Consider the following 144179-nt stretch of genomic DNA (forward strand, 5'->3'; position numbering starts at 1 on the left):
CTCCCCCCGCCAGATAGATGACCTAGGTTTGCAGTCCACCAAACCATTGGAATTTTGGGGCCATCGTACTCAAGTCCCTCCATGGTGCAGTGCTGAGGGAGTGCTGCACTGTCAGAGGTGCCGTCTTTCGGATGAGATGTTAAACCAGAGCCTCGTCTGCTCTCTCAGGTGGACGTAAAAGATCCTATGGCATTATTTTGAAGAAGAGCAGGAGAGTTATCACTGATGCCCTCGATAATATTTATCCCTCAATCAACAGAACAAAAGCAGATTATCTGGTCATTATCACATTGCTGTTTGTGGCAGCTTGCTTGTGCGCAAATTGGCTGCCGTGTTTCCCACATTACAACAGTGACCACACTTCAAAGGTACTTCATTAGCTGCAAAGCACTTTGAGATGTCTGGTGGTTGTGAAAGGCGCTAAATAAATGCAAGTCTTTGTTTCATTTCTTATCCTGCCCCATCTCTTCAACCTTCAGTCCTCTTGATTCTGACCTTTAGAATGCCTCCCCAAGTCCACCCCCCCTCCCCCACACTCCCCACCATCATTGGTATAATTTCAGCCACCTCTGCCCTATTCTCTACATCCCTCCACCTCTCCATTTTTCTCTCTTTCACAACCTTGACCAAGATTTTGGTCTCCCTCCTTAATCTTTCCTCCCCACTCCCCCCCATAGTTTGGTGTCTGCTTCCCCAATCTACTTGTGAAGTGCCTCGGGTGGCAGTTTTACGTTAAAGACATTATATAAAGGATAAATTGTTGTACTGGAGAGCGGGCCCCACCTGTGGAAGTGTACGCAAGCATGAGTCAATGCCTCCAAGAGGAGGGCAGAGGTGGCGGATTAATATTTTACAATAGATGAGGTTGCCATGCGATTGGCATTACCTGCTTATGCTGTTGGCGGGACCTAGAGACCACACGCTCGGCCCACTGCTGTACAGGAACACAACAAGCTCCACGTGGCTGGGTCTGCTCTTGGGCCTGGCCAAGGTGACCAACCACAGGTCAAGGTTGGACGTGGCCCCTCGGGGGAGGGGTGGGGCAGGGTGGAGTGGACAATCTGGCTGCCTGTCTCTCTTCCACAGCTGGACGTGGCCCTGGAGAAGGAGCAATTTGCCAATACACTTGAGACCTTCCGCGACCGGTGAGCACCACAGGGACTGGACGGGTGATAATATTACTATTTAAATCATCGAACAATAGAAAATTACAGCACAGAAAGAGGCCAGTCGGCCCATCGTGTCTGTGCCGGCCAAAAAATAGCTATCCAGCCTAATCCCACATCACAGCTCTCGGTCCATAGCCCTGTAGGGTTACGGCACTTGAAGTGAACTTTTTAAATGCAGCGAGGGTGCCTGTCTCTACCACCCTTTCAGGGAGTGAGTTCCAGACACCCACCACCCCTCTGGGTGAAAAAAGTTCTCCTCAAATCCTCTCTAATCCAGTTACTTTAAATCTATGTCCCCCTGATTATTGAGCTCTCTGCTGAGAGAAATAGCTTTTCTTTTGTAAATTTTCTATGCTCTTTTGAAGCATTTATTTATTTTAGTTAAGGTTTCTTTGATGACACTGGGGGCCAACCCAGTGAATGGAAGAAGAGGCAGACATTGGAATGCAGGAGGTTTGGACTGGAGAGTCTCCTGGCTGGCTTTTCGTGCGATTGGTTGAGGGTGGCGCTGAGTCGTGCGTCACTATGGTAACGAATTGTTACCCGGCTCGCTGACAACCAGCACTCGGCGGGGAGGCTGGCCAAGTGGAACCAGTCTATGGGGACAGAATGCGAAGCCCGGCTCCGCGTCCCGCCCGTCCAGCTGCTGCTGCATGAGCCGGCCTCCGGCAGCACGGCAGTCCCCGGCATGGGCAGCGACTGGAAAAGGGCGTGTGGCAACCTGACCATCAACTACAACAAGCACTGGCCCGCCTCGCCCAGCCAGGATAAGCAGCAAGAACACAGGCACCCAGCGTAAGAGGACACGTGTACACACACATCTCAATAAAGGGAGGCCCAACTGTTGGGGGTTTGTTTTGGGGGGTGGGGGCATCTCTTAATGGCAATGCTTCTTAAATGTATGTCCACCTGTATGTATGTTCATCAACATAGGCAGCCCCTCGGAATCGAGGAAGACTTGCTTCCACTCTAAAAGTGAGTTCTTGAGTGGCTGTACGGTCCAACATGGGAATTACAGTCTCTGCCACAGGTTGAAGGAAAGGGTGGGTGGGGAGTCTGGTTTGCCACACGCTCCTTCTGCTGCCTGCGCTTGCTTTCCGCATGCTCTCGGCGACGAGACTCGAGATGCTCAGCGCCCTCCCCCGATGCTCTTCCTCCATTTAGGACAGCCTTGGGCCAGGGATTCCCAGGTGCCGGTGGGGATGTTGCACTTTGTCAAGGAGGCTTTGAGGGTGTCCTTGAAACCTTTCCTCTGCCCACCTGGGGCTCGCTTGCCGTGTAGGGGTTCCGAGTAGAGCGCTTGCTCAGGGAGTCTTGTGTCGGGCGTGCGAACAGTGTGGCCCGCCCAACCGAGCTGGTCGAGCGTGGTCAGTGCTTCGATGCTGGGGATGTTGGCCTGAGCGAGTACCTGATGATTATGTGTTGCTGTCTTGCAGAGGTGAAAAGAAAGGTTACTTCTCCACCATTGATGATGTGTGGAAAACACCAACTATCCGAAATAACTATGGACTGAACCATCTGTACTCAAACCCGTTTCAACAGGTGAGCTCTGTGGTTCAGGTGTGTGCTGGCCACCCTCAGGTCAGTTGGTTGCCGGTGATGCCCGTGGTTTATGCTGGCAGGCTCGCTATTGAGTTGGAAACACTCAGCCGGTCAGGCAGCTTCTGTGGAGAGAGAAACAGAGTTAGCGTTTCAGGTCGGCGACCTTTCGTCAGAACTGGGACACTGAGAGGTGTCAACGGGTTTTAAGCAAGTGCGGAGGGAGGGAAAAGGGGGAGGGGAGGAAGGAACGAAAGGGGAAGGTCTGTGATAAGGTAGAAGGCAGGAGAGATTAAATGACAAAAAGAGATAATGGCGCAAGGCAAAATGGGGTTGTAATGGGATAAGTAAAGAAACACAAGATGGATCTAGAGGAGGTGTAAATGGGAATAGCAGTGTTATGTATGTAAACATTGTAACTGTGTAAGACTTGCAACTAGAGGGTGCAACTGTTGGAGGCCCAAGGGTCACCTGCACACCTCGTGCAAGGGAATATAAAAGGTTGTCTGCCATGCTGCTTAGGCACTCTGGAGTTGTATTAAAGTGACTAAGGTCACATCAGTTTTAGCTCATAGTACTCAGTCTTGTGGAGTTCTTCCATACTTAACAATTGGCGACGAGTAACAGATTACGAACTTTCACACGGTCATGGCTGCCATTGGTATTTTAGAGAGATTTGTAGAGGGTGATGATTGGGACGCCTTCGTTGAGCGTCTCGACCAGTACTTCATGGCTAACGAGCTGGATGGGGACGATACAGCGATCAAGCGCAGGGCGATTCTCCTCACTGTGTGTGGGTCCACAATATACGGCCTCATCAAGAATCTGCTAGCACCGGGGAAACCAATGGAGAAGACAAATACAGAGTTGTGTACGCTGGTTCAGGAACACCTCAAGCCGAAGGAGAGCGTCTTAATGGCCAGGTATCGCTTTTACACGCACCACCGCTCCGAGGGCCAGGACGCGGCAAGTTATGTCGCCGACCTGAATCGCCTTGCGGGAACTTGCGAATTTGCTGGATTTTGGGGGGAAATGCTGCGGGACTTTTTTGTGCCTGGCATCGGCCACGAGGTCGTTCTTCGCAAGCTGCTGTTCGCCGAATCCCTAGACCTGAGCAAGGCCATCATGATAGCCCAGGCACTCATATCCACGAGCGATAATACCAGACAGATAACTTCCCAGCATCGAAGCTCACCGGCAAGTACTGAGCATAAAATAACTTCGCTAGCAGGCAGAACTGCAGATGGCAGGGCCTAAACATCTGCAGCTGCAAGACCTAGGATGACTCAGAGTCCGCCATCGGGCGTGAATGCAAATCCATTAGCACCATGTTGGCGCTGCGGGGGTAATCATCGAGCCCATCAATGTCGATTCAAGCACTACGTGTGCAAAGGCTGCGAAACAATGGGGCACCTCCAGCAAATGTGCAAGAATGCTGCGACTCACCACGTGGCAGAGTCGGCAGAGGATGATCGATCCGGTGCGGATCACGCAGAACAAACAAGAGAGGCAGCTCAACCAGAGGAAGAAGTGTATGGGGTACTCACCTTCACCACCAAGAGCCCTCCTATTATGCTGAAAGTCAAATTGAACGGTATTCCGGTATCAATGGAGTTGGACACGGAGACAAGTCAGTCAATTATGAGCCAGAAGGCTTTTGAGAAACTGTGGGGCAACAAGGCACAAAGACCCAAACTGAGCCCGATTCAGACAAAGCTGCACACCTACACCAAAGAGCTCATACCAGTCATTGGCAGTGCGGCAGTTAAGGTAGTACGATGGAGCTGTGCATGATTTATCACTGTGGATTGTACCAGGCGATGGCCCAACGCCATTCGGCAGAAGCTGGCTGGGAAAGATTCGATGGAACTGGGACGACATCAAAGCACTATCTTCAGTGGATGACACCTCGTGCGCCCAAGTGCTGAGCATGTTTCCGTCGCTATTTGAACCAGGCATCGGCAACTTCGCAGGCGCCAAGGTGCAGATCGATCTAGTCCCCGATGCGAGGCCCGTTCATCACAAGGCTCGAGCGGTTCCATAAATTATGAGGGAGAAAGTTGAGATCGAACAGGACGGACTTCAACGAGAGGGAATCATATCGCCAGTCGAGTTCAACGTGTGGGCCAGTCCAATTGTTCCAGTGTTGAAAAGCAATGGCACGGTCAGAATCTTTGGCGACTACAAGGATCAACAGAGTCTTTACAGGACCAGTACCCGCTACCCAAGGCGGATGACCTGTTCGCAACGTTAGCAGGGGGCAAGTTGTTCACCAAGTTGGACCTAACCTCCGCCTGCATGACACAGGAGCTGGCTGAATCGTCGAAAAGATTGACGAGCATCAACACGTCAAAGGACTGTTTATATCCCACAGGTGCCCTTTTGGGATTCGCTCGGCAGCTGCCATCTTCCAGAGGAACATGGAGAGTCTGCTGAAATCGGTTCCGCACACCATTGTGTTTCAAGACGACATCCTGATCACCGGTCGTGACACCACCGAACACCTGCACAACCTGGAAGAGGTTCTAAGTCGACTGGACAGAGTGGGACTCGGGCTGAAACACTCCAAGTGTGTTTTCCTGACACCAGAGGTTGAATATTTGGGGAGAAAGATTGCGGCAGATGGCATCAGACCCACGGATTCAAAGACACAGGCCATCAAGAATGTACCCAGACCACAGAATATAATGGAGCTGCGTTCGTTCCTGGGACTCCAACTATTTTGGTAACTTTCTACCCGAGTTAAGCAATTTGCAGGAACTGTTGCACATGTTGCTACGTAAGGGTGACGACTGGGTTTGGGGTAAATCTCAAGAGACAGCCTTTGAGAAGGCCAGAAACCTACTTTGTTCTAATAAGTTACTTGTACTGTATGACCCGTGTAAATGATTAATGCTAGCTTGTGATGCATCTTCGTACGGGGTCGGCTGTGTGTTACAGCAAACCAATGTATCGGGCAAACTTCAACCGGTTACATATGCGTCTAGAAGTCTGTCTAAGGCTGAAAGAGCATACAGTATGGTCGAGAAAGAGGCATTAGCATGTGTATATGGGGTTAAGAAAATGCACCAACACCTATTTGGACTTCGGTTTGAGCTTGAAACCGAACACAAACCGCTCATTTCGCTGTTTTCAGAAAGCAAAGGTATAAAAACACCAATGTTTCATCCTGCACCCAAAAATGGACATTAACATTATCCGCCTATCACTAACATTGTCCGCTTATGACTATGTTATCCACCACAGACCAGACACAGAGAACTGTGCTGATGCCCTCAGTCGGCTACCAATGCCCACTACCGGGGTGGAAATGGCGCAAGCCCGCAGACTTGCTTCTGGTCATTGATGCTTTTGAGAGCGAGGGGTCACCCGTCACTGCTCACCAGATCAGGACCTGGACCAGCCAGGATCCTGTGCTATCACTTGTAAAAAGTTGCATCCCCAATGGGAGCTGGTCAACCGTTCCCAGGGAAATGCAAGATGAAATTAAGCCGTTTCACCGATTCAAAGCTGAAATGTCCATCCAGTTGAATTGTCTCTTATGGGGTAATCGCATGGTTTTGCCAAAAAAAGGCAGGGAAACGTTTATGCGCGACCGACACAATACCCACCCAGGCATAGACATGATGAAGGCTATAGCCAGGTCGCATGTTTGGTGGCCCGGCATTGAATTAGTCATGCGTACACCAGTGCAACACGTGCTCACAACTGAGCAATGCACCAAGGGAGGCTCCATTGAGTCTGTGGTCATTATCCTCCAAACCGTGGTCCAGGATCCACATAAATTTTGCTGGCCCCTTTCTCGGAAAGATGTTTTTAGTTGTAGTGGACGCTTACTCTAAATGGATTGAATGCGTAATCAAATCATCCAACACATCCACTGCCATCATTGAAAGCCTCCGGGTTATGTTCACCACCCATGGCTTGCCCGACGTCCTTGTCAGTGACAATGGACCATGTTTCACCAGCTCAGAATTCAACGAGTTTATTACCCGCAATGGCATCAAGCATGTCAGGTCTGCCCCGTTTAAGCCCGCATCCAACGGTCAATCGGAACCGGCAGTCCAAACTATCATGCAGAGCTTATCTCGGGTTCTGCTCAGCTACCAGCCACGACCCCACTCGCTCACTGGGGTTCCCCCTGCAGAATCGTTAATGAAGAGTGCATTCAAAACCAGGCTCTCTTTAGTCTACCCGGATCTAAATGATCATATGGAAACCTGGCGTCACCGGCAAAACATGTACCACAATCGTGCGGCTGTATCGCGTGACATTGATGTTAATAACCCTGCATTTGTCCTGAATTACGGTCATGGTCCTAAATGGGTTGCTGGCACTGTCTTGGCCAAGGAGGGGAATAGTGTGTTTTTAGTCAAACTACTGAATGGACAAATGGATCAAGACCAAACTGCGGTTCACTGACAACCAGGAACAACTTGAAGAGGACATCACCATCATCGATCCACCAACACACACCCAACCAGCAATCAACCTCGCTGTCAATCAAAAGGATGAACCCACCATTCCCAACAGTCCTGTTAGACAAGCCGCACCGCAGTGCAGCAATGGTCCGACCAACTCACCCATGCCAGAGTTTGAACTCAGACAATCAACCAGGGAGTGTGGGGCTTTGGATCATCTCAACTTGTAAATAATTTGTATCAAAGACTTTAGGGGGGAGTGATGTTATGTATATAAACATTGTAACTGTGTAAGACTTGCCATCAGAGGGCGCAACTGTTGGAGGTCCAAGGGTCACCTGCACACCTCGTGCAAGGGAGTATAAAAGGTTGTCTGCCATGCTGCTTAGGCACTCTGGAGTTGTATTAAAGAGACTAAGGTCACATCATTTTTAGCTCACAGTACTCAGTCTTGTAGCGGTCTTCCACACTTAACAAGCAGAACCGTTACCAACAGCTGTCGTCTGAAAAAAATGGGAAAAGAGGTCAATGTTCCCGTTAAATTGTTTTTTGGGTGCTTGGCCCCTTTAAGGGGCATTGCGACCCATTCAAAATACCATGCATTCGGCCAGTCCAGATCCAGAGAGCTGAGCAGCCATGCAGCTTAAAGGGAACGTTGGAAAATGTTATGATCTGAAATTGTTGAACTCAGTGTTGAGTCCAGAAGGCTGTAAAGTGCTTAAACAAAAGGTGAGGTGCTGTTTCTCGAGCTTGCGTTGAGCTTCATTGGAACGGTGTAGGAGACCGAGGACTGAGAAGTCAGTGTGGGAGTGGAGTGGATAATTAAAGTGACAGGCGACCGGAAGTGCGGGGTCACACTTGTGGACTGAACGGAGGTGTTCCACAAAGCGGTCACCCAATCTGCATTTGGTCTCCCCAGTGTAAAGGAGACCACATCATGAGCAGCGAATACAGTATACTAAATTGAAAGAAGTACAAGTAAGTCGCTGTTTCATCTGGAAGGGCGTGTTTGGGGCCCTGGACGGTGGGAAGGGAGGAGGAAAAAGAGCAGGTGTTGCATCTCCTGCACTTGCACAGGAAGGTGCCGTGGGAAGTTATTGAATGATTGCAGCGACTTTTGGAAGTTGCTTCACTTGTGTGCAAACATGGCGGTATAATTGGACAAGCAGATTTTCTAAGTATTACAGGCAGGAATATTGACCATATTGATATTCTATAGAATTTGCAGCACAGAAGCAAGCCTTTTGGCCCAACAGGTCTATGCCGGTGTTTATACTCCACACAAGCCTCCACCCACCATCTAACACTATCAGCATATACTTCTCTTCCTTTCTCCCTCATGTACTCATCTAGTTTCCCCTTAAATGTATCGGCGCTATTCGCCTCAACCACTCCCTGTGGTAGCAAGTTCCACATTCTCGCCTCTCTGAGTAAAGAAGTTTCTTCTGAATTCCTTATTGGATTTATTAATGACATATTTAAGGCATCTAGTTTTGGACTCCCCCATACGTGGACACACCTTCTCTACGTCTACCCTATTGAATCCCTTCATATTTTTAAAGACCTCTATCAGGTTACCTCTCAGGCAATGTTCCCTTTAAGCTGTGTGGCCATTCAGCTCTTAGCAGATTCCACGCAGCCGGCAGATCAGCTTTTAAATAGGAAAAAATGCGCATGCGCAGTATTTTGAATGGGCCTTAAAGGGGCCATGCACCCAAAACAAAATTACAGGGAACATTGCTCTCAGTCCTCTCTTGTTGAGAGAAAAAAGCCCCAGCCTGTTCACTCTTTCCTGATAGTTGTACCCTCTCAGTTCTGATATCATCCTTGTAAATCTTTTTTTGCATTTTCACCAGTGCTTCTATATCCATGTTGCAATATGGAGACCAGAACTGTGCACAGTAAGTGTGGTCTAACCAAGGTTCTATATAAGCTTAACATAACTTCTCTACTTTTGAATTCTATTCCTCTAGAAATGAACCCCAGATAATGAGATGTTTTTTTTATTATTGACGGTTACTCTCTTCATACTTATTAAATCTTTACACAAACGTATTTATTTTTAGAATTAGATTATATGGGTACGGTAGCATAGTGGTTATGTTACTGGACTAGTAATCCAGAGACATGAGTACAAATCCCACCACGGCAGCTGGGGAATTGAAATTCTGTTAACTAAATAAATCTGTAATTAAAAAATCTAGTATCAGTAATGTTGACCGGATTGTAATTAAAAACCCATCTGGAGTGACAGCCTAGATTTATGTGCTAAAGTCCTTGGAATGGGACTTGAACCCACAACCTATTGACTCAAAGGCGAGTGTGCAACCCACTGAGCCACAGCTGACACTGGCTTTCACAGCTGCATTCATAATGTAGCAGAACGCAGTGAATGAATATTAAAAGTATTTTTACTTGTTGATCTAGCATTGTGGAAGGATGTGATGCACAGCAGTTGTATTGTGGGAATGTGTTCATTGCCAAGGTAGGGTTGGCTGAGGTGCACATTATGGAAAAAGTGGAGTAATTATAGAGGAGAACTGGAAAGGAGAGACTGAGAGCATTAACTAGACAAAGCCTTTTTAGAGTGAAGAACTGCCGTCTCTAGTTTATAGTTGGCATTTAAAACTTTTAAAATTGCTGCAGTAATCAGGAATACACACAGAATTGTGGCATCAATTTTTTAACAACGTGCCAGAAATATTTCAGATAAAATCCACAGCGAATAAACGTTTGGTTTTCAGTCCACATTCTTGGTACAACTGCTGGAATACGGAGAAGGTACAGAACTACTGCCCACATTTACTTTGGCCTTGATGGGAAGCTCACTGTGGGAGCCAATCCTCTAAAGTAAACAGACTATGCCAGTGCTGCTGGAAGCGCCAAGATTCGCTTTGAGAGGGAATTCTGCCTGGTGTACAATTTCTGGGTGTCGTCGTTGGCAAATATAAACAGTGACTGCTGCTCTCACATAGATATCATCTGCCATTCTGGTCTGCAAGTCAGCTTGCCCATAAAGGCCACTGTTATATATGTAAACTTGTATTTACTCTGTACAGCCACCAGAGGGTTCATCCCCTGGAGTCCCAAGGGATCCCATAATCCCTTGGGAGCACAGGTATTTAAGGAAGCTTCACAGGTTGGAGAGGCACTCTGGAGACCTACAATAAAAGACTACGGCCACACTTTACTTTGAGCTCACAGTGTTCAGTCAGACTCTTTCTCCATACACAACAGACACCATTGCACATTCCTGTAAGGACCTTCTCCTGGCAAAGTCACAATTGTAACGGTTGTAAATCATAAATATGCAGTGGTTTTAAAGTCATGCTTGTGATATCAGAGCAACTGTGCATGCATGAATCTCTACATGTGCAGTTATGCATTGTTCCTGAACCTGAATTACGAATGGGGTAGAAGAGGCAGTGAAGGAAATTGGTTTATATTACAGAATCATTTCCAATGGAAGCAGTTCTATAATAGAAAATAAAGTCCAATTGAGGCAGTAGTCAATAGCTGAGTGATTTAAGTTTATCACTGGGGAAACCTTGTTGCTCTTGTTCAGCGATGTTTTATGTTCATCCAAACTAGCAAACAGAGCTCTAGTTTTCTGTCTTGTCCAAAGAACGGCACCTTCGCCAATGCAGCACTCCCTCTCTGCAATGCTTCATCTCACGCTTAACAAGCTCCCTGCTGGAGTGGAGTTAATCTACAGGACAAGTGGAAAATTGTTCAACCTCCAGTCCAGATCCAAGGTTGCTCCAACCTTTGTCATTGAATTACAATATGCAGATGACGCTTGCGTTTGAGCACACTCGGAGTCCGAACTACAAACCATCGTTGACACCTTCACTGAAGCGTACAAGAGTCTGTAAGACAAAGGTTTTCTACCAACCCGGCGTCTGGCTACACACCACTGCTCCCCAGTTATCAAGATATACGATGAGACCTTGGACAACGTGGACCACTTCCCATTCCTTGGGAGCCTACTATCAGCATCGATGACGAAGTCCAACACCACCTTCAGTGCGCCAGTGCAGCCTTTGGCCGCCTGAGGAAAAGAGTAATCGAAGACCAGGATCTCAAACCCACACCAAGCTCATGGTCTACAGAGCAGTAGTGACACCCACCCTCCTATATGCTTCAGAGACATGGACTATGTACAGTAGGCACATCAAAGCACTGGAGAAGTACCACCAATGCTGCCTCCGCAAAATCCTGCAAATTCATTGGCAGGATAGGCGCACCAACGTCAGCGTTCTCCCTTAGGCCAACATCCCCAGCATCGAGGCATTGGCCACGCTCGACCAGCTCCGGTGGGCGGGCCACATTGTCCGCATGCCCGATGCTAGACTCCCGAAACAGGCACTCTACAAGCTCCATCATGGCAAGCGAGCCCCAGGACGGCAGAGAAAATGCTTCAAGGACACCCTCAAAGCCTCCTTGAAAAAATGCAACATCCCCATCGACTCTTGGGAATCCTTGGCCCAAGACCACTCAAAGTGGAGTAGGAGCATCCGAGAAGGGACCGAACACCTTGAGTCTCTTCGCCGGGAACACGCGGAAGCCAAGTACAAACAGTGGAAGGAGCGTACAACAAATCAAGCACCAACCCACCCGTCCCTCCAACCACCGTCTGTTCCACCTGTGACAGAGACTGTCGATCCCTTATTGGACTCATTAGTCATTTTAGTGAGGAAGCAAGTCATCCTCAACTCCGGGGATCTGCCTTGGAAGAAGAAGAGACTAACTCTGTGCTGCACTGAAGTCTCAGCCTAGATTATGTTTAGGGCTTGAACCCACCATCTTCTGACTTATTTCTTCTTTCATACGGTAGTAGCAAAGCAAATCAAACGTCAATATCCAAGTCAGATATCCAGGCCAAAGCTTCCGGTGTAGCAGCGTGGATATCTTGTAGGCTGCCAATGAATTTCCTTTGAGGGCAGTGCTCAATGATTTGGTCCAGGATCTGATTAGGAGCTCCACAGTTGCATGATGGGAATGCTTTAATCTTTCTTCTACGGAGAAGGTGGCAGCATCTACCATGATCGGTTCTGAGGCGGTTAATGGTTGTCCACTGTTTGCGAGGAAGGTTTGATCCTCTATAAGGAATTCATTCCGTATGTCAAAGTTCTTCCAAGCATTTTGCCATCGTTCATCAAGGCTGAGTGGAGATCGCTGAAGGGCTTCGGCGACGGCCCAAAATGGCCGTCTAGATTTGAGACGGGTTGGTGGTAGGTTGTGCAAGTCGGCCTGGATCGGCATGTCTTTGCTGGTGTAGCGGTTGTATTTTCTGGAGGCTGCATTTTCGCGGCCTAGGTGTAGTGGTGTGATGTTTGCAAGCACGGATAGCCAAGGTGTTGGTGTCGATAAAAGCGTACCGGTGATAATTCTCATAGTAGAATTCAGCTGGACATCAACCGATTTGACCTTCTGACTGAGAGATGAGAGTGCCGTCGCTAAGCCAAGGTACAATTAAACATTGATAGTTAAATAATAAACAAAGGAGGAGCATAGATTGTTGGTTCTCTAGCCCATGATTGACTCTTTTCCACCATGGATGCTTAATCTACATCTCCATCCCTCATCAGTATGATCTCTCGGTCCTCTGCTTTTTACTCAAACAATTCTCCAGCCAGTCTCCATTGACTCTTGCCCTCCTCCACTTAGCTGAACTGGCTCTCTGACTCCACAAGGCTTGTCCCTACAAACCAAGCATTGGGGTTCATTTCTAGAGGGATAGAATTGAAAAGCAGGGAAGTTAAGTTAAACTTGTATCGAACCTTGGTTAAACAACACAGTTCTGGTCTCCATATTATAAAAAGGATATAGAGGCACTGGAGGAGGTACAAAAAAGATTCACGAGGATATTACCAGAACTGAAAGGATATACCTGTTTTATCTGCCAACTTTTTGTGACACATTTTGGGTGTCACATCCTACCTGAAAATTTATTTCAACTGATACACTCAAATTTTTTATTCATACAACAGCAACAAATCAAAACTGACCAGATAGAAAACATACAAATTTGCAGTAAATTATGAAAAATTGTATTGATTAGGAGGCAGTAATCTAATTTTGAATGATGATTATAAACCATTTGAGCTTCCTTTTATAGTCCATGACATCGCAGAGCCTCTAAAACGATTGCTGCCTGATCATCGCTCTTGGATATCTATTAATAGCCAAGAATTTGCTGTCAAAGTAACAGTGAGGCTAATGCCACTTGCCATTATTTATGGGTAAATGGCACAGCAACCTCAGGCGAAGGGCAGATGCGCGGTTAAATGACAATATCCAAATGTTGTCTGAGTTGTGACGCTCTGTCATTAGCTTCACGAAAGTGGCCCTTCGCTGTTTGTCTCACCATTGCTGTGCATTAAATGTCATGAAGTTGCTGTATCAGCGCAGTAGATATGAACTAAACTTGCCACAGAAAGTCTTAGTCAAGCCTAATTACCCGCTTAACAATGTAATAATTGTTAATTACTGCCAATCAACCTTTCTGGCACTGCAAATTAACTCTTTCAAGTGTGGAGTCTCACTCCTTCAGGTATTAATTGTTGTTGAAGATTTTAAAAATGTCAAATCAAATGTTTTTTTTAATAATGTTACTGTTCCTTTCTGTCTCTTTCTCTCTCTCTTAATCGAATCTTTCTTTCCCTCCCTTTATTTCTCTTTCTGTACCTGATTTGACATTGAATTCACCCACTTTAATTTACACTTCCTTCTCTGTCCTTGCACTGTTTATTTCACAATCCTTCAATCTGATTAGTTAAGGAGATACCCTGTTGCTTTCCCTGTTCACTCGGGTTTCGGTTGCCCTGTTTCCCTCGCTGCGAAGTTATCAGCTTGCACTCTCAGCAGTTTAGTGGGCAAAAATATTTTGAGCTATGGGGTGCAGGGGCAGGTTGCCATTAGATGCCCCGTAACAGCAAAATCTGGCCAACAATCTTCAATTTAATCTGCATACATACAGATGCATCTCTTGCACATAACCAGTACTGTGCAAAGAGCATTTTTGAGCCTTAAAATATCCTAAGATATGATCGCAATGTTGCACAAAATATACCAGAACTATTGCTTGGTATAAAATTAATTACACGCCTTTGTGTTAATCCAGATTACACCTGACTGCAGTTTAGAATTTGAGCTATCTTCTATGCACAGAAATGGTGATAAGTCAGAAACTGATTTGACAAAAAATGGTGAGTGTTTAAGTTTTGTTAAGATATGCTACAACATATAGTTCAGTTTTTAATTCTTGCAATATAAGAAAACCTGCAATAAATGTAATTTTATTCCCACAGATGTGTCAATACCAGCAAGAAACAAGGTAATTTGTTTATTATACTCTGTCTGAGAAATATTATTAAACGGGTTGGGAGACTCCTTTACTTCAGGCTGAGGATTTTACTGCAGTAGTAAATCGTGACTGTTTTTAGGGTTTATTTTCATTTGTTTTGTCCTTCAGAGAATTCTTTTAAAATGTTGATATTTATGATGGGGCAGATTTTACAGTTATTGGGTGTAAAGGATTGTCTGGGTGCAGCACAGACGGTGGAGGTGGTGGGGGAAGGTGGGGGAGGGGGGTGGAGAAATCAAACTTCTTCTTTGTCATGTATCTTACATTATTATATATAACTGTATCCTAACATGCTATACATGACTGTAATAAGATATGACCTGTAACCACCAGCATACCTTACCACCAGGGGTGCACTTGCAAGAAACAGGTATATAAGGACAGGTCTCAGGCAAGTGCAGCATTCCAGAGCTGTGAAATAAAGGTACAGGTCCAGAGTGACCTTGACTTCACGACATGCCTCGTATGAATCTGTACTGAGGGGACAGGACTTTACAGTGGCGATGAGGATGGGATTACAGAATCCACAGAATGGCGAACAACGGATCAGATGAAAAGTACAATGCTGGAGACAATTGGAAGGACTTTATAGAAAGGCTCCAGCAAAGCTTTGTAACCAAAGACTGGTTAGGAGACGACAAGGCAGACAAGAGAAGAGCCCATCTCTTGACCAGCTGTGGCTCGAAAACATACGCTTTAATGAAGGATCTGCTGGCATCCGAGAAACCAGCAAGCAAGTCGTTTGAAGAATTGAGCACACTGGTAAGAGACCACCTGAAGCCAGCGAGCAGCCTACACATGGCCAGACACAGGGTCTACAACCACAGACGCTGTGTGGGCCAGAGCATACCCGACTTCGTGGCGGAACTTCGGAGGTTGGCTAGTTTATGTGAGTTCTCCGATGAACTGAGGAGAGAAATGCTGACAGACTTTTTCATTGAAGGACTAGGCCACGCAGGCATATTCTGAAAGCTCATAGAGACCAAGAACCTGACCTTAGAGGCAGCAGCACTGGTTGCACAGACATTCTTGGCAGGGGAAGAAGAAACGAGGTTGATTTACAATGCAGGTACGACAACTAACGAAATATCGGAACAAGGGGTTCACAGCACTAAACAAGCTGCTACCCCCACACACAGACAAAACCGGGAGAACAGGCTCTCAACAGCAGGCAGTGGTGCCAGAAGCCATCAAGGGCCACAGGAACGGCCGTTCACACCTCATCAACCCACAATGCGAGCAATCAACTACAAACTGAGAGAAGCTCAAGAGAGATCAGCCAGACGCAGCTCATTCTTTGGAACAATGGAAGCAGTCTGTGCTGGAGGTGTGGGAGTGGGCACTTGTCAAAGGGATGTCGATTTCAGCAGGTGTTTGCAGGAACTGTGAATATACAGGGCATTTGGCCTGCACGTGCAAAAAAACAGCAGCTTGGCTGGTATACGAATCGGATGGGTCGGAAAGCGGACCAGAAGACAGTGGGGACAGTACCCGGGACACCGATGTACAGCGGGTCAGCACGATCAATGGCCGCTGCTCCTACAACAGCATGCCTCCCATAATGATGAGGGTCCTACTCAACGGGATACCTGTCAACATAGAGCTGGATACGGGAGCGAGTCAATCTCTCATGGGCGCTCAACAATTTGAACAACTGTGGCCGCATAAAAGAGACAGATCAAAACTCACAAGGGTCGACACCAAACTAAGGACCTATACCAAAGAAATCGTATCAGTCCTCGGCAGCGCCATGCTCTCTGTCACACACAAAGGGACAGTGAACCGACTTCCCCTGTGGATTGTCCCTGGAGACCCCCCAGCACTGCTGGGGAGAAGCTGGCTGGCAAAACTAAACTGGAAATGGGATGATGTCCATGCCATGTCATTAGAGGAACGGACCTCCTGCTCAACAGTTATAAAGCAATTTGAACATCTCTTTCAGCCAGGTGTGGGCACCTTCAAAGGGGCCAAAGTCAAAATCTACATCACACAGGATGCTAGACCGGTCCATCACAAGGCCAGAGCTGTACCCTATGTGATGAGGGAAAAGATTGAACACAAACTAGACAGGCTTCTGCGGGAAGGCATTATATCACCTGTGGAATTTAGCGACTGGGCAAGTCCCATCGTCCTAGTCATGAAGCCTGATGGATCCGTACGAATCTGTGGGGACTACAAATCTACCATAAACAGAGTCTCCCTACAGGACCAGTACCCGCTGCCCAGAGCGGAGAACTTATTTGCCACATTGGCTGGAGGTAAACTTTTCTCAAAACTAGACCTCACATCTGCGTATATGACGCAAGAATTGACCGAGGAATCCACGCTACTCACCACCATCAACACACATCGAGGCCTTTTCATGTACAATTGATGCCCATTCGGCATCAGGTCGGCAGCTGCCATATTCCAGCGCAACATGGAGAGTCTGCTCAAGTCCATCCCGGGGACGGTTGTATTTCAAGACGACATACTTATCACGGGCAGGGACACCGACTCCCATCTCTGTAATTTGGAGGAAGTACTAAAGTGGTTGGATCGGGTAGGCCTACGAGTTAAGAAATCCAAGTGCCTGTTTCTCGCACCCGAGGTTGAATTTTTGGGCAGAAGGATTGCCGCTGATGGAATCCGCCCAACAGAGTCCAAAACAGAAGCAATTCGCCTGGCACCCAGGCCCCGGAATGTCTCAGAACTGCGCGCCTTTCTCGGGCTACTCAATTACTTTGGGAACTTTATGCAGAACTTAAGCACGCTGCTGGAGCCTCTCCACGTGCTACTCAGAAAGGGGTGCGATTGGTTTTGGGGGGACGCCCAGGAACGTGCCTTCAATAAGACACGCAACCTTCTGTGTTCCAACAGTGTTTTGACTTTCTTTGATCCAGGTAAAAAGCTAGTTCTCACATGCGATGCGTCAGCGTATGGGGTCGGGTACGTTTCACAACATGTCAATAGTGCGGGTAAATTACAACCCATAGCTTATGCCTCCAGGTCACTTTCGCGGGCGGAGCGCGGGTACAGAATGGTAGAGAAGGAGGCGCTCGCGTGCGTGTACGGTGTCAAAAAGATGCACCAATACCTTTTAGGGGCCAAGTTCGCGTTAGAAACCGACCACAAGCCCCTCACGTCCCTCCTATCCGAGAGCAAGGCAATAAACGCCAACGCCTTGGCGCGAATTCAACGGTGGGCACTCATGCTGGCGTCCTACGACTATACCATAAGGCACAGACAACTGTGCCGATGCGCTCAGCAGGCTACTCCTGGCGACCACGGAAGGGTCTGACGAACAGGACTGTGAGATAGTCATGGCAATCAATGCCTTTGAGTCCACAGGTTCGCCCATGACGACTCGCCAAATCAGAGCCTGGATGGCCAGCGACCCCATGTTATCCTTAGTAAAAAGATGTGTCCTAACCGGTGACTGGGCAGAGGCTCGTGATGCCTGCCCCGAGGAATTAAAACCTTTTCACAGGTGCATGCATGAGCTATCACTACCAGCGGACTGCCTGATGTGGTAAGCCGAGTAGTCATGCCTCTGCGAGGCAGAGAGGCATGTGTCCGGGAGCTCCACCACGAGCACCCGGGGATCGTTCTCATGAAGGCCATAGCCAGATCCCACGTCGAGTGGCCTGGTATTGAAGCGGACTTGGAGCTCTGCGTCCGACGGTGCACCATTTGTGCCCAACTCAGCAATGCACCCAGGGAGGCTCCCCTGAGCCCCTGGCCTACCAAACCATGGCTGCGGGTGCACGTAGACTATGCGGGCCCATTCATGGGCAAAATGTTCCTCGTAGTTGTGATGCATTTTCAAAGTGGATCAAATGCACCATTTTAAATTCGAGCACAACCTCCACCACTGGAGAGCCTTGCAACCATGTTTGCAACGCATGGAATCCCTGACATATTGGTCAGTGACAATGGTCCGTGCTTCACCAGTGCAGAATTCCAAGATTTTATAATTGACCATGGCATAAATCACGTCAAGACGGCACTGTTCAAGCCGGCCTCCAATGGCCAGGCGGAGAGAGCAGTGCAAATCATTAAACAAGGCATGCTTAAAATCCAAGGTCCCACGCTGCGGGGTCGCCTGTCGCGACTGCTGCTGGCATACAGATCTCGTCTGCACTCACTGACTGGGATTCCCCCCGCGCAACTGTTGATGAAAAGGACTTTAAAAACAAGGCTCTCATTAATCCTCCCAGACATGCACGAAATCGTTGAGGCAAAGCGCCGTAAGCTGACTGAGTACCATGACGGAAATTCGAGGGGGAGATGGAATGAGATGGGGGACAAAGTGTTTGTGCTAAACTATGGCAGGGGTCTCAAATGGCTTGCAGGGACAGTAACGGGCAAGGAAGGAAACAGGCTACTGGTAGTCTGGTTGTCTACAAATAGACAATGGCCAAACCTGCCGGAGGCATGTAGACCAAGTCAAAAGCAGATTTACCAACAACACTGCGGAACCAGAGGCAGACTACAATGTGGAACTCGCACCATATCTGGTGGACAGACAGAGGGAACAACCTGAGGAAAGGGCAATCCCAACAGACAGCCCAGGCGAGTCAACAACAATCGCACCAATCGAAACAGACAGCCCAGGCGAGATACCAGCAACCACACCCAAAGAAAAACAGACACTAAGGCAAACAACTGAACCACAACTCAGACACTCCACGCGAGAGCGTAGACCACCTGAGAGACTGAACCTATAAAGACAATAAGACCTTGGGGGAGGGTGATGTCATGTATCTTATATTATTATATATAACTGTATCCTAACATGCTATACATGACTGTAATGAGATATGACCTGCAACCACCAGCATACCTTACCATCAGGGGTGCACTTGCAAGAGACAGGTCTCAGGCAAGTGCAGCATTCCAGAGCTGTGAAATAAAGGTGCAGGTCCAGAATGACCTTGACTTCACTACATGCCTCGTGTGAATCTGTACTGAGGGGACAGAACTTTACATTCTTCTTAGACAGTCCCTCGTATCGAGGAGGACTTGCTTCCACACCAAAAAGACTGAGTTCACAGGTGTTTCAATGAAGGTCCTGACATTCCAGGTCCTGAACTACATATTGAAGGGTGGAAGATGCCTGTGCGTGGATTTTTTTAACGTGTGGTGACCGTTGCACACCAGCCACCACATGGGCTTGACAGAGCTAGGTCTTGGTCCAGTGGCAAGGGTTAATCAAGACGACTGGTGACCAGCTCTGATGCACGGACCTAATGAGCGCACATAAAACAAACAGCATTAAGGGAGCCCTCCTGATCTCTCATCTATTAGTTCAAGTAGGACTGTGATCCTCCCCATTCAGTGTTCCAGTATGATAATAATCTCTCCTGAAGGTGTTGATTACTTGCTGGGGGCCGAGCACTCTTCAGCAATGTTCGCTTTAAATTTTATGGGGGGTGTGTGGCCCCTTTAAGGTACTGAGCAGCCCATTCAAAATATCGTGCATCTTTCGTATTTAAAAAGCCGGTGAGCCAGTGAGCGGGAGCTACAGAGCAGCCGCACACCTTAAAGAGAATGGGGGGGAAATTGCAGTCGGAGGCTTCCTTCAGACAAACGCTTCCGACCCGAAAATGTTTTAACGAAAATTACATATTTTTATCCTGGAATCACGTGAGCCTAGACCACTGATCACTACATAGTATTCTCATTAATAATTACAAGCTCCCATTTCAATCAATGAGAATATCCCCCTAAAACAAGAAACACAACACCTCACATATTTAAAATTAATTGAAATGCTTTAGAAAAAAATATATTTTTTCAATTTTTTAAAAATGTGTTTTAATAGGCTTAAAAATAAACTTACTTTAATGGACAGGTTTTTAATCTAAAAATGAGTGATTCAATTTAATTTTTCTATGTTTTAAAACTCTTACGCTGGTAAAAGTAGGCTATACGCCTGCTTTTACCAGGCGTAAGCGTTTGAAGGACATTCGCAGGGCAAGAGTTGGGCAAATACTCAATCACTGCCCCGCGGATGCCCTTCCTGTGAGGATGTGTTGGATCTGTCAAAAGAAATTTTGACAGATCGGAAAAGCCGGTTTCTTGGCCCATGTTATACAGAGCAATATCTTCTTAAGGTATACCTGTTTAAGCAAATCATCTAATAACATATGTGGGACAATATTACAAACCAGGAGTTATACTGTCTTTGTTGGAAGAAAGGTTACTTTAAGAAAGTATCACGATATGCACAAATGATAGTAATATTGACAGATAATTATTTCCTATCCACTAACGTAATGATGCTTGACTTTTAAATGTACATTTTGTGCAGTCCAACTTCATTAATGGGAATGATTTAATATTTCTCAAGTAGTTAACGAGTTACTTAATTAGCGTTAATGTTCTAAAATTAATCCAGTTTTGAAGTGCGTAGTTTTTATGTGAAACAGTTAAACGAAAGTTGAGAACTTCCTGATTTAGTACCCAGGAAATACTATTTCCAAGCACACATGCGCTGTCTTGTAAAATGACTCCACTGCAAGTTTTCTCAGCTCCTCGTCAGTGAACAATGCCCTACTCCTATTCCCTCCAAACAGAATTATTGCATAAAGTATTTTTTTTAATTTAACAATGAATTTGGCACTAAATGTAGGACATGAAAGCTTTTTTTTAATAGTAAAGCTACATTATGCATTCCCATTCAACTACAGCAGGGCCTCACTAAACTGACCAAGTAGAGGACTAGTCAATAAAGGTTGATTTCGTGGACTGGTCAGGTTTGCTGGAATTGTACTAATTAGAATAGAGAGGGAGGCCATTAAGCCCACTGTGCTGGAAATATCCTAAACTCAATTCCCTGTCTTTTCTGCATATCACCTAATATTCTTCCTTACCAAACATCCGCTTCCCTTTTAACTCATCATCATAGGCAGTCCCTCGGAATCGATGAAGACTTGCTTCCACTCTTAACATGAGTTCTTAGGTGGCTGAAAAGTCCAAAATGAGAACCACAGTCTCTGTCACAGGTGGGACAGATAATCATTGAGGGAAGGGGAGGGTGGGACAGGTTTGCCACACGCTCCTTCCGCTGCCTGCGCTTGATTTCTACATGCTCTCGGCGACGAGGCTTGAGGTGCTCAGCGCCCTCCCGGATGCACATCCTCCACTTGGGACGGTCTTTGGCCAGAGACTCCCAGGTGTAGTGGGGATGTTTAACTTTATCAGCGAGGCATTGAGGGTGTTCTTGTAGCGTTTCCGCTGCCCACCTTTGGCTTGTTTGCCGTGAAGGAGCTCTGAGTAGTGCGCTTGCTTTGGGAGTCTTGTGACTGGCATGCGGACAATGTGGCCTGCCCAGCGGAGCTGATCAAGTGTGGTCAGTGCTTCAATGCTGAGGATGTTGGCCTGGTCGAGGATGCTAATGTTGGTGCGTCTGTCCTCCCAGGGGATTTGTAGGATCTTGCGGAGACATGTCTCCTTTTAACTAATGCTGTAGTCTCCATCTCAGTGGCCACTTGTGGTAAAACCTTCCACATTGTAGTAACTCTCGGTATGGAAAAAATTCTTCCAACTCTTTATTCTCCGAGTGATAATATTGGGTACGTGCCCCATTATTCACCCTCTCAAAACAGTTCATAATCTTGAAAACCTCTATTAGATGCGCCTTACATCTTTCTCTTCTTGTGGAAAAAAAGCCCTTATCTTTTGAGCCGCTCACGATGATTATAACCTCTCATTCTTGGCATTATTCGAGTGAATATTTATTGTACTCTTTCCAAGGAGTCATATCTTTGCTGTAATGGGCTGCCCAGTACTACATGCAATACCCTGACTCTGGCCTAATCAGTTAACTTTATAGCCAGCACTTTAAAGGAGCATTCACAAATGGTGCTGCTAGCTGTAGCATTATTAATACTATCTGCTTACTTAAAAAAGAATTATAAGCAGAATAACACTGCTGTTATGTTCTTATGACCTTATGTTATGCTGCCAAGATTGTCCTGTTTGATGTGGGTGGACTGTACAAATGATAGCCTTCACTTCCTGTCCCCCTGCTATCTGACCCCATTCCCCACTGACCACGGAGTGGCGTACATGACTGGCTCATTATTTTGTCAGTACTTTGCAGCTAAGCTGAAGGGAAGTAAAACCAGTTTTTTTGAGTGCAACGCACTGGATTCAGTTGTTTTTATAAAAGGACATTAAGCTTGCGGGTCTGGTCCAACTGTCAGTGCTGCCTGATTGACATTTGTGTTCGTATAACAGTTGAAAGACTTTCATTCTAACAGATGGAAATTGTAACACAACAATTTTTTTTATCCTCCACTTTCAAACCCAATTTGAAAATTGATATTGAATTAGTAGGACCGGTCCGAGTGTTCCTATCTGTCTCGCGGGTTACAGCCATGTGGTTTGCACTGAGGAGAATTACCAGATGAAATAGTCGAGCGCCCACTGATAGGAAGGGGAAGTGCTGTGGTACCAGGCACATGTTTGCTAATGAATGATGTTGGCACTGCGCGCTTCAGTTGTTCAGTTTAGACTGGAGAAAGGAATGTGCGGTGAAGAGGTGCAGTTTGGCCGACAGTTGAGCAGGATGGCGCTTGTCATGTCTACAGTGGTGTCAAGTCAAGCCGTTAGCACTGGGAGCATGCTGAGAAGGGGATCGGGATCTGTTTGGTGCATTGGTCACTGGACTTGGGAAGAGCAGGATTGGGAGGCACAGGGTAGCCTGGCTGTGCTCATTTTGGTCAATAGATACAATGAATGCACCCTGTAAACGGTGTCAGTGTAAAGTGCTGGTGGTTGGCACGTTTACTACTTTCTGTCATATGTCAGTGATATTAGTGCTTGTCCTTAACATTAGCTCATCGTCTGTCACTTCTAACCCTTGTCGACTTCTTCTAAGTGATTCTCAGTGCAAGAGAGCAATGTGCTAACTGGATGCAGCGTTTCAGTAGGAATTATTGGGTGACCCTGTAGCTCCCTGCGCTGCTCATGAGATGACTCTGCTAAATCAGTGGCTGTATGTCCATCTGGCCCTGCTGACTTTCCGGCTCATCCTAGCAGAGGCGGCTCGTTGGTCTAGACATCGAGTCAGCTTGAGAGACTCAATACTTCATCCATGCCTACTGCTGGGCACAGCCTCGGCTAGTCCAGAGCTGGGCTTGACAGAAGACATTTGGCCAAACCTGGCTTTCTCAAAGCCGATTTCCCCTGTTGTGTTGAAGCCAGACAAGATGACCTTTTGTAGATTGGAGCCGAATGACTCTATAGCATCAGTCTGAGCATTGACGAGAGATACTTCAGCTGGCTGCAGGAACTCTGCCCTTGGGGGCTCCACTCCAGAAGTCCCTGGAGTTACTCTGTGCTCCATGGTGGGCTGCAATGACTAACAACTTTTCTGCACCACTCCAAAGATCCATTTAGTAGACTCCTTATCTTTTTTCATTTTCTCTCCCTCCTGTTCTATTTTCATGGTCAGCATCACTAACACTAGCTTTTTATTCTAGATTTATTTAATTGCATTTAAATTCCCCAGCTGCCATGGTGGGATTTGAACTTGTGTTGCTGGATTATTAGTCCAGGTCTCTGGATTATTAGTCCAGTAACATTAGCTCTATGCTACCGAGCCCTTCAGCCTTTCTTCACCCCGCTCCCCCCCACCCCCTCAAACGCTTGATTGAACTATATCCTTTCAAATATTACCATTTGAAAGTGTTACTTGCCTTGGGAACTTCCTCTCAGGAGATAACATTATACTCCATCTGCCAAATTTTTTCCCACTCACTTAGCCTGTCTATGTCCTTTTGCAGATTTTTTGTGTCCTCCTCACTCATTGCTTTACCTCCCATTTTTGTATCATCAGCAAACTTGGCTACACTACATTTGGTCCCTTCTTCCAAGTCGTTAATATAGATTGTAAATAGTTGGGGTCCCAGCACTGATCCACTAGTTACTGATTGGGGGCTTCTACCCCTCCACTGCCATAACATTGGCAGAAATCCGCATACACGCATAAGCCAAACTCGTCAGCGGCAGAGTAGGAAAAGCCCCGATGAAATTCCTGCCGTTCGTGTCAGGCCCAAATGTCAGTGTACCCCATATCCAGAACAGACCAGTGTAGAACTCACTGCTTTTTCCACTGTTACAAAGCCAATTTCAATTCACCGACTTAATTTTATTATGCCAGTTAAGTTTTCTTGTCTGATTCTTAATAGGGATCGTATCAGATGCTAATTCAGCAGTTGGAGGAATTGAGCATGATGAGACGTGGCAGGAAGTTTAGGAAGGTATGAGTTTGATAATTGCAGTTTTGCAGCAATAGGTCTGTTACAACTGTGCCAAAGCAGATCATATATCACATGGAAGCATTATAATTATTACAGTATCCACATTGTGTAAGCATTATAAGAACATAAGAAATAGGAGCAGGAATAAGCATTTGGCCCCTCGAGCCCTGTTCTGCCATTCAATAAGATCATGGCTGATCTGATTGTCAAACTGGTTCTCTTCAAATACATATTTAAGTCAATAGATGAAGATGTATTGCAAATCAGGGAGATAAATTATTACTTGAGAAGACCAATGCCCAACAAGAGATTTATGGATTATTAACTCTGGATACTGGAGGTGGAAGTTTCCCGGCCCAGTGTCAACAGTGAAGCCTTGCATGCGGCAAACCAGTCCCACCCACCCTTTCCCTCAACGACTGTCTGTCCCACCTGTGACAGAGACTGTAATTCCCGTATTGGACTGTAGAGTCACCTAAGAACTCACTTTTAAAGTGGAAGCAAGTCTTCCTCGATTTCGAGGGACTGCCTATGATGATGATGCATGCAGCGGGCAGCTTGTAGGAAAATCGTCAGTGATTTACTTTGGCATTGACGGTCGGAAAACCGAGAGCGATTCACCTGCGATTTTTGGACAGGCCATTGCCGGTGACACCAAGCCTCGGAAAATCCCATCCTGAATCTCGGCAAGGAGTTGGCTGAGGAAACGGAAGTGTCGATTCCCTGATATAGCACTTGGTGGGGGGGGGGGGAGGGGAGGAGGGGAGCGTGCGCTGCCACAACCCTAGCGGAGGAGCAGTGGATTATCGGCTGTGCAGGCCCCAGGACGGCCGGCTCCACTCGCTGAATTTCCGGCGATTCCAAACATTTACAACTTTTTTGAGAGCGTGCCCTTTAGGAGCTACAGTGTTCCGGATTCCTTGCTCCCAACCTCCCCACCTCCAACACTGTTCACACAGTGGTCCCGCGTGGGAAAACCTACAGGGAATTTGTACAAATGACATGGCGGGGGGGGGGGGGGGGGGGGGAGGGGAGGGGAGGACCGGAACCAACCAGGGAGCAGGCTATCTTAAATTTAGTACTGTGTAAGGAGGCAGGATTAATAATTGATCTGGTAGTAAAAGATCCGCTAGGAATGAATGATCATAACATGGTTGAGTTTCAAATTGGTTCTCAAACCAGGGCCCTAAGCTTAAATAAAAGAGACTATGAGGGCAGAGTTGCTAAAGTGGACTGGGAAAATAGACTAAAGTATAGGACGGTTGATGAGCAGTGACAGACATTTAAGGAGATAACTCGCAACAAAAATATATCCCAATGAGAAGGAAAGACTGCAAGAGGAGGGATAACCATCCGTAGCTAACTAAGAAAATAAGGGATGGTATTAAATTGAAAACAAAGGCATACAATGTGGCCAAGACTAGTAGGAGGCCAGAGGACTGGGACATTTTTTTAAAGCCAGCAAAGAACAACCAAAAAAATGATAGAGAGGGAAGATAGATTATGAAAGTAAACTAGCACGAAATATAAAAACAGATAATACGAGTTTCTACAGGTACATAAAAAGGAAAAGAGTAACTAAAGTAAATGTTGGTCCCCTAGAGAATGAAACTGGGAAATTATAGAGACGTTGAACAAATATTTTGTATTGATCTTCACGGTAGAAGACACTAAAAACATTCCAATAGTGGATAATCAAGGGGCTATTCTTTCACTATCACGAAAGCAATAGTACTCGGTAAACTAATGGGACTAAAGGTGGACAAGTCCCCATGACCTGATGGCTTACATCCTAGAGTCTTAAAAGAGGTGGCTGCAGAGATAATGGATGCATTGATTGTAAACTACCAATATTCCCTGGATTCTGGGGAGGTCCCAGCAGGTTGGAAAACCGCAAATGTAACGCCCCTATTTAAAAAAGGAGACAGCCAAAAAGCAGGAAACTATAGACCAGTTAACCTTAACATCTGTCGTTGGGAAAATGCTGGAGTCCATTATTAAGGAAGCAGTAGCGGGACATTTGGAAAAGCATGATTCAATTAAGCAGAGTCAGCATGGTTTTATGAAAGGGAAATCATGTTTTACAAATTTGCTGGAGTTCTTTGAGGATGTAATGAGCAGGGTGGATAAGGGGGAACCATTGGATGTGGTGTATTTGGATTTCCAGAGGGCATTCAATAAGGTACCACATAACAGGTTACTACGCAAGATAAAAGTTCACGGAGTTGGGGGTAATATATTAGCATGGATAGAGGATTGGCTAACTAACAGAAAACAGAGAGCCGGGATAAATGGGTCATTTTCCGGTTGGCAAACAGTGACTAGTGGGGTGCCACAGGGGTTGGTGCTGGGGCCTCAACTATTTACAATCTATATTAATGACTTGGATCGAGTGTAATGTAGCAAAGTTTGCTGATGATACAAAGATGGGTGGGAAAGAAAATTGTGAGGACACAAAAAATCTGCAAAGGGATATAGACAGGCTGAGTGAATGGGAAAATATTTGGCAGATGGAGTATAATGTGGGAAAATCTGAGGTTATCCACTTTGGCAGAAATAATAGAAAAGCAAATTATAATTTAAATGGAGAAAAATTGCAAAGTGCTGCAGTACAGAGGTGGGTCCTTGTGTATGAAACACAAAAAGTTAGTATGCAGGTACAGCAATTAATCAGGAAGGCAAATGGAATGTTGGCCTTTATTGCAAGGGGGATAGAGTATAAAAGCAGAGAAGTCCTGCAACAACTGTGCAGGGTCTTGGTGAGGCCACACCTGGAGTACTGCATACAGTTTTAGTCTCTGTATTTAAGGAAGGATAGACATAGAAACATAGAAACATAGAAAATAGGTGCAGGAGTCGGCCATTCGACCCTTCGAGCCTGCACCGCCATTCAATGAGTTCATGGCTGAACATGCAACTTCAGTACCCCATTCCTGCTTTCTCGCCATACCCCTTGATCCCCCGAGTAGTAAGGACTTCATCTAACTCCTTCTTGAATATATTTAGTGAATTGGCCTCAACAACTTTCTATGGTAGAGAATTCCACAGGTTCACCACTCTCTGGGTGAAGAAGTTTCTCCTCATCTCGGTCCTAAATGGCTTACCCCTTATCCTTAGACTGTGACCCCTGGTTCTGGACTTCCCCAACATTAGGAACATTCTTCCTGCATCTAACCTGTCTGAACCCATCAGAATTTTAAACGTTTCTATGAGGTCCCGTCTCATTCTTCTGAGCTCCAGTGAATACAAGCCCAGTTGATCCAGTCTTTCTTGATAGGTCAGTCCCGCCATCCTGGGAATCAGTCTGGTGAACCTTCGCTGCACTCCCTCAATAGCAAGAATGTCCTTCCTCAAGTTAGGAGACTAAAACTGTACACAATACTCCAGGTGTGGCCTCACCAAGGCCCTGTAGCAACACCTCCCTGCCCCTGTACTCAAATCCCCTCGCTATGAAGGCCAACATGCCATTTGCTTTCTTAACCGCCTGCTGTACCTTTATGCCAACCTTCAATGACTGATGTACCATGACACCCAGGTCTCATTGCACCTCCCCTTTTCCTAATCTGTCAACATTCAGATAATAGTCTGTCTCTCTGTTTTTACCACCAAAGCGGATAACCTCACATTTATCCACATTATACTTCATCTGCCATGCATTTGCCCACTCACCTAACCTATCCAAGTCACTCTGCAGCCTCATAGCATCCTCCTCGCAGCTCACACTGTCACCCAACTTAGTGTCATCCGCAAATCTGGAGATACTACATTTAATCCCCTCGTGTAAACAGCTGAGGCCCCAGCACAGAACCTTGCGGTACCCCACTAGTCACTGCCTGCCATTCTGAAAAGTACCCATTTACTCCTACTCTTTGCTTCCTGTCTGACAACCAGTTCTCAATCCATGTCAGCACACTACCCCCAATCCCATGTGCTTTAACTTTGAACATTAATCTCTTGTGTGGGACCTTGTCGAAAGCCTTCTGAAAGTCCAAATATACCACATCAACTGGTTCCCCCTTGTCCACTCTACTGGAAACATCCTCAAAAAATTCCAGAAGATTTGTCAAGCATGATTTCCCTTTCACAAATCCATGCTGACTTGGACCTATCATGTCACCTCTTTCCAAATGCACTGCTATGACATCCTTAATAATTGATTCCATCATTTTACCCACTACTGAGGTCAGGCTGACCGGTCTATAATTCCCTGTTTTCTCTCTCCCTCCTTTTTTAAAAAGTGGGGTTACATTGGCTACCCTCCACTCCATAGGAACTGATCCAGAGTCAATGGAATGTTGGAAAATGACTGTCAATGCATCCGCTATTTCCAAGGCCACCTCCTTAAGTACTCTGGGATGCAGTCCATCAGGCCCTGGGGATTTATCGGCCTTCAATCCCATCAATTTCACCAACACAATTTCTAATAAGGATTTCCCTCAGTTCCTCCTCCTTACTAGACCCTCTGACCCCTTTTATATCCGAAAGGTTGTTTGTGTCCTCTTTAGTGAATACCGAACCAAAGTACTTGTTCAATTGGTCTGCCATTTCTTTGTTCCCTGTTATGACTTCCCCTGATTCTGACTGCAGAGGACCTACGTTTGTCTTTACTAACCTTTTTCTCTTTACATATCTATAGAAACTTTTGCAATCCGTCTTAATGTTCCCTGCAAGCTTCTTCTCGTACTCCATTTTCCCTGCCCTAATCAAACCCTTTGTCCTCCTCTGCTGAGTTCTAAATTTCTCCCAGTCCCCGGGTTCGCTGCTATTTCTGGCCAATTTGTATGCCACTTCCTTGGCTTTAATACTATCCCTGATTTCCCTTGATAGCCACGGTTGCATAGCCACGGATATACTTGCATTGGAGGCTGTTCAGAGAAGGTTCATCTGGTTGATTCCGGAGATGAAGGGGTTGATTTACTAGGATAGGTTGAGTAGGTTGGGCCTATAAACATTGGAGTTCAGAAGAATGAGAGGTGACCTTATTGAAACATAAGATAATGAGGGGGTTCAACAAGGTGGATGCAGAGAGGATATTTCCACTCATAGGGGAAACTAAAACTAAGGGACATAGTCTCAGAATAACGGGCCGCCCATTTAAAACTGAAATGAGGAGGAATTTCTTCTCTCGGAGGGTTTTAAATCTGTGGAATTCTCTGCCCCAGAGAGCTGTGGAGGCTGGTCATTGAATATATTTAAGGCGGAGATAGAGAGATTTTTGAGCGATGAGGGGATAAGAGGTTATGGGGAGTGGGCTGGGAAGTGGAGCTGAGTCCATGATCAGATCAGTCATGATCTTATTGAATGGCGGAGCAGGCTCGAGGGGCCAAGTGGCCGACTCCTGCTCCTATTTCTTATGTTCTTATGACTTAAAAATTAGCTGAACCCTGTGGAATCCAGCAAAGGCTGTCTGGCCACTCAAGTTGTGCGGGGAGGCTCACGGGTGCTGAGTGTGTGAACCAATTTTTGGCACAATCACAGAGTCAGCCCTAGTGTTCTTAGAGAAACGTTACAAGCATTGTTATTTTTGTAGCTCTACAGGCCTGATTCAGACTCTGAAGAAGTGACAAAAAAAAACTCAACAAACCACCACACTAAACAAGTCTCTGTCAGCAAAAGCAGGTGAATATTGTTCTCTCTAAATGGTCTTGCATCTGGAAGTTATATTTTAACTAAACACATATATCACCTATCATATATAAACACAATATTTGACAATCAGGATTGTATTTATCATTGATGCATAATAAGAAATTGATATATCTACTATATTTATTTAAAAGTCCTGAGTTCATTTAAAAATCCACCCAAGCTGTTGTATACGGCTCTATCTATCCAAAATCTATCATGAGTTTCAGTGTAGAGCTGCAGCAGTTGTTATGCCTGCATGTGATGCTGTGATTTAAACATTAAATGGCGCAACATTAGCTTCTCAAACAACAGATGTTGAATAGCAGTAATTCATCTAGTTCCCCTACACCGAACTGCAATTCAGTATCTGCACCCACCCACCGTTCCCCCGCCCCGCCCCCACACACCCACCGTTACCCCCCCCACACCCACCGTTACCCCCCCCACACCCACCGTCCACACCCCCCACACCCACCCACCGTTCCCCCCCCGCCCCCACACACCCACCGTTACCCCCCCCACACCCACCGTCCACACCCCCCACACCCACCCACCGTTACCCCCCCCCCCCGCCCCCACACACCCACCGTTACCCCCCCCACACCCACCGTTACCCCCCCCACACCCACCGTCCACACCCCCCACACCCACCCACCGTTACCCCCCCCCCCGCCCCCACACACCCACCGTTACCCCCCCCACACCCACCGTCCACACCCCCCACACCCACCCACCGTTTCCCCCCCCCACACCCACCGTTCCCCCCCCACACCCACCGTCCACACCCCCCACACCCACCCACCGTTACCCCCCCCCCACACCCACCCACCGTTACCCCCCCCCCACACCCACCCACCGTTACCCCCCACACCCACCGTCCACACCCCCCACACCCACCCACCGTTCCCCCCCCCGCCCCCACACACCCACCGTTACCCCCCCCACACCCCCCACACCCACCGTTTCCCCCCCCCCACACCCACCGTTCCCCCCACACGCACCGTTCCCCCCCCCACACACCGCCCCCCCCCCACACACCCACCATTCTCCCCCCCCACTCACCATTCCCCCCCCCCACACCCACCGTTCCCCCCCCCACACCCCCCCCGCCTCCACACACCCACCGTTCCCCCCACACACCCACCGTTCCCACCCCACACCCACCGTTCCCCCCCCACACCCACCGTCCCCCTCACACACCCACCGTTCCCCCCCCACACCCACCGCCCCCCCCACACCCACCGTTCCCCCCCCCACCCACCGTTCCCCCCCCCACACCCACCGTCCCCCTCACACACCCACCGTCCCCCCTCACACCCACCGTTCCCCCCCCCCACCCACCGCCCCCCCCACACCCACCGTTCCCCCCCCACACCCACCGCCCCCCCCACACCCACCGTTCCCCCCCCACCCACCGTTCCCCCCCCCACACCCACCGTCCCCCTCACACACCCACCGTCCCCCCTCACACCCACCGTTCCCCCCCCCCCACCCACCGCCCCCCCCACACCCACCGTCCCCCCCCCCACACCCACCGTCTCATCCCCCCACACCCACCATTCCCCCACCCCCCCACACCCACCGTTCCCCCCCCACACCCACCGTTCCCCCCCCCCACACCCACCGTTCCCCCCCCACACCCACCGTCCCCCCCTCATCACCCACCGCCCCCCCCCACACCCACCGTTCCCCCCCCCACACCCACCGCCCCCCCCCACACCCACCGTTCCCCCCCCACACCCACCGTTCCCCCCCTCCCCCCCCCCCACACCCACCGTTCCCCCCCCCCACACCCACCGCCCCCCCCCCCCACACCCACCGTTCCCCCCTCATCACCCACCGCCCCCCCCCACACCCACCGTTCCCCCCCCCACACCCACCGTTCCCCCCCTCCCCCCCCCACACCCACCGTTCCCCCCCCACACCCACCGTTCCCCCCCTCCCCCCCCCCACACCCACCGTCCCCCCCCCCACACCCACCGCCCCCCCCCACACCCACCGTTCCCCCCCACACCCACCGTCCCCCCCTCATCACCCACCGCCCCCCCCCACACCCACCGTTCCCCCCCCACACCCACCGTCCCCCCCCCACACCCACCGCCCCCCCCCACACCCACCGTTCCCCCCCTCCCCCCCCCCACACCCACCGCCCCCCCCACACCCACCGTTCCCCCCCTCCCCCCCCCACACCCACCGCCCCCCCCCCACACCCACCGTTCCCCCCCCACACCCACCGTTCCCCCCCGCCACCCCTTCATCACCAGGAAATTATCCCCTGCCCCACTTCCAATAACCAGCGTTGCACCCCCACTATACAGAATCATTTTGCCCATCCTCTTTCTCCATCTCTCCTTTCCCCTTCCTCCTTCCTTCCCATATTTTCCCCTCTCCTTTCTCGTCATCCCTCTTCCCTCCTCTTTCCCTCTTCCCTCCACCACTCCACCCTCCCCTCCCCTTTCCTCCTCACTGCTCCCTGCCCTTCTCCCCCTTTCCCATTTCTTCTTCCTACCTCTTTTTCCCCTTCCCCTTCCCAAGTGATCCTCCCTTTTTCTCCTCCCTTGCACCTCCTCCCTGGCACCTCCTCTCCTATATTTGCTCCCCCTCCAACCTCCCCTTTTCCCCTCCTCCTTTCCTCCCTCCACCATCAGTCCCGTCCCCTTTTAACTTCCCTTCCCCTCTGGTTGTCCAATTCTCTTCTCTTCCCCTCTCCACTCTACTTCCCTTTCCACCTCACCTTTCCTCCCTACCCTTGCTCCTCTCCTCAACTCTTTCCTAATGATCGCCCCTTTTCCTACCCCCTCTACTGCCCTTCCTTCTCTTTTCTCATTCCCCTTAATTCCCTCGCCCTTAAACTTCTTTCCTCTCCCCTCCTTTCCCTTCCTCTCTACTTCCCCTCATATCCTTTTTCCCTCATCTTTCTCTTGCCAATCTTTTCCCTTGTCCCTTTCTCCTTCCTCTCCTCCTCCCCCTGCCTTTCCCTATCCCCTCCCTGATTCCTTGATCGGCTGCTCTGGTTGAGCAGTGGTGTTCGCATTGTCTAGCAATTGCATGTCCACAGTCCCTGATTTTCCAATCATTCAAATGAATAGACAGAAGATCAGGGCCTACAAGCTTGTCATTTCCCTCCCTGCAGGTACTCTCCACTTGCCTGGATGGGTGCAGCAATGACAACACTCCAAAAACCTAACACCTTCCAGGACAAAGCAGTCCACTTAATCAGTAGCCAATCCACCATCATAAACATTCACTCCAACCACCAGTGGCGTGCCGTGGCTGCACTATGTACCATCTACAGGATGCACTGCAGCAACTCTCCGAGGCTTCTTCGATAGCACCCCCCACACCCGTGACCTCCACCACCTAGGGCACAAGCAGCAGGCGCTGTGGGATTACCTTCACCACACGCTTCGAGAAGAAAATTCACCACCACCTTCCCAAAGACAACTAGGGATTGGCAATAATCCATCATCATCATAGGCAGTCCCTTGTATCGAGGATGACTTGCTTCCACGCCAAAAAAGGATGAGTTCACAGGTGTTTCAATGAAGGACCTAATATTCCAGATCCCAAACTACATCTTGAAGATGCCTGTACGTGGATTTTTTTAACGTGTGGTGGCCATTGCACACCAGCCACCACACGGGTTTGACAGAGCGAGGTCTTGGTCCAGTGGCAAGGGTTATCCAAGACGACTGGAGACCTGCTCTGCTGCACGGACCTAGTGCACACACATATTGCAGTGTGGGCTGGGCCCGTGCTGCCCCTGGGCCCAAATTCATGCCTCTCCTGGGCCCCGATCACGTCCCTCGACAGTCACTCGCCGCTCCTTCGCCCCGAACTCGCCGCTCCTGCTGTGTCTGCCCACGCTCCAATCCAAGGCAATAATTACTGGCCTTGCAGTGCCCATATTCCAAGAATAATTTTTCTTTAAGTGCTGGCAGATCTGACAATCCTCTCCTGCCCTCCTTCAGCATTCACATACCCTGGGACCCACCTACCATTGTTGGCAGACCCTGGAATTTACCTCCCCAATTCTGTTTGATCCAATTGTTACCGGATCTAGGATCCATACAATCCAGCAATGCCAGACTCCACAACCCTGACCCAGTCAGCCCAGGAACTCTCCAGTGAACTAAACCCTCAGTTTTAGCTGATCTTTTTGCTTTGTATCCTGCACGCTAAAGTTAAGAGATAAAACCTGAACGCACAGCTAAAAGAACCAGTATATCAACGAGCAATATCATAGAAGAGCAACTAGTTTTATAACCGAAGTCATTTATCTCGCATGCACAAGTGTAAAATTTACTTCCGGCAACTTCCACACTTTTTTCTGCTCAGTCATATTACAGTGAGCCTCGATTTTACTGACTTCCAATTGGCTCATTCCAACCATGTGACCCTGGTTCTCCTGGCTTTCAATCCCAGGTTATCTGAACCACCAGCCCAGCTGAATCCATCAGAACAAGTTAGATATTTTTCCTTTTTTTTTAACATTTTTTTTATTGCTGTTGTGATATGAATTATCAATGTTAGCTTGGCTTGGTGGTAGCACTTTGACCTCTGTCAGATGATCATGTGTTCACGCCTCGTTCCAAGACAAGCACATTGGCACATAATTCCTGTTGGCACTTCAGGTAGTCGTCACGAGGGGGCGCTGCTCCCGCTGTTGGAGGTGCTCAAGCCAATATTGGACCTGAATCCATGATCTTCTAACTTTGAGGTGAGCGTGTTACTGCTAAGCCATCATTACATCAGATTTACCTGAAATAATTTGCAGTGTATTATTAATAAATAACATATTAATAGTGACTGAATAAATCGAATTCAGTTTTTTTACATGTACTTCGGGGATTTTTTTTACCAGTGTTCTAGGGGTTTTATTCCACAATTGCATCCAGTTACAATGAAGATGATTAGTAACTAAATAATTCTGATTTTGTTTTTGTTACATGTGATTTGGGGATTTTTATTAGTGTTTTGTGGATTGAATACCCTCCATTTTTCCATGAAAATCTTAAATCAATGGCCTTGTTTTTTGTGAAGACAGAAAAAATGGGTCTCTTGCTGGTTGGGGAATAAATGTTGCATGAGTAACTCAAAGTCAATGAGATGTGGCGTACACCTTTATAATTCATCCTTGACTAACTGAGGAAGGTGTCATACAATAATTCCGCTTTCAGAGGATGTTCAAGAGAGGGACCAGGAAAGCAAGAGAGAGAAATGGTAAACATTTCTGATCAGGAGAAACTCAAACACTTGTCCTACAGTCTTACGACCTCAGATCCACATAGAAGGGTGGATGATCTGTCAGAATTCCGTTCTAATGTGTCTACACCTAACCATGATCAAAGAGAAATATTGCTGGAAAATGATTGCCACAGAGTTGAAAGTAAGCCTATTGACTCTTTTCATTGCGGTACAGAGCCTATTAATATCAAGAGAAATAATCACCATTTCTTTTTTCCTCTTTGGATTTTGAAACCTGCTGAAAATAAGACAAATCAGTTGGACAGTGATCAGTCAGAAACTTTCCCAGCGAGCTGTTTTCAGCAATCATGTTTCGACTTTAGCCCAGAGGTTGTCGAAGCTGCCAACGTGCCTTCCAGCTGCAACCGCGAACAAGAAGGGAATCTGTACCCCTATCCCGACTTTCTCCCGCCTCCGTTTAATAGAATAGACTTCACCGAGTTGTCGATGTTGGAGAACTATAAATGGAAGGAGGCATTACCCGCGAAGCCAAACAGGTCTCTGGAGCAGCTAATCGATCGGATCGTGCAGATGGAGAAGAGCCAGTTCATGACCATACAAAAGGAGAAAGGCAGGATGACTGGGATATTGCCAAGCACTGCTGCAAACACTTCCAGCACCAGGAAAAGCACAAAGAGAAGCCGAAAATCTCGACAATGTGATCTTCTATGCGTTCAGCCACCGCGCGTTGAGGTTTGCTTTAAGAAGGCAAATCCTGCCAAGCACGACAAACACAAGTATTTGTACCAATTAACTTCCAGCCATTTGTGCACCGATCCCCAAGATTTCCAGCTATCGACCGACGACCTTAAATTCAAAAGGCGACTTCGAGCTAACTGCAATGCTTATAAACATTTCAAAAGATCCATGTACAGTTCTAACCAGATAATATTAAGTAGGATTGCCTCCAACTATACCAACATGCAAAGCTTTGCTGCAGTGAAATCTGTGAAACCGTTACCTGTACAAAAATCTTCAAATAGCGGCCCCTGTAAGTACAAAAAAAAACAGAAATAAATCCAAACAGCATTAGAGAAGTCTATGGAAGAGCCAAGAATTCATTAATTGAACCTTCTATCCTGAGAAACGCCATCAATCGCATTACCAAAAATAATTTCTCATTTTCTGAGGCAAATAGACCTAGCAAACCTAATTTGCTTCTGACAAACTTTTTGAACGACACTGTATAGTTTTTAAAGAAAACATATATAATGTACTTTTGATGCTGGAAATAAAGATGATTTTTAATACTTTAAAAGTTAAATCCTTGAAGCGTTCACACAATATGGTGCAAATCTTTCAAAATTCCTCAAAAAAAAGCGTGCAACAGACTGGATAATTTCTATATTAGCAAAAGTACACACTGGCTCAGTTGGTAGCCCACTTGCCTCTGAATCAGAAGATCATGGGTTCAAGTCCCACTCCAGAGACTTAGCACAGAATTTAGGCTGACACTCCAGTGCAGTATTGAGGGCGTGCTGCACTGTCGGAGGTGTTGTCAGTTGAAATGTTAAACCGAGGCCCCGCTTGTCCTTTCGGGTGGATGTAAAGAATCCCTTGGCGCTATTTGAAGAAGAACAGGGGATTTCTCCCCATGTTCCTCATTCAGTATCGTTAAAACAGATTATTTGGCTGTTTATCTCATTGTTGTGTGTGGGAACATAAGAACATAAGAAATAGGAGCAGGAGTAACATAGAAAATAGGACATTTTGGAGGGAGAGGGTGAACAGCCAGTTATCGTGGTGCATATAGGTACCAACGATATAGGTAAAAAACGGGATGAGGTCCTACAAGCTGAATTTAGGGAGATAGGAATTAAATTAAAAAGTAGGACCTGTAAGATAGTAATCTCAGGATTGCTACCAGTACCACATGCTAGTCAGAGTAGAAATAGCAGGATAGCTACGTGACTTGAGGACTGGTGCAGGAAGGAGGGATTCAAATTCCTGGGACATTGGAACCGGTTCTGGGGGAGGTAGACCAGACGGTCTGCACTTGGACAGGACTGGAACCAATATCCTAGGGGGAATGTTTGCTAGTGCTGTTGGGGAGGGGTTAAACTAATATGGCAGGGGGATGGGAACCTATGCAGGGAGTCAGAGGGAAGTAAAATGGGGACAGAAGCAAAAGATAGAAAGAAGAAAAGTAAAAGTGGAGGGCAGAGAAACCCAAGGCAAAAATCAAAAAGGGCCACATTACAGCAAAACTTTAAAGGGATAAAGTGTGTTAAAAAGACAAGCCTGAAGGCTCTGTGCCTCAATGCGAGGATTATTCGTACTAAGGTGGACTAATTAACTGCGCAGGCAGCTATTAACGATTATGATATAATTGGGATTACGGAGACATGGCTCCAAGGTGACCAAGGCTGGGAACTCAACATCCAGGGGTATTCAATATTCAGGAAGGATAGACAGAAAGGAAAAGGAGGTGGGGTAGAGTTTCTGGTTAAAGAGGAAATTAACGCAATAGTAAGGAAGGACATTAGCTTGGATGATGTGGAATCTGTATGGGTAGAGCTGTGGAATACCAAAGGGCAGAAAACGCTAGTGGGAGTTGTGTACAGAACACCAAACAGTAGTAGTGAGGTTGGGGACAGCATCAAACAAGAAATTAGGGATGCGTGCAATAAAGGTACAGCAGTTATCATTGGTGACTATAATCTACATATAGATTGGGCTAACTAAACTGGTAGCAATACGGTGGAGGAGGATTTCCTGGAGTGTATCAGGGATGGTTTTCTAGACCAATATGTCGAGGAACCAACTAGAGGGCTGGTCATCCTAGACTGGGTTATGTGTAATGAGAAAGGACTCATATTAGCAATCTTGTTGTGCGAGGCCCCTTGGGGAAGAGTGACCATAATATGGTAGAATTCTTCATTAAGATGGAGAGTGACACAATTAATTCAGAGACTATGGTCCTGAACTTAAGGAAAGGTAACTTCGATGGTATGAGACGTGAATTGGCTAGAATAGACTGGCGATTGATACTTAAAGGATTGATGGTGGATAGGCAATGGCAGACATTTAAATATCACATGGATGAACTTCAACAATTGTACATCCCAGGAGTAAAAATAAAACGGGGAAGATGGCTCAACCGTGGCTAACAAGGGAAATTAGGGATAGTGTTAAATCCAAAGAAGAGGCATATAAATTGGCCAGAAAAAGCAGCAAACCCGAGGACTGGGAGATATTTAGAATCCAGCAGAGGAGGACAAAGTGTTTAATTAGGAGGGGGAAAATAGAGTATGAGAGGAAGCTTGCTGGGAACATAAAAACTGCAAAAGCTTCTATAGATATGTGAAGAGAAAAAGATTAGTGAAGACAAATGTAGGTCCCTTGCAGTCAGAATCAGGTGAATTTATAATGGGGAACAAAGAAATGGCAGACCAATTGAACAAATACTTTGGTTCTGTCTTCACGAAGAAAGACACAAATAACCTTCTGGAAATACTAATGGACTGAGGGTCTAGTGAGAAGGAGAAACTGAAGGAAACTCTTATTAGTCCAGAAATTGTGTTAGGGAAATTGATGGGATTGAAGACTGATAAATCCCCAGAGCCTGATAGTCTGCATCCCAGAGTACTTAAGGAAGTGGCCATAGAAATAGTGGATACATTGGTGATAATTTTCCAACAGTCTATCAACTCTGGATCAGTTCCTATGGACTGGAGCGTAGCTAAAGTAACATCACTTTTTAAAAAAGGAGGGAGAGAGAAAATCGGGAATTATAGACTGGTTAGCCTGACATCGGTAGTGGGGAAAATGTTGGAATCAATTATTAAAGATGAAATAGCAGCGCATTTGGAAAGCAGTGACAGGATCGGTCCAAGTCAGCATGGATTTATGAAAGGGAAATCATGCTTGACAAATCTTCTAGAATTTTTTGAGGATGTAACTAGTAGCGTGGACAAGGCAGAACCAGTGGATGTGCTTTATTTGGACTTTCAAAAGCTTTTGACAAGGTCCCACACAAGAGATTGGTGTGCAAAATCAAAGCACATGGTATTGGGGGTAATGTATTGACGTGGATAGAGAACTGGTTGGCAGACAGGAAGCAGAGAGTCGGGATAAACTGGTCCTTTTCACAATGGCAGGCAGTGACTAGTGGGGTGCCACAGGGCTCAGCGCTGGGACCCCAGCTCTTTACAATGTACATTAATGATTTAGATGAAGGAATTGAGTGTAATATCTTCAAGTTTGCAGATAACACTAAGCTGGGTGGCGGTGTGAGCTGTGAGGATGATGCTAAGAGGCTGCAGGGTGACTTGGACAGGTTAGGTGAGTGGGCAAATGCATGGCAGGTGCATTATAATGTGGATAAATGTGAGATTATCCACTTTGATGACAAAAATGTGAAGGCAGAATATTATCTGAATGGCAGCAGATTAGGAAAAGAGGAGACCTGGGTGTCATGGTACATCAGTCACTGAAAGTTGGCATGCAGGTACAGCAGGCGGTGAAGAAGGCAAATGGCATGTTGGCCTTCATAGCTAGGGGATTTGAGTATAGGAGCAGAGAGGTCTTACTGCAGTTGTATAGGGCCTTGGTGAGGCCTCACCTGGAATATTGTGTTCAGTTTTGGTCTCCTAATCTGAGGAAGGACGTTCTTGCTGTTGAGGGAGTCCAGCGAAGTTCACCAGACTGATTCCCGGGATGGCTAGACTGACATATGAGGAGAGACTGGATCGACTGGGCCTGTATTCACTGGAGTTTAGAAGAATGAGAGGGGATCTCATAGAAACATCTAAAATTCTGACGGGACTGGACAGGTTGGATGCAGGAAGAATGTTCCCGATGTTGGGGAAGTTCAGACCAGGGGTCACAGTCTAAGGATAAGGGGTCAGACATTTAGGACCAAGATGAGGAGAAACTTCTTCACTCAGAGAGTTGTGAACCTGTGGAATTCTCCACCGCAGAGAGTTGTTGATGCCAGTTCGTTAGATATATTTAAGAGGGAGTTCGATATGGCCCTTATGGCTAAAGGGATCAAGGGGTACGGAGAGAAAGCAGGAAAGGGGTACTGAGGTGAATGATCAGCCATGATCTTATTGAATAGTGGTGCAGGCTCGAAGAGCTGAATGGCCTACTCCTGCACCTATTTTCTATGTTCCTATGTTTCTAAATCCTTTGTCCTCCTCTGCTGAATTCTACATTTCTCCCAGTCCTCAGGTTTGCTGCTTTTTCTGGCCAATTTATATTCCTCTTCCTTGGATTTAACACTATCCCTAATTTCCCTTGTTAGCCACAGTTGAGCTACCTTCCCCGTTTTATTTTTACGCCAGACAAGGATATACAATTTGGCCCCTCGAGCCTGCTCTGCCATTTAATAAGATCACGGCTGATCTGATCATGGACTCAGCTCCACTTCCCTGCCCGCTCCCCATAACCCTTTATTCCCTTATCTCTCAAAAATCTGTCTATCTCCACCTTAAATATATTCAATGACCCAGCCTCCATAGCTCTCTGGGGCAGAGAATTCCAGAGATTTACAACTCTCTGAGAGAAGAAATTCCTCCTCATCTCTGTTTTAAATGGGCAGTCTCTTATTCTGAGACTATGCCCCCTAGTCTTAATTCACTAGCCAACAGGGGGCGTGTCATCTGCAAACTTAAATGGGAGAAGGGCTGCCGTGAGGGGGAGGTGGGGGATGAAGGCATGGAGGATGAAACTAGCAGACTTCCATGAAGGTGTGGAACAGTCGGCACTGGAGCATTAAAGGAGGGCCTTCACTTACCCACATCGGGGCCAGCACTACCATCGCCCACAGGGAACGCACCATGCCCGCTGACCAACGCCTGAGCCCTCTCCTCCAGAGCTGTGAGGACCTGCGTGTCTGCATCGCCACTACCTATCCTCATTTGCTCACCTCCAGTTTTGCCTGCAAAAGAAAGCATGATTGATGACCATGGCATGCAGCTGTAAGTGTAAGATGAAAGGAAGCCTCCATTGCGAGAACACACACATATGTGTATAAGAGGCGTGAACAATGACCTGCTTCTTCAGTGAGTAAAGAGTGAGTATGGGAAATAAGAGCATGTTGAAGGAGAGGCTCGCAGATACAAGGTCAGCAGTTGGTGGAAGAGGTATTCACTTTCATAAGACGGATGATGTCGTGGAACCTTTTCCTGCACTGCACAGCAGTCCTCTGATGGATGGAGTGCCTAAGACCTCCCCTGCTATCTCCCTCCATGCACTATTGAGGACCTCCCTTGTTGGTCTCCCCAAGTCCAGATAGAGGAGTCTTCTCCTGTCCTCCACACCTTGCAACAGGGTGTCCAGCTCCGCATCCATGAAGCGGCTTGTCCTCCTAGCTCGTCTCACAGTAGCCATGGTCAAACTCAACTCCTTCCCCTTCTCAGGGCCTAGCTGCAAACCCTGGCCTTTAAGAAGACCAGGAAGCAGCTGGCACATTAACAACATGCTGAATTTCCCTGTAGGAATTCCACTGCAATTAACCGAGCCACACCATTGGAAACTGCAATTTGGAAGGGCTCCTTAGCGCTGGAACCCATTTTTCCTTTTGTTGAGGTGAAAATCGATCGGGCCTGGCCCCAAAAAGTTGGGAGGTGCGCCAGCTTTCTTGCGCAAGTGAAGTTCAGCCCCATAGACTGGCACAGATCGCCAAAATGTAAAATCTCTTGTTTGTAATGTGTAGCATCTTGAATATCCGAATAACTCTAATAGTCCGGATTTTGCGGTGGTAGTGACGGCAAAACTGTCAGCGCTCGCTGTCATCACCACTCTGAAACTGACAGCGACATCAGGATTTAGTGCATGCGCAGAGAAATATATATTTTTTAAAGTTTGTTTATATTTCAGCTTCTACCTATGTGTGTGTCCCAATCTTTATTTCGCTCTCTGTAAAATTTATAAAACGTAAATTAGAATCTGTGCATTTTACTTCCTGGTTTGCTGTCTGTGAGAATTCTCCAATGTGATTGGCTACTCAGCCAGTTTGATGACATCACTGTTGCTGGACGCTGGAGATTCGCTTGATTTGGCGCCAGATTCAAACAAAGGTCGGGAGAGCTGAAATTGAAGCCATGAAGATCGCTAGATCATTGCGGGCAACTCTCTTCGAGGTCAGCGGTAAGTGCTGTCGCTTCGCTGCTGACTGCAGCATCCAGGCCCTTATCTTCATTTTTGGTACCATTATATCGTTTAATGCAGTTATTGTTTTCACGTGTTTTAAAGTCCTTTGTACTGCACTTTAATGTGAAATTCAAACACTGTAAAGTTCCTCGGGTAAGCTGAGTTGTGCAAATACCTCTGGTACCCAAACCTTACTGCAGCCTGTGCTAGATGGATTAAACGTGCTAATTTTTACGGAGGAGATGTGCGCGGGGTGAGTGGGAGGGACCTCAGCCGATGTTGTGAAATTTTGCATGGGGCTACATTTGAATATTAGTAATTAGGTTTAGGTTGCGCTAAACTGCCGCATTTCCCACATTACAACAGTGACACCACCTCAAAAAGTACTTCATTGGTTGTAAAGCGCTTTGGGTTGCCCGATGGTTGTGAAAGGCACTATATAAATGCAAGTCTTTTTTTTCTCTCTGATTTAATATGTCCATATATCTAATCGTTCTTTACCTTCACCACCCCTACCCAAAATTGTGCCTTACAAAATGAATCACACTAGAATCAAGCGCACAAAGTCATGTTGCCAATTGTCTGACCTGCAGTGAGGCTCCACCTCAGAGCTATGATGGACTGTTTAAACATTTAATAAACCAGCAGAAAATTCTTATGAATAAAAGTACAAAAAAAACCCCCATAAAATATTTAATCAATTTTGGAAGTTTTTATGAGGAAAATAAATGAATGTAGTTATAAAATGTCCAAAAGCAATTATTACAATTTTAAATCACTTTCAGGAAGAAAACATCCTAACTCAAATTAAATTGGCAATGGCAAAATTTTTATTTCAGTAAAATATCCAAATGATCCCTTACAACATATGTATAATTGGTAACACAAAAATAACAACGCGTCAGTGCAGAAAAGCAGAAAATTGCACATGTGCTGAGGGAAACTAACCTCTCGCTGACCCAAAACAGACACCCCCAAGACATTACATGAATTACTCAGTGCAGAGGTTTATGCAGCTTTCCCTTTTATTAAAAAGAAAAGACACATAAGAACATAAGAAATAGGAGGAGGAGTAGGCCATTTGGCCCCTCGAGCCTGCTCCGCCATTCAATAAGATCATGGCTGATCTGATCTTGGCCTCAACACTTTCCTGCCCGCTCCCCATAACCCTTTACTCTCATGTATTTCAAAAATGTACCTATTGTCACCTTAAATATGTTCAATGACCCAGCCTCCACAGTTGTCTGGGGTAGAGAATTCCAAAGATTCACGACCCTCTGAGAGAAGAAATTCCTCTCCATTTCCGTCTTAAATTGCTGAAGCCTTATTCTGAAACTATGGCCCCTAGTTCTAGATTCCCCCACAAGGGGAAATATTATTCTGAAACTATGGCCCCGAGTTCTAGATTCCTCCACAAGGGGAAACATCCTCTCAGCATCTGTCCTGTCAAGCCCCATCAGAATCTTATATGTTTCAATAAAATCACCTCTCATTCTTATAAACTCCAATGAGTACAGGCCCAACCTGCTCAACCTTTCTTCATAAGACAACCCCTTCATCTCAGGAATCAACCTAGTGAACCTTCTCTGAACACAGAGCCCCTGACTCCTAAAGCAAGCCCCAATTGAAAGAGGTGGGAGAGCCCTGCTGTAAGTGTGTGCAGCTCTGTGTGCTCCTAGTGACAGAGGTGAGAGTATTGTCTGAATATTTTAATCCCCACTGGAAGATCGACTGTCAGAAGTGAACACAGAGAGACAAAATAGAATTTTGTTCATGGCTTCTCTTTGGCTTAATCTTTTTTTTAAATAGCAGTTTTAAACATCACCCTTAAAATGGAAGTCACACTGTAGTAAAGATGCCAACCCAGGATTGACCTGGCTTCTCCAGGAATGAAAGATTAATGTCCATGGCAATGCTGTGAGCAACCCCGAGAGAAAAATCAGAGGGGCATTTCAAAAAAAAAAATTGTGTCTTCTTTCTATTTTCTTTCAACACTTTTATTATTTATTAGAATAAAACATTCAAGATTGGGGGAAAAAAGACGGTTTGACAGTCAAGAATCATCCAATCAGCTAATGAGTCTGATGCCTTGGTGGGGAAAGGCAGTGCACTGTGAGGATGGCGGAAGTGAGAAGGCGGGTGATTGGAGGCACGAGTTTTTTGAACTCGATGTTGAGTCCAGAAGGTTGTAAAGTGCCTCATCAAAAGACGAGGCACTGTTTCTCGAGCTTGCGTTGAGCTTCATTGGAAAAATTAGCCCAGGGTGAGGAAAATGGCGAAAATTAGCCCATCTGGCAGTAGAGGACAAAGATAAAGAACATGTGTAGCAGTTAAAAGTTCTTAAACTGGAGACTGTAGAGAGCAGTGCAAGCATGAGGAGGAAGAACATGAGCAACTCCGCCAGTATGTGCAGGCTCTGTACAGGCATGATCCCTGAACAAATGGAACAGCAGTGACTACACAAAAGCAGGATGATTTCCAACAAAAACAGTCCAAGTGAAAGTATGGGCAATCTGGCCCGGTATAGAATAGACGTCGTAAGTCCAACCTTATTGCAAAATGTATTGACTTAGACAGACATAGTTGGATTTTTAAAGGCATAGTTGGATTTTTAAGGGCTTTTGAATTGCGAGCAGGACATCACAGGTGGGCCTGTGAACAATGGGCAGAAAGACGAGTAACATTACTCCGTGGAACAGGCCTTACTACATTCTCCCAAAAAAGATCAAAAGACTTGCATTTATATAGCGCCTTTCATGACTTCAGGATGGCCCAAAGCACTTTACAGCCAATGAAGTACTTGTGAAGTGTAGTCACTGTTGTAACATAGGAAACGCGGCAGCCAATTAGTGCATAGCAAGCTCCCACACACAGCAATGTGATAAAGAAATCCTGAACTCTGCATCAACTATAATACAAAGAATTATTCCTAATTGTAGGTACAATGACTTAGCTCAGGAGATGTAGGATGCACAGAAACTGGTTAAAAATGGAATATGCAGAATTATGTGGGAAGGTAAGTGGGGTCATGCTGAAAGATCAGTTTCGAGAAGTCATCATTCCAGAGAATTTACATGTATGGTTTCAGGACAGAAAATTTGAAGCCTTGGTTCAGATGAATCAGACTAACAACAATTTGTTTTTATATAGCACCATTAACGTAGTAAAACCGTCCAATGCACTTTGCAGGAGTGTTAACAAACAACGTTTGACACCGAGACACATAAGGGTATGGAGGGGTATGGAGAGAAAGCAGGAAAGGGGTACTGAGGTGAATGATCAGCCATGATCTTATTGAATGGTGGTGCAGGCTCGAAGGGCCGACTGGCCTACTCCACCTATTTTCTATGAAATATTTAGGCAGGTGAACAAAAGCTTAAGAAGCATCTTAAAAGAGGTGGAGAAGTTTAGGAAGGGAAAGGGAATTACAGAGCTTAAGGCCTAGGTAGCTGAAGGCAGGGCCTCCAATGGTGGAGCGATGAAGATCAGAGATGCGCAAGAGGCCAGAATTTGAGGAGCGTAGAGATTGTGAAGCATGGTGGGGGGTGGAGGAGGTTACAGTGATAGGGAAGGGCGAGGCCGTAGAGGGACTTGAAAACATGGATGAGAATTTTAAAATCAAGGTATTGCCGGAAAAGGAGCCAATGTAGGTCACCGAGCACAGAGGTGATGGGTGAACGGGACTTGATGCGAGGTAGGATATGGGCAGCACAGTTTTGGATGATCTCAAGTTTACAGAGGATGCAAGGTGGGAGGCCAGCCAGGAGCGCATTGGAATAGTCAAGTCTTGGGGTAACAAAATCATGATGAGGATTTCAGCAGCAGATGAGCCGAGGCAGGGGCAGAGGCAGAGATGGGTGATGTTACGGAGGTGGAAATAGAAGAGGATATGGGTTTGGTAGCTCAGCTCAGGATTAAATAGGATGCCAAGATTGCAAATGGTCTGGTTCAGCCTCAGACAGTGGCTAAGGAGAGGGATGGAGTTGGTGACTAAGGAACGGAACGATGATGGCTTTGGGTTTCCCAATATTTAATTGGGAGTCAGATGACTCTGATTAAGAATGTCAACTATTAGTTCCATTTGTTTAGGGACCCAGCAAATGACCAGTAGAGCAAACTGCCCATGTTGCTCGACACGGGATGGTACAGCAGATAGGGGGATGAGTTACAACCAAAGAATGTCTGAAATGGGTGGAATTAGTGATGATCCAAGTGTAATGAAAGTGGCTACAGGGTCTGGAGCACAGTCGAGGAGGCCAAATATTGGCGCCAAACTCTGGTGAGATGCAAAAATTATGCATCAAGGTAGTTCCAACAAAGCCTTAAGCAGTTCCCAATCCCAATACTTGAGAATAATCAGCCTGTATAGAAACATAGAAAGTAGGTGCAGGAGCAGGCCATTCGGCCCTTCGAGCCTGCACCACCATTCAATATGATCATGGCTGATCATGCAACTTCAGTATCCTGCATTCTCTCCATACTTGCTGATCCCTTTAGCCATAAGGGCCTCATCTAACTCCCTTTTGAATATATTCAACGAACTGGACTCAACAACTTTCTGTGGCAGAGAATTCCACAGGTTCACAATTCTCTGGGTGAAAAAGTTTCTCATCTTGGTCCTATATGGCTTACCTCTTATCTTTAGACTGTGACCCCTGGTTCTGGTCTTCCCCAACATCGGGAACATTCTTCCTGCATCTAATCTGTCCAATCCCGTCAGAATTTTATATGCTTCTGAGATCCCCTTTCATTCTTCTAAATTCCAGTGAATATAAGCCTAGCCGATTCAGTCTTTCTTCATATGTCAGTCCTGTCATCCCGGGAATCAGTCTGGTGAACCTTCGCTGCACTCCCTCAATAGCAAGAATGTCCTTCCTCAGATTAGAAAACCAAAACTGCACACAATATGCAAGGTGTGGTCTCACCAAGTACCTGTACAACAGCAGCAAGACCTCCCTGCTCCTATACTCAAATCCTGTCACTATGAAGGCCATCATGCCATTTGCTTTCTTTACTGCCTGCTGTATCTGCATGCCTACTTTCAATGGCTGATGTACCATGACACCCAGGTCTCGTTGCACCTCCCCTTGTAATAATCTGTCACCATTCAGATAATAATCTGCCTTCCTGTTTTTGCCACCAAAGTGGATAACCACACGGCTAAAGGGATGGGATCAAGGGGTATGGAGAGAAGGCAGGGGTGGGGTACTGAAGTTGACGATCAGCCATGATCATATTGAATGGTGGTGCAGACTCGAAGGGCCGAATGGCCTGCTCCTGCACCTATTTTCTATGTTTCTATACAGGCTGCCTTACGGGATTCAGGGCTCATTCTAACAGTTTGTAGGAACAAATTAATAGCTAAAAAGAGGAAAAGAGTCCTCATCCGTGGCTTTACAGGAAAAACAAAGATCCCTTAAAGTGTTAACTGGACTGTCCATTCTAAACAGGCAAATACCTGCAGGGGCCAGAAAAGGATTAAACCATGATGTATCGCTGGAGAACAAATGAACGTATGGGGGGGAGAAACAACTGAAAACCAGACTAAGGAAGTAAAAGCAGCTGCTGTTGGCAGTGTTCCACAGCATTACATTTCACAACCTAAACTCCAGAATCAGCAGCATATCATGTAGTAAAAATGGGTGGGAACTTCTAAAAATCTGCGAAGGGACAGAGGAATTCCTGCACATCTTTCAGGGAACAGTTGATTGTGCTGTGCCCAGTTGGCTGAGGTTAAATGGACTGACCATCTATGCCTTTGTAACCTCTAGACTTGACTATACCAACACACTCCTGGCCAACCTCCCATCTTCCACCCTGCATAAAATTAAGCTCATCCTCAACTCTGCTGCCTGTGTCCTAACTCGTATCAAGTCTGCTCACTCATCACCCCTGGACTCATCACCCCTGGGCTCATCACCCCTGGACTACATTGGCTCCCGGTTAAGCAACGCCTCAATTTCAAAATTCCCATTCTGGTTTTCAAATCCCTCCATTGCTTCGCCCCCATCTCTGTAATCTCCTCCAGCCCCACAACCCTCCGAGATATCTGCACTCCTCCAATTCTGGCCTCTTATGCATTCCAAATTTATCGCTCCACCATTGGCAGTGTGCCTTCAGCTGCGGAACCCTTGAGCTCTGGAATTCGTTCTTTAAGCTTCTCCACCTCTTTCCTCCTTTATGACACACCTTAAAACCGCTTTGGTCGTCTGTCCTAATATCCCCTTATGTGGCTCAGTATTAAAGTTTGTTTGATAACGCTCTTGTGAAGCGCTTTGGGACATTTTACTACCTTAAAGGGGCTATATAAACATACGTTGTTGTGGCTGTTGACCACACAGTACAATATGCAATCTCTGGCCACACGGGACATGAGTGTGCCACAATCTGAACCAGCAGAGCGATATTCTAGCTCTCACCAAATCCCGTACTCGCATTGATTTTAAAATTCTCATCCTTGTGTTCAAATCCCTCCATGACTTCTTTCAAGATTATTGCATTCCTCCAATTCTGGCCTCTTGTACATCCCCTATTTCTTTCGCCCCGCCATTGCCGGCTACGCCTGGGCCCCAAGCACTGGATTTCAATCCCTAAATCTCTCCATCTCTTTACATCCCTGTCCTTCAAAATGCCCCTTAAAACCAACTTCTTTGACCAGGCTTTTGGTCACCTGCCCCAACAACTCATGTAGCTCTGTGTCAAATGTTGTCTGATTACACTCATGTGAAGCACCTTGGGATGCTTTATGTTAAGCTGCTATATAAATGCAAGTGGTTGATATAAATGTATAAATCAGCTTGCGAATCAAACCATTCTAAAACTGGTTTTCAGCAATACCATTTTCCTAATTCCTTGATTTACTTCCTGCCATATAATTTTCCAACATGGCTTCCCAGAACATGCAAGGAAATAATTTTACTCCTAAAAAATCCAATTTTTCAAAATGCCTGGAATTCCACAAACCCTAGTAACAAAAATGCATTTTTGAGTAAGGTTGAAATTTCAGTGTAGTGTTTACAAAATCATTTAATTTTGAAATCTGGTGCTTCAGGAAGCTGCATTGGTCACAAGTGACACGTGGTCATAAATGGTTATGGTTAATAGATATAATAGGTTAAAGAGGTAAGAAATAAGAAAAGGCCTGTTGCTTCCCATGTGCAATGTGCTCTATCGTGGACCTTACCCAAACATTTAACTGCCTGGTGAAAGATTTCTTGGCTGCATGTACATCAGTGAAAGAGGAAGTTCTCATTCTGCCAATATATGCAGTGATCACCCTCCCCTTCAAAAAAGGTAAATTTCAAGTTTAACTCTGACTTTACTATACAACTTGTATTTATATAGCTTCATGAAAATTGTTCCAATTTCTAGTTGTCGTCCATAGCATGACATTTCCACAGCACTTGAAGCTCCTTTGTCTCCATCTTTGCTTAACATAAACTTTCTAGCTTCGCTCAATTAGCCTCTGAATCACCAGGTTGTTGGTTCAAGTGTTATACTGAGGCTTGAGCACATAATGTAGGCTGATACTCCAGTGCAGTACTGAGTCATCATAGAAACATAGAAAATAGATGCAGGAGGAGGTCATTCGACCCTTCGAGCCTGCACCACCATTCAATAAGATCATGGCTGATCATTCCCTCAGTACCCCTTTCCTGCTTTCTCTCCATACCCCTTGATCCCCTTAGCTGTAAGGGCCATATCTAACTCCTTCTTGAATATATCCAATGAACTGGCATCAACTCCCTGCGGCAGGGAATTCCACAGGTTCACAATTCTCAGTGAAGAAGTTTCTCCTCACCTCAGTCCTAAATGGCCTACCCCTTATCCTAAGCCTGTGTCCCCTGGTTCTGGACTTCCCCAACATCGGGAACATTCTACCTGCATCTAACTTGTCCCGTCCCGTCAGAATCTTATGTTTCTGTGAGGTCCGCCAAAAAAAGGACGAGGTCACAGGTGTTTCAATGAAGGACCCGAACTACATCCTGAAGGGTGGAAGATGCCTGTGTATGAATTTTTTTTTTAACGTGGGGTGGCCATTGCACACCAGCCACCATACGGGCTTGATAGAGGCTAGGTCTTGGTCCAGTGGCACGGATTACCCAAGACAACTGGAGACCAGCTCTGCTGCACGGACCTAGTGTGCACACGTATCGCAGTGTGGGCTGGTCTGTGCCTCGATCATGTCCCTCGCTGCTCCTGCTGTATCTGCCTATGCTCCAATCATCGACCTGGATCTTGATGTCACTCTTCACAGCCGTCGCCCTTGTGCACCAGCTCACGCTGTACCTTGTCGTGGCATGCCTCCACGCTGCCCATGGCTGCCGCTCACCGCTCCTTTTGTGGCCCTGACATGCCGCTGATGTTCTCTCAGTACTGCCCCTCTGGCATTGTGGCACTCCCTTAGTACTGATGGAGGTGCCATTTTTCAGATAACACTTCAAACTGAGGACCTGTCTACCTGTTCTGGTGAAAGTAAAAGACCACATAACATTGTTTGACAACTAGGGAGTTACTTTGATGTTTTAATATTCCTCCCTCACCCAATGCCACTAAAAACAGCAGTCATGTCATTGCTGTTAAAGGATTATGCTTTGTGCTAAATGACTTGTGCTTCTCTGCATAACAGCCATTGTACTTCTGTGATTCATTGCATGTGAAATATTGGGATGTTTTAAAACATAGGACAGGCTCTGCACTCTATCTGGCTGGTTCCAAAACCAAATATGGCTCAAATCATCACTCACTCAAAAAGCTCTCCAATTTATCCTAAACATGTTATACTCTATCCAATCCTTCTTCAAATTTCTCTACACCATTATAAAATTACAGCACAGGAGTGTGCCATTCAAGCCAAACTATCCCATGCCAGTGTTTATGTATAAATGAGCCTCCTCCTACTCTACTTCACCTAAACCTTACAATATAACCGTCTATTCCTTGCTACCTCATGTACTTCCAAATGCATCCATGCTATTCGCTTCAACTACTCCAAGTGGTAGAAAATCCCACATTTTAACCACTTTCTGGGTAAAAAAGCTTCTCCTAAATCTGTTACTGAATTTATTAGGTGACCATAATTTTAGACCTCTATTAGGTCATCCCCTCAGCCTTCCCGAAAAGAGTCCTAGCCGGTTTAGTCTTTCCTGATGGTTCTAACTTCAGTTCTGGTATCATCCTTAAATCTTTTTGCACCTTCTCCAGTGCCTCCATTTCCTTTTTGTAATGTGGCAACCAGAACTGTGCACAGTATTCCAAGTGTAGTCTAACCAAGGCTCTATACAGGTTTAACTAACAACTTCAATTCTATCCCTCTAGAAATGAATCCCAGTGCTTGGTTTGTTTTAATTTTTAGGGCCTTATTAACTTACCCTAGATACCGTTGCTCTTCTACCCCATTTAGACTTTATTTTCAAGTTCTTGGCCTCTTTATTCCTCCTACCAAAATAAACTACCTCACTTATCTATATTGAAATTCATCCGTCATTTACACACCCATTCTACAAGTTTATTAACTTCCTTGAACATTCCACTCCACATGTTCCCAATCTCTCCCTTTTGGTGATAATTAGACAGCATAAATTTAAAATGAACTCTGACCTGTGGAGATAACCCTATGAAGTACAGGACCAGGAAGATTTCACAAAAATGCTTAATTTTTGACAGACATCATTGGCCAAAGGTGAACTAGATTGCTTCGAGCTGAAGGATCATCTGGGTTCCATCAGCTCAAGTTACCTAGAATCATAGAATGGTTACAGCAATCAATTGCCAACCAAGTCAAAAGGCTACCTCCAACTTTGTTCCCCTTTATTTTGTTAATGAAGTGCTCAGCGAGTCCCACTCCCCCACCCTTTCCTCGTAGCCCTGCAAAACCTGTTGTGACATTCTTTGCTTCAGCTAGGTGGTCAGACACAGAGTGACTCACCGAGAACCTTATTCCAGGGCTGTCCACTGTCCAAACTCTAGATGTGATGTGGGCATAGCCTTTGGGACAGGGACCCAGCTGGAGTACTTTAACAGAATATTTTCAACGTGAAAGGCCTGATTAAACTGAGATCATGAACTTTTCCTGGTATGCTGCTCAAACAGGAAACTGGTGCCGCCACTTCTATTTGCAAAATAAAGGGGAACAAAGTTGGAGGTAGCCTTTTGACTTGGTTGGCAATTGATTGGGAGATAGGAGATAAAGTGGGGATAAAGGGTATGTGGTCTGATTGGCAGGATGTGACAGGTAGTGTTTCATATTTATTAATGATTTGGATGATGGAAAGGAGAGTTGTATATCCAAGTTTACAGATGAGACAAAGTTATGAGGGACAGTAAGTAGTGTAGATGGAAGAGGGACATAGATTGAATGGGAAAATTATTGCAAATGTATTTCAATGTGGGCAAGTGGGAGGTCATCCACTTTGGATCCAAGAAAGATAAATCGTATTTTTTTCTAAATGGTGAGAAACTAGGAACAATAGAGGAGCAAGATTTGAGAGTCCAAGTACACAAATCATTAAAATCAATTGTATAGAACCTTGGTCAGACCCCATTTGGAATACTACGTTCAGTTCTGGGCATCACATTCCAGGAAGGATATATTGGCCTGGAGGGAATGCAGTGTAGATTCACCAGAATGATACCAGGGCATACAAGGTTAAATAGATGTGGGCAGGTGGCATAAACTTGGGTTTGTATTCCCTTGCGTATAGGAGATTGAGGAGTTATCTGATCATGGTGTTCACTTTTTTTTGAAGGATTTGATAGGGTAGATGTAGAAAAAACAATTTCCTCTGGTTGGGGAATCAAGAACAAGGGGACATCATAAAATTAGAGTCAGACCATTCAGGAGTGAGATCAGGAACCACAAAATGGTAGCAGAAATCTGGAACTCCATTTCTCAAAGGGCTGCAGAGGCTAGGACAATTGAAGCTTTCAACAGATAGATTTTTTGTTAGGTAAGGGTATCAAGGGATATGAAGCAAAAAGGGGTAAAATGGAGTTGAGATGCAGATGAGCTATGATCTGATTGAGTGACGGAGCAGGCCTGAGGGGCTGAATGGCCTACTCTCCTGTTCCTAATGTCCGTAACATTGACAAGAGATAAACAAATATGCTTTGCAAATGTGCTAATGGGAAAATTTTCTTTGGCGACCAGGACATAAAATTGATCTTCACTCAGGTGATAACAGAATCTTAAAAGGAAACAATCACTTTGATACTAAATTCTTTTAATGAAAGCAATAAACAAAATATTTTAAGTGTTGCCAAAGTATTACATTTACAATATTGCAGCTAGATACTACAAAATTCACACATTACTGTGATTTCAACACTTGGAAATGAGCATTCTAGTCTATCACGATATCTTATTGAGTTGAAGATATTTGATTGAGTTTGTAGGGTTTCTTAGTGTTTCACAATGACCAGTACCCAAGATTAGTAAAACAGGAAACTTCCTGCATATATTATATATATATATATATATATATATCTGCAACTTAAAGCCGAAATATTTCAACAAACAGCAATACAATTATACTCTTAGTATAACCGTATTGAAAAATAAGTGTGAAACCACCATCTTCACTTTCATTCAATACTGAAGAACTCTTTGCTGTCAGTAACTGGTGTTGAAGCTAAGATAATGAATCATCATTCGCGGGTGTAGGCATTTTACACTGGTCCCTACCTATGAAATAAAACACAGGGTAAGAAAATAGCATAACATGATTCAAACATGAAACAAGCTTACTTATGAAATACCCCTCAATTTGCAATATAGCTTTTTTTTTTTACAAACTGTTTAACTAGATTCCCTGCAACAAAAATGCTAATATAGTGCAGTGCAATATTTAACTAGGCCAATGGGGGTCAAACCTGGATATTGCCTGCTAGAATGGCAGTGAGATCATTCACACAGAATGATAATTGAGATATGGATTATCTGCTATATCAATTTCACTGCATATTAAAGCTATCACATATGACCTAAATAGATCCTGCAAAAATAATATCACTAGTGAAGTCACAATCATAAGCAAACAAAAGTCTGAAGATAAACAAAATTTACCATCAGAGAATACATTGCAGGGTTCAAGCTGGGCTTGAAGAATTATAGCTTTTTAAAAACCTTACTACACTTTCAGCAAAATCATTTCTTTCACTATAAAGGCAATATCCAACAAAAAAACGGGATTATTTTGGTTTCTGAAATCACTAGTCTTTGGTAAAGATACAAGTGTCGGGACACCTTCATTTTACAAGGCAATGACTCTAAGCTAATCCTACACTAGCTTTCTTTATTAAACGAACTACCCAAAAGCCAAAATCATAACGTAAAACATGCGTGCTTTGTTTAAACCTGTGACCAATTTGTCAATCTCACTTAGAAGAGTAACAATAAAAGTGGGATACTGGTCCCTGCCAGTTGCGATTTAGCAGCGAAGGTCTTTTAAGACACCATTTTTATTGAAAAAAAAAATCACAAGCAAACAGTGATATTCCAGTTACTTAAAGTCACTGTAAGTGTTGTCTTTATGGGACAGAAACCTTAATTCAGTCTTCATTTTCTTGCAATGTGCATCGTCTCCCATCAGGGTGCACCTAAGAGACAGAGAACAAGTAAAGAAACACCTTGATCCTAAGTTTGTTGTGCTTTTTAAAAATAATGCCTGTGAAAGAATTCTGCATAACAATAAGGAATTTAAAATAATTTTCTTGAGTAAACACCTCAAGTCTGAAATAAAAACAGAAAATGCTGGAAATATTCAGCAGGTCAGTCAGCATCTATGGAGAGAGAAACAGAGGTAATATTTCAGGTTGATGAGTTTTCGTCCCGTTCTGATGCAAGGCCATCGGCCTGAAACGTTAACTGTTTCTCTCTCCACAGATGCTGCCTGATCTGCTGAATGTTTCCAGCATTTTCTGTTTTTATTTCAGATTTCCAGCATCCGCAGTATTTCGCTTTTGTACCTCAAGTCTGAAGCTCTCAAACTTAACTTTAAAAACTTTACATTCATCACAATTCAACTGGAGCAAAGCAAAGAATCCTTAGAAGTGTCAGCTATTCAAAGAAAAGTGTTTTATTTTCTTAAAAGATAACAGTTGCAAGAAATGCACTTTTCATCTGGTATGAAATGCTTATCTAGGCATGCCGTCAGGAATGACCTTGTGGAGAAGGTGAAGGAGAAGGTGTCTCATTCAAAGCAGGCCCATGGAATAGGCGACGTGGCCTGTTGCCTCCCAGCATAGCAACATAACGTGCTTTCCTTTCTCTCTCAGCACCATCGAAGGGAAGTAAGAAAACAGTACAAAACATTAGTCATTTTACAGTACCGGGGTAACTGGATCAGACTTCCAAACAGCTTTGTGAATTGTGGTGACCTTTAACTTATTCTCATTTCCAATAAGTAACATCACCTTTTAAAGGTGCTTTCACAGTAAGTTAAAACATTAACTAAGCTGATGTTGAAAAGAGACACTAGGAAACTGATCAACTACTCCTTTGCATAAATCATTTTTACCAGTTTTTATTTTTTTTTGAAATAGTAAGTGAAAAGCTTACAGCAACTAAAGGCAATTTACGTTGAGTGCATTGATTTGTGACTTGATAATCTTACTTTTTTTTTTACTTTGTACAAAAGGTGTTGGATAAAAATGTCACATTTACATAGAAAATGATGCTCATTAAACATTTCATACCAAGACAATTGGGATAACAAAATAAAAAATTTTAAAAAACAGATCAGATCAGCAAGTCACCACTGTAGATTTAAGGTTGTACAGAGACTTGACTGCACGTAGGATCAGTATGAAACAGCTGGAATAATGTCTGTTCAAAATGAATACTTTATTCACCAATGTATCTATGATGCATACCAAAATCCTCCAGTGTTCTGCAAGGGTAACTTTAGGTGCAGGAAGTGTGTGCTGCTGTCTGACAAAATGCCCCAACTTACCTTTATATATAAGCAAAGGCATTGTGCAATTATTTTAACTCCTTCACTGGCCAGTTGCAAGCCGGCAGGCCTTATTGCATTGCTAAGCTCTGATCAGCTAGTCTTTGAATGTTACCTTTCTTTGTTGGATATTTCAACAAGTCGATAGCAAAACAATTTATGCCCATTTTATGCATGGATTGTCTCATGGGTGCAATGGTTTACTGAATCCAAAAAAAAACTATTGTGCAAACAGAAATTGGAGGGTTTAATGGCTCAGTTTTTCAGTCTGAAACCAAATGGTAGCTTGTGCCAGTGAAGGGGCTAAGTACAGAACTACAATTCAAAGTCATCACAACTCATCTTAAACAAAAGAAAACTAAAAACCAAATTAAATGTACAAAAGAAAAAAGGTAAAGAAGCAATTACCGCTTTAAAAAGCAGCTGCTTTGCTCAAGAGTGGAAGGTTATGTATGCCTGTATTGAGAGACAACATGATCACAAATAATGAAACCAATGCACATAACGTAGCAAAGGAAATTCTTACTGTAAAACAATTTCTTAATTTTAATTTTAAAAAATTCAGAAAATGTCATATTTTAGACATCTACAAAGAAATATAAAATCCCAATCTTTTTCCATTTTAATGACTAAATGAAACTGCTTCTGTTTATTAATGGACTATAGGTACAGATTTTCTAAGAAACAGAATTTTATGGCATTGACAAATTTCTACCACAATTCTATAACAACTTCAAATGGTAATAAACAGTACACTGAAGGTGCTATACTCATCAAACTTCCCCGCACTGAAGTCTATAAATTGGCATCGTTTCAGCAGTACATTAGCAAATTCACAAACTAGTTAATATCTTATCACATTCGCCAGCATGCAAGGCATTCTGCCATGATGCCAAAACTTCTCATTCATGAGCTGCGCCTATCTGTGACAATGAATGCTAGTACACCAGTAATGTTGATGGTTTAGCTTACCTTCAGTGTACTGAAAGTGGTACACAACCTGCTTTAAATGATGTGACCATCCCTGCGAGCAGGCACAGGTAGGGACAGACCCCTTCGGCACTGAGTACACCAAGGGCATGCTGGCCTGCGCACACACACCTAGGAAAATGTGAATATAAACATCATTTTACCTCGGCCATTGTTACAGAGACAAGGATGGGCTAAGCCTGCACAAAAACAAAGGTGTATTTTGCAGATTTGCAGCCAAAATTCTTCTACAAAACCACCGTTTACAAGATCTTAAAATAACATTTTTTTAAATAAACAGTTTGTGTGCAGTCTTAGCAGTTAAAACAATTCAACAAAACTACAGTGAAAGTATGAAGAAAACATTTGGAAAAACAAAATCAATATTTACAGTGACTCATATTCCTACTAGAAGTAACATTTTTCTTTTAACTTAACTTCATGCATATTTCACGGTAAACATCGTGTTTCACATATACTAAAATACTTTTCTCTGACTTTTCCAGTCTTTGTTTAATTGCTCAAACCCGTTAAATCCTTCGATTAAATCTTCTCCTGAATGAATGGGTGCTGCAGTGCCTGGTTAATGCTGACACGTTTGGCTGGGTCCAACATGAGAATCTGCTCGAGCAAGTCCTTGAGCTGATGAACTTTTTTACGCTGGTCTTCTGGCAAACGCTGACAACCAATCATGTCAGCCAACAGGTCCTTAGTAGAATTAATAGTGCTCATAACAGTGACTTTCTCCTAAACGAAACAAACAAAAATAAATCAGCTGTTGTCTGGATGCATCTTGTGCTTCAATATTTTAGACGTGCAAAACATTCAGAGCTCAGTGTATGTACCAGCATTACATCAACAGGGATTTTTCAAAGTCAAGGCAAGACCATAACTGTGTTCAATAATAATTAAGCCTGCAACATTGTAAAGCGTTTACACTTTAACTGTCCTAAATTAAAAATAACCCCCAGTTTCATACTGATTTACAAACTTTGCTGCAAATAATTGTACAGAAAAACAAGTATAAAGTGTTCAAGACACCATTGCTGAAGTACAATGGAGTAGAACACTTAGTGAAACAAAAGGCAAGTCAGTCATCTTACAGTAGATCCTTCTCTATGTCAGCACATACTTACATTTCTGTGGGGTGTAAGTCCCAATCATCATGTTGCAAAGATACAGTAGCTCAGGAATCAATCCATACCCATACACTCTACAGAGCTTGCTCAACAGAATTGTACAGAACTAATTGCTCACTGCCAGGGTGCTCCAATTAAATACCTTCTTCTATATTCTATGCTTACAAAGCATTAGACCCAAACATCTTATGTTAGATTATGGAAAACATGTGAAAATCTGTATCCTTTGCAGACCATACCATCTGCACAGTGTGAATCATTATGTGAATTCCACAGGTTTCTTGTGCTTACAAATATGTTCAAACGTATATAAAGTTTCATGATCTGAATGCCTATGGGACATGATAAGACTATTGTCACTTTTATTATGTTTACACCACAATAAAGCAGCAGGCATATCGAGAATTAGTAATGGATGTTTGTAATGTGTGTTTTATGTTTTTATAGTTGCAAGTCATAGGCCCCAGAATCTGATCTAATTTGAAATAAAGCATGAATGCATAGACAATGGAACCGAACATGCAAACAAATCTTGACACGATGCATACAGTGCAGAGAGTATGACCTGCAAGCTATACATTTTAACCTGTTTTCCATAATGTAACAATTAAGCATCAGCCATGGCTAAGTGGAAGCACTCTCACCCGAGTCAGAAGATTGTGTTCAAGTTCCACTGCAGAGCTTGAGCACACAATCTAAATTGATATTTCAGCGCAGTACTGGGAGGATTGTTGCATTGCTGGATGTGCAGGTTTTTGGATAAGATGTTAATCTGAGGCTCCGCCTGCCCTCTCGAGCAAATGCCAAAGATCCTAAGGCACTATTTGAAGAGGAGATGGGGAGTTCTCCCAGCGAACATTTATCCCTTACCCACCACCAGGCATAGACTAATGTCATGTTATTGCTGTTTATGGGAACATTCAGTGTATAACTTGTCTGCTGTATGTGTCTATAAAATAGTAATTATATTTCATAAGCTAATTCGTTAAGCACTTTGGAACATCTTGAGGATGTGAATGTTGCCACATAAATGCAAATTCTTCCTTTAGCATTCTTCTGGGACTTTAGGATAAATTAGAACTGGTGGAATATTCAAAGTGCATTGCTTCGAGCTTTGTTTATACCTTAGAAGGTGCTATTGTCTATGCATTCATGTTCCGTTCAAATTATAGGGCCTATACATGACAATAAGGACTTAAAACACATTACAAATGGCCATTACCTTCTTGTATATACCGGACATCCAACTTTTAGACTTCTGTAAGGCATTTTTATTTAGCAAATTTTATAGGATCAAAGGATTGAAAACATTTCATATTTCAAATTGCCGATTAAATGTATGCCTTTTAAAGCATTTAAATTTCACTGGCATAATCATCTCGTCTTCAAATGTTTGAAGACAATGCAAATTTTCATTGAGATCCATGGGACTTGAACCTGGATTCATGGATTGAATAGTAGAAAGTTGCATACCACATATGCCAAGAGAATTGTAATGATTACAGTCAATAGTATTACTCAACTTCAATATAATGTGCTTTAATTAATCAGGCTGTAGGAGCAATGGTACATTTCATCACAATCGAGGCTCCATGCAACTATTCTCACAAACCAACTCCATTTCTCTGAAAAGTTTCCATCCCTTATCGAGACTGTTGGTAACTGTTCTGCCGTTACTTTTAACCCTCATAGGATCGTAGAAGTTTACGGCACAGGAGGCCATGCAGCCCATCATGTCTGTGCTGACCATAAAGGATCTATCTAGCCTAATCCTACTTTTCAGCTCTTGGTCCATAGCCTTGCAGGTGCATATCCAAGTACTTTTTAAATACGTTGAGGGTTTCTGCCCCTAACACCCTTTCAGGCAGTGAGTTCCAGATCCCCAACACACTCAGTGAAAAAAATTCTCAACTCTCCTGTAATCCTTCTACCAATTACTTTAAATATATGCCCCCTGGTTATTGGCACCTCTGCTAAGGGGAATAGGTTCTTCCTATTCACTCTAAGACCTCAATTATATACACCTCAGTTACATCTCCCCTCAGCATCCTCTGTTCCTATCCAATCTTTGCTCAAAGCTAAAATTCTCCAGTCCTGGCAACATCCTCGTAAATCTCCTCTGTACCTTCTCTAGTGCAATCAATCACATCTTTCCTGTAATGTGGTAGCCAGTATTCTAGCCAAACTAGTGCTTTATACAGTTCTAGCATAACCTCCCTGCTCTTATATTCTATGCCTCGGGTAATAAAAGGAAAGAATCCCGAATGCCTTCTTAAGCCACAGTTGCTACCCAGAAACACGATTCTTCCCAAAGTGACTACAAACACCATCACCTGAAGCAAAAACCTCAAAATTCAATTTTCCTGAGATGAAGAAAACTTCGCACAACGCACGGTACAATAAATTTTCGGGACAAAGCAGCAGGTAAGGCTTCTGACTCAATTCAGTTTACGAATTATGTTCAGCAGCTGTGACTTCTGTAATAGTTCAGAGATAGCGAAGCATGACAAAGGAAAACAAAACTCATTCCTTGTTTATTAAGGAGCTAAGGGTTGTGCTTTTGAGCTGGTGATGGGGTGGGAGGACACTAGAATTCCACATTTAAAATCACTTTTAGCTGACTGTTGAGGTTTAGCTAAGATTAGAGTGGATTCATTTTAAAAATATTGTCTAATTTGACAAAGTGCAGTAGTTGTGTTCCATTCTATTTATCACAATGTCTTACACGTCCGGGATATACAACATTCATTTCTAAAATATATTTTAATTAGGATGTCGTCCATTTTATATATTTACTACAGTATACATGCACACTTAGTTATGCATAGGGTTGAACAGAAAAGAAACTACAACATAATGCAGCACTAAATAAATATTGCCCACAACCCCCAAGTTACTCGCGACAGCTAGAATATCTAGGAGAAGCTTTATACACTCGGGTCAGACAACCTGGATTGTTTTCACATGCTTCCAAGTGGTAATCATAAACTGATTATTTCTAGAGATTCGGGGCCCGTTTGAGTGTACTTACCCGAGTTGCGCCGCTTCATTACGTCAGGAGATGTTCCAGAAAAAAATCTTCCTACTTTCATCCCTGTTTCGCCTCTTCTCTGCAGCCACGCAGCGTGGCCAATCGCCTCGGGGGAGAGGGGGGAAGGGGTGGAGCTTGCGTTCTGCGCTGGAAAAATGTGCCGGGACATCTGCGCATGCGCGGTGGACGTTCTCCCGTCCCCTAACCCAGGCCAAGTGGCCTCCCGCGCTGGCCCGCTGCCTTCTTGGGTCGAGTGCAGAAAGGTGAATTGGAGTTTTTGATGCTGAAGGTACGACTTCAATTTTTTATTTCTTATAGAACTGCGGTAATGATTATTTCTTGCTTATTTTAATTGTGCGAAGGATGGATTTGCAAGTCTGAGAAGTGGTGTTTCTAGTGAAGAGATTTTATTTTTCAATGTTTCATTAGTTTTTGTTTGCAAATGCACTCCGCATTGATTTATTTAACATTGCTAAGGCTTGGCTGGTTTATATAATACGTGTTGGTTTAGTTTGGAGAGTGCTACATAGTTTCAGAGTTCCTTTTTTTTCCCAACTGAGCCCCAATGTCTCATTTGAACCGGAATCCCGACCTTTTGAGGGGTGTCTTGTTAAGCTGCATATGTTTTTCCCTACATGTTTTGCTTGATGCATAATCCCATGGTTTCCCTTTATGTGGTGGACTGTTCAACCTCGTTCTTTTTGTAGTTATGTTGCAGCCTTCTGTCTTCAGCCTCCCGGTCTGCCTCCCCGCCCCTAGCCCTGGCCGAAGGGCTTGCCGGGTGCGTTCTCCCGCCCCTAGCCCAGGCCGAGTGGTCTCCTCCCTCCCAGTCAAAGGCTCCCCCCGCCCCCACCTCTTGCCTTTCCTGCTGTCCAGGCATCTGCTGCACTTACCTGCGCCGATTCCCTTAACTGTCCGCAAGGGTTTTCTCGAGTGGCCACATATGCTGGCCTAAGTAGAACTGGAGTAACTATTAGTTGGTCAAAGTTGCCTAAATGGGCAGAATTGGTTTGGGTGGCTGTTAACGCCCCACTTTGAGAAAAAAAAACGTAGCTAAAAAAAAAACGTAACTAAGTCAGTTACGCTGGTGCAAAGTGATTGGAGAAACTGGGGATTTTTAAGTTAGGCCAGAAAAAGCATCCTTCTCCAAAAAAAAAAACCGGAGCAAATACTGGGGAAAATTGAGCCTTAGAAGTGGATCATCTACCCATCCATGTGGCCGGAGAATGGAAAGGGATGTTAAAAAAAAAAAAAGAGGTGGAAAAATGTCTACACTGTGCTCCCAACTCACTGCAAAATGGAAGAGAATTGCTCAGGGAGCCCAGGACGACTGTGTCTCATGTTTGTTCTTCCCCGAGACAATTGTTCTTTATTTTACATCTTCGTGCACCGCTGCCGATGTAGAATTTAGAAGTGGAATTCAACACAACGGTCAAGGTTTCCGCTCATTTTAAAAAATGGATTGCTTGTGGCCATCAACACGAGGGGAACTCACTGATCTGAATGACATGACTTTTTTTTTTAAAAGCAGCAAATAATTTTATGCTGTAATCTAAAGACAGGAATATAGAGGGTATAATTTTAAAGCTGAAATAGAAAATGCACTATACTTTTAAATTCAAGGTTTCCCAACTCTTGGCTTGCCTGCAAAGATCTGTCTTATCATGGAAAATGTTCTAAAATATATTAGAAGCCGTAGTGCACTAACCCTTTCCGTCACTTTATCCACTTCAATGTACATGAAGTTCAGGTTCTGATCAAAGTGCTGGTCCTTGAAGACACCCTTTCTGATCATCTGAAAAGAATCAGATACATTTCACACTTCTGTACAAATACACAGGACGTTAACCATTGATACATTTTACCACTCAACAGAGCCCGATCTTTTACAGATCACAGAAGAATGCAGCTGTGGTATCGAAATGGTCTATGCAGCAGAGCTTCCTGCCTCTACAGTATCGTGCAAAATTATAGCTTTTATTGGGAGGCAAAAGATAAAGTGGCAGAAAATAAAGATTCTTAAAACTTTTTTAAAATAGTAACGATAACTAGAGCTAACGTTTCAAATGCTGACAATGTACCCAAACATTAAAATCTCAAAATTTACGATTCATAAATACAATGAGGTGTTACTAAAAAGTTTGTTTCTGTGATAGTGATTTTATAATTTTGATAAAGATACAACATCTACAGAATGGAACTTTATTTTGTTCAAAACAAAGGACCTGTAAAGACTTACTGAGCTGATCATCTACATTATCGAGACTGCAGTGGAGTTTAAGAACTAGTGAAGAATACAACAGGAAAAACACTAATGTACCGACCTTGGGTATGGCCTTCCATAGTCAGTGGATGTAGTTCAACCTCCACAGACAATGCAAAATTCCATGCATGCACAGCCCGGTGCACCAGCATCCAAGTACCAATCAAACTTTTAGTGTTAGCAAAGAGCCGGTGAGACAGTTAGCTTTTTGACATTAAAAAAAAGTTACCTGTACAAATAAAGATCGAGATGATCCTAGCTAGTCTAACTGTTTAAAGTGTGTTACGTACCCGTTACAGTGCAAGAATACCGTCTTTTCGTTAAAAAAAATTTCCCAAGTTGAAATCCCCTAAGCTATGCTATAGACACAAATCGGCTGTATTGACTTGACACAAAATGCTAGGTAAAACTGACTCATTAAGACACATGCAAGTACAGATGTGATTCAGCGCGTATACAGAACATGCTTCAATTCCTCGTCACTATGATTTAACAATCTAACAGGAAAATTAATTGCTCACCCAGCTTAAAAACATTCATCTGCCCAAAAAACATTACACCTATAAATGTTTCAATTTTAAAATTTTGTTTTCCGTCATAACGTGACATAAGAAATTATCACTGTTAAAACAACACTCGCAAGTTAAAGTTCTCATTATCTAATGAATATAAATCAAATTCTAAGGTTCATTTTCCTACCTTATTTGGCATTTTGCCCTTTAAGTCCATCATGAGTTTCAGCATATGATTATTAGTTTTGCCAGGAAATAGGATTTTTCCTGTGTATAGCTCATAAAGCGTGCAACCAACAGACCACAAGTCTATGGCATAATCATAAACCTTTCCAATAACTGTAAAAGATAAACAGAACGTGCTTAAGCTTGGATACACACATACTGAAATATTACTGCTTATGGTTAGTGTATTTTGATGAACAAAGTGTCTGCTATAATTAAAACGCAAAATGCTAAAAGTTACAGCATTGTATATAAACAGGTCATACTCAAGTGTACATATTCAAGCACCCAAGTGACAACACTGAACCAAGGAACTCTTGCAAATAATGGTAAAACATTGGATTATAGCTGTGATTCTTGTGATCTTAGTTAAATCATTGGGGTAAGACACAAAAGGGGCGCAGCAAGGTGGTTCCCCAGAGGGGAAAAAAAAAATCAACTCAGACTGCACTCGCACAATTCTTAACGTGGTTACTGATCAGCAACTTCATTCATTTAGCGCCTTTAACGTAGTAAAACGTTCCAAGGCGCTGGCAAAAGCCTTGGAATAGTGTGTGGCATGGGGAGAAAAAAAAACAACAGAGCAAAGAAAACCCACAATTTTATGAGTTTGGTGGAGAGGACAATCTATAAAAGCAACACAATGGAATTCCAACATGCCATCACAGCATGCAAGCTTGCATCTATAATTTACCCATGCTGTGTTCTTGAACTGAAATATGCTGCTTTGTGAAGCTATCAAGTCTGCTTGAACCAGCTGAGTACCTCCTATTGGCCAGCTATAAAATAGCACCGGAGCAGACTTGGGGGGGGGGGGGGGGAAGTCTCCACGCTTAATCTCTTGGTCAGAAATAAATGTAGGGTAGGTCATCAGGAGACTCAAAATAGGAGGAAATCCAATTACCAAAAGATAAAACTAAATGCGCAAATCTTCATCTGCTTCAGATATTAAATAAAGATGTAAAACTTACTTATTTCGGGGGCTCGGTAAAATCTGCTGACGAGGTATGGCGTTATATCATTATCAGCCACGTGTGAAGCCGAGCCAAAATCACAAAGCTTCAGGATAGTTTTAGATTCATTTACCTGTAAAGAAGAAATGATTGAAAACTGGAGTGTATATTTGGCAATTAGTTCCCGAGGGCCTACATGGGAAAGTCACACGCATTTTGGACAGCAGAAATTGCAACCCTTAAGAAATATTTCCTGCATTAAATAATAATTGCAGATGCTGAGCGATTCCAGTGACATTAATTTCAGAGAAAACATAATTTGTGATCTTACAATGTGACCTTTATATTGTACCTTTTCATGTCAAAATATCACAGTGGCCAATACAATGAATTACTTTTGAAATGTACACGTGTATATGTTTCACGAGAACTGTAACAATTTTCACCTCCAATCTTTTTAAGAACAACTAGTCAACTAATCATCGACTTAAACTGGTGGCCGACTGCCAATGAGGTATCGGCTTCAGATGTTAAATAAAGATTTAACACTTACTGATTTCAAGGGCTCAGTAAAATCTGCTGATGAGGTATGGGCGTTATATTATCAGCCACGTGTGAAGTCGAGCCACGGTCTCAGTAAACAAAATGTTTACATCTTGGCCAACATTCACAAAAGACTATACAGACGTGAATGGTTCAACAGCAAGCTGCCTCAAGAATCTGCATCTCTGAAAACTAATACTTGTGTACAGGCTCCCTCACATTTCCCTTATGGATTTTTCACATTCCACGTTTAAGTCACTGTGCCTCAGTGGAGAAACATGTTTAAACAGTCCTTATAGCCTATGCGTAGAATTATGAATAGTTTTCAACAGAACTGTCTCTCCATAAACACACCGTATATCCCAATGTGCAGTGCACTAAAGGCAACATTGCCACCCTGCAAATGAAGTAAAAGCACACTGGTGCATTAGAAAAAAATTGCCGTGTATCTGAAAGAGATATAATTATGTCTCTGTTTATACTTTTATTACACTAAAATTCATGCAGCCCGCACACCTTATCTCCTCCCAATTTCCTCCTCGAAGTGGACATGCCATTACAAACTTAATCTATCCACTTCACTATCCTCCATGCCTCCTCCATCACCAACTTTTGCTTTCCTGCAAGCAAATACTTACTGGCCAATCTAAGAACTTACAAAACTTAACTGACGGAGTGCTCGACCAACTTATGCTACTTATGAATGATGGTATTAAAAATACATTTATGGATTTTTTCCCCCGTAAAAATTATCAGGATAACAAAATCTTCTCACACAAACCACTGTTTTAACCTGAGATTAGTGACGAAAGTTGTAATTTACCAGAATGTTGTCAGGTTTGATGTCAGCGTGCAGGATGTTGCATCTTTTCAACAGTTTGAGAGCCAGGAAAAGCTGTTGACTGTATGATCTTACAGCCTTTATATGAAGGCCGACATCTTTCCCATATTTTTTCAACACCTCTCGCAAATTCATACTGTGGGGAAAAGGGAACACAATGTTTTAGTACCCAAACCGTACAAATGTACATAATGAAATGTAGGCGTCACCCATTAATGTAATTTTTGCAGCACACAACTCATTTGAATCAAAATTACTGTAAATATAAGCTGCATCCATTTATCCTTTTTATTTGTTTCAATTTAGTAAAAACATTTGGGCCATAGCTTTTAAAATATACCAAGTGATGCTCAACTGAAGCCAAGATCCTTCATAAATACACCTTTTTTGATCTTTCAGTTTCATCTCAAAAACCCAGAATAACCTTAAATCCTGCTTCTGATGGGAGATATTACAAACAAGCCCTGTGTGTTTCCACAATGCCAATATTCTTAGCTGCGCTCAAGTATGAGTTGTGCCGTGAGCCTACAAGAATAATTCCATTTTAATCTCCGCTAGAATGAAGGCAGTTTGCTTCCATTTTCACAAACGCTTTGTTACAAGTACCTCAAATTGGCCACCATTTTTTAAACTGATCAACTTCTTTATCAATCGTGGGTCCTCAGCTTCCTGCATTTGCTGATGAAAGGTAAAGGGGAAGTATATCAGTATCAACTCTTTAAACAGAATGGAGCTGGATTTGCGATTGCTTTGTACCATGGATTTAGCAAATCATATATGCTACTTAGTCTGATGTCCCCTCAACATCCTCAGTGAGTACTGCCCCTCATTCCCTACCCTCTGAACTTGCTTGGCAAGACCAGGAGGATAAAACTACTTACTGCTAAGTTCTTTAAGTAGAAAGCATCCTCCACTCACCACAATGATAACCTCTAGCTACCCCCACTAGGGAGAATCACGAAACAATGCTCTGTAAGAGATTGTAAGCCAGAATGTTACAACTCTAGTGTGGTCCCTTTACTCTCCCTCCTACAGTAACAAGCTTGCAATGAGGATGGCAAAAATAAAGTATACCAGTCAAAGTGAAGAGGCAAGTCATGCAAATGTTTCAATGAAGGGACTAATATTCCAGGTCCTGAACTACATGTTGAAGAGGTGGCAAGCATTAACTAAGACGACCGGAGACCAGCTCTGCTGCACGGACACATATTGCAGTGTGGGATGGCCTGTGCTGCCCCTGGGCCCTCGCCTCTCCTGGGCCCCCATCACTTGCCACTCCTGCTGTACCTGCCTATGCTCCAATCGCCCTGCAGCACGTGCTGTACCTTGAAGCGGTATGGCCCCGACCTGCTGATGGCCCTTGCAGGTCAGGGCCGCTGCGCCAAATGATTACTAATAACCAGTTATCTATGATGTTTCCCCAATAACATTGTTCTATTTTTTTTCCCATTCGCGGGATGTGGGCGTCGCTGGCAAGACCAGCATTTATTGCCCATCCCTAATTGCCCTCGAGTAGGTGGTGGTGAGCCGCCGCCTTGAACCGCTGCTGTCCATCGCAACAGTTTTATTTATACGACAGAGTGGCTTGCTGTGATCATTTCAGAGGGCAGTTAAGAGTCAACCATATTGATTTGGATCTGGAGTCACAGATCGGCCAGACCAGCCAAGGATGGCAGACTTCCTTCCCTTAAGGGCTATTAGTGAACCGGTTGGGTTTTTACGACAATCCCGTAGTTTAATTTATTTGCCTATGTTCGTTTACAGAACTCTTTTGTAGAACATTCATTTCATGAACTCTCTGCATTGCAGCCACACAGAAATGACATCGGCCAGAGCATCCACATTACAATACCAGTAAACAGAAATCTCTAATAAGGCTGATCATAGTATTAGTTTGCTTCTCCCCCTCCCAGTTTCTGCCACATATTCACCAAGTGTTGGTAGTGAGGGGGGGGGGGGGGGGGGGAGGAGGAAGGGGGGAAAGAAAGTGATTTATATCACTTACCTCAGAGGTTCAAAGACCAAGCAGAGATGTTGCTTGTGGTAGAAATGCCTGAAGAGTCTCAGACAGTGGAACTTATCATCAGGATCTGCATCATTCAGCTTCTTCAGGAACTCCAGCTCTTTCAAACCAGTCTTCTGCCTGCCAACACAAATATAGATCAACTTTAATTTTAGTCACCAAGAAAAAAACTAAACTGCAATGAAATAAATTACATTGCATGACTAGAAAGCATAAATACAATATAGTTGGGGGTACAAGTGCTACAATTGACTGCAGCTCCCTTAAGGCTGGGAAGGGGCAGAAATCAGTCAGGGCTTAGAAACATAGAAAATAGGTGTGGGAGTAGGCTATTCGGCCCTTCGAACCTGCACCACCATTCAATATGATCATGGCTGATCATGCAACTTCTGCTGGAAATGCACACGGCGATGTTGGGGAGGATAACATGGGGCTGAGCTGTGACGTTCCTCACAACTGAATATCAGCCAACACACAGCATCAGAGCCCACATATGAGGAATGATCATTTGTACTATTTCTGTATTTTTCAATTTTTTTTTTAAACCAGATGGTCTATACTTGGATTTGGTAGTTCACAGCAAACAATAATTATTGTAGTAGTTCAGAATTTAATTCATAATGTTTCCATGGGCAAATTATGCATGACATGTCCACAGATCAAATTTATTTGATGAGGTAACAAAGAGGGATGATGAAGGCAGCATTTGAAAAGTACCACTTATTCGCAAAATAGAAGCACATGGTATTAAAGGGACGGTGGTAAATCAGGTACAATATTGGCTAAGGGATAAGAGGCAAGACTAGTAGTGAATGGATGTCTTTCTGACTAGAGAGAAGTACAAAGTGGGCTCCCCAGGGGTCAATATTAGGACCATTGATTTTCTTGTTATATATAAAATGACCTGGACTTGAATTTTGAAGTTTGCAGATGATACAAAACTTCGCAACGTAGTAAATAGTGAGCAGGATAGTAGCAGACATCAGGAAGACAAACAGACTGATGAAATGGACAGACACATGACAGATGCAATTTAATGCAGATAAGTATGAAGTGATGCTCTTTGGGAGGAACATGGAAGGGCAACATAATCTAAATTGTACTATTTTGATGGCATGTAAAGAGCAGCTGGACCTGGAGTGTTTATTCACAAATCTTTGACACGGTGGCAGGGCAAATTAAGGCAGTTAAGAAAGCGTACAGGTTACTTGACTTTGTAAATATAGAGACATTGAATACAAAAATAGGGAAGTCGTGCTAAACCTTTACAAATCACTGCTTAGACCTCAGCTGGAGTACTGGGTACAATTCTGGGCACAACAATTTAGAAAGGATGTCAAGGCTTTGGAGAGGGTAGAGGCGGTGTACCAGGATGATACCAGGGACGAGGGACTTCCAGTTACGTGGAGAGCTTAGAGAAGTTGGGACTGTTCTACTTGGAGCAGAGCCGGTTAAAGGAGAGTGCCAATAGGAGGTATTCAAAATTATGAGGGGTTTTCATAGAGCAAGTATGAAAAAACCGTTTCCTCTAGCAAGTGTTTCAGTAATCAGAGTTCATAGCTTTAAAGTAATTGCCAAAAGAACTCATGGGGACATCAGGAGAGTTTTTCTTTTTTTAAACAGGGAGTTTAGATCAAGAATGCACTACCTGAAAGGGTGGTGGAATTAGATTCCACAGGAACTTTCAAAAGGCAATTGGACATGTGCTTGAAGAGTGCAGGGTTATGGAGAGTAAGCTGGGGTGCGGAACTAAATTGGAAAGTGCTTCCAAACAGCTAGCACAGGTACGGTGGGTCGAATGGCCTCCTTCTGTGTTATATGATTCTATTATTCTATGATCCATATGCAAAGTAGAAACAGTATGTTTCCTTATAAATAAGGTCATAGTTGCCCAAACTTTAAAAACAATCATAGAAATATATTTCAAAATGAATGAGAAAATTAGTCAGTCTAGTGTTCCATCTCTTCGTCCTTTTTATAGTTCAACAATTAGTTCTATAGTTTGCAGGCCTTTAAATGCTTTCAGAAAAGGGCAGATGAGTCTACTCTGAATAGCACCCCACTGCCAAACCAAAGACTTGGACCATCCTGCTCTGCATGGTTGATTGCCATAGTGATGGATTGGTCTTTTCTTTATTTCCTTATATAACCCCCAATGCCTACGAAAGGGGATGTAACTAAAAGGTCTCTCCCGCCACCTTATCAGTTTTTACATGTGCTATTGCATAATACTTGTGTTTCTGATGCATTTGCTACAGTCATGTTGCTTGCACATTCTGGCAATTATACAAGTCACACTTGGCAGAGTAGAATGGCACCATAACTATGATCTCATGTCAGGACCTTGGCACAGTCCAAACTTCACTTCAAGAGACTTACATGAGCTCATTGTTCCTGATGATTTTGACTGCCACCTCCTGGCTAGCTCTTGCCATGTCTCTGGCACGTACAACATTACTGAAAACTCCTTGACCAGTGTAACCATATACACTGTAACGCTTATCGAGAACTTCCCCGATATTTACTCCTGCAAAACACAGATGAACATTTACAATGGGTTACAGTTCAAACAATGATGTTGCATGAAAGTAAGGCAAGAGAACCTTTCCTCAAGTGGCCAAGGATTACTTATGATTAACAAATGCACGGTCAGGTTGACAGGATCTACAGTTTTCCACTTATCTAACCTGTGATTTCTTTAGAATTTGTTATAATTATTACTTAAGTTAGTACTTCCTGCAGCTAGTTTACGGTGTGTGTTCTTCCTTCAGTGTCCTCTCCCTTGTTAGATCCACTAGTGTCATTATTCGCTGGCTAAGGAGAGCACTTGAATAAGTTCCCGTGTTTCAGAAGTGGGTCAATTTCCCCTTGAACTTTTCCTCCCTATTGGGAAGCAACTCATTACTTGATGTCAACATGGTTGAGGACCAGTTTGAATCAAGCAGAATATCACGGGGAGCAAATACAATTGCCCACTTTCTGGCACTGCTAACAAACATACCAGATCAAAACATTTTATCACATTAAAATGCCAATTTAGGATGGGTTGACTAAAGGACTGTGGACTGAATTGTTCAGTGCAGATACTGTAACTTTTTCATAATGTGGACAATTGAAATGATTGGTGAGGTCTTAGCTCAGTTTAACCCAAGACCTACAGATCTGTTCTAAATCCTTACTATCATTCGCAGCACGGTCTTGTACCATTTTAGAGCTTGAACGCTCATTACCAAGGTATGGTCAAATGTGGGCTTGTGCCAGAGAGAAGTCACCATGGGACTCTTCTTATGTGCCTCCTGGAGGCCAGCTTAATAGCAGTCCTGGCAGGTGCCTGGAAGGTCTCTTACTTGCCCTCTCAGCTGGAACTGGTGTGTGACTTGGAGAGCTGCATATGGGAAGAGAAAATAATTTTAAATCAACAGCAGCTTGCAGCAACTCCTCCTCCTCCACCCCCCTCCTCCCCCACCCCCAAAGAGAAACTAATACCACCCCTCCCCCACCCCCCCCACAGCATCAATTAAGGCAACTAAAGCCAGGCAGATGTACATTTGTTGGAAGAACTCTGACCATTGCATCAGTTGCTTAGCATGGGTATATCCTTGCCCTGAAATACTTCATGACAGATGGTTCAGTGCCACAAGCTATGGGAAATGACTCACTATCTATAATGCTGTGGAAATAGAATGAGACTGGTAAGGAACTCTGGGATGCAGGAATGTCAGACACCATAGCCTGTCAGGTTCAGTCTGTCCCAACTTTGTCGCAAATGAATCCTTCGGACTTACAAGGTAATTTGAATTACAGAACCAATTCTGAAAATTCACTGGCGGTAGGTGAGAAGGTATATTGAGAAAAGCTGTCCAATTCTTAGTCAATTTTCAGTATTTTAGTCTTCCTCAACATAGCCTTGAGAGAAAACACCTTTCCACTCTTCAAAATCGTGGTTCATTAGACAGCAACAAGGACACTATTGGCGACAAGTTCTGTAGTTAAGTATCAGATTCTAACGTTTTGCTCGAGTACAGAATTAAACAAGCTTCTATTTGTTAAAAGATCTTGAGCCAAAAGAAAAGGCTTCAGAGAGGAGAAACATTTTTGCTTCAGTTACAATGGATATGACACCAGAGGTACAGGGAAGACTAGAGATCAAAGAGGAGAAACTCTCTCAAATTAGTATAAACATAAAAACAGTCATGGATGTCTCAATAGGAATAAAGCCAGAAAAATATTTAGGCTCAGAAAGTTTGCACCATGTTATTAAAAGAAAGTCAAAGAATGAGTATGCAATAGTCAATCTTTCAAAAGGACCATGAATCCAGGGATAAGGCCAGAGGATTAGAAGGTAACAAACATTAAATTTTTATTCAAAAAGGGAGGAAGGGACAAGGTAACTACACACCAGCAGTTTTAATGTTCGCAGGAGGAAAATTATTAGAAGACATTGTCAGGAACTAAATAAGTGTGCATTTAAAAAGTAAAAACTGCTAAGGACAGGATGGGGGCGGACAGCATGGTTTTATTAAAAGGTAGGCCACGTCAAATTAACCCAGTAGAAATATTTGATGGTTATTTCAGATGATTTTGCAGGTCATCGATGTCACAGACATGGATTCTCAGAACATATTTAAATAGGTTCTCAAGAGATTTACTTGCTAAAATGTAGGACACTGGGACCGGCGGCAATCTTGCGGTATAACTAAGGAATTGATTGAGAGCTATGGGGCAGCACAGTTGGGATACAAGTAATGTTGACAGATTGACATGCTGTAATGGCTCCAGCTTTCCACCAAGTGGGCGGAATGACAGCCGGTGCCGTTTAACAAATTAGGATCACAAGAATGACAGATCGGGCTACTAAGGTTAATTCCCCAATCCTACATTCCAAGTGAGGAGCCCTTGCTGAAAGGCAGATTGTAGCCCCTATTCTCTAACACATGCTCCTTGCGAGCCTGGCTATTTGCTTGAAGCATTAAATTAGCCCCATAGGGAAAGATAGGGTAGATGAACAAAGATCTATGGATCCAAGTGCATAAATTAAAAGCTGGTTCACAGGTTTATCAAAAAGTCTAATGGCATGTTGTTGGTGACGAATGGGAAACACACAACCCTTGAAAACCATGGATGCAGATGAAAGCATTCAAAAGGACGATAGATACTTGGGAAACATGAATATTAACAGTAATGAAGGCCAGAGCATTGCAGTTAAAATATAAGGAGCTAGCAATGGTGGAGCATGTTTAGTGAGCTGAATTGCCAACACCTGTTCCTATGACCAACTCAAAGAGAAGCCAGTGCCAAAAATACAACCGTTATGGCTACAAATGGAACTGGTTACCAATTCACAAGGCAGAAAAGCAGCATTAAGGAGTTTTCCTACTGGAACAGCAACAATGACACATTCCTGTAGATGAGAGAAAAAGGTCTTCCCTCAGTTTTAAGGCCATGACGCGCTCAAAACATAAAAAACAGGGAAAGATTGCAAGGCTAAAGCGAGCGTAGCCCTTGGTACAGCATTGTACAATTTTCCCCTATTGCAATCAACTCAATCTAAACTTATGTAGAGAATAAAACAAAGAATGAAAAGTTTGTAAGAATGAATATTTGAGGCAGAGTAACGAGAGCTCGACTCTGTATGTAATCAACGCTAACCTGGGAATGATCGATTCTGACAAATGAATCGCAAAAGTGGAAGGGTTTCAGTCCTCAGCAGTGGCAATCCCAATAAGCATTAGAACATAATTCTTACTACAGTTGTACCTCTCCAGTCCGGCACCCTTGGGACCTGAATGGTGCCGGACCAGAGAATTTTCCGGACCACGGGAGGTCACGCTGACCCTAGCTTTGTCAGCAGTACCCTAGACTTACCAGGTACTGCTGACAACGACCGGGCCGCGTTCTGCGCATGTGGTGCACAGAAGCCTACTGTGCAGCATTTCTCAGGCCCAACTTCAATGTCTCAGTCAGCCGCCACGCTCCTTGCTCCCTCTCCGCACCGACCCGACCAAGGAGGTAACACCGGAGGCAGCGGGGAGAAGAGGAACGGCCAGCCCCAGGACACAGCGCAGGTCGCGATCTCCCCATCGGGAATGATGCCGGACCAGGGATGTTGCCGGACCAAAAAAAGGTACAACCTGTATTACAACAAATAATTTTACACTGCAGATTAAGATATTATGGGTATATCGGGATCATTTTGCTCAATTAAGAAAAAAATAACCAGATCACAAACCAGATCTTCAAAAGCTGTACTTTCAAAACTTGTTTTAGTATACAACAAATCAAATCGAAAGAAAGAACTTGCATTTATATAGCCCCTTTTATGATCTCAGGATGTCCCATAGCTCTTTATAGTCAATTCAATACTTTTGAATGTAGTCACTGTTGTAATGTAGGGAAACAAAACAGCAATGAAATACATGAGCAGATAATCTGTTGTATTAATTTTGTTTGAGGGATAAGTATTGGCCAGAACACCAAGAAGACTCTCATGCTCTTCAAGTACTTTTTACCTCCATCTAAGAGGGCAGACGAGACTTCTGTTTACGTCTCATCTGGAAGTCAGCACCCCCACTCAGTACAGTGATGAAGTGACAGCCTAGATTATGTGGTCGAGGCAGAGGATGCATCATTTTATTAAGCCCTCCTTTCTCACTTTGATACTTATAGGAGATGGGGAAAGAATTTTTGAATACTCACGATAGTAGCCTTCTGCATCAGTCCAGTTATCCCGGAGGTTGGGATTCTCTTTGAAATCTTTTCCAAATCCAGCAGCTCTCAGATGAGCACTCTGGAAATAAAACATATATACTTTAGATCTCAGGGTTTTATTGATCATTTATGCTTCCAAGTAGTTACAGCTAAGACTCTTGAAATCAATCTTTCTTTCTCTTCACCTCATAATATATACACAAGTCTATAATACATGATGAAATTGACAAGCACTTTGAGAAACAATATTCAGAGCCAGTCAGCACAGATTTCTAAAAGGCATGTTATCTTTGACCAATTGTGTAGAATTATTTGATGAAATAGCAAGGATAAAGGAAAAAGTGGATTTTCAAAAGCTGTCACACAATACCATGTGAAAAAAACCTATGCATAGATAATAACAAGTAAAATTAAGGGTCATAAGATCACAGATTATTGCAGGCAGAAAGAAAAGGCTAGGGGTAAAAATGGAAAGATGTAGTGAGTGGAGGAAATCAGTGTTGGGGCTGCTATATATTATGTACATAGAATATTAAAACTGAGAAATAGATCATTTGGCCCATCAAATGTTCTTTCCTCTATGAGTTACCCAGTCGAATCTCTCTCTCCTACAAGCATCTTCTTTTCAAGCAACTATATTAATTCCTTTTCTAAAGAATTTATCAACATTGTTTTCAAAACGTGTGGCAGGGAATTGCACATTCTAACCACCCTCTAAAACCTCATTTGTGATTAAATGTGTGCGCTATTGTTACCAGTTTGACAATCACTGCCAACAATCTATCAATATTTATCTTATTGTAACCTTCCATATTCTTGAAGGCCTTTATCAGGCCAACCCCTCAAACTTTTCAGCTCTAGTAGAAAAAAAAGCCAGACTCTCAATATCCTCTCTTCATAATTACAATCCCTCATCGCTGGTAACAGCCGAAGGAATCTATGCTGCAACTTATCCAATACTTTTATATCTTTCCTGTAATGGGGTGTCCAAAACTTCTTGCAACCCCCAACAGTAATCTACGGTTTTGCACAGGTTGATCATTACCTCCTTGCTTTTGTATTCTATGTCTCCCGATGCAAAACCAACAATTCTGTTGGCTTCACCTGCTTCTGCTGCCACCTTGAATGACCCAAGTATCTGCACATCAAGGTCCATCTGCACCACTACTCCACTTAAAATCTTGGGTCATTTAAGGTGTATTTGTTCTCCCAATATTATTTCCAAAATGTATTACTTAATTTTAAAAAATATATTGAATTACATCTGCTCCTCCCACAAGCCTCTCTACATCCCCATGTTAAAATTTTCCATACTTCTAATGTGATGACACTACCATGTGTAACGACAAAGACTTTCCGTGGGTGCTCTCTGAAACTGCTTGGGCATTGCATTTTGTTGGTAATAGAGGTAGAGTATTTAGGTCCGAGTTGGGGGTACAGAAAGGATCAAGAAATGCAAGTGCTATTGGCAGTTTTATATCACTGAAAATAAGGCATTTCTGAAACTCCCACTTGGACAGAAATATTGGCTGTAAGGCAATGTGGTAAGTTTTTACATTAATCATTTTTTACATTAGAGTTTAATACTGTAATATTAGACATGTTAGATACTCTGGGGTATGCTTGAAGCAAGTTAATTTAACACACTAATGCAAGAAACATTAATTTGTTGCTCTTTCAATTTTGTGTGTGTTATTTTGGCAGTTAACCAGAATCAAAAGGTTTGAGCTGTATTTATTGTCGGCAATGAAAATATTGCACGAGTGGGGTGCAAGCAACGGGTAGACTTAAAAAATAACATTAAAATATAATTTTGCTCCAGAGATTTATGATTTTGTTTCAAAAGATTAGGTGTGTCCAGCCCTGAAACTAGAGCACTGGAAAGACAGAGATCACAATAGGGCAAGATATTTGAGGAAAGGCAAGAGGCAAAAACAAAGATAGAAGAACATAGTTTTGGAAATACACAAAAACGGAGTCAGTTACAAGCTCAAAGACTTCTGATTTTGTATGCTCTTGCTCGATAATTTGGAAATGGAATATTCTCTTGAAGCTTCAAACTGAAAATAAAATATATATGTACTAGATTATTAACTAATAAACCACAATTCCAAGGCTTGCTGCAGTGGACATAGTCTCATTAGGTAGTAACGGAGCTTTAAAGCTTCAACTGTGTGGTATTTGAATCAAGATGGTCAGGTTGGAAAATACAATGTAAACCTCAAAGCTTCTGTTCAACAAAATCTTAAAGTATATTTGAAGCAATAAAAGGCAGGTTTTGATACACAAACTATTAAGTTAAACAAAAACAGTTAATATTTATCACAGAAAAAAAACAAGGCGAGTTGGAGATGACAAGCACAACCTTTAGCACTATGTGACCTTTTTATTAATCGAGGTAGAGCATACATACATCAAAATAGGCAGCAAACATGTCATCAGATTCGGTAAACATATCTGGAACGGTTGGCTTTTTCAGAGCGGCTCCTGGAAATAAAAATAATTAATTTCACTCAACACTGTCCAGAACTTCAAATACACATCTAACATTGCAAATAGGTTCAATTCACTACAGACCCTGGAAAGAGAGAAAACTGCACATGTAAAGCATTAGGAAGAAAACACTCTTGACCAACCCTCCCTCCTCCCCCCCAAAAAACCCAATACATTCGTCATTTTTAAATCAATTTGATGGAAACCACTGTATTCAAACTTGGAAAGGGTGTTGGAGGCAAACTATAAGTGCAAGGATCTTGAAAAGTCTCCAACATGAGATACACATCGTTTCTGGCTGCTTGGTATAGAAAACAGAAGAAATGCTTCATGACTCACATTGTGATTTTCAAATGGTTTCCAAAATGGACCATTTATATTATCACTGGTTTAAACTGAAATTTGTGTATTGACTATTGAGATTTTTATTCAAATTTCATTAATGTTGGAATATTGACAGGAATGTTTAGTTCCTGTGGTGAATGTCTGCAAAGTGACAACTGTGGCTTGGACAGGGAGAGGTTGTCGCAGAGTCTTTATGGTTGGACTGTTCCCACAACTGCTTTGCTGATTCTTCTTGAAGATATCCAACACAGCTTTCACCGAGTGCTTGCTGCAGACAACGGCAGCTCCACTACGCTCCTTATTAAGTCAGGTAGAACACTGGATATCCTCAGTTAAGCAATGCGGCAGAAGGAAATGCACTAGATAGACATCCTGGCCCTTCATCAAGGACATCCATGACTGACTACTGAATTTAATTTTGCTGTTTGGCTGGTGATGTCCACGTTAGTCTGTACCTGGTAATGGTGAGTTATGCATACAAGCCTAACTTGCTCGGCTTTATAGAAGCCACAAGCAGATGTGGCAGCTCATGAATAAAGCCCGTTATGCCACTTTCGCAGTTTCTTTCTCAGATGAAACGGAGCTTTCTCTTAGATGAGGAACTTCTTGTACACAGGATAAGGAAATCAGTAGGGAGCTATAAAATAGGGACCGTTCAACTACTTGAGGCACATGCTGTCTAGCTTAAATGTCTTTGAGGATGCTTAGGACCCTCACTGGGGGCAAGAAAGGGCAGTAGATGGGAGAGGAAACAATGCAAATACATGGCTTGCAGAAATATCTACAAGGTTGCCAGACTTGAGGCAAAACCCTGTAGGTAGGTTGAAACCTCCAACTACTATTGGAGGAATGAAGAAGACCCCTACAATGACTACAGGAAAGGATATAAAACTTAACAGTTAACAACCAAAAATGTTTTAGGTCCCAATTTCAATTTCCCAATCTGTATTGAGTTAGCTGATCTCAGCCAGGGTGTCAGTTGGGACAATTATTGATTCAGTACCCCTAGACGGGCAAGCATAAAGTTAGCCCGGGTTCCACTCGATCAATAACTATCGACACTTGCGGAAAGGGAATGTACAAACATCAGCTGAGGAAAGAATTGGGCTTGGTTGTATATCCCCACAGTTTAAAAGCCCATCAACACTCTGTCAAGGCTCAGACTTGAAGTGTTGCCATTCAGGCGAAGTACCAAAAGGTGCTTGGCCGCCATGGAACCGCACTTCTGCAAGAAGCCAACATCTTTAGCAGTGGAGGAGGTAAGAGCAAAGGGGGGTAAAATAATTAATTGGCTTGTAATTTGCAGTCCCTACGGGCGTATTTGTGCCTGTAAGGGCTGTGCATATAAAAACCCGAAACTTGCGATCGGTCATGAATTTTCTTGGCAGATCTAATATATCCCTGGAAACGGGTATCCACAGGTGGAGTTGGGCTACTTGCCCAACTTCTACCCAGCAAATGCCTGTGAAATTCTTACACCTGCTAAAATGTACATTTCTGAACCGCACCTTCTTTTTGCTCCAGTGCCATGAGGTTGCGTTTGGCATTCACAGAAGCCTCAAACGTATCAACGTTTTCCCTTTCGTACTCCTTGACATCAGCTGCAGCTCGCTCAAAAATGTCATCAGGAGAAGGAGAGCGGCTTCTGGTGCTGCTCTGAGGACTGTTTGGTTCAGACAATCCAGACATGTTGCTGTCTTCATTTGGGTGTCTATATTTCTACAATATAAAAGGAGAGAAATTATGTTTTAGTTCAACCCCATAACTTTCCTAAATGTTAACCCGCATCGTTGGTTCTCATTCTTTATTATGCAGAGAGACTGGCAAAACTAGTATGTGACTAATGAAAAGAATTGCTTTGAATCTCATCATGCAGAAAACATGTATAGTCTGTGGATGCAACTTACATTACTGTTGTACAAAATAACCGAGGGCCCAGGGGCAGCACGGGCCTGCCCACACTGCGATTTGTGTGCGCACTAGGTCCATGCAGCAGAGCAGGTCTCCAGTCGTCCTGGTTTACCCTTGCCACTGGATGAAGGCCTAGCTCTGTCAAGCCCACGTGGTTGCTGATGTACAACAGTCACCACACGTTAAAAAAATTCATGCACAGGCATCTTCCACGCCTGGAGTTCAGGACTGGAATATCGAGTCCTTCATTGAAATATCTATGAACTCATCCCTTTTGGTGTGGAAGCAAGTCATCTTCATTCGAGGGGCCGCCTATGACTGACTGACAAGATAACTAAATCCATATGGACATATAATTAATGTCACAACTTAGAAATTTGTGAGTAAACCGTACCAACTTAACACTATTTAATAAAAATGTCAAAATGAAGCAACACAGGTTGATAAGGCTACAAAGAGTGCAAAGTACTCAAGTTCATTTCCAGAGGAATAGAATACAAATGCAGGGAGGTAACTAAATTTATCCAGGACCTGGGTTAAACCATGCGTGGGAGTACTATGTGCAGTTCTAGTCTCCATACTACAAAGGATATTAAAGCACTGCAGAAAATGTGAAAAAGATTTACAAGGTTATCAGAATTGAGAGGATACAACTATCAGGAAAGATTAAACGGTTGGGGATCTTTTCGCTGGAAAAGAGACCAAGCGACGACAAGTTACAACTCTTTAAAATTATGAAGGGATTTGACAGGGTACATGTGGAGAATTTGTTTCCGCTTGCAGGGCATAAATATAAGATAGCCACTAACAGATCAAATAAAGAATTTGGGAGGAATTGATTTTCATGAGTGGCAACAATGTGGGACTTGCTGCCACATGAAGTGGTTGAAGCAGACAGTATTAATGCATACACGAGGGAGAAGGAAAGAGAGAGAAGTGAAGGCAGGGTGGGAAGAGGTAATTAACATAACAAAAGAATTAGGAGCCGGAGGAGGTCATTTGCTCCCTCGAGCCTGCTCCGCAATTTAACAAGATCATGGTTGATCTTCGACCTCAACTCCACCTTCCCGCACTATCCCAATATCCCTCAATTCCCTTTGTTCCCAAAAATGTATCGACCTCTGTCTTGAATATACTCAGAATTCCAAAGATTCACAACCCTTTGAGTGAAGAAATTTCTCATCTCAGACCTAAATGGCCGACCTTTTATTTTGAGACTGTGACCCCAGTGTTCTAGATTCCCCAGCCAGGGGAAACATCTTGAGCATTAACCCTGTCAAGCCCCTTAAGCATTTTATATGTTTCTATTAATTACTTCTCAATCTTCTAAACTCATGGGAATATAGGAATTAGAGTGGGAGGAAGTTCATCTGGAGTATAACCACCAGCATAGACCAGTTGGGCCAAATAGCAACACACAACAAATAAAAAGCCTCCAAGAGGAGCTTCTTGCAATAACACGTTATTATAGCATTAACACAGGCGTTAACTTTTATTAAATCCCTTGCTTTTTTGAGTTTCATTCACTATTCCTAACCAACACCATGAGCTGATAATTGAGATATTTTCTAAAGCCTGAAACCATACCTGAACAATTGCCAATCTCTGTTCACGCCTTTGTTGGATAACAGCTTCTTCATCTTCTTCCTCTACATCAAAATCCTCTAGACTAGATTAAAAAAAAACATTACATTTATTACACATCACAAACTGAACAAGCTTAAACTTGTGTAAAGAAGTTCCACCTGAATTCCTTATTAGATTTATTGACGACTATCTTAAGATTCATGACCCCCAGTTTTGGACTCTCCACAAGTTGAAATATTTTCTCTACATCTACCCAGTTAAACCCTTTCATAATCTTAAATACCTCTATCAGGGCACCCCTCAGCCTTCTCTTTTCTGGAGTAAAGAGCCCCAGTCTGATCAGTCTTTCCTGATAGGTATAACCTCTCAGTTCTCATATTATCCTTGTAAATCTTATCGCCTTCCCCAGTGTGTCTATATCCTTTTTATAATAGAGACCAGACTGTACACAGTACTCTGTGATCTAACCAAGGTTCAGTACAAGTTTAACATAACGTCTGATTTTCAATTCTACCCCACTAGAAATGAACCAGTGTTTTGTTTGCTTTTTTATGGCCTTATTAACCTGTGTCATAACTTTGTGATCTGTGTATTTGAAACCCTAGCTCCCTTTGCTCCTCTGCCCCATTTAGACCTATTTTCCCAAGGACTATGTGGCCTCCTTATTCTTCCTATTAAAATGCACCACCTTACTTATATCTATATATTGAAATTCATTTGCCAATTTCATGCCCATTCTGCAAGTTTATTAATGTCGTCTTGCAATTTGTCGCAGTCTTCCTCAGTACTGACTATACCTCCCAATTTGGCGTCAACCTCAAATTTTGAAATTGTACTTCTGATTTAAAGTCCAAATAGTTTATATAAATGGTGAACAGTGGTCCCAGCACCGATCCTTGTGGAACACCACCTCCTACCTTTTGCCAGTCTGAGTAGCCACCCTTAACCCCTACTCTCTTTGTATTGTAGCTAGCTTGCTATCCATTCTGCTACTTGTCCACGACTCCACATCTCGACCGTGGTCCTGAGTCTACTATGTGGTCCAACTCTTGGGAATTCCTGGCCCAAAACCACTCAAAGTGGAGGAGAAGCATCAGAGAAGGCGCCGAACACGGAGTCTCTTTACTGTGAGCATGCGGAAGCCAAGTACAAACAGCGGAAGGAGCGTACGACAAATCAAGCACCCCACACACTCGTCCCTCCAACCACCATCTTCCCCCACCTGTGACAGAGACTGTAGATCCTGCATTGATCTCATCGGTCACCTTAGAACTAATTTTAGTGTGGAAGCAAGTCATCCTCAACTCCGGGGGACTGCCTCAGAATGTAGTAATTTTATCGAAATCCAACATTTATTACATCTAATACATCACCCTTGTTTACTCTGTTGCTTCTTCAAAGAATGCAGTAAGGTTGGTCAAGCATGACTTTCCCCTTTTCAAATCCGTGCTGACTATTCTTTACTATATAAACTAAAGAAAGTTGTTCATAAAACCAGGTAAGCACTGCAACTAGAATCAAAAAGGATTCAATAGTACACTACAAACAGAAAATCTAATTTATTCATAAAATCTTAGTTCTCATTCCATTTAAAAGAAATTGACAGTGGAGGAAAGGTCCAATTTTACTACCATTTGCCTACACTTATTTTGTAATTTGCAACTTAAAAATTCTCACCCACCACTGTTTCTTGATTTGCAATAGCCTGTGTAATGAATGCAAACACTTTTGATTCTTTTTTTAAAGGAAGAACTATATGGTATAGTTCTTTTCCCCCGCTCCAAGTGGTGAAGTTTGGGGGGGGGTGGGTGGGTGGGGGGGAAAATCAAGACGAAAAATCTCATGTCAGTGTAAAGTACATTTAGTCCTTCACTGCAAACATGAATATGCTGTGTAACTGGCCAGTGGTGATCTTTCCCAACTCGGGCACCATGTTCAACCAGCATTACTCTCTACGGAGCTGCGTGCTGATAAGTCTCGTACAGCCCCCTTACTAAAAGGTTTGGAAAATCTCACATCTCATACTTTTAGCATGTTCTCTTATGGCAGAGTACTTTTAAACGAAGAATCTCACTTTTCATCAGAAGATTCCTGTTCAACTTTCATTCCTTCAGAAAGACTGCCTTTAAATTTGTCTTCTTTGTCTCTGCTTCCACTTCTACGTCTACGTCGACCTCGTGACCTGGATCGCCTTCTGCGAGATCTGCTTCTACGATTCCAGTCTCTATCCAGAGACCTGTGGGAGAAAAGAATGGATGAAAGAGGGACTGTGCTAACTTTGAGAGAGCCGATAAAATACATAGCATGGAATCGCAGAGGCCACATAAAAATAATAACACCAAATTCAAGAAATACTGCATGTTAAAATACAAGTTTTCTAGTTAAACAAATACAACAAATATCAAAATTTTGCAACACAGAAACTAAAATTCCAAGAGGAGCAGTGTAAAGGCTATTAAATTTGTTGCTCCCTGATTTGTTTGTCCAATACTGATTCGCACTGTTCTTCAAAGGATTATTCTTCACCTTTGTGCTTGTTTTCAAGTTGTATTTTTTTCACTGTTAGGTTTGACTTCTTGAACTTCATCGATATGGAGGATTGGAAAGTGTGCTACCACACTGGTGAAAAGGAGATGCTACGTCACTGGTGGTTTGAGTCCTAAAATTGAGGAAGATAAACCTAACTGTAGAAGAAATATAGTTGGTGTACAAGTAGAAAATGTGATTGAGGACCAGCAACTCAGGGGCTGAATAACTGCAGCTTGTGTGCTGGGTAAAATCCACGGATCTTAGTTGGGCATGCCACAGATACAGAAATAGAGGTGCGAAAATTCACTTGTAGCCTAGTGTGTAAAGGCACTGCCTGATGTAGCAGTAAGCTATATAAATCAGATGATCCCAGTTTCAATTTCTGAACTATTCTGAGTTACTACAGCTCTCAGTTGGGAGACAGTTAAAATGCTGTAGGCCAACGGTGGGATGTGCGTGCGTAGTGAGGTTGGCGGGGGGGGGGGGGAAAACAGAAGAGCGAGCAAAGGTTTCCACATCAGCTACTGGAAAATGTTCATCCTTTAGTTGAGACAATGGAGGAAGGGACTCACTGTGTTCATGAATAGTTTTTTTTTTTTTTTAAATACAGCTTTGCACAATCACATATTTTGAAAGCTCCCTTAATGGTCTATAAAGTAAAGATATCACCCAGCCATAAAGACCAGTAAGCTCCCTGTTAGTGCTGAGGGGAATATGTGAATGTTGTATATGTTTCTGGCTTTCCAAAAGGTATTTGATAAGGTGTGACACAGGAACTCTTTGGTAAAATTAAGGTGCAGGATATTATGGAAATGCGGCACAATAACTAACTTCATATTCAAAGGACCGAAAACATCGATAGGAATTTAAAGGACAAAAAACAGTAGTGGTTAATGGCTTTTTTTCAGACTGGAAGTCTGTGAACAGTGATGTCCTGAAGAGTTAGTATTGGGACCAATGCACCCAAGATCTAGACTTGCACATAGGAGGCATAATATTAATGTATACAGAAGCAGAGAGCATGGTTGAGTGCCTCAAATAACTTAAGGTCATATGCAGGTTAATAAATTGGAGAGATAGACGAGATGAAATTTAATGCAGAGAATTGTGAAGTGGTATATTTTGGTAGGAATAAGGAAAGAGAAACAATGGTAAAACTTGAGGAAAGTGATTTAGGGGTTCAGATGTACAAATATTTAAAAGCAAGAGGACAAGTTGAGTAAAAAAAATCGTATGGGATCCTAGGTTTTATAAATAGGGACAGAGTAAAAAGCAGAGGCAATGCTAAACCAATACAAATGCGTGGTTAGACCACAGTTAGTACAGTGTGTTCAGTTTGGATGCCCTACTTTAGGAAAGCTGTCATGGTTATGGAAATCTACAGAAGATATTCGAGATAATTATTATACCAGGCATGAAAAGCTTTAGTTAGAAGAGATGAAACTAGAGCAACTAGTTAAGAGGAGATCTGATAGTGTTCAAAATTATGAAGAGTTTTGATAAGATAAAAAGGATATAACTATTTCCACCGACAGTAAATTAGTAACTAGAGAATAAACTTGACACCAAGAGCACAACGGAGGGATTAGTTTATTTTTTAATACGCAGAGGGTTGTTAGGCATGGAATGCCCTACCAGAAACAGTAACTTTTAAAAGGAAACAGACAATTTTTATTTTTTTAAAGAAATATTTAAAAGGGTATATGGAACTAAGTGGATAACACTTTGAGAGAACTGGTGAAGGTGCCTCCACATGTAAAATTCCATGCTATTTTAGCAATTGGCCTGTTGCAACTTGCCTCGGTATCCAAGGTAAGGAAGTTAACCAGTTTCAGGAGGGGCTGGGGAATTTATAATCGTTTTAGGTACAATTTATGCAGAAAATTGTTCCTTACCCCATTTCCACATTGTGCTTCAGAGCAGCAAGAGGTTTAACTAAACTAGCAACTTCAACATGTTAAAAAATGTTTAACCAATTAAAGTCAGGGAATATGAAAAATGAAATACTGCTGTGCTCAACTTCATTAAAGAGAAGTGCAAATAACCCTTCTGACAAAAGGTCATCGACCTGAAACGTTAACTCTGTTTCTCTCTCTCCACAGATGCTGCCTGGCCTGCTGCGTTTTTCCAGCATTTTCTGTTTTTATTGTAAATAACATGCGTCTCTAGAGACAACTGTAGACAAAAAGGAGCAGCTTAAACCTAAACATCTGTTACATTAATACATTACATGGTGGATAATGTATCTAAGCAATTTTTAATTTGCACCAAATTCACTGATTCCTTTTTTTTGATGATTCAGGGGATAATGGGAATCTGAAGCACCCCCTCACTATACCCCTGGAGGAACAAGGACAGTCATGAAATGGTGAGTCAGAATAGAATTTGAATTCTGTTTTTGAGTTGAACACTCAGCATTTCTGATCAATCAAGCTTTTATTCTGCTGATCCCCTCACAGAATTAAAAGCTTATAAGAATACAAACAAGTATCAGATGAAGCATTTCAGTTCTTTTCAGTGTTGATGATTAAAAAAGTAATTAAGATTTTGATCAAGGGGAGAGAGAAAGAAATCAACTCAAAAACCCCAACACTCCTGTGGTCTGAATCTTGTCCTCCTGCGTCAAACATTTCCCTAATTATAATTTAACCCGAAAGTTAACAATTTTCAGAAACAAGATGTAATATTTACCTCCTTCTAGATCGGCTTTTCCTCCTTGGAGAACGACTTCGTCTGAGGAGTGAACGCGATCGCCTGCGGATAGGAGATCTGCTGGCCCTTCTCCGTGCTGGAGACCACCGAGAGGTGCTTACATCTCTGGATCGTTCTAGCCTATTCAATGGTTCATCTCGAGACCTGGTTCTAAAGTTGATAGAGACAATACTTCAGTCACAAATGTTGAATTAAAAACCTTAAAATAACGACACACATTTTTCTTCATGTGGTTCCAAAAGCACAAACAATCTTTTGGGCATTGCACAGATATAACATGGGATTTCTCTCACTAGAGGCCTTTAGCAAGCAATATGAATGCTCCAGCAAGTAATAAATGGTGAAGTGCATTTTAGCTCTACCATGGCAACAGGAATCATATTAAAGTGACAATGGATTTTACAAAGCCAGGCCCTGAACAACGGAATTTGCATGTTGTTAAAAAGGCTTGCCTCACTAGTCTAGAGTTCCCACAAAAAGCACAGTATAACACAACACCATTTTTCTATCACTACACAATGCAACAGATGAATATTGAATTGCACCGTGTGAACATAACAATTAGGAGCAGGAATAGGCCATTCGGCCCCTCGAGCCTGCTCTGACATTCAATCAGATCACAGCCGATCTTCTACCTCAACTCCACTTTCCTGCACTATCCCCATATCCCTCAATTCCCTTAATATGCAAGTGTGAATAGGGAAGTCCTTCAGAAAAGGAGGTGCATATGCTTCCATCCTAATGTAGCATATCAGTGTTAACGTGCCCTGAAAACATCTACATAAAGGAGTCCACTCTCCTTGCAGAACTATCTGCTGGGGTGAGAAGAAAACCTGACCGATGATAATTTAAATTCTAATGGCGAGTGAAAAAGCAACACGACCATAGAAAATAAACTTCGACGTGACTACATTCTGTTAGATGGGCATAGATACCATCTTTTCCTGACTGAGCTTAATTAACTTCAACCCCGAGGAGGGGTAACCCATCAGGGTATCAGTGTACTTTCATACAAAGATTTAAATGTGCTGGGGGAGTGGGCTACATAATGGCAAATGGTGTTTAATTTAGATAAATGTAGCGTCATGCAAGTTGTTGCCCAAAATATTTGCAGGTAACAATACTGAAGGTGTTTGAAAGAGAAAAGATCTTGGTGTTATTGTGCACTGATCACTGAAGGTTCATGACCAATGTAGAGAAACTGTAGCTAAAGGTAACAGGGCATTGTAATAATAGAATCAGTGTAAATCAAAGGACATCATTTCAACACTTTACAGGTCGCTGGTTAGACCGCATCTGGAGTACTGTGTCCAGAAGGGAAGAAAAAGTGTTTATTCATGATGCTCCAGCCATCCGGCTCGATGGACCAGCTGGTCTTTGCCTGCCCATCAATTTCATATGTTTACAGGATTGTTCCCTTCACCAACTGTATCCAGCAACTATGCACAGCTGGTGACTTTTGCCCAACAACCTGCAAATTGCAACACTTGAACACCAAACAGCCTCTGATTGTTTTAAGGTACTCAATGCTGTAGACTGTACCACTAGTTTGACACAATAGTGTCCCAAGTGTTCAGCTCCATGTGTGTCATCGCTGGTGGCACCTGATGTGATGTGTGTGTGTGTGTGTGTGTGTGTGTGTGTGTGTGTGTGTGTGTGTATGTATGACAAACTCTGGCTGTACTTTTGGCTAGAGAATGCAGTCTAAAGTTTGAAACATTATTCTGCTCTTAAAGAACAGTTTCCCAAACAGTTGTCCAGTTTATCTTAATGTTTGAGACATCTCAGGGATTCGAACTCTGATGTAGATTGTACTGTCTCAGCAATACCTTGAAAGGCTATACATGTCTCCTGCAGTTGTGCATATTAAATAGGTACTCAGTCTCACTTGAAGAGTCAGAATAATATTGTTTGAATGTATCAGGCCATTTGGAGTAGGTTATATCACTATTGTTACGAGGTCTCAGTGTAGACTGTAATGGGAACCAGAGAATCCGACTGACCTCAAATTGGTTCTGTAGCATCATAAAGTGTCGATCAGTCAAGGGATGCAACAATCAGCCCGTGCTTCATTCAACTCTCAGTTGTTAACGAGGCAACGAAGAGTTACAGGCAATATATTGATGAAAATGCACAAATTAAAAGCTTCTTTTGTGGCTAGTAATGCAATCAGTGGCATTACTCTCCGATAATTGCTGTACAACACAATAAATGTTAAATAAGGATGCTGTATTACCTTGGAGATAAAGCTCTTGTTCGTTCATTCTCTCTCCGTCTTCGTTCTATAGATCTACTTTTAGCTCTTCTGGGTGGGGACATATTCCGTGAGGGAGATTGACTTGGTTTAGGTGCGCGATCATTAATAATAGGCGATCGACTATGTTTGGACGACTTTTCCCGATGTTTCGGAGATAGGCTTCTCCTTTTCGGAGAAAGTGCAGGTTTCCTCAGTGGCGATCGATTCTCCTTGCCAGACGGAACATCTTTTGATGGCGACTTAACAGGTTTTTTTTCTTTTTCTATTTCAGACTTTCTAGATCTCTTCTCGCGCTCTTTGGATTTGGATCTCTGACTTCTGTCCCCCGACTTGCTCCTTTTCACGGTGGGAGATTTAGATTTTTTACTTCGCTCCCTAGTTTTGCTTTCATTTATTATATTCTTCCGATCCTTTGACCTGGTCCCATCTTCTGTGGGAGTTGATTTTTTATTCTTCTCTTGAGATCGTCTTTTAGTCGATGGTGGAGACTTTGGCTTTTCTCCAGACTTGCTGCTTTTGATGGGACTTTTTGATCGCTTCCGCTCGTGCGATTTACTTCGTGCTTTTTCTTTCTCCTTTCTGTGTTCCGAACTCACCCTACTTTTCTTTTTCTCAGATTTAGTATGTTTAGTCCTGTCTTTTGATCTGCTTTTACTTCGCCTCCTCGAAACAGGCTTAGATTCTATAGGTTCCCGTTTAACTTTGCTGTCCCTAGTGGGTAACATTTCAGAAACATCACGACTGGATGCAACTCTTTCACCATTGTGAGTCTTCTCATGGATTTCCCCCTCTTCCTCAGAGTCAGACACATAACCCTGCAGAATTAAGCCCATGCCCGATTGAACCTTCCCTTCCATTAGTTCACTGTCCAATTCAGCTTTTATCATTGCCCGCTGTTTCTCCAAGTCCTCCAGAAGAGCATAATCATCAAACTTGGGTCTTTTTATTGCGTGATCACCATCCTTCTCAAAGCCTTCACTCTCTTTCCTTTTATGCTTTTTATGCTTGTGTTTGTGTTTATGCTTTCGGTCCTTGTCATCTTCCGAAGAGTGCTTGTGCTTCTTGTGTTTACTCCGATGCTTGTGTTTCTTTTTCTTGTGTTTAACGGATTTGCCTGGAGCTGTATTTGGATCTCGATTTTCATTCGACACTTCTCCATTCTCTTCATTTCCACTTTTTTCAGATGACTCTGCAGCTTCATGACTGCAAACACAAAGAGAGATGTTCAAAATAAGATAACAATGAGAAAAATGTTTACCAGCAAAAAAAAAAGACAAATGGAGCTCGCTTTCAAAATGAAGTATTCAGTGCAATTATATGCAATTTAATGTTTTTCTGTATGGGGAACCTCTCCAAATATTGACACAGCCGAGGGACCATCATCCTATAAGTAACCTAATGAAGACAGTAAAGAATATAGAATACAATTCAAGATATTCTGCTTGCAGCACTTGCTATGTCTGGCCTAGAAAAACAAAAACGTGATGACCGTGTAGACCGTTTTTGCCTACAATCATGTCAAACTCTGCACCGTGTACACATCATAACAAAGGGTGGAAGTTTTGATTCTAATTCCTCTGCTTGGGTCAGTAAACATAGGGGAACTGTATTTAAAAACATAAGAAATAGGAACAGGAGTCGGCCATACGGCCCCTCGAGCCTGCTCTGCCATTCAATAAGATCATGGCTGATCTGATCATGGATTCAGCTCAACTTCCCTGCCCGCTCCCCATAACCCCTTATCGTTTAAGAAACTGTCGATTTCTGTCTTAAATTTATTCAATGTTCCACAACTCTGAGGTAGCGAATTCCACAGATTTACAACTCAGAAGAAATTTCTCCTCCCCTCAGTTTTAAGTGGGCGGCCCATTATTCTAAGATTATGCACCCTAGTTCTAGTCTCCCCCATCATTGGAAACATCCTCTCCACCTGGTCAAGCCCCCTCATAATCTTATACGTTTCAATAAAATTATCTCTCATTCTTCTGAATTCCAATGAGTAGATGCCAAACCTATTCAACCTTTCCTCTTGAGTCAACCCCCTCATCTCCAGAATCAACCTAGTGAACCTTCTCTCAACTGTCTCCAAAGCAAGTATATCCTTTCGTAAATATGGAAACCAAAACTGCATGTAGTATTCCAGGTGTGGCCTCACCAATATCTTATATAGCTGTAGTAAGACTTCCCTGCTTTTGTACTCCATCCCCTTTGCAATAAAGGCCAAGATTTCATTGGCCTTCCTGATCACTTGCTGTAACTGCATACTATCCTTTTGTGTTTCATGCACAAGTACCCCCAGGTCCCGCTGTACTGCAGCACTTTGCAATCTTTCTCCATTTAAATAACAACTTGCTCTTTGATTTTTTTTCTGCCAAAGTGCATGTCCTCACACTTTCCGACATTATACTCCATCTGCCAAATGTTTGCCCGCTCACTTAGCCTGTCCATGTCCTTTTGCAGATTTTTTTGTGTCCTCCTCACACATTGCTTTTCCTCCCATCTTTGTATCGTCAGCAAACTTGGCTACGTTACACTCAGTCCCTTCTTCCAAGTCGTTAATAGATTGTAAATAGTTGGGGTCCCAGCACTGATCCCTACGGCACCCCACTGGTTACTGATTGCCAACCAGAGAATAAACTATTTATCCTGACTCTTTTCTGTTAGTTAGCCAATCCTCCATCCATGCTAATATATTACCCCCAATCCCATGAGCTTTTATCTTGTGCAGTAACCTTTTATGTGGCACTTTGTCAAATGCCTTCTGGAAGTCCAATTACACCACATTCACTGGTTCCCCTTTATCCACCCTGTTCATTACATCCTCAAAGAATTCCAGCACATTTGTCAAACGTGACTTCCCCTTCATAAATCCATGCTGACTCTGCTTGACCAAATTTTGCTTTTCCAAATGTCCTGCTACTTTGATAATGGACTCCAACATTTTTCCAACCACAGATGTTAGGCTAACTGGTCTATAGTTTCCTGCTTTTTGTCTGCCTCCTTTTTTTAAATAGGGGTGTTACATTTGCAGTTTTCCAATCTGCTGGGACCTCCCCAGAATCCAGGGAATTTTAGTAAATTACAACCATTTAGAAGCAGCCAGAGCACCTTCCTTCCCTTCTCCCCCACACCCCACTAAACAGATACATGTGTTTTGTCTTTATTTTTCTGTGTACTAAGCTGCAATGAAATTGCATTGAAATTTCTGTACCATATATTGTGACACTTTCATATATTCTGGGTGAGATAGCACTATACTTATACTGTTGACTTCATTTTTCTTGATGCTTCTGGTTCAATTTGACAACATTTAATTCCTGAAACTGCAAACATTCTACCTTGGAGCTTTAATGGCTGCTGAGTATTTTGATCTTGAATTAAAATGGAAAATTTCATGACAGCAGGCATTTAAAAAGGTAATTTTCCTTTTTTTTTTAAAAAAAAGAAAACAAACTAAACCTCAGGTAGGAAACCCTGTAGTTTTTTCTACACGGTTAAAAACATTCCCACCACATTGCCATAGTATATAAAAAACATTTCTCGGCTCGCACAGGAAGTGAAATAATCAGAACACTGTTGCAATGTAATATTTTTTGAACTCAGCAAAATGCACAAAAACAGCAACTGTGAAGCTCTTCAGCTTACAAAACAGGACTTGGGAACCCTGGGCAAGAGCTTCATTTATTTCGCACACGACCATCGGTTTTCTATTGTTGCAAGTTCAGTCTGAGCACTGCAAACATTCAGTTTTTAAATTAAAGATGTGACCGAGAACTACAAAACTTTGGAACACAAGACTCCAGATTTGCCACTTTTAAAATGGAGAAAAATCACACACTTTGACCTAACCTTAAGCATGCTTATGCTACAGTACTAACCAGCTTGAAACAGAGACAACCAACTTCAGCTGATGTATACCGTGACATCTGGATATGGACAATGGACAATTGCCAAATGTTGACTCAAGCTTTATCTGTACGCTGTACAGCATGTTTTCCCTGCAGTCCTCCCAGCTCTTTCCAGAACTAGGTTAGCCATTAACATTTCTACCTTTTTATTCTGGAAATAAAACCCACCATTACTGATATAATTTCACTACTACCTTCTTTTCAATACACAACTACAGGCATTACAGGTGTGCTGGAGGGGAACAGTGGCGCAGATTTTTAACGGTGGGACTACAGGTTAAAGAGAGTCCAGTCAAAACAAAAGTCAATGTGACTGTGGGTGCAACGCATACTGGCACCAGATAAAAAGCAAGGAAGTGCTGCTGAATTTGTAGAAAGCAATTCAGTTAGGCCACAGTTCGAAGTGTTGCAGTCCATGTTGGGCATTCCATTATAGGAGGGATATTAAAAGAAGTTGAGAGTGTAAGCAGAGATCCACTTGAATGATACCATGAATGAGAGATTATAGTTACAAAAGATTTTTAAAAAATTGGAAATATGATTAGAAGGTCCAGCTGAAAACACATCCCCAGCACAGACATAATGGGATGAATGGTTTCCATCTGTGCTGTAAATTCTATTAAGTTCCTGATCTAAATCTTGGAGATGTCAAGCCAAGCTAGGTGTAACCCCCAATAAGCTACACGTTATTCACCCAGGCAACTGTTATATACTTTCCAGTGATTACAAAGCTGGCAAATGCCCTGTTACCATTAAAGGGAACAATATTACTGCATAAAACAGTTCGGCTTTGACAAATATGGGGTTGCAAGAACTGAACAGTTCTTATTCAGAGATCAGTACAATTAGCACTGGACCACCAATAGTAGTAATTGCCCAAAGAATCAATTGCAAGCACTGGTCTGACAAAATGTACATTTTTGATTCTAAGTTACTGATCCAACAGGGAGTTTTGAATTAAGAAAGTGCATCAACCAGGTGATGTCCTCTTCAGTCTCCGAACTACACACTTTAAGTCACAGGTGAACTTATCTTCCTTTTTTGAAAAAAACAAGGGATGTAACAGTCCCATAGTTATTTGCAAATTTTGTCTAATTTACTGTCAATAGCAGCACAATGGCAATGGCAATGGTTTAATCTCATCAAGATAGCAACTAATAGAGTAACACGAACAATGTGGCAAACTTACAAGATAGCCAGCCATTAACTTGCATTAAAACAACAAAAATGATGAAAGACAGAACTAAGACGACAAAGGGGACAGAAGAAAAAAAGACTGCTACATCTATAAATTCCCAGCAAACAATTCAACTATAATTTGCATTTAAATAGCACCTTTAACTTAATAAAAATGCCCCACGGCACCTCATGGGAGCATTATCAAACACAATTTGACACAGAGCCAGAAGGGACATTAGGTGGTAGTAGGTAGAGCTGGGAATTGTCGGCGACATATGGAACCCATCGTATTTTTGGATGATGTCGCTGAGGGGCAGTATATAGATGAGAAATAGTAACGGGCCAAGGATGGTCTTGGAGGCAATGGTGCGGGAGCAGGACAATAAACCATTGCAGAAGATTCTCTGGCTACTATTGAATAGGCAAGAGTAGAATCAGGCGAGGGCAGCCCCACTCAGACAATGGAGAGGCGTTGCAGGAGGATGGTGTGATCAACAGCGTCAAAGGCCGAGAAGGAATAGTGACAGTGTAACACATGACTTTGATTAGGGCCGTTTCAATGTTGCAGCAGTGGCAGAAACCCGATTGGAGAGGCGCAAACATGGAATTGTGCAAAAGGTGGGCACAGATTTGGGAAGCAACATGTAATTTGCAAGGACAGAAATCGAAGGTAGGGTTTTTTGTCAGCTAACATGAGGGCTAGACAGGAAGTTGGGTGGTCAACAGTACAATGGGAATAGGGTCAAGCGAGCAGGAGGTGAAGATGAACAGTGTGCTTGGGGAGAAATTGGGAGAGAAATGAGAAAATAATGTAAGTTCAGGGCTCCGGCAGGGGGAACAGTGCTTTGGCAATGGTGAAAACCCAATTGGAGAGATTCAAACATAGGTACAGATTTGGGAGGCGGCAACCTGTCGAAGGACTTGGGCGAGGAAAGGGAGGTTGAAGATGGTGCTGTTGTTTTCAAGGACATAGGGTCATGGGTAATTTGTAGAGGAGGGAGGCGATGATGGAAAATGTGATTGGGTGGGGGTAGGGAACTGTTTATAATATCGGATAGTATGGGGACCAGGAAGGAAAGTAGGGTGGCCAGCGGGTTAGTAGGAATAGGGTCGAGAGAGAGCAAGAGGTGGGTCTGGTGGACAAGATGAGCTCAGAGAGGGCATGAGGGGCGACAAGAGAGAAACTAGAGAAAGATGAAAGTCAAAGCTAGAGCAGGGGGTAAAGCTTGGGAGACGTTTGGACCAGTGGGCTAGTGGAAGGGAGCGAAGCAGCAGAGGCAGCTGAACAGATGGTCTCAATCTTAGTGACTAAAGTCCATAAGCTTCGCTCACTTGTTGAGTTGAGGGTGGAGAAAATTTAGCTGGGGTTTTCATTGCATTCGAGGATGATCCTGGAGTAGTGGGCAGTTTTGGCAGGAGAGCAGGGCCAGACAGTGCTTGATCCGGTCTAGCCAAATCTGGCAACGAACGGCTAAACCAGTTGTGCACCATAAACATTCAAATCTGGACAGCTTGGACTTAAGAGAGCGTAGATAGGGGCCATACCAAGGGGAACGATCAGGGTGGGAGGGAATAAGGGTTTTACTGGGGAAAACAGCAAAGATGGAGGCGAGGGTGTGAATGAGCATATCAGTGCTCAAGTATCACTGTGAATGGAGAGCCAAAGGCTAGACAGTTGAGAGTTTGAAAGAGCCATTGTAAGTGGCTTTTGGGGGAGGGGTTTCCTGGGGCAGATGCAGAAGGAAGCAAATGGTGAGGGAGAGAAGAAACCGTGAATATGGGTAGGAGAGTTTAACGGAGGACAGTAATGGAGAGACACGGTGATTGTTGATCTGCTGGCAGAGTCCATGGGGTCAGTGGTTGGAGGAACGAGTGGGGTGGGAAAGAGTACGCCAAGTGTTGGGTAGGAAGGTCGACGAGAGTGTAGGATGGAGCAGTTGGGGTTGTTCAAATGGAAACGGACTCGGTGAACATTTTAAATTGTAGGAGTGCAAGTTTGCCCCATTTCTAGTTATTGCAGGATACATGTTTGTAGCATTTGCACAACCAAGAAAAATAAGACCATTCTGGAGGGCGGGTTTGGAAGGAGGGGACTGAGTAACTGCAGTAGAGTGCAATCACCTACCAGAAGATACTTACCAGCAGAAATGGAGGCCTTTGTCCAAATTGGTGATACTTTTCCTCATTCTTTCCAAAATGTAATAGAGCCAAGTGGTACATCTATTAAGGGAGTGCATGAACAGAGAGACCTGGGAGTTCATATACACAAATCTTTGAAGGTGGCAGGATAAGCTGATAAAGCTGCTAAAGCACATGGGTTCCTTGGCTTTATAAATGGAGATAGAGACCACAATAGCGAGGAAGTTATGTGTAACCTTTATAAATCATTGGTTTGGCCTCCGCTAGAGTATTGTGTCCATTTCTGGGCACCACACTTTAGGAAGGGTGTCAAAGCTTTGGAGAGTCACAAAGGAGCTTTACCAGAATGATACCAGTGCTGAGCGACTTGAGCTATGTAGAGCTGGGATTGCTCTCTTTAGAGCAGAGACTGTTTCGGAGAGATTTAATAGAGGTGCTCAAAATCGTGAAGGGTTTTGATGCAGAAAGTAAGGAGAAACTGTTTCTACTAGCAGAGGCTCGGTAACCAGAGGACACGGATTTAAGGTCATTGACAAAGTACCAGGGGGGCGGAGTGGGAATTTTTTTTTAAAAACACAGCGTGCTATGACCTGGAATGCACTGCCTGAAAGTGATAGTAGATTCTATGATAACTTTCAAAAGGCAACTGGATATACTTGCCGGGCTACGGAGAAAGAGCGGAGGAGTGGTACTATTTGGATTGCACTATCAAAGGGTCGGCACAGGCACGATGGGCTGAATGGCCTCCTGCTCTGCTGCAAGATTCAATGAATGTATTCTTGCAATGTCAAACCTGTTTCTTTTCCCTTATTTAACTACAACATGTGCACCTAATGCCATAGCAATGTAAAAAAGATGTATACTAGAACCAGAAGCAAGCTCGTCTACCACATGACATCACTGAAAAAGGTCCGTTTGTACTTTGCCAATGCAATCTAATTCTGATAAAGTTTGTATAATGCTGGAGGAGGCCTGATTTATCTTCTCTCTCTTGCCTACCAGTAGCACCCAAAGTCCCAGTGCTCCCAGCAACCAGCTGCACATTAACGGTGCATTATTCTGGAATACAAAATTGATCTTAAAACCTACACCTGGATTAAACCTGTAATATGTCTTTTTTAAAAAAGGTCTCCTTCAACTGCTTTGCTAATCCAAAGTGGGTCAAGCGAAACAAGCATAAACAGAAGTCATTCTCAAAGTCAATTATAACGTTAGCCACCCGTCAAAAGCTCAGTTATTGTACGGTAGAAAAAAATGAGTATGCATATATTTTGTAACAGGAGTAGAAAAAGACGACATGAACTTAAAACAGTTTTGGTGCTGACAAAAAATTTAATTTGTAGCATACAAGGATTCAAATAAACTGGGTAAACAGATTACGTTTGATCAATATTAAATTTCAAGGAGTCCACCACTTAAGCTGCCCACATTTAAATCAGGAAAATATTGACAACCAATTTCCGTTATTATTGATTACAAAATTGTCATTTACAGCGCGCTGACTAGTTCGGGCAGATCAGACGTTCAGTAAGTAGTTTGCATCTTAAGGCAAATTTCTTAGCAATTTATATGACAATAACCCAACCAAGCAGTCCAGGTATAGCTAATGCAGCCAACTTTTTAATGAGACATTCTATTTTTGGTATTTGTTCACTATGCACAGGTTCTCAAAGGAATTTTTTTGTCCTTTTCAAGGTTTAATTAGGGTCATAATTTTTTGATCATGTAAACCATCCCAAAACAGTGAGCACATTGCGTTAACACCAATACACCTACTATAAGCGGTGGAGATTGTATTTTGAAAAGAAAATGTGCTTCACAAATGTACAATGAATGAAATGACGTTAAATTAACACAACGATAGTTTAAAGACAGTTTTACTTTGGCATTGAGACATTGCCAGAGCAGAGCTCAAGTGAAAACCCACAACCCCAAGCACAACTGCTTTTTACTACAACTGGCTCTCTAGTCCCAGGCTGGAAGATCAATAGCAGTTACTTTCTGCACTTACCCAGAAAATTGGGCCCTGGATGTAGTATGCAGTCTACCTTCTATATGAGTGCCTTGATCGTGGGAGTACTGCTCACCTGCCATTACAGACACCATCAGTGTAACAGTACATATAGAAAGTTACATGCCAATAGTAAACAAGTAACTTTCAACGTCGTGATAATGTGGCAAAGGAATTAAAATAGTGAACAGAATGCTCCAACATAGATCTAGAACTGCAGAATTCAAGTCTATGCAATGCCTTTACAATGTACTTGTCAGACAAAACCCAAGACTGTTGTGTTCAGTTCTGGTCACTTTTCCACAAATATTGTATATATGCTTTGGAAAAAGGTGCAGAGCAGAATAGAAGACTGATTCCGGGCGTGATGGGGATTAGCTATGAGGACAGATTAGAGAAGCTCAAACTAGAAAGAGCTAGAAAGAAGAGTTTGGGAGGGACAACAACCTCATAAAAGCACATCAAATATTAAATTAGTAGCTAAGGTAGCCCCAGAACATGACTTCAAAGTAATCCAGGGAAGTAGGGCCACAGGATTAATTTAAATTGTTGAAAAGAAACTATCAGAAGCACTTCTTACTAAAGAGTGAGTCATAAACATAAAAACACGGAGAATGTTTAAAATACAGTTGGATGCTAAGAGGAGAGTTACGGTACTAGACTCGAGTTCAATGCACGAATGGTCTTTTGACTTGTCTTATGATCTTATAACCCGAAATACATTTAAGACGACATGGAAAATTCAGATTTTGTAACAGCAATGTTAATCAGTACACTGCTACTTTTCTTGTATTAGAAGATATTTATGCATATATATTATTAAACAATATTTATTTAATATATTGTATCGGGCATTAGGGAAATATGCTAAAGAATTAATTGTAATGTTTTATTTTTTAAAAAGAGACAATTATGACGATGATTTAACTGAAGTGCATTGCCTACATTGACTGCCCATTAATTTGGACGAAAGAACAAAGGTGAGCAGTTTTAAAATTGTTTGGTGTAAAACTTTTGTTGAATGTAGAGAAATACCTGAGCAACAGAGAAATTTTACCCCACTTTCTGTACCTCCGTTGAGATTCTACATGGCTGTGTTTAGAAGCATAGCCATGTGAGGGGAGGAGGAGAAAAAAAATCATTTGCTAAAATTTGCCACTTCCAAATTTAACTGATTCATCTATATGAAAACAGCCCAATATATTAAAAACTTTTTCTGGCAACCAGCATTTGTTTAAAAATGTTTCCATTACAGTATTGTGCAGTTATTTGTGATGTTATCCAAGTGCACTACTTGGTACTATAGTTAGAAATGGAGATGTGACTACCATTTTAAGGTAGATCTGATAGTGTTATAGCTACAGTAAGCAAAAAAAAAAGTTACTTGCATCATCCATCGTTAGCTTCAATAAAATCTACAAGCTTCCTTGCCACCCTACCCCCCCAATCATTCTTCTCAAGTGCTCTACCATTCAACCTAGTCTATGTTGCAAATAAAACTACTGTATTAATTTCCTTTTAAAAAACAATGTAAGCTTCCTGTGACTTTCTACAGTTTGAAAGTACTGCATTTGTTTTATAAGCAAGATTTCACACAAGAATTTAGCATTCTTATTGATTAGGAAAGAGACCCTATCTCAGTTCCCACCCCCACCTCCCAAAAGTCATTCAACAGCATACAATCAGCAGTGAAGTTACTGTAACAATCAACGCATATTGCCATAAAAACAAGTAACAAGCACTCCATGATCCATAATATGCAGAAGAAACATAAAAACAAGGATTGCAATGTTTCAAGGGCCTGGGAAAACAAGTTGCAAGCCTATCACACCACCTCCCCTTGTTTCTGCTCTATCTCAACAAATAGGAATTAAACAGGAAAAGAAATGCTTAAAGTTTCAAAATGTCCACAATGTAACTTTAATTCAGCAATGTAGCATCTCTACCACTAGTACCATATAGATGTTACATTTGCAGGCTAAAGAAAATTGAGATCAGAAATGTACCACTTGTCTCCTGTGCTGATTGAATTAGGCCAAGCTCATGAACTCCCATCAACTTCTGAAGATAGATAAAATGGGAGGTAACTTTTTAAATAAATGTTGATATTAGATAGCTGCAGATCCCACCAAAATGTTCTCCATGAATTATGAAATTCTAAAATCATACGCTGCTTTGATTTATAAATAAATACTGCTTAAAAATTCACTGAAACGAACCACCTCCCAAAGTAATGTGAACTCATTTGGATCTATTTCAAGATGAGAAAATCAAGTAGCTCCTTTGCAGATATGAAAGACCCATAATTCAAAGATTGCAACTTTGAGTTTTCTAACACAGCAGTGTCAGCCATGGCTCAGTGGGTAGCACTCTCGCCCGAGTCAGAAGGTTGTGGGTTCAAGTACCATTCCAGAGACTTGAGCACAAAAGTCTAGGCCGACACTCTAATGCAGTGCTGAGGGAGTGCTGCACTGTCGGAGGTGACGTCTTTCAGGAGGCCGTCTGCTCTCTCAGGTGGACGTAAAAGATCCCACGGCGCTATTTCGAAGAAAAGCTGGGGAGTGATCCCTGGTGTCCTGGCCAATATTTATCCCTCAAACAGATTATTTGATCATTAACAAATTGGCTGCCAAACTTCCTACATTGCAACAGTGACTACACTTCAAAAGTACTTCATTGTAAAGCGCTTTGGGATGTCCAGTGGTCGTGAAATGCGCCATATAAATACAAGTTTTTTTCCGCAAGTGAAAATACCTCAAAATACGTTGTTACCAAGATTTTGTGCGTAACTCCAAATAAAATCAATGAGCTTGTATAAATAAAATGGAAGCCCTAGACAAGCCAATTGGACTCAAAACAAGTAATCCTTGGCACAGATGGTATTTACCCAAGAAGTCCAAGAGAGACGAGGAGTTTGATGAAGCAATGACAATCATTATGTGGGAGATAGTGGGCACAGAGAAGGTGCCAGAAGATGGAAACAGGCTAATGTGGTGCCTATAATAAAAAAAGGGTTCAAAAAGCAGACATAGGCGACTACAGACCCATTAAGAGTTGCTTCCATTCCATGTAAAATAATGGAATCAATTATCAGGTGTAAACTTGAGGATTATATGTACAACACTGAACTCAATATTAACATGGATTCAGAAGGAACTTCCTGCTTGCTCAACTGCAACGAGGAAGTGACATCCCAGGTGGACTGTGCTAAGCCCCACGATGTGTCGACCTTGAATTCCAAAAGGCTTTTGACAGTTGCACACAAATATCTATTGGTTAAACGTAAAGTTGTGGGAATTCTGGGTTAGCCGTGGGACTAGATAACATGGTTTACGGGTAGGAAACAAGCAGTACTCGTTAGTGAAGTAATGTCAGAGGGGAGAAAGGGGGGGAAAATGGAACAAAAGAGGGATGGTGGGGAGAAAGAGGGAAAGTACTGACTGAGCTGCCTCAGGGCTTAATGCTGGGACCACAACTTTTTCAAATTTACATCAATGACTTGGATTCATATACTCAACGCAAAGTGGTCAAATTTGCAGACGAACCTAAACTAGAAGAGGCAGTGGAATTGGAAGCGGCAGTTTAGACATTACAGAATTAGTATAAAATATGAAGGTGGGCAGAGCAATGGCAGATGAAACTCGATGCAAATACTGTACTGCACGGAAGGAGGAAAAAAATACATGACACACATACCCCATGTATGGTGTTGAAATACCTATGCCTGAAGCCCAACTAGATCAGAGAATCTTGGTAGACTCAATGCTAAACATGCTTTACTAGTGCAGAGCAGCAAACAAAGCCAATAAAATGTTCAACTACAATGCCAAAACTGTACAATACAAGTAGCGATAAAATTGCAGTGCTCCAATGAGACCGCACCTTGAATACTGCGTCCAGCTCTGACTGCCAAAAAGAGAGGCATTCAAGTGCTCAAAGCAATGCAGAGAAGAGCTTCAAGACAGAGGAAAGACTAGAGAAGGGTTTTTTTAGACTGGAAAGATTAAGAGGTATATACAAGGGTGTTAAGGATACAGAAAAAAATTAACCCAGAATATTACTTTAAATCGTGTGACTAGGAATCGTTCAAACTAGAGAAGCATACTTTTAGAACAGATAACTGGCAATTCTTCAGAGTGATCAACATGTGGAAGAAATTTCCAAATAATAATGGCGGCAAAAACTCTAGAATCATTTAAGATACGATTGAATGCTACAATGGAGCGACGCTAGAATCAATCTGGATGGATGATTTAAGATGGGCCAAATACCCTCCTCATCGGTAATTACCTTGAGATCTTTATTAACAAATTTGCAAACATGCAAAGTTGCCAAATATTAGGTGCTGTGTCCAGTGAAATACTAATTCATGCTCATAAAATAACCGACATCTCACCAATGAAATACAAGCTTCTCCTCCCCAAATGTTGAAGGGCCATAACTCTCAGGCACAATCTTGTATACTAATACCAATCACATCTAAAAGTGTTTGTTCGATGAATGAATATTCCATCAAATCTTAGCTCAGTCATGAATTCTGTAACAGACTGTCTTACTTTTATAAGATGACTCACTACCTCCTATGAAATAGAAATATACATTTGCACAACTGTAGATCCCTGGATAAGTTACCAGCAAGTTAAAAACTAACAGTTGACAACACATCTAAAAATCACATTTTTAAATAAAATTTTGAATCTTCCATTCATTACAATGACTGCTTCGAGCAATTTTAGGCTTCAAAAATGTGCAGAATATGTTTTAAAAAGCAGAGCAAAAACAACAGGAGTTTCCATAATTGTGGAAGCTATTTCTACACTCAAACTCATTCTATATTGCCATGGTCTAACTAGGCATTAAAAGCATGTGGCGATGTTTACAAACATACTGGAAAAACATTGAACTTTAAAATAAAGACACAAAGCTGAATTTATTTTTGTAGTGGAAAGTGAGAATTGACAGATCTGCTTGCCATAGAGCTTTAAAATACTAAAATATCAGCTTGGGCTCCATTTGAGCAATCTTGTCCAAGTCAGAAGTTTATGACTATGGACTTGAAAATAACAGATTAAACACAAGGGAGAGAATGCTATATTGCTGGAGGTGTCACCTTTCAGATGAGACATTAAGACAGCCTGCCTTTCCAGTTGAAAGAAAAAAATCCCATAACACATTTTGAAGAGTGGGAAATTCTTCCAGTATTCTAGCCAATAATTGTTCTTCAACTACCACCAAAAAACAGATTATCCAGTCATTCATTCACTTGCTGTCTGTGCTGAAACTAGCAACCGTGTTTGTGTACTAATTGCAGTGACTGCACTTCAAAATTAATCCATTGCTTTAAAATTTGGGACATCCCAAGGATGCAATATGGCAACATTTATATACAAGTCATTTTTGTTAGCTTTATTGCTCCGCATGGTCAGTATTTCTATATATTTAGAAATGACCAACTTTAGAAAAATAATTTAGATACCCCAATTATAACTCTCTACAATCCATAATTTGTCCAGTAAACAGACTCGTAGGTTAAAGTGAAAAATGGTGGCAGGCTACTCTCAACAAAAAGAAATTAACTGCCAAGCAGGAAACACACAAGTCACAAAAAGTAAGATACAATAAACAGCAAGGATAATTAATTCAGAATGGGGGGGAAAACTGTAGAATGAATAAATCGACAGGAAGGATAACAAAATAAAAACAAAGAGTTGGAAACACTCAGCAAGCACCTGTGGAGAAGAAGGATAATGAATTTAGCATAGAGGGAGAAATTAATGGGAAGGGAGGGGGGAATAATATGGAATCGAGGTGAGAATGAGTGAAAATAGAGCTATCGCTTCACCTTCTCCAAACTAAATACAACATACCAGCATACAGGGAAAAATGAAAGGGAAGGGGGGGAATAATACAGGATCAAGTGAAAATAGACTATCCTTTATCAAACCAAATACAACAAGCCATGGATAAATTAATGGAAAGGGAGGGGGCAATATGGGATGGAGGAGGGAAATGAGTGAAAATAAACTATCCCTTCACCAAACCAAACACAACAAACCAGTATAGAGAAAGAAATTAAATGGGTGGGAAGAGGGGGGGGGGGGCGGGGTGGAGAGAAGAGAATAATATGGGATGGAGGAATGAGCGAAAACAGAGTTATCCCTTCGCCTTCTCCACTCCAAACCAAATCTAACATAACAGCATACAGGGAGAAATTAATGGGAAGGGAGGGGGGCTATACTATGGGATGGAAGAGGGAATGAAAGTAGAGCTAGCTCTTCACTGTCTTGCCTTCAAACCAAATACAACATAACAGCACACAGGGAGAAATCAATGGGATGGGAAGGACTAATATGGAACGGGGGAGGGAATGAGTGAAAGTAGAGCTATATTTTCACCTTCTCCCCTCCAAACCAGCTTGGCCTCTGCTGCTCACATGCTGAGTGAGGCCCAACAGCCGCTATGCTCAAAAGCGCCGGCGGCACGGTGTGACTTTGAGAGCGGCCGGATGGAAACTTCTTTTGCGCCCGAACGGTGGGAAAGGCAGGCGGGTGCTGTGGCCGCGGGGGCGGCGGTGGTGGTCTGTGTGGGGCAGGCCGCGCGTTATTATTTAAACCACAAACAGCGCGGACACCCACCTACCGGCTCTCTCTCACACACACGAGGTTTAACGGCAGGTTTATTTAATAATCGCTTAAAAAAAAAACCAAAATTAATTCTATTGGGAATCGACACCGAGCGCGGATGGATCTCTTACTCTTCCTCCACGCCGGCCGTCAGCCGCTCATTCTTGCTCCAGTCCGCCTCTTCCTCCTGCTTCTGAACATCCGCCATTTCGCCGGAGCCGTCTCTCACCATCCGCTCCGCTCAGGCTTCGCTCCGCCGCTTCCCCACTTCCCCACAATGCACCCGCGCGCCTCCTCCTCCAGTATCCCGCCATGCAACCCGCGCCCGGTCACCCGACCCCCTTGCGCACATGCGCCGAGCCAGAACTGGGCCATCAAGTGGGCAAACTTGTTGATTGCTATCTCTCTATCTTTCTCTCGCTCCATGTTAGAGGTTAATTTAGAATCTGCCAGATTTTTACATTTTATGTGCAAGACAATCAAATAACAGAAAACTGGAAATCTGAAATAAAACAGAAATTGGTAGAATATAGATACCAACTCTAAAGAAGGAAGACAACTTAATCTTTTGATAAAAACAGTTCTTACGAAAGATCATCGACCTGAAACGTTAACTCTGTTTCTCTCTTCACAGATGCTGCCTGACCCGCTGTGTGTTTCCAGCGTTTTCTGTCTTTATTTCAGATTTCCAGCGTCCGCAGTATTTTGCTTTTGTATTTGCATTTAGATTGTGGACTGAAATCTGGGGGGAAAAATGAACAAACAACAAGAGGAGAGAGACGGAAGTAATGGGTAACTCATTCTCCATAAATGGTGTTGAAACAGTTAAAGATGGGGTTGCCAAGTCTTAATTGAAGGTATTCTTGGAGGTCTGAGCATGTGATGTCTGGCCACGTGACGTCAGCAAATGTTACTGCATTTCCCTTGTGAAGGTTAAGCCCCCGGTAGTTGAGAATCTTTGCATGTAGTTTCGTGCCAGCAGCTGTGAGAAGTTTTGAGAATCAGGAGGCCACCCGTGAGCAGATGAAGAAGGGAAACCTGAGGTGGGGGAGGGATTCATAGACGGGAGACCAGAGGTGGAAGGAACTTGATTCCACTAGTAACTCAAAGTAACTGGCTGAAATTGCACCAATAACTAATAGTAATACTGAGAACACTCAAAGTCTCCTCTAAACCAACAGTGAATGGAGGCCCAACCAGTTCCCATTCACCACCACCCTCCCCCGCCTGCATTGAACAATGGAGCCAAAGTCTCCTTTGCTTCCACTCATTTCCTCCAAAGGGTGGAACAGGATCTACAACCTCTTGCACTCAATTTTCAGCAGCACTTCAGTCCCATGCACTTGATTTTGGGTTGCCCGATGTGAAGGGGGGCAGGCAAGTCGGAGAGAACCTCCTCATAGGACGGCTCCTGAGCCTGGCCAAGGTGGCCATCCAGGCAGCACGCAGTCGAGAGGGTCGTTCAGCCAGACTGCCTGACTCTCTTCCACGGCTACGTTCGCGCCCAGGTGTCCCTGGAGATGGAGCCGCAGTGGAGATGAGGCCTTCCGCGGCCTGTTGACACCAGAGGGACTGGAGTGCTTCATCACCCCACGGAACAGGATTTTAATTTGAAGTTTCCTTTAAATTTTTGTTTGCAGTTTATGGGTTGTGCCCCTTTAAGAAGGGGACATTTGCTACCTTTTAATTGGTGATGACGTTTGTCATCAACCAAGGTAATTAGCGTAAAAGGTAGAATGTCGACCAATATCTACTTCAAGCCCACTGACCCCCCCATAGCTACCTTGATTACACTTCCTCCCACTCCGCTTCCTGTAAGGACTCTATTCCATTCTCCCAGTTTCTCCATCTCTGTCGCATCTATTCTGACGATGCCACCTTCCATACCAGTACTTCCAATATGTCTTCCTTTTTCCTCAACTGAGGATTACCCTCCACTGTGGTTGACAGGGCCCTCAACATTGCCTGTCCCATTTCCCACTTCACCAGCCTCCACGTTCAACAGATTATCCTCCACCATCTCCAGCATGATCCCACCAACAATCACATCTTCCCCTCCCCTCTCCTTTCAGCTTTCCGAAGGGACCGTTTCCTCCACAACACCCTGCTCCACTCCTCAATCACTCCCAACACCCCCTCCCCTTCCCACGGCATCTTCCTGTGCAAGCGCAGGAGATGCAACACCTGCCCTTTTACCTCCTCACTTCCCACCGTCCAGGGCTCCAAGCACTCCTTCCAGATGAAACAGCGATTTACTTGTACTTCTTTCAATTTAGAATACTGTATTCGCTGCTCACGGTACGGTCTTCTCTACATTAGGGAGACCAAACCGAGATTGGGTGACCGCTTTGCGGAACACCTCCATTCAGTTCGCAAGCGTGACCCCGAGCGTCCGGTCGCCTGTCATTTTAATTCCCACTCCCACTCTGACCTCTCCGTCCTCAGCCTCCTACACTTCTAATGAAACTCAATGGAAGCTTGAGAAAGAACACCTCATCTTTTGATCAGGCACGTTGCAGCCTTCAGGACTCAACATTGAGTTCAACAATTGTAGATCATAACCACTGCTCCCATTTTTTCAAACAGCAGCTGCTGTTGTCATTTACAGCTCCTCTAGACCCGTCTTTTGTTTCTTTCCTTGCCCCATTATCACCCCCTTTTGCCTTGCAGCGCCACCCCTTTTGCCTTTCAATCTCTCCTGCCTTCCACCCTATCACAGACCTTCCCTTTTGTTCTTTCCTCCCCTGCCTCTGCACTTGCTTAAAACCTGTTAATCTCAGATTTTTCCAGTTCTGATGAAAAGTCATCGACCTGAAACATTAACTCTGTTTCTCTCTCCACAGATGCTGCCTGACCTGCTGAGTATTTCCAGCACTCTCTGTTTTTATTTCAGATTTTCAGCATACGCAGTGTTTTGCTTTTAGCAATACAATAACTCACCGATAATCCATATGTAACTGATAGTAATAAGTGTAACGCCCCAATATCCTACCTGTAACTAGTAGTAATCCTGTAACTAGTAGTAATCCTGTAACCGGCTGATAGTCATCCTGTAACTAGAATCACAAGAATTTACTACACAGAAGGAGGCCATTCGACCCATTGTATCTGTACCAGCCGAAAAAGAGCTATCCAGCCTAATCCCACTTTCCAGCTCTTGGTCCGTAGCCCTGTAGGTCACGGCACTTCAAGTGCATATCCAAGCATTTTTTAAATGTGATAAGGGTTTCTGCCTCTGCCACCTCAGCCAGAATCCACCTGTACCGCGCAAGGTGTGTTCAGGCTCCCCAGTCACTGCCAATTTTAACAGGCCTTATCTCCCGTTGGACTCTGGTTTGGACTCAGATTCCGTGTGAAGGATGAATACTGTGAATTTTAGCTTCAGTCAAAGCCAATCTGAATTCGGAGTTCACACATCAAAACCGGCTGGCACAGAGCAACCTGAAGCAAACCCAGAGATTGCACAAAGGGCAGCAGTCTTAGTGGTTGAAGCACATTTCACGGGCCACATCGTCCTAAACTCAGCACCAACATTTCTAAACCCCTCCCTGGACGCAGACTAAATACAGGAGAACTTTTATAGAGTGATAGAAATTGCAGCACAGGAGGAAGCCATTTGGCCCTTGGTGCCTGTATCAGTGCTGACATTACCTGCTGTAACCTCATTCCCCATGACCATTTTATATTCCTCCTTTGCAAATATTTATCACATTACATGTTAAATAATGTTCTAGTTTCTGCCTCAATGGCCCTCTGTTCAAAAAATGTCCTCTCTTCCTCCTTGGTTCATTGAGTGACTGTTCTCAGTCTCTTTCTCCATTCGCCGACAAGTGGAAACAATGGCCCATATTTTGCGGTCGGTATGGTGCCGCACACTCACAGTATGCCGTCATACCGTCTTTGAAATCCACTGCATGTTCGGGATCTCCGCATGCGTTGCGAATTCCGGAACGTGGTCTAAAAAGCAATTTCATGCACAGAGTTGGGCTATTTGCTCACTGGCTGGCCAGCAAGTGAGTACGGAAACGTTACGGTTGATGCAAACAGGCACAGGGCCTGTTTGCATCAGCATATGGGCTACCTCAGGCATGATTTAAACATAAGAACATAGGAAATAGGAGCAGGAGTAGGCCATTTGGCTCCTCGAGCCTCTTCCGCCATTTAATAAGATCATGGCTGATCTGATCTTGGGCTCAGCTCCACTCCCCTGCCCGCTCCTCATAACCCTTCACTCCCTTATCGTTCAAAAATCTGTCTATCTCTACCTTAAATATATTCAAGGACCCAGCCTCCATAACTCTCTGGGGCAGAGAATTCCACAGATTTACGACCCTCTGGATAAAGGGGAACCAGTGGATGTGGTGTATTTGGACTTCCAGAAGACATTTGACAAGGTGCCATATAAAAGGTAACTGCACAAGATAAAAGTTCATGGGGTTGGGGTAATATATTAGCAGGGATAGAGGATTGGCTAACTAACAGTCGGGATAAATGGTTCATTGTGGGGTTGGCAATCAGTAACTAGTGGGGTGCTGCAGGGATCAGTGCAGGGACCCCCAACTATTTACAATCTATATTAATGACTTGGATGAAGGGACCGAGTGTAACGTAGCCAAGTTTGCTGACGATACAAAGATGAGTGGGAAAGCAAATTGTAAGGAGGACACAAAAAATTTGCAAAAGGACATAGACAGGCTAAGTGAGTGGGCAAAAATTTGCCAGATGAAATATAATGTTGGAAAGTGTGAGATTATGCACTTTGGCAGAAAAATGTCGAAGAGCAAGTTATTATTTAAATGGAGAAAAATTGAAAAGTGCCGCAGTACAGTGGGACCTGGGAGTACTTGTGCATGAAACACAAAAGGATAGTATGCAGGTACAGCAATTGATCAGGAAGGCCAATGGAATCTTGGCCTTTATTGCAAAGGGGATGGAGTATAAAAGCAGGGAAGTCTTGCTGCAGTTATACAGGGTATTGGTGAGATCACACCTAGAATACTGCGTACAGTTTTGATTTCCATATTTAAGACAGGATATACTCTGGAGGCAGTTCAGAGAAGGTTCACTAGGTTGATTTCGGGGGTTGACTAATGAGGAAAAGTTGAGTAGGTTGGGCCTCTACTCATTGGAATTCAGAAGAATGAGAGGTGATCTTATCGAAAAGTATACAATTATGAGGTGGCTTGACAAGGTGGATGCAGAGAGGATGTTTCCACTGATAGGGGAGACTAGAACTAGAAAGCACGATCTTAGAATAAGGGGCCGCCCATTTAAAACTGAGATGAGGAGGATTTTCTTCTCTCAGAGGATTGTAAATCTGGAATTCGCTGCCTCAGAGAGGTGTGGAAGCTGGGACATTGAAAAAATTTAAGACAGAGATAGACAGTTTCTTAACCGATAAGGGAATAAGGGGTTATGGGTAGCGGGCAGGGAAATGGACCTGAGCCCATAATCGGATCAGCCATGATCGTATTAAATGGCGGAGCAGGCTCGAGGGCCCAAATGGTCCACTGCTCCTATTTCTTATGAACCTATGTTCAAGAAGAAATTGCACCTCATCTCAGTTCTAAATGGGCGAGCCCTTATTCTTAAGCTATGCCCCTAGTTCTAGATTCCCCCACGAATGCAAACATCCTCTCTGCATCTACCTTGTCGAGCCCCCTCAGTATGTTTCAATATGTTTCAATAAGATGACCTTTCATTCCTCTAAACTCCAATGAGTATAGGCCCAACCTGCTCAACCTTTCTTCATAAATCAAACCCTTCATCTCAGGAATCAACCTAGTGAACCTTCTCTGAACTGCCTTCAATGCAAGTATATCCCTCCTTAAATAAGGAGACCAAAACTGTATGCAGTATTCTAGGTGTGGTCCCACCAATAGCCTGTACAGTTGTAGCAGGACTTCCCTACTTTTATATTCCATCTCCCTTGCAATAAAGGCCAACATTCCATTTGCCTTCCTGATTACTTGCTGTACCCGCATATTAACTTTCTGTGTTTCATGCACAAGGACGCCCAGGTCCCTCTGTACTGCAGCTTTTTGTAATCTCTTCATTTAAATAATAATAGTTTTTTTATTTTTCCTACCAAAGTGGATAACGTCACACTTTCCCACATTGTACTCCATCTGCCAAATGTTTACCTACTCACTTAGCCTGTCTATAATCCCGTTGCAGATTTTTTGTGTCCTCCTCACAACTTGCTTTCCCAACCACCTTTGTATTATCAGCAAATTTGGCTACATTACACTTGGTCCCTTCATCCAAGTCATTAACATAGATTGTAAATAGTTGAGACCCCAGCACCAATCCCTGTGGCACTCCACTAGTTAACGTTTGCCAATCGGAAAATGACCCATTTATCCCGACTCTCTGTTTTCTGTTAGTTAGCCAATCCTCAATCCATGCTAATATATTATCCTCAACCCCATGAGCTCTTATCTTGTGCAGTGACCTCTTATATGGCACCTCATCGAATGATTTCTGGAAATCCAAATACACTACATCCACTGGTTCCCCCTTATCCATCCTGCTCATTACATCCTCAAAGTACTTCAGCAAATTTGTCAAACATGATTTCCCTTTCATAAAACCATGCTGACTCTGCTTGACTGCATTATGATTTTCCAAATGTCCTGCTACTGCTTCTTTAATAATCGACTCCAGCATTTTCCCAATGACAGATGTTAGGCTAACTGGTCTACAGTTTCCTGCTTTCTGTCTCCTTTTTTAAATAAGGGTGTTACATTTGTAGTTTTCCAATCCGCTGGAATCTCTCCAGACTCCATGGAATTTTGGTAGATTACAACCAATGCATCCACTATCTCTGCAGCCACTTTTTTAAGACACTAGGATGCAGGCCATCAGATACAGGGGACTTGTCCACCTTTACATAAGAACGCATGCTGCGGGATGGAGTCGAGAACACTCGAGTCAAAGGCAAAGTCTCGATTGAGGAGATCTTCGAAGTGCTTCTTCCAGCGGGCCATGACAGCCTCGGTGTCCTTGATGAGTGTTTCCCCGTTCTTGGCCAGCAGTGGGGTGGGGCCTTGGGAGGTGGCCTTGACTGCGATGAAGAATCCTCACACATCATGGCTGTCGGCCAGTTGTTGTATCTCCTGCGCTTTCTCCATCCACCACCTGTTCTTTAGGTCCCGGGTTTTTTGTTGGACCTCAACCTTGAGCCGCCTGTAATGTTGCTTTGCTGCTCCTGAGTTGGGTTGTTGCTTGAGGCTCAGAAATGCTCTGCGCTTGCGATCTATTAGTTCTTGGATCTCCTGATCATTCTCATCAAACCAGTCCTGGTGTTTTCTGGTTGAGTGACCAAGTGTCTCTTCACAGGCACTGGTTATGGAGGTCTGGAGGGCAGACCTTGCGCTGTGAGCATTCTGCATCTCAGGGTCATCAAGGCAAGCCAGTTAGCTGTGAGGCGCTGGCTGTATAGGGCTCTCTTAGCTGGGTCTTTAAGTGCCCCGGCATTGACTTTTTTGTGGCACTGCTTCTGCTGTCCCCTCCGCTTTGGGGCTATGTTGATGTCGATGATGGATCAGATTATCACTGCCCCTCAGTCATCAAGATCCTCGGCGCGGCCCTGGACAACGTGGACCGTTTCCCATACCTCGGGAGCCTCTTATCAACAAAAGCAGACATTGATGAGGAGATTCAACACCGCCTCCAGTGCACCAGTGCAGCCTTCGGCCGCCTGAGGAAAAGATTGTTCGAAGACCAGGCCCTCAAATCTACTACCAAGCTCATGGTCTACACAGCTGTAGTAATACCCGCCCTTCTATATGGCTCAGAGGCATGGACCATGTACAGTAGACACCTCAAGTCGCTGGAGAAATACCATTAATGATGCCTTCGCAAGATCCTACAAATCCCCTGGGAGGACATACGCACCAACATTAGTGTCCTCGACCAGGCCAACATCCCCAGCATTGAAGCACTGACCACACTTAATCAGCTCCGCTGGGCAGGCCACGTTGTCCGCATGCCAGACATGAGATTCCCAAAGCAAGCGCTCTACTTGGAACTCCTTCACTGCAAACGAGCCAATGATGGACAGAGGAAATATTACAAGGACACCTTCAAAGCCTCCCTGATAAAGTGCGGCATCCCCACCGACACCTGGGAGTCCCTGGCCAAAGACTGGGAGGGCGCTGAGCACCTCGAGTATCATCGCCGAGTGCATGCAGAAAGCAAGTGCAGGCAGCGGAAGGAACGTGCGGCAAACCAGTCCCGCCCTCCCTTACCCTCAATGACTGTCTGTCCCACCTGTGGCAGGGACTGTCGCTCTCGTATTGGACTGGTCAGCCATCTAAGGACTCAATCTAAGAGTGGAAACAAGTCTTCCTCGATTCCGAGAGACTGCCTATGATGATGACATAAGAACATAAGAAATAGGAGCAGGAGTAGACCATACGGCCCCTCGAGCCTGCTCCGCCATTTAATATGATCATGGTTGATCCGATCATGGACTCAGGTCCACATCCCTGCCCGCTCTCCATAACCCTTTATTCCCTTATCGTCTGTCTTAAATTTCTGTCTTAAATTTATTTAATGCCCCAGCTTCCACAGCAATCTGAGGCAGCGAATTCCACAGATCCACAACCCTCTGACAGAAGAAATTTCTCCTCCTGTCAGTTTTAAATGGGCGGCCCCTTATTCTAAGGTTGTGCCCTCTAGTTCTAATTGCCCCTATCAGTGGAAACATCCTCTCTGCACCACCTTGTCAAGCCCCCTCATAATCATATACGTTTCGGTAAGATCACCTCTCATTCTTCTGAATTCCAATGAGTAGAGGCCCAACCTACTCAACCTTTCCTCATAAGGCAACCCACTCATCTCTGAACTGCCTCCAAAGCAAGTATATCCTTTCGTAAATATGGAAACCAAAACTGTATGCAGTATTCCAGGTGTGGCCTCACCAATACGCTGTATAACTGTAACAAGACTTCCCTGCTTTTATACTCCATCCCCTTTGCAATAAAGGCCAAGATTCTATTGGCCTTCCTGATCACTTGCTGTACCTGCATACTAACCTTTTTTGGTTCATGCACAAGTACCCTCAGGTCCTGCTGTACTGCAGCACTTTGCAATCTTTCTCCATTTAAATAATAACTTGCTCTTTGATTTTTTTTCTGCCAAAGTGCATGACCTCGCACTTTCCAACATTATACTCCATCTGCCAAATTTTTGCCCACTCACTTAGCCTGTCTATGTCCCATTAGTTTTCCTAGTACTTCTTCTTTAGTGATCGTGATTGTTTTAAGTTTCCCCCCCTCCCTATATCCCCTTGATTATCTATTATAGGGATGTTTTTAGAGTCTTCTACCATGAAGACCGATACAAAATATTTGTTCAAAGCCTCTGCCATTTCCCATTCCCCAGTCTCATCCTCTAAGGGACCAATGTTTACTTTAGCTACCCTTTTCTTTTTATATGCCTGTAGAAGCTCTTACTATCTGTTTTTATATTTCTTGTTAGTTTACTCTCATAATCGATCTTTTCTCTATTATTTTTTTAGTCCTCCTTTGTTTTTTTTTAATTTCCCAATCCTCTGGCCTCCCACTAATCTTGGGACCATTGTATGACATTGTTTTCAATTTGATACCATCCTTTACTTCCTTAGTTAGCCACAGATGGTTCTCTCTTCTCTTAAAATCTTTCTGTCTCACTGAAATATATTTGTGTTGAGAGATATGAAATATCTCCTTAAATGTCTGCCACTGCTCATCCACCGTCCCACACTTGAATCTATTTTCTCAGTCCACTTTAATCAACTCTGCATTTTCATATCGTAAATTATACACATACCTTGTATCAAATGAGTTTCTGCAAATATTAGCCTGGATTAGAGTTTTAATGGTGCCTAAAATTATCAAAAAATTTAATTTTTAGCGAGGTTGGTGGAATGAAGCTGCTTACGAATTAAATTCCTGTAAATCCTGTAAATTGTAATTCAATCTTGATTTCGGGTTTCCCTTAAATCTCATTATGGGATTCCCTTCAGAAATGATTTAAAATCGAATTCTGTTTTGTCATTCGAGGACCAGTCCCATGTGATCCCAGGTACGCTTCTGCACCGCCTGCGCCCCTTCGATCCGCGGCCCATTACGCTACTCTCCGCCTCGCAGCCTCAGACCGCAAGTTTTCGCAGCCTCTCCACCATCAGGTCGGTGCGGAATTCTTTCGCGGCTCGGAGCTGTACTCCGGAGGTACGCCTCCGGCCGCAATTCTTGGCACTTCTTGGCCCAATCTTTCACTATTTACAGGATTGACCCACCCCTTTACTGGCTGCTCCTCTCATGGCACCTCTTCCACTCACCACATTGCTGCTGCCGCTAGCTATGCTGGAAATGCTGGGCTGCATGTTCACCCCATTCCTCCCGATCACCTCCCCACCCCATTCCCCACTCTCCCTCACCCCCTACCCAAGCCCTTGACCCCCATCTCGCCCCATTCCCCATTCTCCCCCTCTCCCCATGAGCCCGCATCCGCCTCGAGGGACCGAATAACAACATTAGAAATAGGAGCAGGACTAGGCCATTTGGCCCCTCGAGCCTGCTCCACCATTCGATAAGATCATGGCTGATCTGATCTTGGCCTCAATTCCACTTCTCTGCCCGCTCCCCATAACCCTTGACTCCCTTATCATTCAAAAATCTGTCTATTTCCGCCTTAAATATATTCAATGAATGGCCTACTCCAGCTCCTGTTTCTTATGTTCTTTTCCCTGTCTCACTCTGGCCAACCCCCTAGTTCCTGTTCACCCTTGTCCTGCACCTCTCCCAGCTGCATCTTTCCTCTTCCTCCCGGCAACTCGCTGATCCCGTTTCTGGTCACCCCCGAAGCAGGGACCGACTGCAGTGGTGGTAGGATGACATCACTGAGCTGGAGGCTTCTCTGCGATGACAGGCGGCGACAGCACAGAGCGGGAGCTGAATGCAGCGAGAAATTTAAAGGGCAAAGTTCTCCTGTGATTCGAGCAGCAGTGCCTGGGAGGTTCATGCCCCATGGGGCCTCGTTTTAATGTCTCATCCGAAAGACAAGTTAGAGGAAGTCCTAATCAAATGATACAGTGCTCTGGTCAGACCACACCGCGAGTCCTGCAGCCAGTTCTGGTCTCGGAGGAACAAGAGAGACATTAAAATGCTGAAGACTGTGCACAGAGGGACCATGAAACATTTGGTTGACTTGGACTCCATGATAAATACAACCCAACACATTCTAGTTGACAAACACCTAGTTCTCCACAAACAAACAAATGCTGGCTGTGATACGTCCTTACTATACAGTATAAATGCACACAAGGCCCATGCTTGAGAAAAGGTCAGTCTGTGACCTGTCCTTTATTTCATAGCACTCAAGTGCTGGAAGTGGGTGGAGCTTCCCCTTTTATATCTGAAGGTCGAGGTTAGGAGTGTCTCCCACAAGTTCACCACCTAATGGTCATTGTTCTCAGTGTACAGCTTAGGTCGGATTATACATGGGTTACAATGCTGGTTGAATACATGACATCACCTCCCCCCCCCAAAGTCTTATTGGGAGCACAAGTTGAGTATCTCTGGTGGTTTACGCTCCCTTGTAGAGCGCTGAGTTGGGGCTCCGGTTATTGGGCGCTGGCCTGAGTGTCTGCTGTTTGCAGTGCCTCAGGCCTGTCCGGACTGCCCACAGTGACTGGGCTCTCCTCCCTTTGGTTCCGGTGTTCGGTCACCTGTGGTGGAGTGAACTCTACATCATGTTCTTCCTCTGCTTCTTCTATGGGGTTGCTGAACCTCCTTTTTGTTTGATCCACATGTTTGCGGCAGATTTGTCCATTGGTAAGTTTAACTACCAGAATCCTATTTCCCTCTTTGGCAACCACAGTGCCTGCGAGCCATTTGGGCCGTGCAGCGTAGTTGAGGACAAAAACAGGGTCATTTACATCAATACATCGCGCCCTCGCATTCCTGTCATGGTAGTCATATTGTGGCTGACGCCGGCTCTCGACAATTTCTTTCATGGTGGGGTGTATAAGGGATAACCGGGTTTTGAGCGTTTTTTTCATTAGCAGCTCTGCGGGTGGAACCCCTGTGAGCGAGTGTGGTCGGGGTCTGTAGGCCAACAGGAGGCGTGATAAGCGGCATTGTAGGGAACCCCCTTGGATTCTGAGCATCCCCTGTTTGATTATCTGCACTGCTCGTTCTGCCTGGCCATTTGAGGCCGGCTTGAACGGTGCCGTTCTGACATGGTTAATTCCATTGCCTTCCATGAAGTCCTGGAATTCAGTGCTTGTGAAGCACGGGCCATTGTCGCTGACCAAGGTGTCCGGTAGACCATGGGCGGCAAACATTGCCCGTAGGCTTTCTACCGTGGCAGAGGATGTGCTTGAATTTAAAATGTCACACTCGATCCATTTGGAGTAGGCATCTACTACAAGCAAAAACATTTTCCCCATGAAAGGACCTGCATAGTCCACATGGATGCGTGACCAAGGCTTGGCGGGCCATGGCCAGGGGCTAAGGGGGGCTTCCCTGGGCGCATTGCCCAGCTGGGCACACGTGTTGCACCTGCGAACACAAAGTTCCAGATCTGCGTCTATCCCTGGCCACCAAACGTGTGACCTGGCAATTGCCTTCATCGTGACAATGCCCGGGTGCCCATTGTGGAGTTCTCTGATGAACACTTTTCTGCCCATCTGGGGCATGACTACGCAGTTTCCCCACAGTAGGCAATCGGCCTGAGTCGAGAGTTTATCCTTGCGCCTGTGAAACGGTTTCAATTTCTCAGGGCATGCCCTGTACGTGGCTGCCCAGTCCCCATTCAGGACACATTTCTTGACTAGAGACAATAGCGGGTCTCTGTCCAGACTTTAATCTGACGGGCTGTCACGGGTGAGCCTTCACTTCCGAAAGCTTCAACAGCCATGACCATCTCAGCACCATGCTCGGTAGCCCCCTCAGTGGTGGCTAGTGGGAGCCTGCTGAGTGCATCGGCGCAGTTTTCGGTGCCCGGTCTGTGCCGAATTGTATAGTCATAGATGGCTAACGTGAGTGCCCACCTCTGTGTGCGGGCTGATGCGTTTGCATTTATGGCCTTGTTGTCGGCCAAAAGAGACGTTAGGGGTTTGTGATCTGTCTCCAGCTCAAATTTCCTGCCAAACAGGTACTGGTGCATTTTCTTTACCGCATATACACATGCGAGCGCCTCCTTTTCTACCATCCCGTAGCCCCTTTCTGCCTGTGACAGACTCCTGGAGGCATAAGCTACCGGCTGTAACTGACCCTTGGCATTGACATGCTGCAACACACACCCGACACCATAGGACGACGCATCGCATGTTAACACAAGTTTCTTACATGGGTCATATAGCATTAACAGATTGTTGGAACATAACAATTTGCGTGCTCTATTAAAAGCCCTTTCCTGGCTGTCCCCCCAGATCCATTCGCGACCTTTGCGTAGGAGCACATGTAGCGGCTCTAGCAGCGTGCTCAATTTGGGAAGAAAGTTACCAAAATAGTTCAGGAGCCCCAGGAATGAACGCAGCTCCGTCGTGTTATGGGGTCTGGGTGCTCTCTGGATCGCTTCGGTCTTGGACGCAGTAGGGCTGATCCCGTCTGCTGCTACCCTCATCCCCAGGAATTCTACCTCTGGAGCTAGGAAGACGCACTTCGCCTTTTTCAGTCGCAGCCCTACCCGGTCCAGTCTGCGTAGCACCTCCTCCAGGTTATGGAGGTGTTCTTCAGTATCGTAACCCGTAATGAGGATGTCGTCCTGAAAAACCACCATCTTTGGAATCGACTTGAGGAGGCTTTCCATATTTTGTTGGAAGATCGCGGCGGCCGAGTGAATCCCGAACGGACATCTGTTGTACTCAAACAACCCCTTGTGTGTCGTGATGGTGGTCAGCTTCTTCGACTCACTCGCCAGCTCCTGGGTCATGTAAGCTGAGGTCAGGTCCAATTTTGAAAAAAGTTTGCCACCGGATAGCATCGCAAAGAGGTCCTCCGCTCTTGGTAGCGGGTACTGGTCTTGGAGTGACACCCGATTGATGGTGGCCTTGTAATCGCCACATATCCTGACCGACCCATCTGCCTTGAGCACCGGCACAATCGGGCTCGCCCAGTCACTGAATTCGACTGGCGAGATGATGTCTTCCCTCAGCAGACGGTCCAATTCGCCTTCTATCTTTTCCCGCATCACGTATGGCACCGCTCTGGCCTTGTGGTGTACTGGTCTGGCGTCCGGGTTCATGTGAATCACTACCTTGTCCCCCATGAAAGTGCCGATGCCGAGTTGAAATAATGAGTCAAATTTGTCCAGGATCTGTGAGCATGATACTCGCTCCACAGAGGAAATTGCATTGACATCGCTCCATTTCCAGTTCATGACAGCAAGCCAACTCCTCCCCAGTAGTGCGGGACCATCCCCTGGGACAATCCAGAGTGGCAGTCTGTTCTCCGAATCTTTGTGGGTCACGACTACCGTGGCGCTGCCTAGCACCGGAATGATCTGCTTTGTGTAAGTCCGTAGCTGTGCGCCAATCGGCGATAATTTTGGCCTCCTGGCCTTGGACGCCCACAACTTTTCGAACTGTTTGATACCCATCAGGGACTGGCTGGCCCCGTGTCTAGCTCCATGATACTGGGATGCCATTGAGGAGCACTTTCCCCTCATTATCGGTGGCGTCCTGGTGTATGAACTGTATACATGCTCCACATGAACTCGCTGAACTTCAGCTTCCAGCGATTTCCCCAGCGTTCATTCCTGCAATTTCTGCAGGTATTTTGCTCACCTCTGCAAACTCCGGCTGAGTGTGTGTCACCACACCTCCAGCATGAGCTGCGGTTTGAAACAAAAGGTCCCTTGCCAGTCGATCGTCCCCGACTGCCCCTGTTATTGCTAGTGGCCATGCGTGGTTTAAATCCCAGTTTCTTGTCGCCATTGATACGTTCTTACTATACAGTATAAATGCACACGAGGCCTATGCTTGAGAGAAGGTCAGTCTGTGACCTGTCCTTTATTTCATAGCACTCAAGTGCTGGAAGTGGGTGGAGCTTCCCCTTTTATATCTGAAGGTCGAGGTTAGGAGTGTCTCCCACAAGTTCACCACCTAGTGGTCATTGTTCTCACAGTGTACAACTTAGGTCGGATTATACATGGGTTACAATGCTGGTTGAAGACATGACAGGCTGCTTGCAGTTTAGAAAAAACAACACACTTCCTGTGTTTCAGCATTTTCTGAATTTATTTTGGATTCCTCATTGTGTAGACCGAGTTGCCATAGTTTCCTCCAGTGGCTCAGCTCATTAAAGGAGAGAGCAGCTAAGCTACAGGCAGTAAGGCTCTGGGTTCAGTGCTCCATCAGCTAACTATTGGCTTAGTCCCTCTCAATTAGGGATAGAACATTTCTGAGGATTCCAGCTGGAAGTATGAATGTGTGCAGAAAATCAGGCTAAGCTGTGAGACCCCCCGCCCCAGCCTATCTCCCACACCTCTGTTTTGAGTAGTTTGCCAACACTGTTCGGTTAACACATACATAATGGCTGGCTGCCATATTCGGTATTGAGGACAAAGGAACCACACCCCAGGGAAGAGTCAACATCTTCAGCAGAGCAGGAAGGAAGGAAAGAAAGAAAGTTAGCAGAAGAAAAGGGTTGGCCGTTCTCATCCTGATGACAGTACGAATGTTACAAGAGGCTTTATTGTCCACAGACTTGAAATGGGAAAAAGCAGTCTTTGTTTTGCTGGTGGCTATCTCATGACTTCTGCTGGATTTGCCATTTTATTCAACTACCTTTTGGATTTTCCCCGAGTAACTTCGATAGTCTTTTGTGAGGATTTCGCAATATTCAAGCTAATACATTTCCACATTTGAATAACTAACCAATAAAACAGTGTTGTCTTTCATAATTCGCCTTTATCAACGTAGCAACACTATCAAAGTCCACATAACACTGACTCTTTATAAACAGCAATAAAAAAAAACCAGATGTCTAATGCTCAATTAGAAGTTCATATTCAGACATAAAATTTAACACACCTGTTTGCATCAATTTTTGATCACATAGAAACATAGAGAATAGGTGCAGGAGTAGGCCATTCGGCCCTTCGAGCCTGCACCACCATTCAATATGATCATGGCTGATCATGCAACTTCAGTACCAGCTCCTGCTTTCTCTCCATACCCCTTGATCCCTTTAGCCGTAAGGGCCATATCTAACTCCCTCTTGAATATATCTAATGAACTGGCCTCAACAACTTTCTGTGGTAGAGAATTACACAGGTTTACAATTCTCTGAGTGAAGAAGTTTTTCCTCATCTCGGTCCTAAATGGCTTACCCCTTATCCTTAGACTGTGACCCCTGGTTCTAGACTTCCCCAACAAGGAACATTCTTCCTGCATCTAACCTGTCCAATCCCATCAGAATTTTATATGTTTCTATGAGATCCCCTCTCATTCTTCTAAACTCCAGTGAATTCACTTATACTACAGTTACAGTGCAGAACAAATGCAACATTGATTGCATTTTTAACAGTGACCCAATCTGAGAATTGCAGTTCCACAATATTTGGGCCTTTTGTAAAACAGATTTAACTTTAGGCATGTCTCAATGATAGAATGACCTGAGGATAGGTTGAGTAGGTTGGGCCTATACACATTGGAGTTCAGAAGAATGAGAGGTGATCTTATTGAAACATAAGATAATGAGAGGGCTCAACAAGGTGGATGCAGAGAGGATATTTCCACTCATAGGGGAAACTAAAACTAGGGGACATAGTCTTAGAATAAGGGGCCGCCCATTTAAAACAGAGATGAGGAGAAATTTCTTCTCTCAGAGGGTTGTAAATCTATGGAATTCTCTGCCCCAGAGAGCTGTGGAGTTTAAGGCGGAGATAGATAGATTTTTAAGCGCTAAGAGAGTAAAGGGTTATGGGGAGCGGGCAGGGAAGTGGAGCTGAGTCCATGATCAGATCAGCCATGATCTTATTGAATGGCGGAGCCGACTCCTGCTCCTGCTCCTATTTCTTATGTTCTTAAATAGTTTTCACATGTCCTTCTTCTTAACCAACACCTCATCAAGCACAGACTTTGAGCACGATAACATTTTCTCTCCATTTCTTGTGTTTTCTTTTACACCAAGTCATTCTTTAGTATCATTTAAATATTTTCTTTACTGTTTGGTATGATTTCTGCCATGACAAAATGTGAAGTCTTATAACACCTATAACACTGAGGAAAAATATCATGGGGCTGAAATTGCCCCATTTTCCAAGAGCAGTTACAAAGAGGTGGTCATGGGGCGGAAATTAGTTTCTGCCCAGTCAAGGCGGACTCTCCAACGACCGCGACATCGCCCTCTTGATGTTTTTGAGGAGCAGAACCTGACTGCACCGCTCCTGTGTGAACGGCGGTAGTGATGTCATAAGACCGCGCACCGCCTGGTCCCCGCCCGGAAGCAACATTGCCCTCAAAAAAAAATCACTTCACCGCTTGTCGGTGCCCCCGACTGCTTTGCCCGGCGGGAACCTGCCAGCGGCTGGGCAGCGTGTCCGACCTTAAAGGGGCGAGCGCACCGCCGCGACCGGCATTTTATTATAATTGTAGGCCGACTCTGTGATCGGCCTGACAATGACGGCTACAGGTTCGGCCCCCCTCTTGGGTGCCGGCCCACTGGCCCGGCCGAAGCCCTCCGTGCTGGGAACCAAGTAGGCCTCGCAGCGTCCCTCCCCTTTAAGTTATGGAGAGGGATGTAGCTAAACTCAGAATGACGCTGATGACACCGTCCGGCCCCCTCCCGACTCGCTACCGCCCCAAGGATTTGTCAAGAGAAAAGAGGGCAATTCCCCTCTATCCCTGCCCCATCGATTGGGGAAAGATGGCAATATCCGACTCCATGTGTCTACACTACAATCATTTTGTGTTGAGCTAGATATAGCAGTAAGTTTAGTTTGTACAGAAAATTCAATAGACAATGCTTTTCACAATTACCACTTTGTTAAATATATATGGGGTTAAGTCATGGCAGGAGAGCTCGGGCACGTGTTATGCTCCTCACTGTACGCTTCCAGTGTCCCTGACGACTACATATGCGGGAAGTGTATCCGGCTGCAGCTCCTGACATTGCGGCACTGGAGCTGCGGGTGGATTCACTCTGGAGCATGTGCGGTGATGAGGATGTCGTGAATAGCACGTTTAGTGAGTTGGTCTTACCGCAGGTAAAGGTTACATAACCAGATAGGGGATGGGTGGCCAACAGGAAGAGCAGTGGAAGGAAGGTAGTGCAGAGGTCTCCTGCGGTCATCCCTGCAAAACAGATACACCGCTTTGGGTACTGTTGAGGGGGATGACTCATCAGGGGAGGGTAGCAACAGCCAAGTCCATGGCACCGTGGGTGGCTCTGCTGCACAGGAGGGCAGGAACAAGAGTGGGAGAGCTATAGTGATAGTGGATTCTATTGTAAGGGGAATAGATAGGCGTTTCTGCGGTCACAACCGAGACTCCAGGATGGTATGTTGCCTCTCTGGTGAAAGGGTCAAGGATGTCTCAGAGCGGGTGCAAGACATTTTGAAGGGGGGGGGTAAACAGCCAGTTGTCGTGGTGCATATAGGTACCAACGATATAAGTAAAAAAACGGAATGAGGTCTTACAAGACGAATTTAGCGAGCTAGGAGCTAAATTAAAAAGTAGGACCTCAAAAGTAGTAATCTCAGGATTGCTACCAGTGCCATGTGCTAGTTAGAGTAGGAATCGCAGGATAGCACAGATAAATACGTGGCTTGAGGAGTGGTGCAGAAGGGAGAGATTCAAATTCCTGTGACATTGGAACCGGTTCTGGGGGAGGTGGGACCAGTACAAACCGGATGGTCTGCACCTGGGCAGGACTGGGACCAATGTCCTCGGGGGAGTGTTTGCTAGTGCTGTTGGAGGGGGTTAAACTAATATGGCAGGGGGATGGCAACCTATGCAGGGAGACAGGGGGAAGTGGAATGGGGGCAGAAGCAAAAAATAGAAAGAAAAAAAGTAATAGTGGAGGGCAGAGAAACCCAAGGCAAAACGCAAAAAGGGCCACATTACAGCAAAATCCTAAAGGGGCAAAGGGCATTAAAAAGACAAGCCTGAAGGCTCATGCGAGGAGTATTCGGAATAAGATGGACAAATTAACTGTGCAGATAGCAGTTAACGGATATGATGTAATTGGCATCACGGAGACATGGCTCCAGGGTGACCAGGGCTGGGAACTCAACATCCAGGGGTATTCAACATTCAGGAAGGATAGACAGAAAGGAAAAGGAGGTGGGGTAGCGTTGCTGGTTAAAGAGGAAATTAATGCAATAGTAAGGAAGGACATTAGCTTGGATGATGTGGAATCTGTATGGGTGGAGCTACTGAATACCAAAGGGCAGAAAACGCTAGTGGGAGTTGTGTACAGACCACCAAACAGTAGTAATGAGGATGGGGACAACATCAAACAAGAAGTTAGGGATGCGTACAATAAAGGTACAGCAGTTATCATGGGCGACTTCAATCTACATATTGACTGGGCTAACCAAACTGGTAGTAATGTGGTGGAGGAGGATTGCCTGGAGTGTATTAGGGATGGTTTTCTAGACCAATATGTCAAGGAACCAACTAGAGGCCATCCTAGATTGGGTGATGTGTAATGAGAAAGAACTAATTAACAATCTTGTTGTGCGAGGCCTGTTGGGGAAGAGTGACCATAATATGGTAGAATTCTTCATTAAGATGGAGAGTAACACAGTTAATTCAGAGACTAGGGTCCTGAATTTGGGGGGAAAGGTAACTTCGATGGTATGAGACGTGAATCGGCTGGAATAGACTGGCGAGTGATACTTAAAGGGTTGACAGTGGATAGGCAATGGCAAGCTTTTAAATATCACATGGATGAACTTCAACAATTGTACATCCCTGTCTGGAGTAAAAATAAAACGGAGAAGGTGACTCAACCATGGCTAACAAGGGAAATTAAGAATAGTGTTAAATCCAAGGAAGAGGCATATAAATTGGCCAGAAAAAGCAGCAAACCTGAGGACTGGGAGAATGTTATAATACAGCAGAGGAGGACAAAGGGTTTAATTAGGAGGGGGAAAATAGAGTATGAGAGGAAGCTTGCCGGGAACATAAAAACTGCAAAAGCTTCTATAGTTATGTGAAGAGAAAAAGATTAGGTGAAGACAAACGTAGGTCCCTTGCAGTCAGATTCAGATGAATTTATAATGGGGAACAAAGAAATGGTGGACCAGTTAAACAAATTCTTTGTTCTGTTTTCACGAAGGAAGACACAAATAACCTTCTGGAAATACTAGGGGACCGAAGGTCTAGTGAGAAGGAGGAACTGAAGGATATCCTTATAAAGCGGGAAATTATGTTAGGGAAATTGATGGGATTGAAGCCCAATAAATCCCTGGGGCCTGATAGTCTGCATCCCAGAGTACTTAAGCAAGTGGCCCTAGAAATAGTGGATGCATTGGTGATCATTTTCCAACAGTCTATCGACTCTGGATCAGTTCCTATGGACTGGAGGGTAGCTAATGTAACACCACTGTTTAAAAAAGGAGGGAAGAGAGAAAATGGGTAATTATAGACCGGTTAGCCTGACATCAGTAGGGGGGGAAATGTTGGAATCAATTATTAAAGATGAAATAGCAGTGCATTTGGAAAGCAGTGACAGGATCGGTCCAAGTCAGCATGGATTTATGAAAGGGAAATCATGCTTGACAAATCTTCTGGAATTTTGTGAGGATGTAACTAGTAGAGTGGACAAGGGAGAACCAGTGGATGTGGTTTATTTGGACTTTCAAAAGGCTTTTGACAAGATCTCACACAAGAGATTGGTGTGCAAAATTAAAGCACATGGTATTGGTGGTAATGTATTAATGTGGATAGAGAACTGGTTGGCAGACAGGAAGCAGAGAGTCTGGATCAACGGGTCTTTTTCAGAATGACAGGCAGTGACTAGTGGGGTGCCGCAGGGCTCAGTGCTGGGATCCCAGCTCTTTACAATATGCATTAATGATTTAGATGAAGGAATTGAGTATAATATCTCCAAGTTTGCAGATGACACTAAACTGGGGTGGCGGTGTGAGCTGTGAGGAGGACGCTAAAAGGCTGCAGGGTGACTTGGACAGGTTAGGTGAGTGGGCCAATGCATTGTAGATGCAGTATAATGTGGATAAATGTGAGGTTATCCACTTTTGGGGCAAAAACACGAAGGCAGAATATTATCTGAATGGCGGCAGATTAGGAAAGGGGGAGGTGCAACGAGACCTGGGTGTCATGGTTCATCATTGAAAGTTGGCATGCAGTTACAGCAGGCGGTGAAGAAGGCAAATGGTATGTTCGCCTTCATAGCTAGGGGATTTGAGTATAGGGAGGTATTACTCCAGTTGTACAGGGCCTTGGTGAAGCCTCACCTGGAATATTGCGTTCAGTTTTGGTCTCCTAATCTGAGGAAGGATGTTCTTGCTATTGAGCGAGTGCAGCGAAGGTTCACCAGACTGATTCCCGGGATGGCGGGAGTGACATATGAGGAGAGACTGGATCAACTGGGCCTTTATACACTGGAGTTTAGAAGGATGAGAGGGGATCTCATAGCAACTTATAAGATTCTGATGGGACTGGACAGGTTAGATGCAGGAAGAATGTTCCCGATGTTGGGGAAGTCCAAAACCAGGGGACACAGTCTTCGGATAATGGGTAGGCCATTTAGGATTTAGAGATGAGGAGAAACTACTTCACTCAGAGCGTTGTTAACCTGTGGAATTTCCTACCGCAGAGAGTTGTTGATGCCAGTTCATTGGATATATTCAAGAGGGAGTTAGATATGGCCCTTACGGCTAAAGGGATCAAGGAGAGAAAGCAGGAAAGGGGTAGAGGGAATGATCAGCCATGATCTTATTGATTGGTGGTGCAGGCTCGAAGGGCGAATGTCCTACTCCACCTATTTTCTATGTTTCTATATAGAACAGCAATCACTTACAAACACTTTAATGTCTGTATTGGTTTTCATAGAAACATAGAAAGTAGGTGCAGGAGTAGGCCCTTCGAGCCTCCACCACCATTCAATAAGATCATGGCTGATCATTCACCTCAGTACCCCTTTCCTGCTTTCTCTCCATACCCCTTGATCCCTTTAGCCGTAAGGGCCATATCCAACTCCCTCTTGAATATATCTAACGAGCTGGCTTCAACAACTCTCTGCGATAGAGAATTCCACAGGTTAATAACTCTGAGTGAAGAAGTTTCTCTTCATCTCTGTCCTAAATGGCTTACCCCTATCCTTAAACTGTGACCCCTGGTTCTGGACTCCCCCAGCATGGGAACATTCTTCCTGCATCTAACCTGTCCAGTCCCGTCAGAATTTTATATGTTTCTATGAGATCCCCTCTCATTCTTCTAAACTCCAGTGAATATAGGCCCAGTCTATCTAGTCTCTCCTCATATGTCAGTCCTGCCATCCCTGGAATCAGTCTGGTGAACCTTCGCTGCACTCTCTCAATAGCAAGAGCGTCCTTCCGCAGATTAGAAGACCAAAACTGAACACAATATTCCAGGTGAGACCTCACCAAGGCCCTGTGCAGCTGCAGCAAGACCTCCCTGCTCCTATACTCAAATCCCCTAGCTATGAAGGTCAACATGCCATTTGCCTTCTTCACCGCCTGCTGCACCTGCATACCAACCTTCAATGACTGATGTACCATGACACCCAGGTCTCGTTGCACATCCCCTTTTCGTAATCTGCCGCCATTCAAATAATATTCTGCCTTCATGTTTTTGCCCCCAAAGTGGATAACCTCACATTTATCCATGTTGAAAAGTAAATGTTTATTCCATTGAATACAATGAGCAAAGAATACATTTTACATCAGAGATAATATACTGATAATGATTGATTAGATAAAAAGTTTACTAAACAAGGATGCGTATGTTAGCATTACAACTTACTACAGCCAGTTAAACACCATGTCTGCTTATTCGCTACGACCTGCTGACGAGAATACAACGTAATTATCATCGCTTTTCTTTCATGCTGAACAGAATTATTGAAGTAAATGATGGACACTGGGCTGTAATGAGCTGTACATATTAGAATATCTTAGGCTTGAACCCTGATGCGTTTGATTAGGCAATTTAATCAGGACAATATTTGGGTCACTACAGTTGGCTCTCTGTGTGTCCCTGGGCTAGGGAGGTGGTAAAACTATACAGGAGAGAAAAGTAGAAATTAGGGTAACATCTGACCTGTAAATACATTTGTTTTAAATAAATCATTTTGTCGCAAAAGTGAGCATGATACCTGCTCCAAGAACACTACACATCACACTTGTTTCAACTAATATTTTTATATTGCAAAACAACTACTAAATATAGATCCTGCAATATTGTTTGAGGGTTCTGGTGCTACACAAGAACATAAGAATTAGGAGCAGGAGTAGGCCATTCGTCTCCTCGAGCCTGCTCCGCCATTCAGTATGATCATGGCTGATCTTCTACCTCAACTCCACTTTCCCACCTGATCGCCATATCCCTTGATTCCCCTAGAGTCCAAAAATATGTCTATCTCAGCCTTGAATATACTCAATGACTCAGCATCCACAGCCCTCTGAGGTAGAGAATTCCAAAGATTCACAACCCTCCGAGTGAAGAGATTCCTCCTCATCTCAGTCTTAAATGGCCAACCCCTTATCCTGAGACTATGACCCCCAGTTGTAGTTCAATTGCTGGTGCTGTAAAGATTGTTGGGCAAATTCACCAATAGTTGGAACAATAGGAAAAACAACTGTGTGTGCACAATCTCTTGCAATGTGCAGTTGTTTTAAAGTTGCAGTTCAATACTCTCTTTCTGGCTGAGGTATACAAGTGCAGGCTAGTGAGCTGGTAGAATCAGACAAGATGGCAGCCTGTTCCTTCAACAACGCTTGAATTGTCACTGCCAGTGGAGCTGCTGACAAAAACAACGTCTTTGGGTGAATGCTCAGAGCTTCCTTTGAGACCAAGGTGTTGAAGTCGCGGTCAATGCAGCATAACATTCAGTAAGTAAGGGGGGGATTTTGCATCTAACCTATTCAATGCAATGTTCCAAGTTGGTTCCAGCAGAATACCATTTGTGACACATCTTTGGAGTCTCTCAGTCTACAATTTCCCTCATTAACTTTTGCAATCTCTTAACTGGGGGAACCAAACTTTTAACTTCCAATTAGGTAGATATTTTCAATATCCACCTTGACATTAAATTGAATGCAGCAGTTGGAAACTATGGCCCCGATAATTATGGGAAGGCGGGGATCGTAGCGGCTGGGAAACCTGGTAACGTGGAGGCCCTGCCGAATTTAAACATCATTTACATGTTTTTTCTCTGTTTCGCGGCTGGCTGGCTGCCGTGTGGGAAAGCTTGCAGCACCAGGCCACAGCTGGGGAGAGGAGGGAAAGATATTGGAGGTCGGGGGGGGGGGGGAGATCTTAAACCTAAAATATTGTGGCTCACTACTTAAAAGTGAATTGTGAACCTTGATTTGTGCTTCTCAGGGGAAACAACACTTGCTCTTAGCTTGTTGAATCAGAAATATTTTGGAACAGCGACAACAACAACTTGTATTTATATAGCACCTTTAACATAGTTAAATGTTCCGAGGCACTTCACAGGAGTTTTACAGACAAAAGTTTTACACTGAGCCAGATAACAAATTAGGGCAGATGACCAGCAGGCATATTTCAGGAGTGATTACAATATAAGCCAGAGATATGATCCTGTAATTAGAGGAAGGCAATGATCTAAGCTGTGTAATGCTATTAAATATCACAATCCAGCAGCCCAGTTGGCACTGTGTCATGGAGGCCAGGGAGGGAGATCGTGGGTCGGGGGAGGGGAAGGTTTGCAAAGGGATACAGGGCATTTTCCTCAAAGCTTTTTTTTGGCGTACTTGAAGAGTTACGACTATTTTTGGGGGGCCCAAGTACGTCAAAAAAAAAAGTTCTAAGTTTCCCCGTTGGATTTCTTCATTATGGCATGGCCTAACCTGTCCTTTAGTTTTGGGAGTGGAGCCTTGATCTGCTCCAAAAAGATCAGGTTGCCACAGTAACCAGGGACACAATGCAAGCTGAGGCTGCAAAGTGCCTCGCACGTACCCCCCACCACCGCCCCCTCCCCCCCCCCCCCCCCCAAGTGCCTTGCAAGTCCCGCTGCCATGCACTTGGTCCTGGCTGAAGGGCTTGCAGGTACATTTCCCAGCCCGACCGTGGCCACGGTTGCCTTGCCGGTCCGCTCCCCACTCCTAGCCCTGGCCAAAGGACTTGCCGGTCCGTTCCCCCACCCAACCCTGGCCCCGAGTGCCTTGCCAGTCTGTTCCTCCACCTCTAGCCCTAGCCGAATGGCCTCCTGGTCCGCTCCCCCACCCCGAGCCCAGGCCAAATGGCCTCCCGGTTCCATTCCCCCGCCCCTAGCCCAGGCCGAGTGGCTTCCTCCCTCTCAGTCCCCATACCTAACTACACCCGAAAGGCTTCCCCCCCTCTTTTTCCCCCCCTCTTCTCCCCCACCCTATCCCCTCCCCCCACACCTCTCTTATCTTTCCTGCTGCTGCTGTCTGGGCATCTGCTGCACTTACCTGCGCCGATTTCCTTACCTGCGCCGATTTCCTTACCTGCGCCGATTTCCTTACCTGCGCCGATTTCCTTACCTGCGCCGATTTCCTTAACTCTCCAGAAGGTTTTTCTGCAGAGGCCACATACGCTGGCCTAAGCAGAACTGGAGTAACTCTCAGCTGGCCAAACTTGTCTAACTGGACAGAATTGGTGCGGGTGGCAGGTTACGCCTCCTTTGGCTGAAAAAAAAATCTTAAAAAGTCGTAACTAACTGAGTTACACTGGTGCAAATAGATTGGGGAAACTGTATTTTAAACATAGGCCAAAAAAAAGCAGCCTGCTCCAAAAAAATAGTGCAAATCACTGGGGAAAATTCAGCCCATAGACAGGCTAAGTGAGTGGGCAAACAATTGGCAGATAGGGTATAATGTGGGAAAATGTGAGGTTATCCACTTTGGTAGTAAAAATAAAAAAACTAATTATTATTTAAATGGAGAGAGATAACAAAATGCTGCAGTACAGAGGGACCTGGGGGTTCTTGTACATGAATCACAAAAAGTTAGCATGCAGGTACAGCAAGTAATTAGGAAGGTAAATGGAGGGGGATGGAGTATAAAAGTAGAGAAGTTCTGCTACAACTGTATAGGGCATTGGTGAGACCACACCTGGAGTACTGCGTACAGTTTTGGCTTCTTTATTTAAGGAGGGATATACTTGCATTGGAGGCAGTTCAGAGAAGGTTCACTAGGTTGATTCCTGATATGAAGGGGTTGACTTATGAACAAGTGTTGAGTAGGTTGGGCCTATACTCATTAGGGTTTAGAAGATGAGAGGTGATCTTATTGAAATGTACAAGATTCTGAGGGGGTTTGACAGGGTAGATGCAGAGAGGATGTTTCCTATCATGGGGGAATCTAGAACAAGGGCGCATATAAGGGTTCGCCCATTTAAAACGTAGATGAGGAGGAATTTCTTCTTTCAGAGGGTAGTGAATCTGTGTAATTCTCTACCCCAGAGCCATGGAGGCTGAATATATTTAAGGTGGAGATAGGCAGATTTTTCAATGATAAGGGAGTCAAGGGTTATGAGGAGTGGAGTTGAGGCCAAGATCAGATCAGCCATGATATTGAATGGCGGAGCAGGCTCGAGGGGTCAAATGGCCTACTCCTGCTCCTATTTCTTATGTTCTTATGAAAGACTGGGGGGAGAGGTCGTGGGTATTGGCGGATCGCAGGGGTGGGGGGGATTGGGAAATGTCAGGGGGTTAGCGGATCGTGAGGGGTGTCCGATTGTGGAGGGGATCCGATTGTGGGGAGGGGGGTGGTCCGATGACGGGGAGGGAAGCGGGTTAGCTTGAGGGGAAGGTGAGGGGTGCACTCCGGCTCTTCCTGGCCCACAGACAGTGCTGGAAAGGCACTGACCTACGGGATACGGACGCTCCTGCCTCCATCCAGCTACTGGGTTTCCCGAGCCCTGGGAAATCCAGCTCACATCACTGAAATTTAAAACTTTGGTCAATTTTGAGGCACGCAGCCTCATTAAAACATTTAAATTACGGTTAGTTGCCTACTCTCCCCTCAACCCGCCTCCATTAAAAACTGCAAGTGGGCTCGTTGGAAGCTGGTCGGAGTTTGAGTGTCTGATTATTTAAATTTTTATCCTCCCGCCCCCCGCTACATGCACCACCCATCATGGACGGTTAAAATTTCTCTTGGAATTAGCCATGTTTCTGTTATTTCCAATACATAGAAACATAGAAAATAAGTGCAGGAGTAGGCCATTCGGCCTTTCAAGCCTGCACCACCATTCAATAAGATCATGGCTGATCATTCATCTCAGTACCCCTTTCCTGCTTTCTCTCCATACATGTTCCCTACTGTCACCATAGCCTCCAGTTCTGGCACCTTATTTCTAATCTTCGAGCATTCATGTATATACATCTTATAGATTGATCACTTTTCATGTCCGCTACTGTTTGCCTATTCCTGGTCTCCAGTTCATGTATATCGATCTGGGTGTTGTTGTCTCTTCTGGCTTCATCAAGGTGAGCCATGTCTGTGCCGAGGAACAGAATAGCTATTCTCAGTGGCAAAAGGTGGGTAGTGGTGTTCCACAAGGATCAATGCTGGGACCACTGTTGTTCACAATTTATATTAATGATTTAAACTTTGGAATCAAAAACACAATTTCTAAATTTGCGGAGGACACCAAACTGGGGGGAATAGTAAATACTGAGGAGGACTGCAACAAATTACAGGAGGACGTTAATAAAACTTGCAGAATGGGCATACAATTGGCAAATGAAGTTCAACACAGATAAATATGAGGTACTACATTTTGGTAGGAAGAATAGGGAGGTCACTTACTGCTTGGAGGGTGCAAGTCTGGGTGGGGCAGAGGAACAAAGGGATCTCGAAGTGCACATACACAAAGCACGAAAAGTTGTGACACAGGTTAGCAAGGCCATAAAAAGTAAACCAAGCTCTAGGGTTTATTTCTAGAGGTATAAAATTGAAAAGTGGGGAAATTATGCTAAACCTGTATTGAACTTTGGTTAGACCACACTTAGTACGACGTACAGTTCTGGTCGACATATTATAAAAAGGATATAGAGGCACTGGAGAGTGTGCAGAGAAGGTTTACAAGGATGATACCACAAATGCAAAGGTAGACATATCAGGAAAGGATGAACAGGCTGGGTCTCTTTTCTCTTGAAAAAAGAAGGCTGAGGGGTGACCTAATAGAGGTCTTTAAAATGATAGAGTAGGCATAGAGAAGATGTTTCCAGTTGTGGAGAGATTGCCAACCCCTTATTCTGAGACTGTGACCCCTAGTTCTACACTCCCCCAGCCAGGGGAAATATCCTCCCAGCATCTAATCTGTCAAGCCCCTTAAGACTTTTATATGTTTCAATGAGATCACCTCTCGCTCTTTTAAGCTCTAGGGAATATAGGCCTAGTCTACTCAATCTCTCCTCAGAGGACAATTCCCCCATCCCAGGAATCAATCTGGTCAACCTTTGTTGCACTCCCTTTAAGGCAAGTATATCCTTCCTTTGATAAGGAGACTAAAACTGTACACAGTTACAGACTAATTTAAGATAGAGAAATAAACATTTCAAAACAAATTCAAAAAAATAGGATCAAAAGGTACAACTCAATGTTCCATCATTCTTGCAAGTGGTGTCTTCAGAAAGGACCAATGAAAAACTCTGTTACATAGCAACAAAAACAGATCAGATAAAGCATGGCCAGCTGCAGTGCAATATTTCTGCTGTTTTGCTGTTCAGAACGTGCTTTAACCCCAACATCTCCAATGTACCAGCGTAAATATGCCTACTTCATTCACCGGTCATCCATCTGAGAGAAACTGTGAATTTAGTGACAATTTATACTAAATGATGAGAAACTTTATGCTATGGGTAAATACATCAGGAACTAGAGTGAGGTTACCTCCAATTATTTCACCTGGGACCTTTACACTCAAAGAGTTGAAAAACTTTCATCCCATCTACATTTTATCTGCCATTGTGCGGTCTACTTACATACAGGGCTAGAAATTGGCCAGGATTGCGCCTGTTTTACTGTCATTTTTTCACGGTAAAAGTGTTTTTTGGCACTAAAATTTTTTTCCGCCATTTTGCGATATTGGCCAGTGGTTTACCGCCGGTGGTAAAAAAATACCGTCTGCTTTTTTTTTGGCCCATTTTTGTGATGTCACTTGCTCCGATCGGCGTTTTTGAAAAATTGGCCAATACCGTCATTTTAAAATACAGGTACCGCGAAAAAACACCCCAAAAATGCAAGTCTTACCAGGTCGGTTTAACGGCGCCATCTTGAAAAAGGGAGTTACAGTTCAGTGAATGAATGCATTTGGAGGGAAAGCTGCGTTTTACACTTTGAGCATTTTGTGAGTTTATACTTTGTTTTTAAGGACATTTAAAGGACATTAAAAAGAATGGGGCCTATGCTATCTCTGCCATTATTGTTGGCTGCTGTTTCTATAGAGCAGAGACCTGATAGAAGGTTTATTCAACAGCATTATCAGCATAATCAAAGAGCTCGCAGACGTATGGGGAGGAGGCCTTACCCCCCACCCCCCCCCCCCCCCCACCCCAATGAGTTTTCAGGGAACATCGCTCATACCTGCACCTGTCTGAGGCACAGTGCGTTAGAAAGCTGCACTTTCGAAAAGAGGTGGTTCGAACAGAGATATGCCAGCTCATAAATGCAGACATACAGCCTACAAGCGTGAGGAGTACTGCACTGCCCGTCGAGGTGATTGCGATTGCAGAACTTGCCTTCTATGCCTCTGGCTCCTTTCAGGCATCAGCAGGGGACAAATGCTCCATCTCGCAGTTCGCTACACATCGCTGCATCCTGCATGAGAGCACTGTCTCACAGCTGTTTGAGCATTAGCCAGAAGGCCAGAGCTGGATGCTGGGGGACAAAGTTTTACGGCTTCGCCACTGGGTTCATGACCGCCCCCCCTCCGGAACCCTCAGACAGAAACCGAGCATCGCTTCAATAACAGCCATATAGGCACACACAACATCGTCGAACAGACAATTGGAGTGCGCAAGCAGCGCTGCTTGGACCACTCTGGAGGCTACCAGCAATACTACCCTGAGCAGGTCGCTGAGTTCAGTGTGGTGTGCTGCATGCTACACAACTTAGCCATCATGAGGGGACAGGATTTGCCACTGGGGATTGCAGAGAACCTCAGGAGGTGGGGTGGGGGGGAGGAGGAGGAGGACGAGGGACCTATACCACCACCACCCTCACGACGACAGGGGAGGACGCCTCGTGAAGCTTTCCCCACTGCAAAAGCCTTACGTCAGCAGCTGATAATTCAACGCTTTGCATGAAGGCTGTCTGCCCACTCTATCCCACCATGTTGACTAATTTCCCCTTGTAAATGAGACACTGCACAAGTTTGGTTTAGGTGAAAAAATAAATTTAAATTTATTAAACATTTGTACAGTTGTACATTAATGAAACTTTGTAAACTTTAATTTAGTAACTTCAATAACATTTTTGAATGGTAAAACTTTTGAAATGTAAGCTACTTAAATAACAGCAAAACAACAAAAGAACAAAAGAAGAACAACAATCCCTGTACCAAACATCCTTCAGCTGCAGTCACCTTTGCCCCCCCACCCCCCCCATAATTTGAACCTCCCCACCCCCGTCCATTGTTGCTCTTGCCCACATCCCTGCCCCACCCCCGGTGGTCCCAAGACGTTTACTAGCAGCGCGGCCAGGGACAGACGTAGGAGATGCCAATGGAAGTCCTGGAGAAGCTGGGACTGTGGAAGGCCCGGCTTCTGAGTGGCGAGCTTGTTGCTCAGCCTCACCACTCACTGGTGCTGTCAGTCTGGGTGGCAAGACACTGGGGACTGGAGTGCCATGAGTTGAGACCGTCAATTGCCACTGGGCATTGACAGCCTCGGTGTTCTCCCGCGTTGCAACTACAAGCTGTGAAAAACCCTCCATTATGTCAGCAGATAGTGCTGCAATGTTTGCGGAGATCCTACCCAGGACCTCGAGGAGCTGTCGGCTGAGCCGGATGCTCTCCCCAGATAATCCCACCAAATCCATTTGCTTGTCGTGAGGGGACAGGATTTGCCACTGGCGATTGCAGAGAACCTCAGGAGGTGGGGTGGGGGGGAGGAGGAGGACGATGAGGGACCCATACCACCATCACCCTCACGACGACAGGGGAGGAGGCCTCGTGAAGCTTTCCCCACTGCAAAAGCCTTACGTCAGCAGCTGATAATTCAACATAGAAACATAGAAAATAGGTGCAGGAGCAGGCCATTCAGCCCTTCTAGCCCGCACCGCCATTCAATGAGTCCATGGCTGAACATGCACTTCAGTACCCCCTTCCTGCTTTCTCGCCATACCCCTTGATCCCCCGAGTAGTAAGGACTTCATCTAACTCCCTTTTGAATATATTTAATGAATTGGCCTCAACTACTTTCTGTGGTAGAGAGTTCCACAGGTTCACCACTCTCTGGGTGAAGAAGTTTCTCCTCATCTCGGTCCTAAATGGCTTACCCCTTATCCGTAGACTGTGACCCCTGGTTCTGGACTTCCCCAACATTGGGAACATTCTTCCTGCATCCAACCTGTCCAAACCCGTCAGAATTTTAAACGTTTCTATGAGGTCCCCTCTCATTCTTCTGAACTCCAGTGAATACAAGCCCAGTTGATCCAGTCTTTCTTGATAGGTCAGTCCCACCATCCCGGGAATCAGTCTGGTGAATCTTCGCTGCACTCCCTCAATAGCAAGAATGTCCTTCCTCAAGTTAGGAGACCAAAACTGTACACAATACTCCAGGTGTGGCCTCACCAAGGCCCTGTACAACTGTAGCAACACCTCCCTGCCCCTGTACTCAAATCCCCTCGCTATGAAGGCCAACATGCCATTTGCTTTCTTAACTGTCTGCTGTACCTGCATGCCAACCTTCAATGACTGATGTACCATGTCACCCAGGTCTCGTTGCACCTCCCCTTTTCCTAATCTGTCACAATTCAGATAATAGTCTGACTCTCTGTTTTTACCACCAAAGTGGATAACCTCACATTTATCCACATTATACTTCATCTGCCATGCATTTGCCCACTCACCTAACCTATCCAAGTCACTCTGCAGCCTCATAGCATCCTCCTCGCAGCTCACACTGCCACCCAACTTAGTGTCATCCGCAAATTTGGAGATACTACATTTAATCCCCTCGTTCAAATCATTAATGTACAATGTAAACAGCTGGGGCCCCAGCACAGAACCTTGCGGTACCCCATTAGTCACTGCCTGCCATTCTGAAAAGTACCCATTTACTCCTACTCTTTGCTTCCTGTCTGACAACCAGTTCTCAATCCACGTCAGCACACTACCCCCAATCCCATGTGCTTTAACTTTGCACGTTAATCTCTTGTGGGGACCTTGTCAAAAGCCTTCTGAAAGTCCAAATATACCACATCAACTGGTTCTCCCTTGTCCACTTTACTGGAAAGATCCTCAAAAAATTCCAGAAGGTTTGTCAAGCATGATTTCCCTTTCACAAATCCATGCTGACTTAGACCTATCATGTCACCATTTTCCAAATGCGCTGCTATGACATCCTTAATAATTGATTCCATCATTTTACCCACTACTGAGGTCAGGCTGACCGGTCTATAATTCCCTGTTTTCTCTCTCCCTTCTTTTTTAAAAAGTGGGGTTACATTGGCTACCCTCCACTCGATAGGAACTGATCCAGAGTCAATGGAATGTTGGAAAATGACTGTCAATGCATCCGCTATTTCCAAGGCCACCTCCTTAAGTACTCTGGGATGCAGTCCATCAGGCCCTGGGGATTTATCGGCCTTCAATCCCATCAATTTCCCCAACACAATTTCCCGACTAATAAAGATTTCCCTCAGTTCCTCCTCCTTACTAGACCCTCTGACCATTTTTATATCCGGAAGGTTGTTGGTGTCCTCCTTAGTGAATACCGAACCAAAGTACTTGTTCAATTGGTCTGCCATTTCTTTGTTCCCAGTTATGACTTCCCCTGATTCTGACTGCAGGGGACCTACGTTTGTCTTTACTAACCTTTTTCTCTTTACATATCTATAGAAACTTTTGCAATCCGCCTTAATGTTCCCTGCAAGCTTCTTCTCGTACTCCATTTTCCCTGCCCTAATCAAACCCTTTGTCCTCCTCTGCTGAGTTCTAAATTTCTCCCAGTCCCCAGGTTCGCTGCTATTTTTGGCCAATTTGTATGCCACTTCCTTGGCTTTAATACTATCCCTGATTTCCCTTGATAGCCACGGTTGAGCCACCTTCCCTTTTTTATTTTTACGCCAGACAGGAATGTACAATTGTTGTAGTTCATCCATGCGGTCTCTAAATGTCTGCCATTGCCCATCCACAGTCAACCCCTTAAGTATCATTCGCCAATCTATCCTAGCCAATTCACGCCTCATACCTTCAAAGTTACCCTTCTTTAAGTTCTGGACCATGGTCTCTGAATTAACTGTTTCATTCTCCATCCTAATGCAGAATTCCACCATATTATGGTCACTCTTCCCCAAGGGGCCTCGCACAATGAGATTGCTAATTAATCCTCTCTCATTACACAACACCCAGTCTAAGATGGCCTCCCCCCTAGTTGGTTCCTCGACATATTGGTCTAGAAAACCATCCCTTATGCACTCCAGGAAATCCTCCTCCACCGTATTGCTTCCAGTTTGGCGATCCCAATCTATGTGCATATTAAAGTCACCCATTATAACTGCTGCACCTTTATTGCATGCACCCCTAATTTCCTGATTGATACCCTCCCCAACATCACTACTACTGTTTGGAGGTCTGTACACAACTCCCACTAACGTTTTTTGCCCTAACGCTTTGCATGAAGGCTGTCTGCCCACTCTATCCCACCATGTTGACTAATTTCCCCTTGCCTGCCTGCCTTTCGGCAGAGAGGCTTTGCCAACTCAGCCTCCGCACATACGGCATATGAGCTTCTGCCCTAGGTGTGCTTTGCTGCAACCCACTGGGACCCGGGATCTCGGATGCTGGATAACCGAGGAATGTAACTGTTATGTATCTGGACTTGTATATACTCTGTACAGCCACCAGAGGGCTCATTCCCCGGAGTCCCAAGGGATCTCATTATCCCTTGGCAGCACAGGTATTTAAGAGTGCTTCACAGGTTGGAGAGGCACTCTGGAGACCTGCAATAAAAGACTAAGGTCACACTTTACTTTGAGCTCACAGTGTTCAGTCTGACTCTTTCTCTATACATTACAACTGGCGACGAGACACAGATAGCGAACCCAAAGATGCAGAGAACAGTGGGATTCCTGAAGAAATTCTCGGAGGGAGATGACTGTCAGACAGGAAGCAAAGAGTAGGAGTAAATGGGTACTTTTCAGAATGGCAGGCAGTGACTAGTGGGGTACCGCAAGGCTCTGTGCTGGGGCTTCAGCTGTTTACACTGTACATTAATGATTTAGACGAGGGGATTAAATGTAGTATCTCCAGATTTGCGGATGACACTAAGTTGGGTGACAGTGTGAGCTGCAAGGAGGATGCTATGAGGCTGCAGAGTGACTTGGATAGGTTAGGTGAGTGGGCAAATGCATGGCAGATGAAGTATAATGTGGATAAATGTGAGGTTATCCACTTTGGTGGTAAAAACAGAGAGACAGACTATTATCTGAATGTTGACAGATTAGGAAAAGGGGAGGTGCAATGAGACCTGGGTGTCATGGTACATCAGTCATTGAAGGTTGGCATGCAGGTACAGCAGGCGGTTAAGAAAGCAAATGGCATGTTGGCCTTCATAGCGAGGGGATTTGAGTACAGGGGCAGGGAGGTGTTGCTACAGTTGTACAGGGATTTGGTGAGGCCACACCTGGAGTATTGTGTACAGTTTTGGTCTCCTAACTTGAGGAAGGACATTCTTGCTATTGAGGAGTGCAGCGAAGGTTCACCAGACTGATTCTCGGGATGGCGGGACTGACCTATCAAGAAAGACTGGATCAACTGGGCTTGTAGTCACTGACTTCAGGTCACTGATTGATTACATTTTTAACAGTGACCCAATGTTGCATTTGTTCTGCACTGTAACTGTAGTATAAGTGAATTCACTGGAATTTAGAAGAATGAGAGGGGATCTCATAGAAACATATAAATTTCTGACAGGATTGGACAGGTTAGATGCAGGAATAATGTTCCCAATGTTGGGGAAGTCCAGAACCGGGGTCACAGTCTAAGGATAAGGGAAAGCCATTTAGGACCGAGATGAAGAGAAACTTCATCACCCAGAGAGTGGTGAACCTGTGGAATTCTTTACCACAGAAAGTTGTTGAGGCCAATTCACTAAATATATTCAAAAAGGAGTTAGATGTAGTCCTTACTACTAGGGGGATCAAGGGGTATGTCGAGAAAGCAGGAATGGGGTACTGAAGTTGCATGATCAGACATGAACTCATTGAATGGCGGTGCAGGCTCGAAGGGCCAAATGACCTACTCCTGCATCTATTTTCTATGTTTCTATGGGTGCTCACGTCCGCATACAACTACGCCATCTGCCACAGGCCAAGCACAGAAAGCTGCGCTGATGCTCTCAGTAGGCTGCCATTGCCCACCACGGGGGTGGAAATGGCACAGTCCGCCGATCTAGCCATGGTTATGGAAGCATTTGAGAGTGAGCAATCACCCGTCACTGCCCGGCAGATCAAAACCTGGACAAGCCAATAGCCCTTATTATATCTAGTCAAAAGCTGTGTGCTTCACGGGAGCTGGTCCAGTGTCCCAGTGGAAATGCAGGAAGAGATAAAGCCGTTCCAACGGCGCAAAGATGAAATGTCGATACAGGCAGACTGCCTTCTGTGGGGTAATCGAGTCGTGGTCCTCAAGAAGGGCAGAGACACCTTCATCAATGACCTCCACAGTACCCACCCAGGCATCGTAATGATGAAAGCGATAGCCAGATCCCATGTGTGATGGTCTGGCATCGATGCAGACTTAGAGTCCTGCATTCACAGATGTAATACATGCTCGCAGTTAAGCAATGTACCCAGGGAGGCGCCGCTATGTTTATGGTCTTGGCCCTCCAAACCATGGTCCAGGGTACACGTCGACTATGCAGGCCCGTTCTTGGGTAAAATGTTCCTTGTGGTTGTAGACGCATATTCCAAGTGGATTGAATGTGAGATAATGTCGACCATCACGTCTGCTGCCACCACCGAAAGCCTGAGGGCCATGGTTGCCACACACGGCTTACCCGATGTCCTGGTGAGCGACAACGGGCCATGTTTTATCAGTGCTGAGTTCAAAGAATTCATGATCCGTAACGGGATCAAACAGATCACATCTGCCCTGTTTAAACCAGCGTCCAATGGTCAGGTAGAGAGAGCAGTGCAAACCATCAAGCAAGGCTTGAAGAGGGTAACTGAAGGCTTACTGCAGACTCGCCTATCCCGAGTCCTGCTTAGCTACCGCATGAGACTATACCCACTCACTGGGATACCACCTGCTGAACTGCTCATGAAAAGAGCACTTAAGACAAGGCTCTCATTAGTTCACCCTGATCTACATGAACAGGTAGAGAGCAGGCAGCTTCAACAAAGTGCATACCATGATAGCGCAAATATGTCACGCGAGATTGAAGTCAATGATCCTGTATTTATATTAAATTATGCACAAGGTCCCAAGTGGCTTCCCGACACTGTTGTTGCCAAAGAGGGGAGCAGGGTGTTTCGGACCAAACTTTCAAATGGACTCATTCACCGGAAACACTTGGACCAAATCAAACTCAGATTCACGGACTACCCTGAGCAACCCACCTTGGATCCTACCTTTTTTGATCCCCCAACACACACATCAGTGGCAACCGACACCACAGTTGACCATGAAGCAGAACCCATCATCCACAGCAGCCCTGCAGGGCCCAACACACCAGGCAGCCCAGCAAGGCCAGCTGCATAGCAGCCCAGCGAGGGCCCAACAAATGACTCAACAACATCAGCTTTCACACCGAGACGATCAACCAGGGCAAGAAGGGCCCCAGATCGACTCACATTGTAAATAGTTACACTATTGACTTTAAGGGGGAATGTTGTTATGTATCTGGACTTGTATATACTCTGTACAGCCACCAGAGGGCTCATTCCCCGGAGTCCCAAGGGATCTCATAATCCCTTGGCAGCACAGGTATTTAAGAGTGCTTCACAGGTTGGAGAGGCACTCTGGAGACCTGCAATAAAAGACTACGGTCACACTTTACTTTGAGCTCACAGTGCTCCGTCTGACTCCTTCTCCATACACAACAGTAACGGTGTCCTCCTCTGACGAACAGCTGCTTGCAGATGAAGTCATTAGTGCTTGTGTGTGCTCCCCCCCACCCCCCGCATAACACTGTTCCTCCTCCTGCCCCTCCCCCTGTTGTGGAGGTTCCTCAGCAGGGCTGAGATCGGTGTCCTCGACCATGGCATCCATCGAGCTGGGGGCTTCCTCTGGTGCATTTGATGACTCAGAATCCACATCTACAAAATAGAAGACAACAGACGATTGGTTAGCAGCAGGGAAGGGGGTAGGGTGACATCAGTAGGCTCACATAGCGCAAGCTCATTTGAAGGACCACCGACAGTACATCGCATAAACCGAAGCCTAGCCCACAGACAGTACATAACATTGAGCCAACCCAGACCGTGGATTTTGTAGGACTTATCCTCACTCTCCAACGCGGGGTCAGTATCCCCATGGGTAGTTGATCTTTGTGAGGCACCCATCAGATCTACCACACGACTTTCAAGGTGGGTGAGTGGGACCAGTTTTGCCAGACAGCCGCCTGTTTCCCACTGCTCTCCGCGGTTGCGGGACAACTTTCCCTGCAAAGATGGCAATACAAATTTTTTTACAGAGGGCCCTTCTTCTCTTGTGGCACACATAGATAGTCATCAAAGCACTTATACCATACTGTGTGCATTTAATACAGTGCTCTGTTTAATGGCCCTGGTATTTGCTCGTTGTTCATCAGGAAAACATCGAAGTGCAGAAACATCTTTTAAGATGTCAAAAAGCAGTCTTTATAATGTGTGATGATCATTCATGGCAAATAAGGTGCAACACTAAGCCTAGCAATACCAACATGTGTCACATTTACAATTTAATAAAGTGCATAAATAAAAATATGACTTAATCTGACGATCCTGCAATGGTCATTCCACCTCCCTGCACTGGGCTTGGTCCCTCTGGATAGAGTCCACACTTTTCCACACACGTTTTATAGCAGATGGGTCTAGTTTTCCATAACCCTTCCTTGAGATCTCCCCCTATCTGCTTTCTGCAGCAGTGATGAGGGCCTCATTTGCATCTTGAGTGAATTTCCTGGCCCTCTTCCTTGCTGAATCACCCTGCATTTTTAATTTTTGATGAACTGTGATGAACTGTGCTGATGTTTAAATCCCCTCTGAAAAATGGTTGATTCAGCCCTGGGTGCACGGCGCATGCGCGGAC

At 44.2% G+C, this 144179-nt stretch overlaps 2 protein-coding genes across 5 annotated transcripts; one reads left to right on the forward strand and one right to left on the reverse strand.

Annotated features, from left to right (window-relative positions):
• The first annotated feature begins 1767 nt into the window (after nucleotides 1-1767).
• LOC139264051 (uncharacterized) lies at nucleotides 1768-35367 on the forward strand. The gene is made up of 8 exons (XM_070880151.1): nucleotides 1768-1964; nucleotides 2606-2711; nucleotides 14256-14340; nucleotides 14443-14468; nucleotides 24680-24751; nucleotides 30282-30370; nucleotides 34718-34844; nucleotides 35353-35367. Exons 1-8 carry the CDS (start codon nucleotides 1768-1770, stop codon nucleotides 35365-35367), a joined length of 717 nt encoding a protein of 238 aa, XP_070736252.1.
• An 18582-nt stretch (nucleotides 35368-53949) lies between these two features.
• LOC139264232 (serine/threonine-protein kinase PRP4 homolog) lies at nucleotides 53950-105845 on the reverse strand. 4 transcript variants are annotated; one of them, XR_011593299.1, is made up of 18 exons: nucleotides 105709-105845; nucleotides 89697-90920; nucleotides 87440-87610; nucleotides 84294-84455; nucleotides 82220-82301; nucleotides 80230-80440; nucleotides 78297-78370; nucleotides 75872-75962; nucleotides 71555-71702; nucleotides 69158-69295; nucleotides 67135-67288; nucleotides 65787-65901; nucleotides 64778-64929; nucleotides 63524-63610; nucleotides 57649-58392; nucleotides 55886-57132; nucleotides 55268-55321; nucleotides 53950-54403 (listed from the first exon to the last, which is right to left on the reverse strand). XR_011593299.1 is itself a non-coding variant. In XM_070880372.1 (15 exons), exons 1-15 carry the CDS (start codon nucleotides 105807-105809, stop codon nucleotides 58189-58191), a joined length of 3114 nt encoding a protein of 1037 aa, XP_070736473.1. In that variant the 5' UTR covers nucleotides 105810-105845; the 3' UTR covers nucleotides 57152-58188. The 4 variants fall into 4 exon arrangements, 1 of the variants encoding a protein (XP_070736473.1); XR_011593298.1 differs by having other exon boundaries at nucleotides 53950-54407; XR_011593297.1 differs by having other exon boundaries at nucleotides 53950-54407; nucleotides 55229-55321.
• Between the last annotated feature and the right edge of the window lie 38334 nt (nucleotides 105846-144179).

This window comes from Pristiophorus japonicus, chromosome 5 (genome assembly GCF_044704955.1).
Source record: "Pristiophorus japonicus isolate sPriJap1 chromosome 5, sPriJap1.hap1, whole genome shotgun sequence".
Taxonomy (NCBI): Eukaryota; Metazoa; Chordata; class Chondrichthyes; family Pristiophoridae; genus Pristiophorus; species Pristiophorus japonicus.

Coding starts and splice junctions, on each gene's coding strand:
- LOC139264051 (XM_070880151.1), top strand. CDS start 1,768: ATGGGGACAGAATGCGAAGCCCGGCTCCGCGTCCCGCCCGTCCAGCTG. Junction 14,341..14,442: donor AACTGATTTGACAAAAAATG/GTGAGTGTTTAA, acceptor TTATTCCCACAG/ATGTGTCAATACCAGCAAGA. Junction 30,371..34,717: donor GTCTCTGTCAGCAAAAGCAG/GTGAATATTGTT, acceptor TTTTCTGCTCAG/TCATATTACAGTGAGCCTCG.
- LOC139264232 (XM_070880372.1), bottom strand. CDS start 105,809: ATGGTGAGAGACGGCTCCGGCGAAATGGCGGATGTTCAGAAGCAGGAG. Junction 69,296..71,554: donor ATCAGGAACAATGAGCTCAT/GTAAGTCTCTTG, acceptor TTGTGTTGGCAG/GCAGAAGACTGGTTTGAAAG. Junction 67,289..69,157: donor TTGGTCTTTGAACCTCTGAG/GTAAGTGATATA, acceptor TTTTCCCCACAG/TATGAATTTGCGAGAGGTGT.